A 130,918-nucleotide genomic window follows, 5' to 3' on the forward strand; every position below is an offset into this window, starting at 1 on the left:
TTTCAGATTTCCTAGGGGAACTTCTAATCCTGCACTGCGAAGGGAACTTTCTTAGTTTAACAACGGGAACTCCACGATATTTGTCCTTTTTATTGAAAACAACCGTATCTCAATCCTTTGCATACCGCGATGAATCCTTATAAGGGCTTTTTAATCTGAAGGTCAGTTAGTAAGTGTCATGAAGATGAGAAGTGCTTCTGAAGTGGCAAAAAGTGATTGGATACAATGTTGTGATGCAAATTTCAGAAGCTGTTCGGAATAATTGAAGGTTTTCATCATTGTCCGACATAGCGATAGGGGGCTATATTTAGAAAGAACAGATATTTCAACGGCACAGTTACTTTATCCAAAGTTACAGTTATTCTCATCTGCGTAATACTGAATAGTGTGGTACACCACACTAGATAGTGACTTAATACATTGCTGCAGGAGAAAATGGTCGTCGTCGTTCACGTATGTGATAATAGATGGCAGCAGTAGTAGCACATCCATCCTTCGAACTGTTAACTCACTATTCCAGTAGAAATAATTTTGAAACACACATGAATCCAAGCTACGAGTTTACAATTATAAATACATTTTTTAATTGAGGGGTTCCAAAATTTTTTCACTGTCAGGATGCGCCCTACGGACTTCTAGTTTGTCGTTTTTTTCTCAAGACGTAATTTCTAATTGCAGTCTGTAATTGAACGCTATTCAGGTAAAAAGATTAGATATACAGTGCCATCTAGTAGCAAGAATATTAATCAACAAGTTCTAAATACTTCTGAAGAAACACTGAAAAAAGTTGGACTCTGTTTCTTGTGGGGGGGGGCAAAATAAAGAGAAATGAAAATAAATCCAATTTCGATGCATAGTTCATAATATATAATATTTTTAAAATAAATATAATTCAAACAAAAATAATAATACACAAATAATTGACAACCTGATTGTCTGAGTTTATAGCATTACTGTTAACTTATCAGCAGGCTGCCATTTTGAATTCCTAATAATTGACAATAATTGACAATAATAAAAGCAATAATTGACAACCTGATTGTCTGAGTTTATAGCATTACTGTTAACTTATCAGCAGGCTGCCATTTTGAATTCCTCTCGTGGCCGTGGATGTTTGTTTAATGAATTTCATTACCGGTGTGAGTTCACCATCGCCCTGCTTGTTGCAAGTTTGAAATGGCTTGAAAAGTATCTAGAGTCGTATTTTTTGATTAATTTTCCCTTACCCTACTGTTGATCATAAATGTACTCTAGATTTACAGCGTTTTATCAGTGAAATTCACGTAAAAAAGAAACGCATCATTCACATGAACGGACATTGAAAATAAAACATATAAACACCAACCTGCTGCATTTACATAAACCATAACATCATTCTGAGCAAAGATAATTAATAAATTATATCGATTTGTCATACTAAGCATCTAATAAAAGATATGACTCGCACATGTAGATTATACACAATATGCAGAAAAGCTGGCTGCAAATGGATTTCATCACCTCACTGAAAAAAAATGTGGAACTGCCGTCATTCCTTTGTATAAATCAGACCACACTTGGACTATTGTTCTCATTGGGCCCCAAGATTTGAAGGGGATAAATTAACTGTGGAAAGAGATTCGCGATAAAAGTAATAAAACACATTTTATCTTAACTGACCATATACGAAATTTAAAACACTTGTACGAGAATAGTAGTTATGTGTGCGGAAATACTGACGTCAAATGTACCTGCGATATAAGGTCATAACCGAGTCAGAGGATATGGATGTCCAACTACTGTAGGAGATATTTCCTCGTCTCCTAGCGGAGTTGCTGAGAGATTATGCCAAAACACCAGCAAATGAGGATTTTATGGCTTTGCACTTGTTTATCAGTAAACTTTTACTGAAACTCTTACACTGTTATACATATAAAATAGACTCAATTGATCTGACTTTGAACAAAGATGACCTTAATGCATGCCGCGGACATCTCTTGTAAACGGGCAGAAAAAGGGAGACCCCTTTTCATCTGAACGTAGACAAACCTAAAGCGGCAGAATATGAGAGAGCCTCATTAGCTCAGTCGTTAATGACAATGCTCTTTAGTTGGACCTATTGGATATATTCTGGTCCGAATTCCGTCTAGTATGTGAAGGACCTTCATAAGAGATTAAGCCGAAGGCGAATTAGCCAGTTTCATTAGAGGTGAGAGAGATGAGAAAGTTTTTGCTTTTGTTAATCTAAAGTTATCCTGCAAGCTGGCCTTGAGAACACACATAGAAACAGACGAATATAATACAAGTTGCTTTGTGTCTAATTTTAAGCAAACAACTCATCGGAAACTAAACTCCCTTTAGAAACAAGAAGTGATCATGAATTGGTAATATCAAATGACGTAATGGCGATTTAAAAAAAGGCAGGTAAGCCATGTACCACACAAACCATCTCCACTGTGGTGCTTAGAAACCGCTACAAAACACGATATTCTGTTCTATGCTATAAATGAGCTTTTGTTTTCAGTTGCATCAAACTACGTAATTATTTTCATTTCATTCTATTTTTTATTATTTTAAAAATATATTCATTTGTATTATTTTATTACTTTTACAGAAACAGTATTCATATTCATCGATGCTAATTATAATATACTGTAGTTAATCCCTTGACTATTATGATATTAAATGGTAGTGATCAACAACATAAGGAAATAATGATACATTATTTCCTTATGTTGGCATAAGTGGCCATGAAGTTAACTGAGGCACGGCTGTTGCCGTTACCCCTTAGATAACATATGAGCAAATGAGTGGCTCTGCTCGGTGATGGGGTGAGCCTGGTGGTGGTGTCATCTCAAAATGAAATTATGGTAAGCTAAGTGAATTTATTAGGTTACCAGAATTTCATTTCGCTAAAAACACGCTCAACAAACAATGACTGATACTCCACGCTCCATGCGTATGACGTTACGCGCCAGTTTTAATTTTACTTGCTTTGACTGTGCTACTCCATTCTTCTTTTTGACTGGTAAACGGTATTCTACCGACTTTTTTTGTCCTGAAGAAGCTAGACAGAACAGCTGGTGAAACTTGTTGACAATTTTTTAGATCTTCTAATATTTATGGTCGACTAACAAACCAAAAGAATTTAACTCCATTTTAATGTTAAGTGACCAAATTAACAGTAATATTGAACTTTATTAGAAGTTATAAATATTCAACTCGGATCTTTAACAAACAATTTTTATTGTAACAAAAAATGGTGATGAAATCTGTTCCTATGCAGTCAATAGTTTAGAAACACTTCTCTCTCTCTCTCTCTCTCTCTCTCTCTCTCTCTCTCTCTCTCTCTCTTTCTCAATGCATTTAAATGGATTTCTATGTTCCGTACATTAACGAAAAAAATCTGAAAATATTTCGGATAAGTGAAAGGTTATTTTTCTGACGAAAACTTGGCTATCAATAAATGAAAGTTTACAAAAAAATTCTGTCATCGATTGGATGACGAGATCTTTCATGCAATATTGCTTTATATGCATGGAAACTAAAATTTATTTATCTCATGACAGGACTACAATACATCGGACTGAAGTTCCAGTCCGATGATTCACGAGGTCTTATAGTTCTTTGTTTGTTCATGGAAACAATAAACCCTTTCTCATATTTTTAAATTCCCCACGGTATTCACATACCAGAGTAATAGTGAGTTTATAGCTGATGTCAGCGAACATTCCTTCCTGCGCCAAATATGTCGACTTTGGTTACATTATCAATATTAAATTGAGTTGCAAATTGAGGATAGATTGATAGAAAAACACGGTCTTTGCTTCAGTCCTGGGTAGGAATCAATTTTCATAGTAAGTAATATATTATTTTATTATTTTATTATATAGTAGTAAATATATGAAACAAGTTAATATAATAAAAATAAATCATAAACATCCATGCCGCTGCAGGCAGGAATGTTTGTGATTATCTTTAAGTGAGAGATGAATTTTACTGCGCGGTGTGAGACAATCGCTCTACGTAATGGAAGCCTGAAGTGGCCTGCAAAATTTCATTTTTCAGGCCACTTCAGGCCTGAAACTCATTTGCTTCCCTGTTAAATCACCAACGCATGTATGAGTGTCATATATCCGTTAAGAATACAAGACATAAACGCAATCGCGAATTGTGTTGTTCACTTGTTCTATGGAGTGACTGAGATTATCTTATCCTGTTCTTAGGAAGAAAACTTATGTAGTTTGTTTTTTAGTTTGTAGAATAACATATGTTTATCTAAGGACTTCGTCTATTTTTACATAAGCTCCGTTCAACTAAATTATCCCGTTAAAAGACAGCCTGGGAAAATGCAGTTTAGCTGCAAGGTGAAACATGAGGGGTCAGTTAGAGGACAGCGCTAAGACAACAAAAATACTGTTTGAGGAAAAAAAGCAGTGTTGAGTTAGTAGGTGTGGATGATGGTGGTGATACATATAGATTCTCGCGTGCTGCTGGTCTCAAGTCGTTTTATATGCAAATAGAGGTTTCTTTAAAGAAAAAATCAAAAAAATATCTTTTTCTCGAAAATCCATAAGTATTAGCCAACTAAGAACAAAGTTTCGTCTACACTGATGCTCGTCAGTAGTTTTTTGTGGATGTTTTTCCGATTATAACGAAGAATGATGCCAATACACGTGAATGGTATCTGTTAATTGCATGTGTTGTGTATCCTGCTTTTATGTGGCGAAAAAATCGGTTTATTAGCAGAAAAACCCTGCTACCTTCATAGGAGATTTATAAACTGACCTTCAGCTACAAAGCTCCAAATTCTTTACAAACGTTTCTCTCATACAAAAGTGATTCAAGTCTATTTCGCTCAAAATTAAAGACAAAAATGTTTCAGTCGTGGATTGTTTGCGTCAGCAGAGTGTCACTTGAGAGGAACCACTCTAGTGCAGACTGTATTTCTTCTTAATGAGAATTGAAACACGTACATAGTGATCTTCAAATACACTATAAGATTAGAAAGCAAATGCACGATTAAAGGCTAACGGAGTACACGTAATGTATACTTAAAGGCTGAGCACTTCCAGAAAAATAATTCATATGCAAAATTCACTTCGATTTTAAAAAGAGAAAAAAAAATAGGGCAAGATTCGATGATGTGCATTGAATCTACTAATTCCGTGGAGATTCGCACCTAATAACATGTTGGCTCATCGCGAACCTTCAGCTTGGAACAGTCGATGTCTATCCCACGATTAACATTGTGAATTTAAGCAGTTCTCCTCATCCCAAAGGTGTTTGATCACTGCGCACGAGATCTAATGACTAAGGAGGGGGGAAAAATTCATTAAGGTGAAGTCGTCACTTTGTTATGTAATGTAACTGGTCGATGCGTACAATGTGACACCCTGTTGGACTGTCTACATGAAAGGTTAGTTGTCAACACAAATGCATGAAACATTTGATGGATAATTATGTCCTAATAAGGAACACTGTTCGGCTTTTGGTTTACTAGAATCAACGGATATATGTTAGCCTTTACAATCCTTTTGATTCTCCATCGGCCTCCAATTATTCTCAACAGATTTACTGTTTTAGTGAAAGGAATCTACGTGCGTGAGATCATTGTTTGCATTTATAACTATACCAAGTCAGATAAGACCTCCCATCCATTGAAATATGCAGTAGCTATCGACTGTGCATGTTTTTCAAACGATTTGTTGACAGGGAAAACCTCCTAAAATTCCATGAGATGCTGACTCACCTTCTGATGTAACTTTCATTTATTTCTTCACATCCTAGTCACAGTTCGAAGCAAACTATTGTTCATTTGACACCAGGAAATGAAATTTCAACTGCGAAAAATTGTGAGAACATAATCGTCTGTTTGTAGACAGATAAAAGAAAGCTTTGAAGCAGAACTGGTGAAAGTGAACTGTTATAGGCTAAAATATAATTTAAAACATTCAAGAAAGTACGCGATTTTAAGAAAGAAATCTAACTTGCGCGGATTGCTCAAACCATTAAATAAATTATTAAATTTCTTACTGTATATTAACGCGTAACTTCCCCCTAACGACAATAATTGGACTTATTATTATTTGTAGTAGTAGTATAAATACCAACATCAGAAGAACTGAAGATAGAAACCATCGATATAAGGAGTATTAATGAAAGGAAATCGAACTCGCAGAAGAAATGGAAAAATACGACGTGGACATAGTTGGCATTACTGAGACAAGGAAGACAAAATCAGGTGATATCTTGTTAAATAATAAGGACGTTGTATGCAGGCAATAATGATCAAGAATAGGAAGGAGAAGCAATAGCATTTAACACGAAACATGAAGTTGAATTTCTTGATTGGAAGGCGGATTCAAGTAGAGTGTTGTGAGCATACTTCAAAATGGGGAAGAAGACAATGAAACTTAAAGATGTGCCCCTGTGATGACATCGAAGGATTTTCTAAGGAAGAAATGGAAGAATTTTGGAGTCATTAGAACAGGCAGCTGACAAGGAAATTGAAGAAAGTGGTCCGTCCTTTTTTGGGGATCTGAACAGCAGAGTAAGAAATGAATCCCACCAGGATATAGGAACATTTTGGGAAAATTTGGAGAAATGGGCAAAGCAGAAGCCCAGGACACTAGTCCATGTCCTTGGCGTCTTCTCAGGACATGGACTAGTGACCACTAACACCATTTTTCAACATGTTTCAACATAAAGTTGTGCACAAGTTTACATAGAAAGAAAACAAGAAATAAGAAAAGTCTCATTGACTACGTAATTGCTGATAGTGATATCATCATACTCTTTCAGGATATACGGGGGATTTGAAATTGGAAGTGATCATTACTTAGTACTAAGCAGGATAAACAAATGAATATTACTTTAAAAAGAACAGCATGTAAGAAAGTTTAGAAAGAATTAAAGTGGAGCAGCTTTTGTAGATAAACTGTAGTCATGGTCACATAAAATTGTCGAAAAACATTTTGATGTAGTTTGAAAGCAAGAACGGAACCTTGGAGTCTCAGTGAAAAACTATAAGGAAGACATTGATTGATTCAACTAGCGAGGTATGTAGTGAAGTTGTCTGTAAGAATAATAAGAACCCCAAGGTAGACACAAGAAGTTAAAGAAGCAGTCTTAAAAAATAAGAAAGCATACCAAAAGTTCCTAGCAAATAAGTCGATAGATGTCTTTCAATTATAAACAGACAAAGGTAAGAGAGCTAAGCTATGTGTAAAATTGCTAAACAAGAGACAAACACATAGAGGCAATTTAAAAATCTTAGAAATATAGGAAAGAGTAGAGCAAAAGGAATCGAAAATGAAGAAGATTACATGAAGACTAAAGATAAGGATATCCCAGATGTCTGAAGCAATCACTATGAAAGATGTTAAATGAAAGAAGTAGAGACAGAATAGAAGTAGAAAATGGTTCAAGAGGAATGCAAAGAGGGAGTACATATCAGTACTTGAGGTAGTAAAAGCCATCACAAACTTGAAATACGGAAAGGCAGCTGGAGTAGATGATATTTGACTAGAAATGCTTTCGTATGGAGTTTTTGGAGTGGCTGCACGGCATAATTCAGGGGCGGGGGCTGTTAAGAATGTCGAATTTCAGATGATTGTAGTTGAATCCTAATAGTTTTCATTTAGGAAAAAAAGGAAATAAAACTTAATGCACGAATTACAGAAGAATTTTTCTACTAAGTATTCCAAGTAAGATTTATGCAAGCATAATTGAAAAGAGATTGAAAAAGATTGTGAAAGAGAAACTTGGAAAAGAGCAAGCTGGATTCAGCCCAAATAAAGATTGCCAAGATCATGTTTTCACTATAAGACAAATAGTTGAGAAATCGTGGGAATATGAGAAGAATCTGTAATTGAGTTTTGTAGATCTGGAAGAGGCATACGACAAAGTGCCAAGAGAAGAGCTTTTCAAAGCTACAATTATAAGGGGTGAATGGAACATTACACAGGAAAAGACTGTTTTTAAGTTGTAAGTCAGCAGTTAGAACTGAAGGAAATACAGAAAGATCGTTTAATGTAAAATCATGAGTAAGACAAGGATGTACATTATCTCCACTTTTTTTCATCATCTATATGGATCACATTATGAAAGAAAGTGGCATCTAGCCTGATATTAGAATCGAAGATCTTTGTTTTTTGCAGATGATTTTGTACTCCTAAACACATCTAGTGCAAGTCTCCAGGATTCACTAACTAAATTGAATAATAGCCGCAACAAATTTGGCATGAAAAGCGGCAATAAAAAGACCAAATTTATGAACATAGGTTCATAAATTTGGTCTTTTCCTAACCAAGAGCAGGATAATCCCATTACGGTCATAAATTCAAAGTGTTTATCAATTAAATTGATAAAATGTGTCGTCAGCCAAACTAATGTAAGCAATATAAATAGAGTAATTACTTGTATAAGAAGATAAAATAGTTTAAATTAGAAATAAAAATGTAATATTCCTCGTGTATAATTTCATATACATTTTAGTGTAGAACCTTTCCCTAACTCTTTCATGAATTATGGATTAGGATTATAAAATTAAGAATAAATATTTTTATAAGCTGCGTGTTTCTTCACTCGAAATAGAAAAATTCATTCTCAAGGAACTGAAAACTTTCAAGGAAATGTCAGTGTAGATATTAATATTCGGTGTTCGAGTGAAGATGCCGAGGAGACTACCAGAGACATGAGAGATGCTTCTATGAAATCAATACGCAAACGACCTGCTTCAAAAATAGGTCAGAGCAAAATATTTCGTGTGGAAGGTCCAACTCTTCTTGTACCTGTCTCATGTGAGGTAACGCAACTGTCAAGATAAAACTCGGTCAGTATTATCATCCATTCAACTCCCCAAAACACTAAAATAATCGCAGAAATTGTGAATCAAAAATAACACGTCAACGAATTTGGTTAGCGGCCATGCATATTCTTGTGTACTGTGGAGAATAACAAACAGTTCGACACTCATAACAAACGAAGTGCTCTTTAAAAATTAACAGTTTTCCAATAATACTTATTCATGTAGGCTATAGTCACTACTACAGACTTCTCTATCCATACATGAGTATATGGATAGAGAAATATCACAAATTTGTGATATTTTAAATTCGTTGGTTGATTCTTGGGAATTTTCTGACATTAAACTATTTGAAAGACTAAATTTTGTATAATAACGCGTATGTAATTTGATTATTATTTCTAAGATAAATAAAGTAATTGTAATTGGGAACTGTCTACTAATACTGTTACTATTTTCACACTAAATACACGCATAACATGGAATATGATTTAATAGAAATATTTTACAGTACATTTATAGTAAATCAGCCCAATATAATTTAGTTATTTATTGACGGCTGTAATTATTAAGATTATTTATCACGCAGAACTCGAGGAGTAAGAAATTTGAATAAAAACGTAAACATATGGAACAGCAATTTATTTTTTGCTTAACTAAATACAGCAATGAAAATTGAAATTAAATTCTTTATATTCTGTAACATTTTATCTTTGTGATACACAGGATGGCTCGTTTCGAAAAATGTTATTTTCTTTGGATAGGATAACACGTCTACATATTACTTTATGATTTAACATGGATATTCCATAAGGACAATACTTCGTTAGCGTGCGGACTGACCATCAGTGATTCGTCGAGTCTTTTCACTTGTTCCTCACTCATGTAATTTTTCCAGTCCCCAACCTCCCCTTTTCTAAAAAAATTAAATTTTTTTCTAGCGACATTGTTTTCTTTTTCACGTTGGCTAACTGGACACTTTGTATCCAAATCATCTTCAGTGGAAGCAGGTGTGTATATATAGAAATCGATGCCTTTCATATTTCGAAAAGATGTTACTTCCAGCACCTTCTTAAGACGATGAGGATCTTTATCGAGTGCTGATCTGTATTCTTCCCCAAGAAAATCGGCAATCTTCAGTACGGCTTGCTTCGGATCCGCTTTCATCTCCTCATAAACAAGAAACAACACATTGGCGTCATTTCTACGATCCAACCACGAATGCACGTGATCATACCAATGTCCCCAAGGAACTTCGCCGGAGAGAAAACATTCGAAAAAGTCTTCAAAACTGCCATCGCCGAAATCAAAAGACGTCGCTTGTTTGGCGTGATTGTAATAAGAAACGCAAACATCTCTAGGATTGCGAGCAACGTAGATGTACTGAGCTGAGGGATGGTAGGGTTGTAGATTGAAGGGCATGTGAGTCTTAATGAATCTTGGTGGTGGCATATTATTTAGTGCGTCAGGACCTCGAAGTTCTAGAAAAGGAACGAAATTCTCCTCAATTTCGTTCATGTTGGGAAGAGGAACATCTGGATTCACAAGAGCCCAAAAGATGTAGGAAACCCAGGTGGTTCCGCTTTTGGGATACGTTACAATGAACACATCGTCCGGTGTTGGCTTGTACTGGAGACCTCGCAAACACTTCTCAGTGCTAAACACGTATCCAGGAATGAGTAATCCACCAGCATCTTTATATGATGGTTTCTTCGAGCCTGGCATTTCTTCAATTGGATCGTCGTTCCACTTTTGGAAAAAATATGTGGTACAATCTAAGAAAGAAAACAAGGAAGAATCATTTTGTGGAATTAATGTTGTAAATAGAAATCAATGGTTGGTAATGATAATATTCATTGGACAACAAAATAATACTGGTCTTTTCGGGGGTGTTTTTTGCACATTATTAGGGTTCTATGCTTCACGTTTCAAAGAAACTCTCTTGTCTCAATTGAGTTGAGTCCGTGTTTAACTCAATAATACTTCTATTTCAAAAACTTATTAAGCACTTTCTTCAATTAGAAACTGCTCACATTGAAATATTTATTTTTATATATAAAGGGAAACAATAAAACACAGTTCACTTCAATTTTTAATATTATTCTTATTCATTGACACACTGGAAATCTCCTAGAAGAATAACTGGGATTGATGTCCTGAGTAATGCAGTTTTATTTTTAATTCAAATCCTATTTTCCCAATCTACCCGTTACTGTAACAACACCTTTGTTGCTTTGTTATAATAAGCAGGAGCCTTGAATGGAATTCATCTGCATTCGCATGAACGTCAAAAACATTTGCATTTCAATTAAAAATATGTTGATGTTAATCTACTCCAACATAAGAACCTTTCATACCGTCTTTTTATCTGAAGATAAGTAAGCCAGTCTCATATTGAGGTGAAGGCGTTTATTAGCATTGCAGTGATGTGTGATGTGGAAGCAATGCTACTAAACAAATTGCATTAGATTCTCCTTTAGTTGTATCTTCGGATAGAACTCTTCATTTGGAATTTTCTGGACCCATCCTATTCTTAGAATCTTCCAGTAACAACTTCTTTCAAATACCAAAATTCTTAGTTTTGTTAGCCGGCTGATCACTTTACTTTTCCAGATGTTATCCATGGCCTTCAGATATGTTCTTCCCTTTGCAAGCCTGATCTTTATTTCTTTTTTGCAGTCCAAATCATACGTCATTTTATTTCCTAAATATGTGAATTGTTCTACATTTTCTATATGAATTCCATCCACTTGTATCTCTTGTTTCATGTTCTTCTCACCAAATACCATTGTCTTTGTCTTTTCCAAGTTCATAACAAGAGACCAAATCTCTTCCCTTCCTCATTTAACAGATTCGTTGTATTTTGTTGTTCTCTTTCGCCTTCTTCATTAATAACAAATTACATAAATAAGTTACAACCTCCGTTACTCAGTCGGAATAAATGAAACCCTTTGGTCGGAAAGACCTGTGTTCGGTTCCCGTCCTTGTGAGGAACCTTTATTTGGTGTCTTTCGAAGAAAGGTGAATTAGCTGGTTTCATACAGGGGTAGGGGGGGGGGGGTTTCGTCCCTCAGAATAGGCAGCCGACATCGTGAAGACACACGGATTACAGTCAGGCATACTTAAGACCCAGCCGTAAGCCTGATTCCAGCTATGCCGGTCCCGAGACGATTAAAATTAGGGGGGGGGGATTGAGATGGTGCCGTGCTTCCCCGTAAAAGGGCCTCCCGACCGTTATATCATCAAACGAGATAATAAACATAAATGTATTAAAAATGTTGGAAGGGTCATGCATGCAATTTAGACCAAAGGAAGATGTCTAGGAAGGTCATATTACCAATCTCTAAATTGAGAAAAAATATATATTGCATGAGGTCATACGCACGACGTATATGTATGACCTTTTTTAGCATTGTACAAAAAATATATATATATTTTTTTTTCAAATATCTATCATTTGTGACTAGAAAATACTTGAAAAATTAAAAATATCAAATTAAAAATCAAAATGAATAAAGAAAGAAAGAGGAAAAGTCATATCTTTTCAAATTATTCTCTTGACTAGAACAAAACGACGTAAAATGTCAATATTTTGTAATGGAGTTGACTTAGGTAAACAGAGACTCAGATTCTCTATGCTTAATGCAAAAATTGGTTCCAGTCAAAGTCTGCTTGGGCAAATTTATATACCTGGAAAAGAAGATAATGAATATAAATTCTACAGTATGAATATAAATTAAGATTAAGCCTCATTGCAGCTCACTCTTTCTCACACACACACACACACACACACACACACATAAAATCTCACGTAAAGAACACCAAATTCTATGAGATCACAAAATTCATGGTATACAATTCATCTAAAAATCTTCTTGGAATACAATTCATCTAAATAAAGCAAGTCTTGAATTTTAGACTAATACTTCCAAACCATAAAATGCCACAAACCTGGATCAGCGTTAACGAGCCTTACCTGGTGTAAATCCGATGTCCTCCGAGCAAGGAATATGTTGAAATGTTTTATCGAAGAGGGAAAACAGATTCTCGCACGAAATATTTATACCATTACTCCGTGCTGCTTTATTCGCCACACGTGTAGCAGGACATCCTTGGGGTATGTTGCTTTTAATTATCGGCAGTGATATTGCATATTTATATGAACCGATATTCCAACAGTAATCGCTTGTTGTGCGACTGTCCTCCCCCTTCCATCCATCTCGGAAAGGATGAAGCTCTGTGACATGAAAATATTTTATCATCCTTGTAGTGCATTGTTGCGAAATTGAACAAACAGAAAAATCCGAAAACAGAATTCGAAGAAATGTTAATCTCTTTCAGCATTTATTTCATTCGACATTTAACTCAGTTCCATAGATGTTGAAATATTTTCTAATATTACGTCTTGCACAAATGAGCCCGGATCAATGAAAGAAAAAGATTAGAATTACTCCAAGAAAGTATCACATACACGCACAAAGAATAAAAAAAAAAAACTATTGAACTATCTTAAGTATAATTTTAAACTAAATATGAGCGATATCGCTAAATTATAATAAAGTGTTCAAATGCAAACTTTCAACAAAATAATTCTGTTGTTACGGTTGTCATTTCTGACAGACAAGTAAGTCTGCCTACGGGACATAGCGGATAAAAGTCACTGTTTAGTTACTGCAAAGTCCGCATAAGAAATGGATATTTCTTAAAGTGCATTCTTCACAAACATACACTTGTTTTAGTTGGAAACAAAAAAACGTTTTAATTAAAGACTCTTTTAGTTGGAAAGATCCGGGTTCAAATCCCTTCTAGGACAAAGAGTCTTAAGAACTTTTCGACAAAAGTTTAAATAACCAACCTCATAATGGAGGGATGGATTTTCTCCTGGAAACTCGATTTTTAATCCCCGCAAACTGAAAGAATTAACGCTCCATACAGACACAATACACTAGGCTCATAATTCACCCAATAACCCAATCCGACGTCTTTGCAACAATAAATAAACACATGAATAGGACTACACATGTTAATAAGCACTCGGGTATTTGGCGCAACTTACCTAAATACAACTCGGATGGATTTGTTTGCTGAAATGAGTAGGAATAGCACATTATTCTAATTCAGGCAGCTACAGTAGTTGTTCTGTTGTTAACGGACCAGTTCAAACATTTCGATTAAGATAATTTAATAGTTGATTGAGTTTCAGTTAATATTAACTGGATCATTTATATATCAAATACAAAACTACACGAGTACTGACTTTATATTTCTACTGATACATCATGGAAAAACAGAGAAATATTTAATTTTTGAAACCCAAATTTTTGAACGTGGTTTCATATTACACTATAGTAGAAAGAAATATTAAAGTTTCGCTTGGAATTTAGTGTTTTAAGGCACTACGCCAACGTCGTAGATGTTTCGAGTGTGTTACTGGATTCACATCAGAATCCAGTAGATATTCGAAATAGAAAGTTAGGAAAGTTTAAAAAATGGTACAATTCTTATGAATTTAAAGTGACGACAAAAGAGCAGTAGATCCTCCGTAGTTCAGTCGGTATTGACGATGACCTTTGGTTGCGAAGACCTGGTTCGAATCTCTAGAAGGTAAATAAATGAATGAATCCAATGATTGGAACTTAAGTGAGCTGGTCTCATTTACAGGTGGCAGAGATGAACCTCCTGGAATCTCGGGTTTTTCATCCCGCAAGACAGGCAAATCGACGAGAAGAACAAGTGTAATTGACAGCCCTATCAGAACATTAATATTGGTTTAAAATAAGCCCAGTTACTTGGCGGTGATAGGCCATTGTACTTAAGATGGGATGGGATGGAAACAAATGAGTAATGAATATTAATTCTTTAATATTCAAAGTGACTTATTGGAGGCCACTTTAGCCCTCCAATAAGTGAGAAGGTGAGGGGATCTCACACCGGACGATGAGTTTATAAGTGGCTTATGAACTCATTCTCCCATCTAAAGACAATCACAAACATCCCTGCCCGCAGATGGAATAAAATCCGCAGCCTGTTGGTTAGAGAGCGGATATGCTAATCACTCGGCCAGCAAGTTTTAAAAAGAATTTATATGATGTGAGAAGGAGTGAAACCTGACGATGAATCCGGAAGGGATGGTGTGCTATATTAAAGAAGCGATATAGGATGGTCGATTGGTAGAGCCTCTGCTACTAATGGCTCAGTTAAGTAAGTTTGAGCGCGGTTAGTAGTTGGAAGGGGGCCAATCGTTCGATGCTGTCGGCACACTCTCCCTCGATGAGTCTTTGGACTCCCTGGAGGTGTCAAAATAATAATAATAATAATAATAATCAAAGTGTTTGCTTATCTGTAAACTCTTCTGATTGACTCTCTTCAACACAGTAATCAATGGCGTTTGTTTTTGATTAAGAATGGTGCTATTTCCATGCAGCTTCTCAAGTCTATTATAGTTTTGTCATCTCAGATACAGAGTATGTATTGGAAGTGGTCATTTGGCTGCTTTTAACCTTTCTATCAAATTACTACCCATAATTGATTCCTTACAGTAGTTTTCGTAGTATTTACGAACACGTGCAGCCTGTGTTAGAAAGGAGAGTGCACTCAAAAGTGAAAGAGGTGTCCATTGGATATCTGCCTTTTTCTCTATTGACTTTTGTGTTAAACGTGGTAAAAGAAACGCGTCAAATACGGGACAAAGCATACGGTGATGAATGCTCATCCCGTACTCAAGTTTACGGGTGGTTTAAGCGATTTCAAAGTGGTCATGAGACGCTTGAGGACGACGAAAAGCCGGGCCGTCCAAAAACTGGACTGAGCGAAGTTAACATCCAAAAAGTGCGTGATTTTCTCAAAGAAAATCCGAACATGTCTGTGAGATTGATTGAAGATGAATTGTGGATTCCGAAATCAACTGTGCACAACATTTTGACCAGGAGTTTGGGCCTTCGTAAAGTGAATTCGCGATTTGTTCCTCACAAGTTGATCGACGACCAAAACATGTATCGAATTGAACACTGCAAGGACCTCGTTAAAACCTCTCGTAAGGCCTCAAACTTCCTTGAAACGATCGTTACTGGTGACGAAACGTAGTGTTTTGAGTACGAGCCCGAAACAAAGCGCCAGGATGTCGAGTGGAGACCACCAGGAGGGGCATCGGAGAAGTCGCTTGGAGAAGTCAAAAGTAAAGACAATGCTGATTTGTTTCCACGATTCCAAGGGCATTATCCACAAAGAATTAGTTCCGTCTGGCCAAACGTCAATGGTGAGTTTTATCTCGAAGATTTGAAGCGACTGATAGCGAGAATTCGTCGCGTACGGCATGAATATCGTGACGACCGACCGACCGTTCGTTAAAACACACTGTCACTCACTCTTCGCACTATAACTCGGCTTCTAATGAAACAAATGTCATAAACAGTTTGATAGAACATTAATGAAGGGTGCCGCTTTCGACAACCAAAAGATACAACAGGTGCCGCCAATAGTTTCTTATATTTCCGTAAAGTTCGGTTTCTTTTTGAACAGAGGGTGTAGGTTCGAATTCTGTTTACGCCGTGAAAAACCTTTTCATCAGGCTTTCAACTGAAGGTGAGTACGGGTCTCCTACAGGCAATATTTTCCTCCCGACAACTGGAATTTTTCATCCCACAAAACACGCCAACTGTCCAGAAGAACAACGCAATTGACAGCCATAATACATTATGTAGAGAGGATTAATAACTTTATTTGAGTATTAATTATGTATCAAAGAAGCCAAGTTACTTGGTTTCGACAGGCCAGAGCCTAACACGCAAGGAAAGATGAAATGGGAGATGATTTTGTGATTTGATTTTACTTTCTGCAATTGTCTACGAAATATCATATATCAGATATTTGTATACGAAATGTCATCATATATTTGAAGTATTATTGCTTCCTTGAAAATGGCCAGACAAATGTTTATATCTTATATTCAAAGAAAAACATTTTAAGAAGCCTCGATACTGAGGAGAGAGAGAGAGAGAGAGAGAGAGAGAGAATATACGGAATTCAATAACACAAAATAAGACCTTGACTATAATTCCAACAGCTACTTTCCCCACCCAATGATGCAACTAGAGCAGTGTAATATTATATTAAGCAATAGCAAAGCATTCGTTTTAATTATATACTGGTGTGCGTGTTTGTAACATACATGCCCTTCTCATCCATGAATCTGTATGACTCTGCAAGACTAACAGCACTGTCGTAACTAAACCAACTTTATTACACAATGAAAAAGAACGTTTTCCCCAAAGAATGACTTCAATTTTTGATGTAGAAACAATCCATTACATTCGAACACACGAAACCGTTTATTATGACGTAATGTTTTATGCACAAATTCTGTACTTTATAATGATCCTCTGAGTTATTACGAAGTATTTTAACATTCTCATACGCATTTGGTATGTATACTGCACAGTCTTAGAAATTATGAGATCATTAGACTTTATTGAATTGTTAATTCATCATTAAGTACTAAATTTTGATTTATTCAGGTAACTAAAATAAGTAAAATAAAGATTTAACTTCAGAAAAATTTGATGAAAATATAAAATGAGCAAGTGAAACGTGGATTAACTTACAGATTAGAATTTCTTCATTTTCAGTTGATTATTGGATCTCATCTGATCCGAAACTAATCGACCACCGGTAAATGTTTAGCTACAGGAGTTAATAATCGAAATAATTGTCAATTACTTTTAATCAACATGTGTTTGTGTGTTTTTGAAGTAACTGTTTCCATAGAAACCGAAATTGTTGCTCATTAGTTGATGGATTTTTGACCTTCGAACCAATCACTTAATTATAAAATAAATACGGTGATTTAAAACGAGTTGCAAACTCCAGTAACTGATTGCTGAAGTCAAGGTTTCCATGACAACTACAATAAGATATCACAGAGCGATTATTTAACATCCATCGAAAAGAAGTACGATAGACCGATGTCATTCCAAATATTACCTGTCAACAAGATGGAGTCATTTCCAACTTCAGAAGATAATGTTAATTTACTGCTTGACCTTCCGGAACAAATTTGTAATGAACAGTCCCTCCGTAATCATCTCTTGCGTAAAATTGTTTTCTCCAAGCTTGATGACGCCTCCAAATTCTTCTTAGTCATTCTTGAAATAACCAGGAAGAAGAAAGAGAAGGGCAATGTTTACAAGACGTTCAAAACACTGTTGCATTATCCTAACTGTGATAAATCTCGATAATTGTGTTTTAATTCCCTTCATTCATTCAGAGGGAATGCAAAATGTTAAATTTAATGAGTTATTTAAATTTATTTAACTCGTTTTATATATTAATTAATATTTAATTTATTTCTAAATTAGTTATAATTTTTAAAAAAAAATATTTAAACCTGTTAGCTCAGTAGAAGTGGCGTTTGCACTCCACGGCGCTTGACCGCCCGATGATAAACTTAAAAAGTTCGAGTCTAGTCGCCGACTGGAAGAACTTCATTTTCTAAGCCTTTTTTTCGACCGGTTCACGAATTAGTCGATTTCTGGCACGGACAAGTGGTTTTTTCTCTCGAAAACTCGGGTTTTTCGTCCCGTAAACTCCAGAAAATCAGCCGTCGAACCCACACTATTTTCAGACATTAAAAATATTGTGTTAGGGTTATGGACCACGAGATTGCGGCACTTGTTAGCCGCTCTCTTCCACTGCGTACCTATCAATTAGTGGCAGCTTTCGGCCAGCTACCTCTGATTGGGTACCAGTGGAGATTGAACCGCCCACTCAGTCTCCAAAAGTTAGATAGGGCTAAAACGGCCTCGCCTACTCCTTATACGGGAATAAACTGGCGTTAGCCGATTATTATTATTATTTCTTTAATATTTAAACGTAGCTAAGATTATGTGGGAGAAGAATGTTCCACCTAACAAAAAGGGATAGAATATGAAATACTAGAATTAGAGAGATGACTGGAGAAGAAGAAGGTATTGTAAAGTTCAGGGTGATCAAACTTAAAGTATCAAACCAGTCAGGCCTTGTTGAGCGCCATCTAATGATTCAAATGCTGCTAAACTTTGCAGGAATGCATTTTGAGTTATGCAGAACCGATATCTCAGAGAAAAAAGAAAAAAGATAGTTCCAGAATCCATTATGGACTGTTGTAAACATCAAATGCATGGAATTTGCATATCACGCAACTCGGCAGGAGGATTTAAAAAGATGGAATTTTTGGTTCATTCTGGTTGTTAATACCAGCCACGGTGATAGCACTCACCTTTCCTCAACATCCTTTGCTGGTGAAGCTGTGTCGCCTGATAAATGTTGACGAGATCCGCTATCTCTACATGCTCTGTGACGAATAATTAGTCATTTTGAAGAAAGGGGGTTCGTCGGGAGTTAGACCTGGCAGAGGTCGCAAACCAGTCAGTTCAACAACATGGATGAGGTTGCGACTACCATTGTGGAACAGGCCGTGAATAACAGCGTTGATTCTTGCAGTGCACATGCTGTATCAAGACACATGGATGTGCCTTAAACAATTGTCTGGAAAATCCTTAATTCGCAGAAGTCAGAGTAATCAGCCGTGGGTTTCCCACTGCTTGGCCGTTTCGAGCATTTGATTTGACCCCTTGTTACTTCTGACTCTGGGAATTTCTCAAAGGCAGGGTTTACATAACGAGTACACAGAAATGGGATGGCCGTATCCGTATTAGAAGACTGACAGATGAAATATGTACAACAAGGGTAAGATCACTAAACAAAGAGCTAATAAGATGTTCTACAAAGATTTGACATCAGATGAGAGGCATTGGTTAAACACAGACAGAACTGGAAGTTAAGGGAGAGGCCAGTATCAAGCAGAGGATGGAAAGCTGCTGAATAATAATAATACGAAGGTTATGTGGATCTTGTGTCTATTAATTGGTATCACGTGTTCATCCATTGCCTTGTTCTTACGGCAGATAAACCCCTATTCCACAGTATGCGTCATCCGATAAACTGTCTTTCAGAAATCCCCACAGTCACTAGCAACTAGAGGTCAGATCAGGTGCACGAGGCGGGAATACAGTGGGAAACGAACGGCTCATCACTCTGGTTTCGGTGAAATGTTCTTGGAGAACTTTCTCAACAGATCGATCGATGTGTGGAGTGGCTCTATCCTGCATTAAAATGACTGAATCCATGCACAGGTGCTGCTGTAGCTGTGGAACAACAGAAAATGTTTATCATATCGCGATACTCACCTTTATCTGAAACCGACTAAATATTTTCTTCTCTCTCTCTCTCTCTCTGTGTGTGTGTGTGTGTGTGTGTGTGTGTGTGTGTGTGTGTGTGTGTGTGTGTGTGTGTGTGTGTGTGTGTGTGTGTGTGTGTGTGTGTGTGTGTGTGTGTGTGTGTGTGTGTGTGGATTAAAACCAAGTATAAAAGAAATTTTATACTTGGTTTTAATCCTTTTCCCAAGTAAGCAAAAGAAAGTTTTGCGCGTGAAATATTTTGACGTCTGAGCTACTTGTATATAGAGGCTAATGACCTCATATCACTTGTCTTAGTATGTATCCCATAATGTAAAGCACACCCCTTTCAGGAGTGTATAATGCAATGAATAATGGAAAGGACCACCACCCAGACAGGTTTCGACCTTTATTGAGGTCTCATCAGTGAGAGCTAGACCCTGGAGAGATACCAAGGTTGAAGTAATGCCGAAGTCATATATTATCATATATATACAAGTAGACAAAAGTATATGAGATACATATGGCTTCTGCATTACTTCAACCTTGTTATCTCTCAAGGGTCTGGCTCCCACTGAAGAGACCTGAGTAAAGGTCGAAACCGGTCTGGGAAGTGACCGTTCCCATAATGCATTATACATATCCGCAAGGTGATGTGCTTGGCATTATGGGATACTAAGGCATGTGATCTGGAGTCATGTCACCTTTGCCACGAGTTGTCCCGGTCCAGAAAGTACTTCAGGCGCAAACTTAGCGTTTGCTTACACTTGACTAAAGGATTAAACCAAGTATATAATTTCTTGGTGTCTTTAATTTATCTATATATTGGTTTCTAAAAAATATATAAATATTTCAAATTATATGAAGTGTCATTACACATTCTTCGTAAACTCTGTTGGAACCATGCCAACTTAGCACTACTTTAAAAATATAATCTTAAGGATCCGGTGAAGACATCTGGCACTTTTTCACAGTGCTGAAGATTGTAACAGATTGTTCCTTTTTTCATGATTCGCTGTAATACTTCTAAATTCATCTACGCCAGTGTTGAAAAGATTGATGACACTGTTCACTCTTTTAGTCATGCGTTTTAATGGAATATTAACATCTCTTACAAGCTTCAACTAACCGTAACGAAATATGAGCTACAATTCTGCTCTGAAGGCAATGTGGTCCAGGCTTTTGTCCCTTTGTGAAGTGCTTCAACTTCTTTAATCCATATTTCTGTCGTCTTAAAAAATCTTAATAAATCACGTATATGATGTCGATTTATATCCTGCATCCACTTTCATTATAACGAGTATGTCGCTATATTTATCCTTTAGTTCAAAAGATGGGTTTGAATCCGGTCCAGACGGATTCAAATCAATTATTTTCAACAGAAAGCGACTCAACTGTGGGTTTTGTAGTACAGAAAAGCCTAGATTTTCTCAAGAAAACTAATGTTTTTTTATTTCCGTTAGAAAAACAGGCGATGTGATCAGAAGAACATTCACCTGGAATGATTTTTTGAGAACTAAACAGAACTTGCATTAATAAAGCCAATGCTATTATTCGGATATAAATGAATTAATATCTAAATTCCTCTGTATATATCCGTTGACAATAGACTATTTCCCCCTCCTGCACCGATGCTACAAATTTCAAGGCTTCGGGAGCAGAACTGATGTCTCCTTTTGCACTTGCACTTCAACCAATCAGCAATGATTCGACCAATCAAACCAATGATATTCACATTCAGAACATTATTTTTTTATTTAAATATACACATATTTGTAAATCGTCGTATTATAGTATATATTATACGTTCACAAAGTGTATTTCACAATTATATCTTTACAAATTATATTTTTCTGATTTACAAAATATAGGCGGTAGGCAAATGAACCAACCCTCCGACCTCAAGCTTTTGGCCTGCACATCCCTATTCATAAACAAGAAACCGAACCCAGTGGAAAAAGCAGGTTGTAAACTTGCTTCTTGCATTAGTAATGATTAAGTAATTTCAGTCCATTGTAATATCCAGTTATTATTCCTTCTGTACGTAAATGTGTTATTAGAGCTACCTACGAATATCATCAACCTTGAAAAATATATTGACTTTGATAACTCTGAAAAAATAGAAAAGAAACAGCAATGCAAAATTTAATTATAAACTTAACAATATAAGAAAATATTGGTGGATGAGCAACGCACACCAAGCACAACTGAAACTTCTAAATCTGCTGCTTCTAATCCAGAATTCAATTCTTTCCGCTAGATTTTCATAGTTTTATTCAATGGGTATTCTTACCAACTTACAGTCATTTTCTTAGTCAGTTAGAATCGCGATCCACAGCAATATCCCCACTCGCATAATTCATCCCTGGACAATGAATGCCACCGAAAGATCAAGAGAAACACATTCAACATTTCTCGGCATTTCTAGTTCATTTGCCTAGATGTATCATAGAGGCGCTCTTAGTAAAACTCCTACTCTGCGTGTTTCTTTTGCTCTTTGTACTTGGGCATTAAGTGTCCTGTCTAGTAGCAGCCATCAGCAAGATGGCTTTTCTACGGCTTCCTTCTTGTGTTTCCAGTGAGCAGGGTTCTTCTTCTTCTTCCCTCTCTCTGATTTCAGATTTATTCTGCTTTAGTTTTTTGACTATTTCAGATTTCCTAGGGGAACTTCTAACCCTTAGTTTAACAGCGGCAACTCCACGATATTTCCCTTTTTATTGAAAAGATCCCTATCTCACAGGACGCGATTGATCCTAAGGGCTTTTTGTCTGAAGGCCAGTTAGTGAGTATCATGAAGATGAGGAGTTCATCCCAGAAAATTTGACTTTCTTTCTGTGAAAAATATGAACTGGCCTCGAGCATACACGAGTTAACAGACATGTTAATAATACACTACTTGTATACTTAGTACCTTTGGCCGTAAATCAAACCAACACAATCATGTGGCATGAAGAAGTCAGCTTAGTGAATTCGTGCAACAAAACAGTCTTCTCTTGTTTATTGAAAGGAAGATTCGCCTTCTTCTTAAAATAAACATATTCGCAGTTAAGATAAAATTTCTTCCAATAATTATTTTAAATTCCTTCTGCACGAGTATCAAACATCTCACATCTAAAGTATTTTTTTTTCGCATATGATTCGCAATAACAGCTGTTCATATCCCCTATCGGGATGGAGCACCAGAAAACTGCCTAACATCTATCAAGAATAGAATTCAAGGTTATGCATGCTTATCGTTAAGAACACCACCCTTTTCATCATCGAAGATATGAAGTGGCAAGAAGAAACATCACACCAAAAGAAGGAAGAGCAGAATTGTAAGGCCGTTGAGCACCCACAGTATAAATGAGTTACAAGTTTCCTAACTCTTGATGGGTATAATTATCATAATTCAAAGGGACCTTCACATTTTTTTATCTTGCTCCCACCCACTAAAAGGTTGTATTCAAACTTACAGTATACATCCTCTGTCAAAAAAGAAACCGAACTTTTCGAAATTAGAAGAAACTAGTGGCACCACCTATTGTATCTTTTTGCCGTCGAAAGCGGCAACCTTTTTTTTTTAGTGTTGTGTCAACTGTTTATGACATTTGTTTCATTGGAAGCCGAGTTATAGTGTCAAGAGTGACAGTGTGTTTTGATGAACGGTCGGAACATGAGTTTCAAACAGAGAGTTGCGATTGACTTTTGCGTTAAACTTAGTAAAGGTTTTTCCGAAACGCATCAAATGCTTCAAAAAGCATACGGTGATGAATGCTTATCCCGTACTCAAGTTTACGAGTGGTTTAAGCGATTTCAAAGTGGTCGTGAGACGCTTGAGGACGAGGAAAAGCTCGGTCATCCAAAAACTGGACTGAGCGAAGTTAACATCTAAACAGTGCGTGATTTCTTCAAAGAAAACCCGAAATCGTCCGAAGTCGGATTGATTGAAGACGAATTGGGGATTCCAAAATCAACTGTGCACACATTTTGACCGAGAGTTTGGGCCTTCGTAAATTGAATTCGCAATTTGTTCCCCACAAGTTGACCGACGACCAAAAAATGTATCGAATTGAACACTGCAAGGACCTCATTAAAACCTCGTAAGGACTGAAACTTCCTTGAAACGATCGTTACTGGTGACGAAACGTGGTGTTTTGAGTATGAGCCCGAAACAAAGCTCCAGAGTGTCGAGTGGAGACCACCAGAAGAGGGGCATCCCAAAAAAAGTCGCTTGAAGTCAAAAGTAAAGAAAATGCTTTGTTTCTACGATTCCAAGAGCATTATCCCCAATGAATTCGTTCCGCCTGGCCAAAGGGTCCATGGTGAGTTTTATCTCGAAATTTTGAAATGATTGGTAGCGAGAATTCGTCGCGTACGGCATGAATATCGTGACGACCGGCCGTTCTTCAAAACACACTGTCACTCTTGACACTATAACTCGGCTTCTAATGAAACAAATGTCATAAACAGTTGACACAACACTAATGATGGTTGCCGCTTTCGACAACAAAAAGATACAACAGATGGCGCCACTAGTTTCTTCTATTTTTGAAAAGTTCGGTTTCTTTTTGTAAAGAGGGTGTACAGTGTAAGATAGGTCATGTGATTCTTTCGATTTTTAGCAATCATGCATGTTAAATATACCAGCAGGTCAAAGATTCCTTGCCGTCAGTTACTATTATGTAGAGCATTATAAAAACCAGCAGTATATTCCGTAATTATACATTTTAATACTATATTAATGTTCTCGATTTAGTTGTACCATGATGCCATACAAATTTTAAAAGCTGTTCGGAATAATTCAAATTTTTTTTATTAATTGTTGTAATAAAGAAAAGCAGTTGGTAGGTATTGGATACGTCGAAGCCTTCGTCCAACTCATCAGAAAAATAAGAGCAGCTTTAGATTTTGGTTAGTAATTTGTAACGCTTTTAGTTGACATTTTTCAATTGTCTTTGCTGTTTATTTTTTACCAAAAGTTCGAGTCATTTCAGTGGCAACCATCAAAGGAAGAAGCTGTGTTTATTTGGCTATGTCTCTAGAGACAGCACACGAAATGAGACTAAAATAAAAAAGTAGTTTGCTAAGCTGATTTTTTACCTTCTTAAACAAGGGCATCATGGCTTCTCCTGAATACAAAGAACAGGTTTTTATTAAAGCCAGACAGTATATTATTATTAAATCAACTTGGCATTAATCGTGCTGATTGATATTACACCAGACAACAAACTAGGCATAAAAATAGTCAATGATTTTGGCAATAACGTGGCTACTGCTTAGAAAGAATGCCACCTTCAACGAGAAAATTACTCAAACTGAAGGGCACAGTTATTCTCGTCTGGGTAGCACTGAATCTCATTAGTACCACACGCGTGATGGAGACCGCAAGCATTATAAATAAAGCTAAACTGATGGTGCGTATACAATAGATGGCAATAGTATTAAGTTCTTTCGAAAGGGTAATACTATTCCAGTTTGAAATAATTTGCAAACGCGTGAATCCAAGTGATGAGTTTATAGTTATAAATACGTTTTTTCTCATTGCTGGCAGACAAAAATATTTCACTATTAAGATGCGACCCGCAGCGATCTACTTAGACTAGACTGTTCTAACTGATCTGTAACTAAACGCTATTTCGGCTAAAGAGATTAGATATATGCTGCCATCTAGTAGCAAGAATAGACATCGCCAATATCATGGACAATTTTGTTAACAGAAAAGCAAGAAAAATACATTTTAGAATATTGAAATTGCAGTTTTACTTCAAAAATAAACGTATTGTTTTAATTTATTTCCCTATACGTTGTTTTGACTTTTTGTAGTATTTTTGGTGTGTATTGAGAGGGGCGGCAAGCTCAGAGATCGCCCCCGGCGCCAAAAGCTTACCTACACCGCTGGTTCAACATGCAGACTGATTTCTTGGCTGAAGTAAAAACTAAGATAATGAGGCCGAAAGAACCTATAATGACCATTAACTGTGGATGTTCTATTAGTTGCTTTATCGCTTACTTCAGAATGAACCAACTGCAGAAACCGACACTCTGTGGTCTTCTATAAAAGTCCTAAAGAAAGAGCTTAGTAAAGTTAGAAATAAACCATATTAAGTACACGTTATAAGTGAAGGCAGTAACGGAATGGAAACGGGGACATGAATTAGAACCTGAATGGAAGGTAGGGTCAAATGTCGTTCACAGCCCAGCCTAAAATTCATTGAGAAAAAGAAATGATTAATAAATGATGATGATGATCATGAACATCATCATCATCATCATTATCATGCATATCAAGGATTTAGGCTTAGCGTGGCCTGTTCCGGCCTTAGAAGTCATCGTTGAATCTTTTAAGAAGACGTCCTGGTTTTCTTTTTCCTAATGGCTTGAAATGATAACATTAAAAATAAAAGAATAAAAGTGTGAAAATAAAGAAAATGAACATCAACTGGGATCTCAAGAAACCACAGATAAATGATGTAGAATGAAGAGGTTACAGGAAAATTACAAAATGAAAATGGAATTAAAAATTATTTGGTTAAGCGATTTATGAGAAAAATGGTAAATTTGATTGGCGTACTTGAAGATATGCGGATGATGTAGTGGTGATAGCAGAAAGTGAAAATGGATTACAATAAATTGTTCAAAGAATTGAAAATTCTGGTAAAGAGTACGGACTAAGGATTAACACAAAGAAGACCAAGATAATGATAACGGGCAGAAAAATAGGAGATAATTTAAAGATAAGATGTGGAGGACAGATTTTAGAAGAAGTGGAAAGATTTCAATATTTATATAGTTGGATCTCAGAGAAAGGAACGTCAGAGTTGAAAATAAAAAAAGAATAAGCAAAGCTAAATCGGCATTTATGCCTATTTAGATTTGCTTAGAATTGGAATAATTAAAGCAACCGTTTCGAGTATTGCAAGTTATGAAAGTGAGTCATGGACACTAAAAAAGAGAGATATGGAAAGAATTAATGCATTGGAAATGTGGTGTTGTAGAACGATGTAAAAGATTAGCCATACAGAGAGAATATCACATCAAGAAGTTTTAAGAAGAGTTGGGATGGAAAGAACACTGCTCAAGAATATTATGCAAAGAAAGAACAGATTTTCAGGATCTTCTGAGAGGTTCTTCGGGATACCTGACCAGAACTATATTACAAGGGAAAGTTGAAGGAAAGAGAAGACGTGGAAGACCAACTATAGATTGGTTCAATGACATCGTGGAATGGACAGGTTTAAGAATGACGGAGGCGACAGACAGAGAAAAATGGAGAAGAACTGCTTATCTACTGCAACCCTCTTACTAGAGGACGCTACCGGACGACCTAAAGCGAAGAACATCCAACGAAATAATAAAATTATTATAGAAAGAAAGAGAAACAGAATAGTAAATAAGAGATGAGTAAAACTTTATTGCTTATTGAAATTAGTAATAAAATATTTCTGTTGCATAATGAACCGAGTAATTTTAGGAAATATTTTATGTTGCTAAATTGATTAAATGAGAGAAAAAGTAGTGTTGAGTTATTACAGTTTTCCAATCCACTTCAGTCCTCCCGTGAGGTGGGTAGTGGCCTCCCCACACAGTACAATGAAATTCTTGTCCCACTTACAGACAATGAATCCAGTCTCCAGTCATGGATTCATGGCTGGAGACTCATCATCATCAATAGAGACGCAATCATGAATATTCATGACTGGATTCGAACCAGCAGCTTGTTGTGTGAAGAGTGAGTACTTTCACAATCGGCCCATCAGAAGGGCATCAGTAATAGATTCAAAATACCACTCAATAATTTTTTTTTTTACATGCAGGCGTAATATTTCTACTTCCAAAGAAACTGTGAAAAAAAAACTCATAAGGTTGATTGGCTTATCATTAAGAAATAAGTTATTTAGCCAATTTATTCTGCATTTAGATATAGTGAAAAGATATTCTCCCGTTCCAAGAAAACATTTAGGGGACATGCTAACAAGAAACTTGAAAATTAATGAGAGATGAATGAAGAAAACATCTTATCGAAATAAAAGGAAGCAGTCTGTCTGCTCCTTAGGATACAGAAGCTTGTAAATCTGCGATATTTGAAAAAAAAAATGTTAATATAAGTCTTATATAATGAGTAAATACTAAAAAAAAATCCTTTGGATATAAGATTTGTTTTAAAAATTATAATTATTGTAGAGCTTACCTGTAGGGATTTCGCCTTCATCAGCCTGACTGAAATCCGTATTTTGAATGCTCTTTATTTGCCTCGTTATGAAAAGGGCCCTTCGTTCTTCTACCGGAAATGTTTCCGATTCGATTATGTGGATGGTTTTATCAGTAACTTGTTAATCGACTTCCGTCTAAAAGCGGAAATTAGTCAACGATATTATCGATAGCCCGTGTTTAGTCATTTACTGGAATACACACACACACACACACACACACACACACACACACACACACACACACACACACACATATATATAGGCATAAAATACTTACCTTTAGAGGGATGCAAGGATGCTTTAGACGGACTAAAATTGCCTAAAACTCCTGATTAGGGACTCACCATCTAAGGATAGAGGAGAATTGTATAGAATTGGATGGAATAAATAAATTAAATAAATAAAAGCAGAAAATTCAGATAAAACTTTCAAGAGACACCTGTTCGACTATTGTGTCTTCTTAAGGAAAATATATTTTATACATGCAGTAATAAATGAACAATAATGGTTCTGAGCAATCGTGACGGTTGCATTCATGAGTTGGCACTATCGACATGTACGATGGAGCATTGAACTAGAAAACACTCTGTATGGTGAAATTCTATTGTGCAAGGCAGCCTTTCCTAATAATCTACATCAGGTGCAAGAGCCTCCGTAGATCAGTCAGTATAGACGAAGGCCTTTGGTCGAAAAGACCTGGGTTCGCTTCCCGTCATTGAGGTGAGGAATCTTTATCTGGTCTCTTTCGACAAAAAGTAAGTTAGCCGCTCTCGTACGGAGGTCGAGGGTTTTTTTTCACCAGGAAACTCGGGTTTTCCCCCCAGAATACTTTTAAGACCTAGGCCTGATTCGCCAGCTATATGCCGGTCCCTAGCCTGGATAAAATGGTGGGACTCAGATAGTACCGTACTTCTCCGCACAAGGGAGCTCACGGCCTTTGGATCATCATACGCTAAATAAATAAACCCGTCATGTGCAATACATTAAATATTTACAATTGTACCAAGTCATGTGATATCTGCAGATGTAAACAAAACGTGTTTAATAAAGAAATAACTTGCAGCCTTTCGCAGTAATAACTATTTCGGAGTAGTTAATATAGCAAACACTTTTATTTCTGACTAAACTGCATGTCTGTGTGAGGACCGAGGACCATCTTTTTCCTTGCTAAGGGAAGGTTTGACTCATCAGTTATTACAGCTCAGTAAAGACGATAATATGGTTGTAGTTATTACGTATAACATTTAAATAAATGAGTAAACAGCATAAGTTACATTTCCTTCTATAACAAAGGCTTTTTTTATTAAGATTTTTTTATGTAATTCACCATTCCGATAAGTTTTTATGAAAATTTTAATAGCGGTGCCGTAAAAATTAATAATTTTTGTAGGGTTCCACAGTCTCAAAAAGATTAAGAAACATTGTTCTAGTTCATCTCACAGATGTCTATTCCAATTTTATCTTAATCCGGACGACCAAGTCAGTATTCCGATGTTATTCGCTTTAAACCACCTCTTTGCAAGCATCGCTTTGTGACTAGCGTTGCCTTCTAGCATACCACATTAAAATGTCACATTGTATGACTTGCACGATTATGTAGAACATAAATGTCCGAAAAGTTTCATGTTTAATCCTCTAAAGTAGAATTACATAACCTTTGTCCAACACAAGATATACGTGCTAAGGGTTAACCATGTTTTACAGATGATGTCATGCTGCCAATGTTTCTATTTGCATTTTAGGCCTACCTAGTAGTATACTGGGAAGTAGAATATAATATATATCATAAAGTTTCATGATATATAATTCCCAAAGTGCCAATACATAAATAAAAGCTGGAAATTCAAATAACGCAGCAAATTGAACATTCGACATTAAGGTAATGTCGAGTGTGTGTGTGTGTGTGTGTGTGTGTGTGTGTGTGTGTGTGTGTGTGTGTGTGTGTGTGTGTGTGTGTGTGTGTGTGTGTGTGTGTGTGTGTGTGTGTGTGTGTGTGTGTGTGTGTGTGTGTGTGTGCACGCACGCACACAAATTCTCTTAGATAAATCACCTTTGAGTGTGTGAGCACTGACTGATTGTGGTTTAAGTTGAACTTGATAGTTTGCATTTCACACGTCTAAATTACTGCAAGCGGGCCTATGGTTGCCAAGGAAACATAGTTTGCTTCAGACGAAGTCACTAGAATAAAATTGGTAAGATCTCTTGATTCGAGTACACATAAGTATAACTGATGGTGTTTTTTTTTTGTTTTGTTTTGTTTGTTAACTAAGGACACAGTTCTTTATATTCCCAATTACAAACGATACACAAATCTACTATAAAACAACTTCACGTGCTTTGACATTTTATAAGAAGAAACAATCAATGGCACTTTGGATTCGTTCTGCACAAAACAAGTTTCACAGATAAATGTTTCTTTTTAATGTGAATTTAAATAAATATGAGAGAGGAATTATGGAAAAAATGTCAAAGTTGGTAATGAAAATCGCAATGACCGTAAATAGAACAAAAAAAAATCATTTAAGAACTGTAAAGATCTTGATATTGATAAAATATTCATGCTCTGTTCCTTTGAGGATCATCAAACATAAAACATAGCATAAAACAAAAGTATTAAATTCTATCACATAAATATTTAAATATAGTTGCTTACCTGAGTAACAACAGCCGCACTTTGTTCAATGTGCAACGAAGGAACTGTTGGCAAAAAAAAAAAAAAACATGAAATCATGTGATGATGATGATGGGAAAAAATAATGATAATCAAGCACTGATGCAAGTGGAAATGCGGTTGAGTTGATTTCGGGATACTTCGGTGAAGCCACCTTGAAGGATGAGAGTGTCCTTGGCATAGTTGGCTATATTTAGATTGGGGTCTGGTACGCTAGTGTTCTGAATTTGGGGCACTTTCAATAGAAATGCTAAGGGCAAACGCTGCCTTTTTTGTTCAACAACAAAATTGTTGTTCAAAATTTTCCTTTCTGGAACTATTGAAATATAGACCCTCGAATTATGTGGCAACTTTGTTACCCTTACATTTCAGTCTAATTACTGATCGTTGTTATATGCCCAAGATTTCCCAACTATTTGTCTTAAGGTAAAAATCTGATCTTGAAACCAATATTTAACCTAAACTGAGCTTGTTATTTCTGTCTTCAATAGAAGAAAATTGCTGGTCTCATGAATGGGGTGCAGAATTTCTTCTTCCTTAACTTAGCGTTCTTCGCTTTGGTTGTTCTTGAAACAAAACAGCGTTGAATTTGCTTAAAACCCATTTTCTATTTTAAAAATATATTACTTCAAAAAAAAATATAAAGCTTGCTGCGAATTTCATTACTCTGGCTGAGGACATTTGCTTTCACTACCATCACCAGTGGCTTAATTCCTCGGCCACTTCACGAATTGTGAATTTCAATTTTTCATCATTCACGGGTAAAGATCAGGATAGAAAAAGAAAAGTATCCATATTGAAACTTCACGAACAAATCTGAAAGATAACACTAAAGACATCACTAGTAGTTTTCGTCTTTAAAATAAAAAATCAACTTTTAAAAAAGAAATTAAAATTTAACAGTTATACCAACACCAAATTTCTCTTCAAGTACAATAATGAACACTTAATTCAAAGAAAACCTCCAATGTACTACTTATTTCTACAGAGATAAAATCTCTTCTCCTCTAGACTGCCTCTTTATATACTCTTCGAGTCTTCTCTCCTGATCACTTGTCAAATAATTTTTCCAACCGCCCAATTGACCTTTCCGAAAAAATTTTATTTCGACAATTTTTGGATGACCCTCGATATTCTCCCCGTGTGAAATTTATTTGTTCTTAGAAAATGACTTGAGGTAGACGGTGGTCAATATTTTTCATTGCATCAAATAGTCATAGCAACAATTTTTTCAACAGTTCTGTATCCTTTTCTAATACTTCTTTATGCTGATCCCCAAGAAAAGAAGCGATCTTCATAACAGATCCGCTATGGTCGGCTTTCATCCCTTCATAAGTTAAGAACAAAACATTCGGGTCATTTCTATGATCCAACCAAGACAACACATGATCGTACCAATGGCCATAAGGAACTTTCCCATTAATGTAGTGCTCCAAGAAATCATTTAGTTCCATCTTCATAATGATAACGAAAAGGCATTTGCTTAATATGATGATAATAAGAATGCACGCATCCTTGGTATTACGTGCTACGTAGATGTATTTTGCTTCGGGATGATAAGGTTGAAGATGAAAGGGTAAATGTGTCTTCATGCACCTTGGAGGAGAAAGTGATTGAGCAGCTTCTGGAGCTGTCATTTTCAGATATGGAATATATTTGGTTAGCATATCTGCAAGGCTTACGGAAGATGGTGCTGCTTTAGTTAGAATGCCCCATACTATAAACTGGGTCCATGTAGTCCTACTCTTGGTATACGTGACGATGAAGGAATCACAGGGATCAGGTTCGAAGGTTAACATCCCTTCCCATTTCTCTTTAGCGAAACCTGGAGGCATATAAAAGCCATCAATAACGTCCCCTAGTTTATGTTTTCTCCGTTGTCTTTCCATCCTTTTCAGCAGATTCGTAGAGCAACCTAACAAGAAATAAAACGAATATTTAAACTTTGTATTCTTGAATGTTTCTAAATTTATTTTTAAACGATTTCCGTTCATTAAATAAAACGCAAATTAAGTCCACATGGTGATAATTTTCAGATTGTTTTCTTACTATTTATTGAATTAATTTCTATTGTGTTGTAATAACTGACAATTCAGAAGCACGTGTAATAATACACCGGAAGATAGATTAAAATCATCTAGACTTTGCTGTTGGAACTGATACTTTCCCATTTTTGGTATGTCAGAAAAACACCTCTGAAGACTTTTTTCTTACCTACACTTCTTATTCTGAACTTCGGAGCGACAGGTTTTTTAGAAATTTAGTTATTTTTTAATTCTAATAAAAGTCTGTATAGCCGTTAAAATATTTATGTCAATCATATAATTGAAAAAACACAAAATACACCTTCTGTCCAAAAAGAAACCGAACTTTTCGAAAAAAGAAAAAACTAGTGGCGCCACCTGTTGTATCTTTGTGTTTTCGAAAGCGGCAACCTTCATTAGTGTTGTGTCAACTGTTTATGACATTTGTTTCATTAGAAGCCGAGTTATAGTGCCAAGAGTGACAGTGGGTTTTGACGAACGGTGGGAAAATGAGTTTCAAACAGAGCTGCGATTGACCTTTGTGTTAAACTTGGTAAAAGTTTTACCGAAACGCATCAAATGCTTCAAAAAGTATAAGGTCAGGGCCGACGGAAGCGGGCATTCAGAGCCGCATGCTCTGAATGCGGCGCACGCGGGCGTCGCTACGAAGGGGGGCACCGCCGCCTGGGCACGGTTCATAAGTTCATTTTTAAGAAACAAAATTTTTATCCTAAAAACTAAAAATTCTTAGAATGATCAATATTAAAATAAATAAGGCCGGATACACCGAATAAAAATTTTTAAAAAAATTGTACATAAATTGTATAAAAATTGTATATTTACAGTTTACATCAGAAATCAGAGTTGATGAACCGTACACATCATCCAGTTTGCGTGAAAGTACTATTACAACTATTGAACAAGATAACAAGACGCATGATTTAAGTGAAAAACAGTTAGGAGAAGATTTAGTTGTAGTTGACCACGAAACTAACACATTGTTAGTCTCTGTAAATTTAGAAGATTCAGGTGAATGGGGAAATATTGATGAAAAATTACGAGTTGTTTTAATTGAAATGGGGCCTGCTCAAAAGAAAAAAATAATATATCCCAGAGATACATATGGTCGAAAATTTGGCAACACGTATTACAATAGAAAAATGGAAAACGGGGAGCTCGTGCCAAGAATATGGCTCATTTATTCAGAATTAAATACTGTTTTTTGCTTTTGTTGCAAACTTTTCGCACCTACCGAAGCAGGTTTAACTCACATGAAAAATTTCTTAAAATGGAAAGAACTTGATAAAAATTTAAAAAACAAAACTACTATTGATTGCCAGACTCAAAGCATGTATGAAATGGAAAAGAAACATTGGACGAGTGTTTTAGAACGCTTGATTGAAATTATAAAATTCCTTGGTAGCCAAAATTTAGCTTTTCGCGGATCATCTGATAAATTATATGAAAGGAATAACGGCAATTTTTTAAAATTAGTCGAACTGTTTGCGAAGTTTGATCCTGTTATGGAAAATCATGTTGAAAGGGCCCTACAACGAAACAATAGAGAACACTATTTGAGTAAAGACAGTCAAAATGAAATATTGGAAATTTTAATTAAGGCAATCGGGAATACAATTTTATTATGAATTCGAAAATCTAAATATTATTCCATAATTTTTGGCTTCACATCTGATGCAAGTAAAACAGAACAAATGACCATTATTGTTCGCTTTGTTTCCTGTGAATTATCAAGATGAGGGAAAACGTTTTAGGTTTTGCAGATATATCAGATTCCACAGGACGTTGTTTATGTGCAACAATAATGGAACAACTGGAAAAATGGAACATTCCCATTGAAGACATGCGAGGTCAAGGGTATGACAATTGGGCAAATATGAAAGGGAAAAAATATGGGCTCCAAAATTTGCTTTTGAACAAAAATCCTCGAGCATTTTACGTGGATGTGCTGCTCATACTCTAAATGTAATCATTAACGATGCAGCCGAAGTGAATGCAGATTCAATTAGTTTCTTTGCAATTATTCAAGAAATATACAATTTTTTTTCATTCTCTTACAAACGTTGGGCAATCCTTTTAGAGTTCGTAAAAAAATTAACATTGAAACAGCCATCAGAAACGCGATGGGAAAGTAAAATTAACGCAATCCGCCCTCTACGATATCAGTTACGAGAAATGTACGATGCACTTTTTGAAATTTTAAATAATGAAAATTTTAATAAAGAAACTCAGCATGAAGCACAAACTTTATGTGCTAAAATAAAGGACTACACATTTATTTGCTCTCTTATAACTGGACATGATTTACTTAACAGAATAAACCCTGTGAGTAAAATGCTTCAAGACAAAAATATGAACATTACATTTGCTTTAGAATCTATCGAAAACTTAAAAATATTCTTACAAGAGTATCGATGAGATACAAATTTTAAACAAGTTCTAAAACAGCAAAAGAACTGAGTGAAGAGGTGGACGGAGAACAAGAATTTAAAACTGGTAGGGAAGTTCGACGGCGAAAGGAGACACGACAATTTGACTACGAGCGTCATGACGAAACGCCACAATCGCCAGAAGATAAATTTAGAGTGAATGTGTTTTATACACTTCTAGACGTTGCAATGTGTCAACTAAAAACATATTATGATATTTTATTTTATGATATTATGATAATTATTGGACATAATTTTATTGTGTCCAATAATTTAACTTTTCCTAACTTTTTCAATTGCTTTAAGAATACTATTAATTTTGCCTGTTAGTGTAGCGAGCGGTGAACGTTCCTTTTCCAAGTTGAAATTGATTAAAACCTACTTAAGAACAAGTATGTCACACAAAATAGGTTGTTAGTTTGGCGTTAATAGCTATTGAAAATGATGTATGCGCGGAATTAGACGTTAAGACCATTATTTCTAATTTTGTGAATATGAAATCAAAAACCATAAAATTTTAATTTAAAAAATTTCAAGTATATTTGTGTAATTTAATTTATTTTCTATTATTCTGTAAAGAAGTTATTTTTTGAATACTTATATTAAATGTTCTAATTATTTCTGAATTATTTTCTTATTTTCTCATCTATCTTGAGTTTCTTTTATTTTCCTAAAAGATAGTTCCACTTATAAAAATTATTAAAATATTTTTACAAGTTACTAAGAATTTAGTAACTTGTAAAATGCAAGAAGTTTTTAAACTTTAGTTCAAATAAATTTTAACTTTAATTAAAATTCATTTTAATTTTGTTAGCGATTTAACGATTATCCTGCCTTCTCAACACCCCCGGTTCGTCACATTTAGCGAACCAACGTGTGTCCGTTCTCTCAAAATTTATTTAAGAAATTTCAAATCATTTAAATTTTTATTATCGTAAAAGAACCACACACGCCCGGATCGTTACAGGGGCGCTTAGATAGAAATTGCATGCGGGCGACAGAGACCCTAGCGCCGGCACTGCATACGGTGATGAATGCTTATCCCGTACTGAAGTTTACGAGTGGTTTAAGCGATTTCAAAGTGGTCATGAGACGCTTGAGGACGACGAAAAGCCGGGCAGTCCATAAACTGGACTGAGCGAAGTTAACATCCAAACAGTGCGTGATTTCATCAAAGAAAACCCGAAATCGTCCATGAGATTGATTGAAGATGAATTGGGGATTCCAAAATCAACTGTGCATAACATTATGATTGAGAGTTTGGGCCTTCGTAAATTGAATTCGCGATTTGTTCCCCACAAATTGACTGACGACCAAAAAATGTATCGAATTGAACACTGCAAGGACCTCATTAAAACTGCTCGCAAGGACTCAGACTTCCTTGAAACGATCGTTACTGGTGACGAAACGTTGTTTTGTGTATGAGTAAGAAAGAAAGCGCCAGAGTGCTGAGTGGAGACCACCAGAAGAGGGGCATCCGAAAAAAAGTCGCTTGGAGAAGTCAAAAGTAAAGACAATGCTGATTTGTTTCTACGATTCAAGGAAATTATCCACAAAGAATTCGTTCCGCCTGGCCAGACGGTGAACGGTGAGTTTTTTCTCGAAGTTATGAAGCGATTGATAGCGAGAATTCGTCGCGTACGGCATGAATATCGTGACGACCGACCGTTCGTCAAAACATGCTGTCACTCTTGGCACTATAACTCGGCATCTAATGAAACAAATGTCATAAACAGTTGACACAACACTAATGAAGGTTGCCGCTTTCGACATCAAAAAGATACAACAGGTGGCGCCACTAGTTTGTTCTATTTTCGAAAAGTTCGGTTTCTTTTTGGACAGAGGGGTGTAGAATGAAAAGGTGGTTTCAGAACTATGCACTATAATAACTCCACTCTGTCTGAATAGAATTTAGCTAAATTTGGGTCTTCCTATGCACATAAGATGTCCATTTTCTTTTAAGTCTGTATCGTTTAGTGTTTTGGCGAATTCTGACAAAACAATTCGAAATGTACTTCCGCACTGATTACGGCATTTACAATTAGTATTGAGGATCAGTGTATAAGAATTATTATATCACAATTCGTTACAAAACTCACATTTTTATGATTGTCTATTTCCACATTTCATTATGCCCTGCAGATTAACGTTTTTTTTTTTTTTTTTTTTTTTATTTTTATTTTAAGGTTGCAGTTTTCGGAATGCAGTTCGTGTTTTAAAGGCAATGCTATGTTTATAGATCAGATTTATAATTGGTTTTATAAAATATATTTTGAAAAGGTTCCTGTTTATAAAATTTTCTGAAAAGTCCAAGTGAATCACTTGTAAATGAACTTGTTAATAACAATCAATAATTTCAAACACTTCAAAACAAGGATAAATATTAATTGAAAGCCAAACGGCTATTTTTCTGGCATCCTTAATAATAATTAAGAGGATACAAATCCCTTGTTGTTCAACTGCCAGTAAGCAAAACTCTAAGATCGAGAACTACGAATCTATGAGTTTCATATATATACCGAAAAACTATCGGCAAATCCACGTATAAGTAACCACTTGGTAGTATAACACCAAGGCAACTCGAAGCGAAGGTGGAGCAAGCTCCCTCACTAGCCTTGCTATTTTCTCATAATGTAATTACAGTATTACATCCCCTAGGGGCTGTGTTTTTACATTATGAGAAAATATCAAGGATAGTGAGGGATCTTGCTCCACCTTTGCTTTGAGTTGCCTTCGTGTTGTACTACCAAGTGGTACACTTGGATTCGCCGATAGTTTTTCGGTATATATGAAACTCATAGATTCGTGGTTCTCGATCTTAGAGTTTTGCTTACTGGCAGTTGACCAACAAGGGATTTGTATCCTCTTAATTATTATTAAGGATAAATATTGTTCAGTTGATTGTCACAGAAGAGATGGGCCATTATGATGTGAATGGAGTCTCCATGTCCAACAGAAAGAATTTTAAGGTATTATAAAACTACATGCTTCGGATTTATTAATGTTATGGAATAATATCTGCCATGAAACTCTAAAAGAGCAGCCTATATGTTAAGGTGAACAATATTTACATGTTCGCTTCCTCCCAGAGAGGGGTTCCAAAATGGAAAATTTTAACGAAGTGATTTTCTCTTTAGACAATAAATGGAAGCATTTGTTTGTGTCTTAATTACGAAAGATATTTCTATTATAAGAAAACTCCTTACATGTCATTTTATAGAAGAAACCATTGTCCTATGAATCCATGTTTCATAAAACTGCAACGTTTACAGTTAAATGTTTCTTATTTTATCTGATGTGGAAATAATACAGAGGTTTAAATAGAAATCACAATGACCCTCAATAGAACAAGAAAATCATTATAGGAAGCGAAAAGCTTCCTCAAAGAAACGGAGTATCAATTTTGGTCTTCTGAACACTGAATAGCTAATAATTTTCGCTGTTACAATTCATTTCTAATATAATGGTTATCACGCGAATTAATAATAATTTAATTGAGAAAGGGTGTATTTATTTATTATTGTAATTAATAGCATTAAACAAAATAATTAACTTATATGGCATAAATACATAAATATAGTTACTATAGTTGTTTACCTGGATGAAAAGTGCTTTGATAAGAGTCAGACCATGATGAGTGTACAATGAAAGAGTGTTATCATGATGATGGAAAAAACAATCATAATCAAGTAGTGATGCAAGAGGAAATGCAGATGAGTTAAGTTCGCGACACCGTGATGAAGTTACGTTGGAAGGGATGAGTGTCCTTGGCCTACATTTGCATTGGTGCCTAATACACTAGAACAATTCTTATATTTGTATGTACACCCTCGGTCCAAAAAGAAACCGAACTTTTCTAAAATAGAAGAAACTAGTGGCGCCACCTTGTATCGTTTTGTTGTTGAAAGCGGCAACCTTCATTAGTGTTGTGTCAACTGTTTATGACATTTGTTTCAGTAGAAGCAGAGTTAGTCCAAGAGTGACAGTGTGTTTTGACGAACGGTCGGAAAATGAGTTTCAAGCAGAGCCGATTGACTTTTGTGTTAAACTTGGTAAACGAAACGCATCAAATGCTTCAAAAAGCATACGGTGATCAATGCTTATCCAGTACTCAAGTTTACGAGTGGTTTAAGCGATTTCAAAGTGGTCGTAAGACGCTTGAGGACGACGAAAAGCCGGGCCGTCCATGAACTGGACTGAGAGAAGTTAACAAACATGCGTGATTTCTTCAAAGAAAACCCGAAATCGTCTGTGATGTGAGATTGATTGAAGATGAATTGGGGATTCCAAAATCAACTGTGCACAACATTTTGACCGAGAGTTTGGACCTTCGTAAATTGAATTCGCGATTTCTTCCCCACAAGGGCATTATCCACAAAGAATTCGTTCCGCCTGGACAAACGGTCCATGGTGAGTTTTATCTCGAAATTTTGAAGCGATTGATAGCGAAAATTCGTCGCGTACGGCATGAATATCGTGACGACCGACCTTTCGTCAAGACACACTGTCACTCTTGGCACTATAAGTCGGCTTCTAATGAAACAAATGTCATGTACAGTTGATACAACAGTAAGGAAGGTTGTCGCTTTCGATAACAAAAAGATACAATAGGTGGCGCCATTAGTTTCTTCTATTTTCGAAAAGATCGATTTCTTTTTGGACAGAGGGTGTATTGCGACTGAAATGTTGAGGAGAAGCACTGTTTTTTTTCTTTGTTTGTTGTTGTTCTTGTTATTTTGCTATTGTTGTTCAAAATTTGCAATTCTTCTTCAACATGACAGTCATTGACAATGATACCAAACGACCACTAGTCATCTTTATCAATACTTAGAAGCCTTGGTCTATGCAAAGTTTGAACTCACTATCAGTGAAGACTGAAAACTGCCCCGCCTGTCTTCAAAAAGTTAGTTTGGGCTAGAGGAGTTGAATTTAAAGATTGCCTAATCTTTAAATATCAGTGGATTTACTCAGTTTATTTATTTTACTTTTACTAGGACAGAGCAAAGCCATGTGGTAAACAGAAAGGAAATTAGGAGGTCGCAGAACTTGAGAATTCTAAGACCTAATGCTTATTACCAAGGTAACTAAAGTGACTGGTGTTCCTCTTTATGCTGCATCCGGCTTTGGCATTTCGACTATTCAAATATAGACTTTCTTCTGCTGCCCACCAGGAGAGGCATTCTTGAACTGCCCTCAGGCTAAAATCTTCTTCTTTGACCTTGTGACCTAGGATTATCCGACTAGGGAATAAAACCCAACAGAACTCTTAGGAAGATAAAACTATCCAAGCCTCTACGCGATAAGGAAATAATCCATAAGCGCAATTCCGGATTATCTAAATCCTTAGTCACCCTAAGATAATAGAGCACAATAGATATACAAACTTATTAGGTAGAATTCACATAAAAACGTCTCCTGGTGTGATTTGTACTTTTGTTCCTCTTAATTTCAAAATAGAAACAAAAAACATCAACATAAATATACATTTCATTTTTATTTTTTTAAATATAATCAGGAAGGAATACTATAAGCTACAAACTATTCTCGATTTATCAAAATAAAATGTCTACGTATATGCTACAAAGGATGCTAAGAATCTACTGCGATTTTTGTTCGAATGTTCAACCTTTGTCTTGTCGCATTTCATTAGTAGATATCTTGTTAGTGAACTAGAACCATAATGAGTTGGCTTTCGATTTCAGGCGAATCGAACATTACAGTTGGCTTAGCCTCAAACCGAAAAAAAAAGCAGCAAGAAGGAATGTGCATAAATTCTGAAGCCTGTTGTAGAGCTCTTATTCGAGAAAAAGAAAGAAAAAGGAAACTTACATTCTGTCAATCCGACGATGAATGGTTACGGAAAGATAATTGTTTGATGCATTAAAAAATTCGAGGTAAAAAGGTTATATGAGTATATACGCCTCCTGGTCATTGTTTATCTATCCTTTTAAAATTCACTTTGTAGACTTGAAATTTGAAAGGATGAATTTTTATTCATCTGTTGTAAATAGATACCTTACAGTCTACAATAGATTAGCAACGTGTTCTCTGCTAGGTTGGCAGGGAAAAGACCCAGAGGAAGACCAAGATATAGGTGGATTGATACTATTATAATATCCTATACATCACTTGAGGGTATATGTCATGAATTTGGTGATGATGATGATGATAGATTACCTTCCCTTATAATTGCACCCTCAAGTACATCCGCAGATCTTACGGGTAGTTCTTGACCTTTACTTAATGTCTGTAACAAAATAATGCAGTGTGCTGTGTAAACTGAATTTCAATGTTGTTTTCTAAGTGAAATTGCTGTGATCATTACAATGTTGCATTTATTTCTGAAGCTCATCATATACGGATCATTTCTACAATTTCTGGAAGATTAAGATTATTTTCCAACTAAGAAGAGGATTAGATCTCGACTTACATACCGCATGAGCTACCGGATAGTCCTAAAGAAGTAACACAAGCTGATTCTGCGCCTTGCATTTTTAATACAGTGACCACACCTGAAAGGTTGTTTACCATCAAAATTAAAGGATAGAATCAACTCTGCTGTTCAGACCAAACATGAAACTTTCTTTTTCAACATGATTCATAACTCCAATAAACCGGATTGCTGGCTCACATTGGACGATGAATTCGTCTACCACCTAAAGACATTTACAATCTTCCATGCCCGTAGCGGAAAACTCACTGCCTGATAGTTAGAGAGTGAAGTCACTATTCCACTCAATCCACTATGTCTGCTTCAAACACATGGACCAACTGCATTGAGTGTTGAAGCAGAATGAGGTGGGAGCTTCCGATTTTAAGAATCTGGCGTAAAGATCAATTGTATATTCCCGAATGAACATGTCCAGATCCGTGTTTCTGTATTCCTGCATTTCCTCATTGAAAAACCCATAACCATTTTGTTTAGTTCATAGGGTAATAGATCGATATTTGTATTTACGAAGTATTTACTCAAACTGTGTATGGTGGTATTTAAGTCTTCGGTTATTCAAGTGTACAAATTTGTTTCAATGTACAGTACAAACATCTCACTGAGATGTATATTTTTTGTTATGCAATTAGGTTGGTTATTATAAATTATAGCCCAATCAAGTAAGAGGCTAGTTTATTGTCTTTTAATATAATATGTTTTTTAACCCGCAGGTTTCCTGTTTTGTAGGATAAAAAAATAACAATATTTCATAAGAAAAACTCTACTTTCGTATGAAACATGTGATAATAAATACACCGGTGTCTTCGGTTCATTGCAATTAACCACTAATAGATGATATAAGACTGTGGTGTGATTAATTCATCCCCATTACTTCCAGAAATCTCCTTTAAGACTGATGATAAATGCTTTAAATATTCATCACTCCTTTAAGTAAATATGATATTTCTAGCACCATCTATTTGCTGGGCGTTCTCCAGTCACAAACATCTCCATGCAGTGCATCACGAAGATGTTCACAGGAATTCAGATTCAGTGAATAGGGTGAATCATCCATTTTAGTAATATCTCTGTGATGCTTCTGGATCTAATCCTCGAAGATATGTATCAAGGATGCATTAACCTGTTGGTATTGTCATCACGTTGAAACTAACGGTTAACATGACTGGATGTGCTTAGTTGGTAAGGATATTCAGGTAGGAGTTCTGCTCACTACCTTCACTACTATCAAGGAGTACTGTGTGTCCCTTTCAAGATACCTACCTCATCTGATCACTTCACTGCTCTTGCTTGCTGTGACCAAGCACGATGTTCACTCTTCTTCTTATTATTCTTCTTCTGCAGCTTTTCCCGTTTAAGTAGGGTCGCTGTTTGTGGTGAGTCTCCTCCACAACCTCCTGTCTTGGTCTGAAGCTACATCCAAGTTCTTCATCCTCAAGTCCTCCTCCACCATCTTTTCTTTGGTCATCCGCGCTTCCTCCTCTCCTGCACATCCATCTGCATGACCTTTCTTCCCACATATTCGTCCTCCCTCCTCATCACATCATCAAACCATCTCAACCTTGCCTCCTGTATCTTTGTTCCTAAGTTCGTAACTTTCCCCATTTCCCTTACATAGTAATTTCTCAGACGATCCTTTCTGGTCACACCGCACATCCACCTAAGCATTTTCATATCAAATATCCAGTTCCCAAGACCTTGCCAAATACACTCTTACGTAATTTAGATGGATAAATTCTGAAGAATCTAAAGGACAGAAGATCTTCTATTTTTACTTTTTCTTCCATTCCGACACATTCTGTACAGCATTTTTTTTACTCTGGAAGATGATGACAAGGGTCCTGAAAATCATACTTTTTTCAAATATTCCGTTTATGCAAGTGAATACTCGTCGTGTTGTTCTTGGTGAAATGGAGGCTTTGGGATTCTGTTGCTTTTAGGTCATCAGCAGCCGTATTTCACATATGTACAGAAGCAAATCCTATTCCTATTATTCAACTTATTATTTCTTAATTATTCTTGTTGTACAATTTTCTCTACCATTTCCATAGAAGGATCATCTTACATAATATTTTTACACATACGGGAGCTTAAAAACCACAATTGCTTAAAGAGATTTCCCAGAAGTGTGATCTTTGTCAATGAGTTCCCTATGGAATGCAAACGGATGTAACAGACAGAACACGATAGAGATGAAGTCCGTTCCGCCCCAGATATCTCAGCAAATCATGGTATAAATTACGCCAATAATTAATGGACTGTCTTTATTCGCTATAACCAGAAGTAGTTATAGCATTTTGTTCATAATCTTGTAAAATCTTGTTCGGTTATCTTTTACTGTATTTGAAATGACATTGTTAGGTGTTCAATCTAGAAAATTCACATTAATTAAAACTTAAATACTTAAATACTTAAAAACTCTACGAAATAGGCAAATAAATTGGAAAACGTCAACTGCATTTTCAATGGCAAGCCAATTGAACAAGTAAAACATTTCAGATAAATTAATAAATTTAGTTTAATCCTTTATCCAAGTGTAAGCAAACAAAGTTTGAGCCGAAGTATCTTCAGGACTGAGGCAACTCGTGGCAAAGGTGGAATAAGTTCTGATCACTTTCCTTGGTATCCCATAATGCAAAGCACATATCCTTGCAGACGTATAATGCTATGCATTATGAGAAGGGTCACTACCCAGATCTCTATCGATCTTTATTGAGATCTCTTCAGTGGGAGCCAGACCCAGTGATGGTGATACTAAGGTTGACGCAATGCAGAAGTCATATTTTGTTTGTTTGCTTACACTTGAATAAAGGATTAAACTAACTATATAATTTATAGTCTAACCAAGTGGGAAAAAACTTCTAACATTTCAGATAGTTAGGTACAGTTCTAATGAAACTGTTATATAAATAGCGCAAGTAAAGCTCGCATCGATTGGAACTGGTTGAATATATTTATATATTATAATACGGAGAAGTTGACCAAAACTCAAATCTAGCTGTATTATATGTGAAAGTTCTGAGTAAAATTATGTGTGTAAACATATGGATTTAATATCAGGAAGTAACCTAGAGTTTAACTTTCAAAAACGTGTGCATACAGTTAATTTCAGGTAGTTTGGATATAAACAGAATGGAGAAAGAAGCTAGGTTATGGAATGTTAGCCAGGATGTCAGGGAAAAAAAAAAGATCAGAATTGATGCGTTTGAAAGTACCTAAGACAACCTAAGTATAAGATCTGACTATTGGAATAATGATACATATAAGAGGGTAATATTGAGAAAATTGTTCACAGAAAGCTAATTACAACGTAAGCTTGTCGGTATATGACTATCATGGTATCTTATACAATTTCAAGGTACGTCATCAGAAATTTGAACATCCTCGTTTCATTATGTTAGAAATGCAAACGTTATTTTGCTTTATAGGCATGTTAGTTAAAAAAAATCTGTTTACAAATTAGGCATTAAGGTAATCAATACACAATCAATTTTGTATTTAATATTGGTGAATGTTTATTAAACCAATCCAGCGGAAAATGATTACGCTATCCCCAGTAGATTTTCCATAATGAAAGAACTTTGTCTGAATGAGGTTTGTTCATAAAGGATTCATCCAATCGTTTCACCTGGTCTTCAGTCAAATGATTTTGCCAATCTCCAACTTCACCCTTTCTGAAGAAATTTATCTTTCTGTAATTTTGTTTATCTTGCGATACTGTTAGATCCACGTCGGAGTTTTTATCTTTTTCACCAAATAAAGGACGAAAAAATGGAATGGTCTTCATATTTTGAAAGGAAGTTGCCTCTACTATTTTCCCTAAGAGATCGGGCTGCTTTTCCAAACTTTTCACATACTTGCCTCCAAGAAAAGATGCAATTCTCAAAATTCCTGCTCCTGGATCGGACTTCATTTCCTCATATAAGAGAAATAACACATTTGGATCATTTCTGTGGTCCAACCATGATAGAACGTGTTGGTGCCAATCACCAAATGCTATTTCTCCTGACAAAAAGCACTGGAAGTAATCCTCAAAGCGACCATCTCTAAAATTAAAAGAATCCAACATTTTCACGTGATAGAAATAGGAAATGCAAACATCTCTAGGATTGCGTGCGATATAGATGTATTTTGCTGAAGGATGGTAAGGTTGATGATTAAAAGGCATATGGGTCTTGATAAACCTTGGTGATGATTTGTCATTTAATGTTTCTGGTCCTGCGAGTTCTAAAAACGGGATGTAGGCTTCCATTTCATTCACATTTGGTAAAGGAGCGCCAGGGTTTTCAAGAGCCCACAAAATGTACGACAACCAAGTAGATCCACTTTTAGGATAACCGACTACGAAAATATCATCTGCTGTCGACTTGTATTCAAGTGCTTTTAAACACTTTTCACTACTGAAGATATATTTAGGTATTAGCAGTCCTCCCACATTTTTAAAGGCCGGCTTGAGGTTTGCCATATCTGCCAATAGATCTACAAAAACAGAAAAATCACATTAATGTAACACAAAATTTTAAGGAGGACGAGTAAAAAAAGAAAACTGATTTTTTAAAAAAAATTCTCATGTAATTCACTGTTTACTATGCATGTATATCATCTCTGGAATCCAAGGTTTAAAAAATTATCGTAAACGAGCAAAACATCACAATGAAATATATACTTTTATAATATAATTAGCAGTAAGTATAGTGGGTGCGTAGTTTATTATAGATACCTGTTTAATTGCGGATTGAGCCCACTGCGATAGCCTCAAATACACCAAGTCAGCCACATCGTGTTTTCAACCACTTCACTAGTATCCTGCTTACAGGTGAATGTGATGAATTCCTCCTGGTGACCATCAGTTCCCAGTGATGAGCACCTCGTTTCGCCACATACTGCTTTAAATGGATTAAGATTCCACGACTAACCAGAACGTGCAAATCGTTATGGTAAAACCACGAATCTACAAAATGGACATTATCAGAGCATATAAGCTCTGCTAATATGCAATTAAAGACACAATCAAAGAAGGCTGACGTGGGATTGTTAGAATGCTATTATGTAATCAAAATAATCTGAACTTTGAAGTTAGGAAGTGGTTTTGGAAAAGCTAAAGATACGGATAATTATCTTTAAGAACACGAACAAACATGTCTAATAGATATCGTGGATAGACATGCTTAATACATATCCTGAATTATTTATGATCTCCGTTATAAATACGCATGCGTAAGAAGTATCACGGATAAGGATGTTTAACCATCTCGAACAAGTAATAATTGTGTCATCCATGAGATCGAGTGTTTAAAGGTTGCTTTGTAAATATCTGGTAAAGTTGTAAAGGTATAGTGATGGAAGAATGATATTAACATGCATTTGATATGTATGCACTCATGATTACCAGAAAATAAGTTATCCCTTGTTTCTTCCAGTAGAGATAAAGGGTTAATGACATGAGCTCATGACTTTTTGAATTTATAAGGGGTGATTTTTGTGTAAAATTTTAAAACAAGGTGACAGCAGAATTGAATAAAGGAAATGGCTACCATGATTCTGCTGGACGTTGCAAAGGTATTTCACAGAATTGAAAAAGTATTAGATAAGTTGGAGCAAATTAGAATGGATATGAGGGAGGTAGCATGGATAGAGGGGGGGGGTGACTGATATACAATCATCAGAAGGTGGTGTATGGTGGAGTGGAATCAAGGCGAATGATGGTGACCACTGGAGTGCCCCAGACTCTCTACCAGGACCACTACTCCCTAATGATATAGCGGATGATTCGAAGGGGGATATTCATTTGTTTCCTGATGACGTTAGACGGTAAAGGAGGACAATATTTGATAATGGTGATGCAGATATCTTACAGGATGATTTAAATAAACTGGCAGTGTAGGAAAAAGGCAATGGTTATCAATTCAATGTTGTAAAATGTAAGGTAATGTACTTCGGGATGAAAATAATACACACTTCATATTGATGGCATTAGTTTACAGGAAATGGATGAGGCTAGCGATCTGAGGGTGATAGTGGATAGAGATCTGAATCAGAGAATTCAGGGGACGCATTGCAAGAGTTGGCAAAATAGTTCACTTGGATGCTGAAGAACACATTGACATGTAAAGTTAGGGAGGTTATTATCCCTCATTATAATTCTATGATTTCGCCACGTGTTGACTGCTGTGCACAGATTTGGTCATCTACGTAAGGATAGGGAGATGGTGAAATGAAAAGTATTCAGAGACAAGTAACCAAGCTGATGACAGGTCCGTGAAATGTTCCCTATCGGGATAGATTGACAGTGTGTGGGTTGTAGAGTTTCACTAACAGGCGGAGAAGAGAAGACAAGATAAAAACTTATAAGTTACTGAAGGGATTCTATAAGACTGACACAAAAGGAATTTTTCAATGCATGAGGAGTAGGAGAAAAACAAGGGGTCACACTTGGAAGTTGCCTAAGCGTTCAGCTAGTAAAGGTGTGCAGACTAGGTTCTGTATTTGGAGAGTGGTAAATGAATGGAATGGATTGCCAGTGATGGTTGTGAAGCGCCCCAACAGCGAATAGGTTTAAGGAGGTGTAGGATTGTGTTAATGGATAGAGTGGGTCTCCCACGATGAGTCTTTTGTCTGCATGGAGTACTCATAATAATAATAATAATAATAATACTTTTTTTGATTGTACCGAATTATTTTTTCAAATTCACATGAATATATTTTTCAAAAATTTCAATTTTATTTTACTATTAATTCTTTTATTAAACTGGAATTAATAATTAAAATTTAGCAAATTAAATAAACATTGCGTTACGGTTAGCGACCACGAGATGGCGACAGTTGTTTGCTGTACCTTCACTGGATGGCGTTTAAAATCATTGATAGTTTGGCCAGCCATATCTTACTGGCTCCTGATACAGACGGATCGCACGTCAGTCTACTTAAAAAAAAAAAAAAGCACATAGGGCTAAAATTGTCTCGCCTACTCCGAAGAACAAAAGTCATCCGAAGATACTATCGGATAAGCGAAGAAAGTGGTTAAAATGCTGACTGAAAAAGCACAAAAGCGTGCATGCGTGCCTGTGGGCGTGAACGGAGTTGTAGATATAAAACTATTCCGATTTTTTAGTGTGTATTGAGCAAGTAATTTATGAATATCGTAATATGAATATTCGTGATTGAAAAGACACTTTCCGATAGGTGCTAAAGTCTTTTGTACGAGAAACCAAATATATACTCTGCGTGTGAAGGCCAAAATCCATTTGTTCTTGATAAAAGTGCAGATGTTAAGCGCTGAGTATAAGGAAGTCAAAATGCTGTAATTTACCTTATAGAATATGCAAGATATCAGTTTCAACAGTCCTCAAAACTGTCGGTATATTCAAAAATCAGCCTGGAGGGCGGAATGCAAAGTGATGAGTCAGCCCGATATGTTCAGAATCCAACAATACAGAAATAAATCAACAGAATGACTACAGGGTTAATCCAAGATAAAGATAGTCTATTTTAGAAAATAAGGAAGGATACAAATCCTATATTTGTCGATAGTCATCGTTGTAAATATAACATATACCATATTATACTTCTGAAGAAATAATTGAACTAACAGAATGAGTTGTGTTGCGTAACAAACCCAGTCTGTTAATAAAATGTAATGTGAATTCTACTTTATTGCTGTTTCATTGACTAATTTCTTCATTTTATTATTTTATTAATGTTTATTTATTTTTTAAATTAAACTGTTAGATTATCTAGATTTAAAAGTTCTCATCAGTGTCTGCAAAGAATTCCCAATATGCTGAAAGCAAATGAATACACAAGTGTACGCATGCGCACTTCCAGGTACACTATTAAATGATCTAAGTGGTGTCAGACTTATCAATGTAAGAAATTTACTATTAAATAATATGGAAAATCCTGCAGAATAAACATACTCGTCATCACGTTAATCACCGATTTCGAAAATAGCTATTTTTTCATATAATAACTTTAGTAAGAGGCATGGGCGGTGCTATCACACAAATATTTCTTCCCTGTGTTTGCCTTCTCTGAAAAATAATAAAGCAATCAGTAGTAAGGTTGCGAGGAAGATAATATATTTTATTTTCGTTAAACTGAGTTCGAAGCATGCAAAGAAACTTGATCCATGGAGATTTCGCATCATCGTGACCCGTCTTCAAATTCCTGATATGTATCCTCAAAGATTGTCAAGATAATCTGTTGGTGTTAAATGTTTATTTTTAAATTACTGCTTCCTAACTTCTTGTCATTGAGTGTCCTGGTTTCCCTACAAATTAGTCTCTTACTTGTCGAGATGACTGCAGTATAGTTAGCTGATAGATTTCGCATTTTTAGGGCATTTAACTGCATCAATCTATACAGATCTTCATCTTTCTATGGATCTTTTGCCTGAAAAACCTGGCAAAAGATTATCTTTCCTCACATATTCATGAAGGCCAACAATGAAATTTATATGATTCTGCAACTAGCGCCATCTAGTTGCTCTCCCAGTTCTCAAGAACAGTAGGCTAAACAGAGTGAATACTGTCCTTCATACTGATCTAGTTTAATGTTTTGGATAACGTTTCTGTTATTCTGCATGAATTTATTCAACTGGCTCCCAACTGTGCAAGTTGGGCTTATTCTGTTGTCTGTTTGCGCATTTCCTTTGTTATCTTCCCTAAACCTTGTGTCTAAATAGCTGAAATGTTTTACTTCTGCTATAGATTAAAGATGCCAAGAAATTATATTCTTGGTTTCATTTATCCTTTATCCAAGCGTAAGCAAACAAAGTCTGCGCATGAAGTAACATCACGACTGAGTTACTTGTGTATGTGAAGTCATTAGCCTCTATATACAAGAAGCACAATCGTGAAGTTAGTTCACGCGCAAACTTTGTTTGCTTTCACTTGGATAAAGGATGAAACACGAGAATATAACTGCTTGGCATCTGTAATTTATAATATAACCAAGAAAAAACTTGAAACTTCTTAGGTTCTCTATTCGGAATGTAGTTGATGTCGTCAATTAGGAACATTACAATTATGTTGCACTTTTGTGCTTTGTCGTATGCCTTTTTGAGTCTAGAATTTTCTCAAGATTTCTCATCTATTTGTTTATGGTGAAAATCTGATCCCCACAACCTCTATTTATTCATTTATTCTCCCCTATATTCATCCAAATACAATTCCAAGTCTCATGTGAGGTTCACAGGTTTCTTCTTCCGTACCTTCGAGCTTTTTCCTCTTACAAATAACGCAGACAAGTTGGACAACACAAACACAATAATTAGCAAGATGAATAAATTGTAGGAGACAGAATTCAGTGGCATAACGGGGAAAAAAAATCAGAGTTCCCCCACTCCCTGCTGTCACTATAGATAAGAATTAAGGATTAATAATACTGGAAATAATAATATAAAAATAACACTGCAAATTATATATTTCCTGGAAATTACAAATAAAAAATGTTTTCATTTATATTTTATAAGCCTGTGGAGCTCAGTGGATGTGGCGTTTGCACACCACGGCGCTTGACCGCACGAAAGAAGATTTGGTTTCGAGTCTAGTCGGCGACTAGAGGAAATTTTTCTAAGCTTTTTTCGACCGGTTCCCGAGTTAGTCGATCTCTGGCACGGGCAAGCGGGTTTTTCGTCCCGTAAACTCAAGAAAATCGACCGTAGAATCCACATTATTTCAGACATTAAATATATTGTGTTAGGAACCACGAGATGGCGGCACTTGTTGAGCTATCTTTCTTCACTGCGTGTCGCTTAATTAGTGATAGCCTTGGGCCATCTATCTCTGATTGGGTACCAGTGGAGATTGAGCCGCCAACTCAGTCTCCAAGAGTTAGATAGGGCTAAACGCCTCGTCTACTCCCTCTACGGGAATAAAAAGGCGTTAGCTGTTTTTTTTTTTTTTATATTTATATTTGGAAAGTGCCAACACTTCACTCTTATAGTCGCATTTCCACATTATGAATTAAGAATATTGTGCAATAATGTATACCAAGTGATTAAACTTGAAATGCATTTAATGAAAAATCGTTTAATCCTATTTCAATCTTAATTCAGAACTCATTTATTGACAGGGTAAAATTTTAAACTTAAGTACGAGTCTCTTTGTCTATACAATACTCATTGGGAGTCGGTATAGACGAACCTCTTTGGTCGGAAAGACCTGGGTTCGATTCTCGTCGGTGATGCGAGGAACCTTTATCGGGTCTCTTTTGACGAAAGGTGAGTTCGCCGGTCTCATATGGAGGTGGAGGGTCTTTTCACTCGAAAATGTTGTCCCTCGGAATAGCAAACCGGCACCGTGAACTCCCACGGATCTACAGTCCTAAAATATTTAATCCCTCAGCGGGTTTTTTTAAGGATTTTTTGCCCAAGAATTTTTTCCCTTCGTGGAAGACACTATTTTAGTGCAAATTTGTTTTTCTTTTCGAAATAAAAAAAAATGTTTTAATAATAACGCATTTTCAAACATCATTCAACATTCAACGGCATTATTATTTTCTCGTTTATTATATATTTAAAACATTTTGAAATAACTGAAGATATAAAACTATTGTGTTTAACGCAAAACATTATACTAAACATTTTATTTATTTACTTTTATTTTTCTCACATTTAAATAATTCATCTTAGACACCCTTGACACGCTCTTTTGTACATCTGGCAACTCGATGAAGTCCGATTGAATGTCCAGGTACTTACGAAGATTCGCGGAAAGTGGAAGTCTCCGAATTCCATGGGGAAGCTGCCAGTTGTCATAGAGACACTCTCTGATTCGACAACGACAGAGGTGGACGAGCTCGGATGGGTTGAAATAGCGTTGTTTCAGCACGGGAAGCCAAACGCTTACAGCATCAAGAAATTGCCTTGCAGTAAAATGCCATGCGTACGTTTCCATAGTTTGATGATTATGATAATTGATCACGTGTTGCAGATATCCAAGGACGGGCTGGGGAACTACTCGAAGCATGCATTGAATGCATGGCAATTTTTCAGCTAATAACTCGGTAACCCTTTCAGTAATCCAATGCCTCCCACTGAAGATCATATCAAAACAATGAAAAATATAATGGGAGATGTCGTTTTTTGAACTGTCCGACCACAAAAAATCCTCTTTGTAGTAAAGTGCGTTATCTAATTGGACTCCATATCTTAGCACGGCTAACATTACTTCTGAAGGAAATCTGTGTAATGCATGGAAAACGTTATTCCTTTCACATATAACATCAACAAACCGCTTCTTCTTGTCGATCTTCAATTTAGCGTCGTTAGCCATTCGAAGAAAGTAGGAAAGAGGAGACTCCTGCACTGACATGTTATCAATGACGTCATGTCCGGGCCACTCCCATACCTCTTTGATCTGAGCAGGAAAGAAAGTGTGTAGAAACAGGAGTCGATAACAGTGATCGATTTCGTTCATGCATTTCACCACCTCGACCACCAGGTTTAGGTTGCCAATGTTCTTCCAAAAGCACACTTTGGCTACAGAATAAACAGCACCTCTCCTCACTACAACAGAGTTTTTATATTCTTGAGCATTTTCGTTTTTCCACTGGTGATAGAAATTCAACACTGTTCGGATGTGTTCTTCATATTGGTGTTCTGATCGTTCCTTGATTTGTGGGGAATTTAGAAGAGTATCGACAGCTAAGCTCATATTTTTTGATAATTTCCCTAAACTTGTTGATGGCCGAGCCATCTCTAGATTGTGAAGTTTCAAATTCACCTTATTTGTTGGGAGTTCACTGTTGCAGCCATTCTATTGTTGATAAATTTTAATTTGTTTCACAACAGTATCCAGTTTTCTGCATTGTTGAAATAATGCAGATAATATATATTATTTTTTATATATTCTTTTTTTTCGAAACAATGAAAATGTAATACAACAGTGATCCAACAAATATTTAGAACAATATAACTGATAATAGCAGACAGTAAAAGTAATATTGCATATATTATAAAGAAATATGCAACGATTGTTCAAGTGGCAATGTACAGATTGACAAGATAAAGGAAATACGTTGGAATAAAGAACAGAAAATGGAAACAGACAAGAAGGAGCTGTACAATAAGTGTAACTAAGGGTTGTGGCAATACTAGTTATAAAAATACAAATGTATGCGATATAATCACTACAAAATTAAACGAATGTACCCATGAGTGTAGATGCAACATACAGAACATAACTGAGATATGATATATTACATTTAGAGTAAATACTTCAAAATAGTTATAAGCTCTGTATTACTTAAATCTTAGTATTTCTAAGCGTGGCTCCCACTGATGAGACCTCAATAAAGATCGAAACCGGTCTGGGTAGTGGTCCCTTGCCTTCAATACATAGCATGATACATCTCCTCCAGGAGATGTGCTTTTTGCATTAAGGGTAAATATTAAGACTAGTGATCAGAGCTTATTCAACTTTTACCACGAGTTGTCTAGACTTGCACTACGTGCGGGGTTACTCAGACTTGCACTACTTACAGGCGCAAACTTGACTTGTTTGTCTGTTAACAGAAGAACTGAAGCAACCTTTAAGTATTCCATAAATGAGTTAAATTCCCCGTGTGGAAAAGATTTATTTATAAAATGTGTAAAAATCAGTTAAATTATAATATGTAGTTTTCGGACCTTTATATTATCATATCCCATTTATTCCTTTTTTTTATAATCCGATTATTACATTCTTTACTTCATCCTCATTTGCTGTATGTGACATCATTGCCCTCGAGGAATTCATGTTTTCTGTTTTGTATTGCCAATTATTGTGTTCACCACCTTCCATTTTTTACTTTTATCGTTCATATAATAAAACATTTTTCCTTAGGAGATAGTTTTCTTTGGCACTTTATTATTTTTTTTTCTTTAAGCGCTTAGCGAATTTCTTCATGCGAGTATTTTGTACTTTTACACTTTGGCACTACAAGGTAGGTAGCTGATTACAAAGCACTGCCCATTGTTACGATTGCTGGCGATGTGATAATGCCTACGCTAAATAATCATTGCTGAAAAATAAAAAAATAAAAAACTAGTGTACAGGAGTTTCATGGGGAAGATAAATACTTTTTATTAAAAAAAAGGCATCAATGAATGCTACTTAAACTATGTCCTGTTTTGAAAATACATCAACTTTAAAATAAAATAAATAAAAAAAAACATTCCAGCGAATTTCTTTACTCAATGTGTTAACATAAGCTTTCACCAACTCGGATATTTATTTGAGTCCTCAACTAAAATTAAACTATAATTGGTTCCAGACATTTTTCCTTGGCCACACTACCCGCTGAGAAATGGGATGAACCGATAACATATATATTATCAGCTATGAATCATTACATTTCAGAAATAAAACGCAAAATCAGTTGATATTACAATTTTCTAAATTTCTTAATTCAAAATCCAACAAAAAAATGAAAAAAATAACAATAAAAAGTGGGTTTCACAACTGCCACAACTTTAAGACACTTTTCTTCACTGCAATTGGAATGATGACTTCTTAATTGAAAGATAATCTTCAAAGTGTATTTCTTATTTCCACAGCGATAAAATCTCTTCTCCTCTAGGCTGCCTCTTTATATACTCATCGAGTCTTCTCTCCTGATCACTTGTCAAATAATTTTTCCAATCACCTACTTGTCCCTTTCGAAAGAAATTTATTTCAATCGTTTTCGAGTCCTCCATTTTCTCTTCCTGTCGAATTTCTTTGTTATTAGAAAATAGCTGAGGATTAGGAACACGCTGATCTATGTGTTTCATTGCATCAAACGTAGTCATAGCAACAATTTTTTTCAACAGTTCTGGGTCCTTTTCTAATGCTTCTTTATGCTGATCCCCAAGAAAAGAAGCGATCTTCATAACAGATCCATTATGGTCGGCTTTCATCCCTTCGTACGTTAAGAACAAAACATTTCGGTCATTTCTATGATCGAACCAAGACAACACGTGATCGTACCAATGGCCATAAGGAACCTCCCCATTAATGTAGAGTTCAAAGAAATCATTCAGTGTTCCGTCTTCATAATGAAAAATAAAAGGCATTTCTTTAATATGATGATAATAAGAAATGCAGATGTCTTTGATGTTGCGAGCTACGTAAATGTATTTTGCTTCGGGATGGTAGGGTTGAAGATGAAAAGGTAAATGTGTCTTCATGCACCTTGGAGGAGAAAGTGATTGAGCAGCTTCTGGACCTGCCAATTCTAGAAATGGGATACATCCGTGAAGCATCTCCGTAAAGCTTACAAAAGGTGCTGCCTTGGTTAGAATGCCCCACACGATGAACTGAGTCCAAGTAGTCCCACTCTTTGGATACGTGACGATGAAGGAATCCGTGGGATCAGGTTTTAAGGCTAACACCCCTCGCCATTTCTCTTTAGTAAAAGGCTCATCTGGAGGAATATAAAAGCCATCAATAACTTCCACTAATTTATGTTTTCGGCACTGATTTTCCATTCTTTCCAGTTGATGAGAAGTAAAACCTATCAAAATATAAAACGCAGTTTTTAATGTGTTTTGTAAAATGCTATTTTATAAACCATTTTTCTTGTACTAAATTAAACGAAGATTTACTAAATATATTTCATCATTTTCATACATGAATGGGTTTCGTTCCAAGACTATTTCTGCACTCATCATTGAAAACAGTAGTAGCATGTTTTAATAACTGAGAATGATTGAGACGTATCTATAGAATCCATCAAGATACATTCGGATCAATTATACCTGGCAGCTGGACGAAATTATATTAATTTAGGTATGTTTCGCGAAATGCATTGACACTGGTACGATTTCTTCTTCGTCATTATGAGTTACTCTAGAATCTGAGGAGGAGAGATATTTTCTCAAAATGTAGTTATTTTGTCTCCTTTTAAAAATTTGTCAATCCGTTCCGATTTTTGTTTCCTTTCCATTGTGCCAGTTCCAAGTACACAAAAAAAGGGACACCTGGTGACAGAATCTTTCTTTGGCATACATCCATCCTCTTGGAGTTTAATAAAATGTGTGCGCACCTCGGATGCATAAAAAAAATTCGATAGACGATTTTGGTCAAATTTCATATGTCTCAGCTCAATTGTAAGAAATGCGCATTGTGCCCATTGAATGGAAATGATTAGCGTTCGATTTTTGTCGTTACAAGAAGAAATTTTATACGCCTTCAACTGAAGGTGAATTACCTGATCTCACACTGAGATAGCAAGGTTTTTTTCTTCTGGAAACTCGGGTTTTTGATCCCATATACAAAACCAAATCTGCCATGATACATGCAGTTCACAGACAATAAATAGTATTGGTGTTGGGAAGATGATGGCTCTATGTTAAATCTTGTCAAGTTGCGTTTTATTTAGTATGGATTAAATAGAGGAAATGTAATGATTCCACGATGAGCCTTGTAGGTGTCACGTAATAATAATAATAATCAGTTAAATTTCATATTTAGAATTGATATTTCGGAAAGATAATTAATTTTTAAGTCATTTCAATTGAACGAATTAAGCATACAAAATACACAAAATACACAAAAAACCAAACCAAAAAAAGTATCGAATTGAACACTGCAACGACCTCATTAAAACCACTCGTAAGGACTCAAACTTCCTTGAAACGATCGCAACTCAAAACGTGGTGTTTTGAGTACGAGCCCGAAACAAAGCGCCAGTGCTGAGTGGAGACCACAGGAAGAGGGGCATCCGAAAAAAAGTCGCTTGGAGAAATCAAAAGTAAAGACAATGCTGATTTGTTTCTACGACTCCAAGGGCATTATCCACAAAGAATTCGTTCCGCATGGCCAAACGGTCAATGGTGAGTTTTATCTCGAAGTTTTGAAGCGATTGATAGCGAGAATTCGTGGCGTACGGCATGAATATCGTGACGACCGACCGTTCGTCAAAACACGCTGTCACTCTTGGCACTATAACTCGGCTTCTAATAAAACAAATGTCATACACAGTTGACACAACACTAATGAAGTTGCCGCTTTCAATTACAAAAAGATAGAACAGGTGGCGCTACTCGCTTCTTCTATTTTCGAAAAGTTCAGTTTCTTTTTGCACAAAGGATGTACACACAATACCGAAAATTGCTTTCATTTCAACTGTAATAACAAATGGATCACTAGAAAAAATGTGTTACAAAAATCACCTGTTTATAATTGTCTTTGATCGTTCCCTTATTTCGCTAATGTACTCTAGGCTAGAATATAATTTTTTTTTGTTATTTAGGTTTTGTTTTTCAGATCACAATTTGTTTTAAAGACGAAGATATGTTTCTATATAAGAATTATAATCGATAGTTTACAATATTGATCACCAAAACGTTTGGAGCCATTCAGATCATAATTAATATTAAAAAATCCTTCAGTTGATTGCTATAAATAAAATGAGATGTATCGAGTACATTATTATTATTACTATTATTATTATTACTCCAAGGAGTTCTTAGACTCATCGAGGGACGCCCTACGCATCATGTCAAGGACTGCCCAACATTTACAGAGCAATCATACTTTCCTTTGAACTCGTTCACACTCATGGCATCCACAACAGACTCCAGCAACCTATTCCACTCATACACCACTCTCCAAGTAAAAAACCTAGTGCTAACAGCTTTGCTAATTATTCTTACTCAGTATCCAAGGATGTCTCTTGTTCTCCCATCATCAGGCCTGTTCTGAAAAATTTCCTCTGAATTAATCTTGTAAACAACCTTCAGTGATTTGTGTCTCAATTATATTCCCCCCTCCTTTTCCGGTTATCAACTAGTTTCTGTAATCCACAAATCTCAGACCTTTTCTAGTATGGCTAATTCCATAGACCTGCTATCATCTTGGTAACTCGCCTCTGGATCGTTTCCACCTCCTCTTCATCAACAAGAATCCCAGACGCTCAGACTAGCGCACTAGTCAAGATGGGATCTTACAAGTAATTTGATGAGCTGTTTTACCCACTTTTGCTATGTGTCCCCTAAATTTTAACTCCCTATCCACTAACACTTCCAAATCTCTGGCTTCGTCAATTTCCTGGAGCATAGTCCCACCAATGTGGTATACAGCTGGTAATCTCATCATCATCATCATCAAATTCCTGCCATGTACCCTCAAGGAATGTACAGGATATGACAGTACTACATAAAAAATTACATCATTACTAACTTCCTATCTATAATTTTCCTCCAAATCAGTCTGTTACTTGTCAAGACTCCAACATTATCAGATCTTATATTTCTATCGTCTAAAGTACTTTGTACTGTATCAATCCACCTATATCTTGGTCTTCCTCTGGGTCGTTTTTCTGCCAACCTGGCAGAGAACACTTGTTTTGCTAATGTTTCCTCTTCCATTCTATTTAATTGACCATATCACCTGAGATTAGCTCTGCTAACACATTCCTGGATGCCGACAATGTCAAGTTCTTTCCTAATATCCTCGTTATTAATATGATATTGCCATTGATGCCATCTGTTCACGTCTATAATCTTTTCCAGGACTCTCATATCTGCGGTCTCTAGTCTTTAGTCAAGTGTTTTACTTCTGACCCAGCTCTCAGATCCATAAGTTAAAACTGGTTTCAACACTGTCTTGTCTACAGCTAATTTAGTGTTCTGACAAATTTCTCTCTTATTCCATATGAATTTATTCAATTGACTGCCTACCAGACCAGCTTTGTTGATTCTATTGTCTATTTCCATATTTAATTTACCATCTTCACTAAAAATCGTGCCTAAGTAGCTGAAATGTTTTACTTGTTCCACAGGTTCTCCATTCACAGCACAGTTGACATTTTCAATGATTCTACCTATTTTCATTGCCTTTGTCTTTTTATTGCTGACCTTCATACCATATCTATTACAACAGTTATTCAATTTAGTCAGAGAATCTTGCAGACTTGTAGCAGATTTATTTAGAAGTATAACATCATCCGCATAAAGAAAAGAGCTGACATTAACATCTCCAATTTTGATATCATGATTAATACCACTTTCCTTCATAATGTGATCATCCATATAGATAATGAATAACAGAGGGGATAATGTACATCCTTGTCTCACACCAGATTTAACATTAAACCGTCTTCCTGTACTTCCTTCAATTCTAACTGCTGACTTACAACTCAAATAAAGACTAAGAATTGCTTGATATAATGTCCCATTGACACCATATAACTGTAGCGTATTGAATAGCTTCCTTCTTGGCACCTTGTCATATGCCTTTTCCAAATCGACAAAACTTAAATACAGATCTTTGTTGTATTCCCATGCTTTCTCGACTGTTTGTCGTAAAGTGAAGATATGATCCTGACAGCCTTTATTTGGCCAGAATCCAACTTGTTCTTCACCAAGCTTTTCTTCCACCATTCTTCTCAGGTATACTTGCATAGATCTTCCCAGGAACACTGAGTAGGGAAATACCTCTGTAATTCTCACATTCAGTTGTATTTCCCTTTTTATATATGGGTACTATGAGAGCTTTACTCCAATCATCGGGAATTCGTCCCTCTGTCCAGGCTTTCTGAACTATGCAGTGCAGCCACTGTAAGACTCTTATACCACCATACTTCAGCATTTCTGGTCGAATATCATCTACTCCTGCTGCCTTTCCACATTTCAAGCCTTTGATGGCTTTTTCTACTTCAAGTATGGATATGTATTCCTGACTGCATGCCTGGTCAGTGTTTTTTATCACTGTGATGTCATCACTGCTTGTTTCATTTAGCAGTTTTTCAAAGTAATTACTCCATACTTCAAGGATATCTTTTTCTCCCGTTTTCATGTCACCTTTATCATCTCTAACTCCTTTTACACCACTCTTTCATCCATTCCTAAGCTTCTTCAGCAACCTCCAGAATATTTTGCCACCTTCTTGATATTTATTTTCTATATTCTTGCCAAACTCCTCCCATGACTTTTGTTTAGGTAGTTTTACACAGTGTTTAGCATTCTTGCATTTGTCTCTGTATTTTCTAAGAGCACAAGCTGACTTATTTGACAGGAACTTTTGATATGCTTTCTTCTTTTCCTTCACTGCCTGTTTAACTTCCTGTGTCCACCATGGAGTTCTAATTTTTCTATCCTTGCACACAACTTCACCAAATGCCTCTCTAGCTGAATCAATAAGGGCTTTCTTCAAGGCTTGCCACTGAATCTCCAAGGTTTGATTCCTGTTCTCAAACTCTTTCATTTTCTTTTCAATAATCTTTGTGTATTTTAGTCTACAGTTCACATTTGAGAGCTGCTCAACTTTTATTCGCATTAAAACTTTCTTACATGTGATTATTTTCAATACGAAATTCAATTTTATCCTGCTCACGACTAAATAGTGATCACTTCCAATTTCAAATCCTCTGTACACTCTGGTGTCCTGCACCAGGGAGAAAACATCACTATCAACAATAACATAGTCAATGAGACTTTTCTTATTCCTAGCCTCTTCTCTCCATGTGAATTTGTGCACATTTTTATGTTGGAACATGGTGTTAGTAATAACCAGTCCATGTCCTGAGCAGAAATTCAACAGGTATTTGCCATTATTATTAGCTTTGCTCTTTTCTCCAAATTTTCCCAAAATATTTTTGTATGTCTCACAATCATTTCCTACTCTGCTATTTAGATCCTCAACAAGGACCAACTTTTCCTTTTTCATTGTGTCAGTTGCTTTTTCTAAAGCCTCAAAAAATTCCTCCACTTCTACCTTAGTAGAACCTTCTGTGGGACCATAGGCACAAATAAGTCTCATTGTCCAGTTCCCCATTCTCATATTTGCCCACATTACTCTACTTGAGACTGACTGCCATTCAAGAAGATTAGCCTCGTATTTTGTGTTGAATACTATGGCTACTCCTTTTCCTTGAATGTCATTGCCTGAATATAACATTTTGTATTTATTGCTCAGAAAGATCTCACCAGTTTTTGTCTTTTTTGTTTCAGTCACCCCTATTATGTCGCTCTGGTACTTTTCTAATTCCTCAGCTAGCTCAATTTCTTTGCCATTCAGGCTTCTTACGTTGATAGTACCGATATTTAACTCTGGTGATGTTGAGTTGGGGTTTGTTTTCAGATTTGTTCCAGTAGCTGACTTTTCGCTTTTCGCCCTAGTTCCCTGGAGAAAACAAGGGGCCTTGTTTAACCGGGCGACTCCCCAGCCGGCATGAAATTTTGTCATGTTGTACCATCATTTTTTATTTTGGTTTAACCAATAAGAATACAATTTGGTCGGCTAAATCCCAAATTGCCAGCCTATCCTCCTTCGTTCAGTATCCAAATAGATACCCAACAGGGTGCACCGCGAGAAGGTGAGGATTGGACATTAGGTCAGAAGCCCTAGTCGGTTCTCCGCATTCCTTTAAAGGGTATGTGGAGGTCTCCTCTCAGTTATACAGCTTTGACCCTTAAGCACCCCGCTGGTAATCTCTTCACCACAAAATGCATAAGTTTACACTTTGTCACACTATACTAACATCCATTGTCCTTTGCCCAGACAACCAGTTTATCCAAATCATCTTGCAAAATTTGACATCATCTGTATTAACTATTGCCCTTTCCAACTTTGCATAATCGGCAAACAACTGATCAGTTACTCTCAGATCCATTCCCATATCATTAATGAACAAATTAAATAGCAGTGGTCCAAGAACCGAACCCCTGCGGCATACCACTAATAACAGGCCTTCTTTTAAACCCTGCTTCTGAATAAACTTTCTCTCTGATATTTCTCCATCAACTGCCTTCTTACCCGCCTAACCAACCATATAGCCATCCCCCATGTGCTGCAGTTTATTGCTTAGAATTCCATGTGATATTCCTGTCAAAGGCCTTTGCAAAGTCCAGCAGTATCACTGTAAACCCATTACCTATATCCAACTTAGCTGTCACTGTATTATAAAACTTGTGCCACCTACTGAGACATGACCTACCCTTCACAACCCATATTGTCCCCCATACAGTATCCCATTTCCATGTATCCATTTCTGTATTTTGCTCTGGACCAACTTCTCCAACACTTTGACTCTTGATATGCTGATCGGTCGGAAATTTACATCAGTCTTAGAACCTTCTTTATTCAATGGAACTATTTCCCCTCTTTCTACCCCCTCTTAGTATTCCAACCGGGACTAACTTATGATCGATTTTTCGATAGCCAACAGAATCCATTTTACGAGTATAAAAGAACATACTTCACTTTCTTGTAATAGTTATATTACTCAACACATAAAGTTCTGTGTTGAGTAATACACTTGTTAGCATCCTTCCATATGACGTTAAAATGGCAAAACTTGAAAAACAACTTTTTTCTTCAGCCAGTTGTAATGTATTTGAAAAACGTTTTCTTTTTTTTTTAATTCTTTTTATGTATGTATGTCAACGGCTATCAAGTTTGGAATGTGCAGTTGGCGTGAATGGCTCGCTGTGAATTAACAATTCACGTGTTTTCACAATGCCATGTTTTCACAATGTGAGCCTCGTGACATGCTAGAAGAGTTCAGAACCATCAAGCCATTTTTACATGCGGAGAATTCCCGATCCGATTCCTAACAACCATCAGATAAGAATTGGCCGCCAAGGTATTCAATAGGGATGAGAGAACTACTTAATGTCCACGAGAACAATCCTCATACCAGGATTTCACCTTAAGAGTTTTTATTACAAGTCTATTTAATAATCTTCGTGAATCTATCTGTATTCAATCGGAAACAAACCAACAGGAGACGGTTTACATGCCTAATTACAAAGGATACACGAACAACTGCGGGAAAGCTAAATACGTCACATTTCATGGCAGTCAATAATTGTCTTATGAATCCAAGCTTCATAAAACGACACTTTTAGAGTTAAATATTTGTTATTAAGCTGATGTTATATGAAATATGATTGAGGAGTTATTGGGAGGGGGGGGTCAAAGTTTATCGGAGAAACCCTGAAGAGAACTCGAAGGTCATTCTCGTAAGTGAAAAGACCACTTCTTAGAAACAGAGCATCAATATATTCGTGTATATACTGAACAGCTTCTAATGTTTAATACTTAAGGCCCACAGTTACAAGAACTTTATCATTGCTAAGAACTTCAACATGGGGCGTAATTATTTATTGTACATAATAAAATATCACAAAAAGTATTAAATTCTATGGCAGAACTATTTAAATATAAATACTTCAGTAGTTTACCTGAATGAATGATTGATAACAGCCAGAATTCGTTCAGTGTACGACAAAGCCGTTGTTAGTAATAATCAGCGCTAACACCAATCACGTGGCGGAAGTCAAATGATAGACAAGCACTGACGCAACAGGAAATACAGCCGAATTTACTTCTTAAAACGTAGGTAAAAACTACGTTGAACGGTGCCTGTAACCTTGGCCGAGTTGAAATGAATTGTACTGGAATTTAGAAGGCCAGTGGCTCGGGGTTGGTGAAGGACGATGGAAAAGTTCACAAATAGCTAAACAGTAGAACAGCTGTGTTTAGCAGCAATGTTTTGATTTGTGAAAGAGGATAATGTTTCCTAAACGTTCGTGAAGTGGATTACAAACATGGGATATTTTATTATTCGTTATAAGACCATGAATAAATTCAGCAATTTGGTATTAATTTACTTTACTTATTTTAGTAGCATAATTTGATTTTCTCGTAATCAGCTTTCAGACTTTTCTTAATAATCTAGATAAAGATATGCTCTGGTTATTTTGTTTAAAATTTTCATGTCTTGAATGCGGCAGTCGTAACATTTACACCAATCACCAACAGTCGCCATCTTGATTACTACCTACATAACGGCAATAGTTATCTATCATAGTGCTTATCCCGAAAGGCTTGGTTCATTGATACTTGGACGCACTCTCAGTGAAGGTTACAGAATGGAGACTGGATGTGAACCGGTTCTCAAAAAGTGAGGTAGTTCGTCCTACTCCCTATAAAAAATACAAGGAGTTATAGGATTTATACGAAGAATCTAATGATTTCATTTTTCAATTAATTCCGGAAGCTCATCTTGAGATGGCATTTATCTATAATATATGCAATGGTAGAGCATCGTATAAAGAGGGCACCTTTAATTAAACAAGCACGGTATGATCTTATACGAGTTGCTGGACTGGCCTAGAGAAGTGCTCAGATGGTTAACCAGTCTCACATCAGTACCACGTGCAGATTAAAAGTTACATATCCCAAAAACTCTACTCTATGGTCTAAACATGGAACTTTCTTTTCCAAACCCTCTCAGACCCGGAATAAACCGACCGGTTTTCTGAGAAAGCATAATTAAATTCATTTACTCCATAAAGATTTTTACAAATATCCTTGCCTATAGTGGAAAATGCGCTACTTATGAGGTTGTTATAGGTTTATAGAAAAACTAGAAACTTATTGGTTATCACTTTGATAGAATAGTACTAAATACAGCATCCAAAAACAATGGAAAGTGTACGGTAGAGATAAGAGAAAGCCATTGAGAGAGAATAATCAACTATGTAAACTCTTTACTGCATCCATCATTGTGAGAGGAGGATTTTCGTGCATCATCGCAAACATGAAAACAGCATTCCGAGGTGTATCACATTTGGGATTTTCTATAAAATTAACAACTAAATAGGAAAGAAGTGTTGCATTCAGAATGTTTGAACGTTTATTAGCCATTCCCCTTCCATTTGGTTTAAGTGACAATGCCACCTTAGACTAACTTTACGTACACATATTCCTTAATGCTAGTAATGTCAAGTTCATTCATAATATCTTCATTTTTAATATTATTATGCCATTGACCATGTGTTCACCCCCCCCTGATTTTTCCCAAAGCACTCTCATATCTGTGTCGTTTCTAGTCTTTGATCAACTGCTCTTGTTTAATGTTTTTGATGACTGATAATTGTTTGCTATTCCATATGAATTTATTCAGCTGGCTCACCGCTATACATCTACAATATGTTCATCTACACAGTTATTAACATCAACTCATAATGCGATTATTATTAATCAGTAAGTAATTCACGTTTCCCACTTCGTTTTGTGAGTGACATTTACAAAGTTTAGATTTTGGTTTAGGTATTTGTCCTAGGTATTAAGTTATTAAACTAATATTCAAATCCTGCAATTAAATAACTGGCGGCTAAAATACAGTATAAAATTCCTTGGAAAATCATACGAGGAAATCGAGATATCTGAGAGAAAAAAAGTAATTCCAAAATTCACCACAGGGGGTTTAAACAACAAATGCGTGGAATTTGCATACACACAAACTCGGCAGGTGCCAGCAGAGTTTAAACAGATTGACAAGGAAAAGTCCCTTCATCACGTTGTTAATACCATCCACAGTGGTGGCATTAACCTTGCTCCAATGTGCTTTACTCGTGAAGCTGAACTACCTAAACAATTGTAATGCTCCTGGTGCACTCCGCGAATTTCGTCGTCTTTGCAAATATAGACGAGATTCACTATGTCCATCTAGTCTGCGACGAATGGTTAGTCGTTTTGAAGAAAGAATATCGTTCGAAGTTAGACCAGGCAGGATTCAAACCAATCAGCTCACAACAAGTAAATGAAGTTGCTACTGCCGTTATTATTATTATTTCGGGTGACTCCAGGGAGTCCTTAGACTCATTGAGGGAGGCCCTAAACATCATGTCCACACAACTATATGACATTCTCACAGTATCTATCATACCTTGCCTTGAACTCGCTCACCGTCATAGCACCCACAACAGACTCTGGCAGCTTATTCCACTCATTTACCACTCTAAAAGTAAAGAACCCAGCTCTAACACCCCTGCTAACCACACTCTTGCCCAGCTTCCATAGGTGTCCCCTAGTTCTCCCACCACCAGTCCTGATCTCAAAAATATCCTCTGAATTAATCCTATAGAATCCCTTTACCAATTTGAATGTCTCAATCATATCTCCCCTTTTCCGCCTATCAACTAGTTTCTGCAACCCACAAACCTTCAACCTGTTCTCATATGGTTCATTCCATAGACCTGCTATCATCTTAGTCACTCGCCTCTGGATCCTCTCCACCTCCTCCCCATCAAGAAGGAACCGAGGTGACCAAATCTGGGCACAGTAGTCGAGATGAGATCTTATCAAGGCTCGGTACAGAGGTACAATAACTTGCTTGTCTCTGCTCGTCAAGGTATTTTTCAACAACCAAGTGAGTTGATGAGTTGATTTAGCTACTTTCGCAATGTGCCCCCTAAACGTCATCTCCCTATCCACCAACACTCCCAAGTCCCTGGCCTCATCAATCTCCTGGAGTACAGTTCCACCAATGTGGTATACTGCTGCTAATCTTTTCATCCCAAAATGCATAACCTTACATTTTGTCACATTAAATTGACATCCATTCTCCTTAGCCCAGAACCCCAATCTATCCAAGTCATCCTGCAAGATTTTGACATCTTCTGCATTCACTATCGCCCTACCCAACTTTGCATCATCAGCGAACAAATGAACTGTTCCATTTAGATCCTTCCCTATATCGATAATAAACACCCTATATCGTTAATGAAAGTTATGGCGCAGGTCACGAATAACAGTTGCTTCCTGCAGTGCAGATGCTGTACAACTGTCTAGAAAATTCTACGAAAGATTCTTCTTTCTAACCGTTCAAGATAATTCTGTCACACTCTACGTCGATACTGTCTACTCTACAAACGCTTGCTTTGCTTTCGCATTCCAACTGACACCCACTCACTCTCGAAACACTTAATACACACTACAAGTCGCTCTTCTTACATAAATCCTTTAACTTTCGCAACGAATGCATCTCGTACACATTAGCACTGCATAAAATCAAGTAAATTCAATTCGCACAAGAATGACGTTCTTGCCGCCATTGCTCTATCTCGCATTGGTGCCACACGACAATATCGTACTTTTTGTTTAAATAAACAAAAAAATACAAGGTTTGTTTACAAAACTAAATTACGTAGTCAATCACACACTGGTATGAAACAAAAATAACAATGATTAACCTAATATTATTAACTAAAATTTGAAAAATGACTTAACTTTCAGCAATGCCAACAACTACACAATCCATATATTACGCCACCTGGTGGCCGTCAAACTCTTAAACATCGAAATCTTAAAAACAATACTGACTTTTCACAAGTGTTTATACTCGCATAGATGTCAAGTGGAAAAAAAATTATATTTGTGCCAACTTAAGTCCAAGTTCGTGTAATACTTTTTATTAAAAAATTCATCAATGAATGCTACTGAACAAACTATTTTCTGTTTTGAAAATGCATCAATTTTAAAATTAAAAAAAATTTTTTTAAAATTCCAGCGAATTTCGTTACTCCACGTTATAACGTAAGCTTTGACCAACTCGTGTATTTGAGTCCTCAACTGAAATTAACCAAGAAATGGTTTCAGACTTCTTTATTTGGCCACACTATGCCTAGTGAACTCCAAATTTTCATCCTATGATGGGATGAAGTGATAATATATATATATATATATATATTATCAGCCATGATCAGATTACATTTCAGAAATAAATCGCAATACAAATTGAAATGATAATTTTCTGAATTTATTAATTCAAAATCCAAATATATATATATATATATATAAAAATAAAAAGTGGTCAATTTCCACAACTTCAAAATATTTTTCTTTCCCTGCAATTGGAATGATGACTTCTTAATTTGAAGAAGCTCCAATGTGTAATTTTTATTTCCACAGCGATAAAATCTCTTCTCCTCTAGGTTGGTTCTTTATATACTCATCGAGTCTTCTCTCCTGATCACTTGTCAAATAATTTTTCCAATCACCTACTTGTCCCTTTCGAAAGAAATTTACTTTAATCGTTTTCGAGTCCTCCATTTTCTCTCCCTGTCGAATTTCTTTGTTATTAGCAAATAACTGAGGATTAGAAACACGTTGATCTATATTTTTCATTGCATCAAACGTAGTCATAGCAACAATTTTTTTCAACAGTTCTGGGTCCAATTCCAATGCATCTTTATGCTGATCACCAAGAAACGAAGCGATCTTCATAACAGATCCGCTATGGTCGGCTTTCATCCCTAAGTACGTTAAGAACAAAACGTTTTGGTCATTTCTATGATCGAACCAAGACAACACGTGATCGTACCAATGACCGTATGGAAACTCCCCGTTGATGTACAGCTCGAAGAAATCATTCAGGGTTTCATCTTCAAAATGAAAAATAAAAGGTCTTTCCTTAATATGATGATAAGCAGAAATGCAGACATCTTTGATGTTACGAGCTACGTAAATATATTTTGCTTCGGGATGGTAGGGTTGAAGATGAAAAGGTAAATGTGTCTTCATGCATCTTGGAGGAGAAAGTGATTGAGCAGCTTCTGCACCTGTGAATTCTAGAAATGGAATACATTTTTGAAGCATATCCGTAAAGCTAACAAAAGGTGCTGCCTTGGTTAGAATGCCCCACACGATGAACTGAGTCCAAGTAGACCCACTCTTCGGATACGTGACTATGAAGGAATCAACGGGATCAGGTTTGAAGGCGAACACCCCTTGCCATTTCTCTTTAGTGAACGATTCATTTCTAGGAACATATAAGCCATCAATAACTTTGAGTAATTTATATTTTCTGCACTGTTGTTCCATTCTTTCTAGTTGTTCACAAGGGAAATCTATTAAAATATAAAACGCATTTTTAACTTTGTATTTTTATTCAAATATGCTTTGTAATTTGCAATTTTATAAAAAAAGATGCACCAAATAATACACAGATTTAGTAAATATATTTCTTTATTTTCGTACACAGATGTGTTTCGTTCCAAGACTATTTTTCCACTAATTATTGAAAATAGTAGTAGCATATTTTAATTGCTGAGAATCTTTGAAAAGCATCTACAGCATCTGTGAAGGTACATTCGGATCATTAACACCTGGCAACTAAACAAAATTATATTTTCATCCCATATACACACAAATCTGCCAGGAAAATATATGCAGTTTACAGGAAAACAATTTTATTGGTATTAGGCAGTAGATGTCGCTTCTTGTAGATCTTGAGAACTTTCGTATATATACTGTGAATTAAATGGCAGATACCGTGAGGTTTGTATAGTAGAGCGGAATGCCTTCCACGATGTTTCTTGGAGGTGTCAAGAAAAAAAACACGTTTAATAATATTAGTAATAATATTATTAAACGTGTAGTAATAATAGTAGTAATATAAAAATAGTAATAATATTTTTTAATAATAATTTTTTATTGATTTCTAAAATACACATATACACTTACAATAATTATTATTATTATTATTATTCCTGATACCTCCAAGGAGTCCGACGACTCATCGCGGGAGGATACCTACAACTGTCTCAACCACTACACCGAACCTCTACTACGAATCATCTCCATCAACGCCATCTACCGCCCACCACAACTAGTATTTTTTGTCTGTAAATTGCGTGTGTTCTGAAGGGCCGATTTGTCTGTATGCGGGATGAAAAACCCGAGTTTCCGGGAGAAAAAACCCTGCTACCTCCGTATGAGATCGGCTAACTCACCTTCGATTGAAATCGTCCAGATAAAGATTCCTCCCGTCGCGACGAGAATCGAACTTAGGCCTATTCCAATCGAAGGGCGCAATGTACCGTCGTTCTTCCAATTGCGCTACGGAGGCGCTAATAATCATCATCTTCAATGACATTCCAACTTATAATGTTTCAAAATTAAGCACTAAATGCTTCAAATGGTACGTTTTCTACACTGAAATTCAATTAAAAATTTTAATAATACTTTTTGCCTCTATATTATGATTTATAATTATTATTTACAACACATGTTCTTCTAATATTAATAGTGAAGATTATACAGAATTTTTTGTACAATAAATATCTAACGATAGCAACAACAACGATAATAATAATAATAATAATAATAATAATAATAATAATAATAATAATAATAATAATAATAATAATAATAATAATATATTTAAATTCAATGATTTTTAATTATTAAAATTATAATTATATATTATATATATAATATATATATTATACATTTACAAAACGTGTTTTTTTAATAATGAATTTCATACAAAATTTCCTTTTTTTTTGTATAATATAATAATTATAGTTACTGCAGATGGTAATTTACAGTTTCAGTTGAATAAGATTACATTTTTTAAAACAATATTTATAGTATAAATAAGTTCTATATATTTTACAATTTTTAATTTTAATGCATTTAAACGCTGTAACAACAGCACTTCAATGTAATAAATGAATTTTTTTTCTCTCTGTTGATCTGGTTGAGATGTAATGTCTCAGCTTCCATCCTCAAAGCTTTTAATAAGCTTATCTGTGGATGACACTGGATAGTTATTTATTTTTATTTGATTGCCATGTTGGCAGTAGACTGATGTTTGAGAGGTCACATGAATGGTCTGAAAGGTCTAATCAAAGTGAAATTGCCGATATATTTTGGTGTTATTGCATCTGTCTTGATGGTTCACATCCATGTTTATTGTGGTCTTCTTTTTGAACTAATTAGGAGACTTTTTTTTTCATTGTGGCATCCTTTCTTTGTCTTCTAAGCTTCTCATTTGTATCGGTTTTGAAGTTTATGACTTCCTCAAGAATATCTTGGCATCTCTGATCCACAAAAATTGTTATTTTTTTTCCAGTGTTTGCTTTTCTTGCTTGGTACAGCAGATTCTGGTTGAATGGTGTTAAATATTCCAATAGGAAGATTGGTATATTGTCTTGAGATGCATTCAATCCCTTGGAAACAATTTTTTGTCTGCCTGCTGGCTTTCACGAGATTGTCTCTTGTGGACTTGCTTGTAATACGAACTATGACTGGTGCAGGTTGTGGTAAACCTTGTTTTTTGCTCTTCCTGGGAATCTGATTTATAGTCTGAATGGCTCATTTTAGAACTACGTCTCTGAGGTTTTTTGTAGGTGCAATTTCAGCAAGACCATTTCTGACAAGATCTTTATATTGCTGCTGATTTAAATGTTCGTATTGTACTATTAGGGAATTGAGTTCTTGATGCAGTTCAGATGTTTCTTTCATCAAATTATGTTGCCTCAGTTAGTACGTTAACACTAATGTTGATCTATTTAACTGTTTGTAAGACTTCTTCCACTGCTAAATTATTATGTTTGACCAAATCCTCATATTCGCTAGATTTTTTTGTTCTTTGTTCATTCTGTTTATCAGAGAGTTCTTGAACAAGATCTACTAAGCTGGCTTTTGTAGTCTCTAGACCGTTTTCTATTAGTATATTTAAGGAGTTCATATTATAGAACTCACCTGTATTTTTCTGTCTGTTCAGTTCATCCTCTGATTTTGCTTCCGGTATAATCGGCTGCACCATTAATGGCTGCATTCCTTTGTTCTCCCTGCAGAGTAGGTACTTCCATTCCTCGTGTGTTGTATTGGGTTTACATTGCCAGGTTATTTCTGAAAGGCCAGAAATGTAGATACCTATGGCATTTCCTACAGGTTATATGATTTTCGTCGGATAAATCCTTCAGTCATTTGATGCATTTCATGACTCACCTTTCTTACCTTGAGCAACTGTAGTGTGATTGAAAAGATGGCGACGTCCTTCATTCTTCGCTCGTTGGTGACCACGGTCCTCCCTGTTCAATTTTCATTACTCAAAATTTGGTTTCTTCTTAGCCGATTTTGGTGAATTTTATATCAGTGTCTTCGGTGTGACAAGTAGAGTTACATGGGAACACTTTCAAATTAAAAAGAGGAGTTAGAACCACTTTAAAACTATAAAAACTGGAGCATCGATATCACCTTGTGCCCCCTTGTATGTTTTGCACAGCGCCCTCTTGTAATGATAATATTTCATTCAATTTGGTATTTAGAATTGGTGTTGCTGAAAGGTATTTAATTTTTAAATAATTTCAGCTGAACCCTTTTAAAAGGAAAATTAAACAAACCAAATATTCACAATACCGAAAATTACTCTCATTTCAACTGTAATAGCAGGTGGCATCACTGGCAAAAATGTGGAAAAAATATTTTATAACTGGGAAAAAATGTTTTATAATTGTCTCTGAATAATAATAATAACAAAAAGAAAACGAAATAACAAAACTAACTAAATAACAAAACCAATATAATCTGTTTTGTTATTTAGGTTTTTTTTTTCTAATCACAATTTGTGTTTTGGTGCCGATGATATGTTTATAGATCAGTTATAATTGTCAATTTACAATATTGATCACCAAAACATTTTGAGCATTCAGACCATAATTAATATTAAAAAAATTTGATGGTTATAGATAAGATGGGGTGTATGAAATGCATCCTCTTGTGATCAATTTTTCGATTTCCAACAGAAAGCAATTTACCATTACAAAATAACTTACTTTAGTTTCTTCAAATAGTGCAATCTTGCTCCTGAAACCATGAAAGAGTTTTATCTGTTGATTAATACATCCGTTAGCATCCCAAACTGACATTAAATGATTTCACAGAACATCAGTTTAGGACTTAGAAATGACGACTGCACATTGAACCTTTGATCTAACTCGTAACACAAGAATCCAGAGATTATTACAATGCAACCAGAATTCATCATTGGGACACAAGCAAAAAAATACTTTTTTCTCATTAATTCATCCTTCAGACTTTAAAACCGTACTATGTTACATATCGCAAACAAACAAAAGTAATTATCGTTAGATAAGACTAATTTCTAGTGGTACACAGACGACCTTTTGCTCACCTTGACTCATTCTAAATTCCTTTTTGTTAAAAAAGCTTGCGGGTTTCAGTTCTTCTTTAAAACTATTTATGCCATACAGCTTTCTGTATGTTGGGGAAATAGTTAGCCGTATGTACGCTAATTTTGTCCTGTAGATTTTCATTTGTACTATGTTATAAACTTGGACATTCATAATTGCCTCAAAGCAGTTTTTAGAAACATTTTTCTCAAATTATAATTAATTTTGTTTCCCTATGAATCTGAGGAATTCGTTCCAAGCACACACTGGTTGCTATACAAGACTGAAATCACTTCTTCGCAACTGATGATTTATTTTGTCGTTAGCAAGACTCATGTAATACATAATCGCAACTTCCTGCAACTCGGGGATTTCCATATATGTCTCAGTAAGACAGTCTGTCATCAGTTTATTTTCAATAGTGATGGTTAACATTGCAATATCAATGTAGTTTGAGATGTTTGATATGTTATTGTAAAGGTGATATCTTCAAATACTATTTTATGTGGTTCCAATAAAGGAAAGCTATTGGTAAACTAATAGTACATTTGTACTGGAGGGTGGGTTAAAGATTGTTTCCCAATTTTTATGTACGTGGGCTGTTCAATAAGTAATAAGACTAATTTTACTGTGGCGAAACCACTCATCACAATATTAATTTCTGTGGAATAAAGAAATATTGCTGTATGTATTAACAAAAGAGGTTGATAGATGGCGTATACGGGCTGATGTGCCAGAGTGTCACGTGACTAAACGCAACTGCTCATCGGCGCGCCTACGAGGTGCGACCAGTCTTCGAAATGGAAGCGTCCTTGGAACAGCGTTATGCGATTAAATTTTGTGTGCGTTTGCAAAAATACGCATCGGACACTTTTAACGTGATACGCGAAGCTTTTCACGATGAAGCAATGTCGAGGGCAAGTGTTTTTCGTTGGCATAAAACTTTTAAGGAAGGAAGGCAAAATGTGGAAGATCTTGAACGTGAGGGAAGACCTTCAACGTCCATCACAGAGACAATGATCAACACAGCAGCGATTATCATCAAGCACGTCAAAAGGAAGCGTCCATTGGTGAAGAATGACTTCTTATTGCACCACGATAATGCAAGGCCACCTATTGCTGGTTGTGTAGTGGACGTTTTGCAGAAGAACAACACAGATATCCTGACACACCCTCCATACAGTCCTGATCTCGCACCGTGCGATTTCTGGCTATTTCCTCAGCTCAAGAAACCACTAAGAGGCCGCCATTTCGAAAGCAACAAAGCATGTGTAAAAGCTGCGGAGGCAGTTTTGAAAGAACTCTCAAAAAACGGACTCTCACATATGTTTAAGAAGTGGACGCAACGTTGGGACAAATGCATCGCGTCTCACAGTAGTTACTTCGAAAAAGACCATGTAAATGATGACGATTAAAGGTAATCTGTTTTCTGCGTAAATATAGTCTTATTACTTATTGAACAGCCTACGTATTTATATTTATCAGTAAATTTTTATATATTTTTACCTAGTCCAGAGTCCACTCTAGAAACCAAACATGAACTTTTTAAGCCACTTCAAGCCTCCAATAAGCTGGATGGTGATGGCACACTGAGCGATCAAATTCATCTCCCACCATAAGATAATCACAAACAACAATGCTCGCAGCAGGATTCGAACTGGCAACCTGTTAGTTGGAATGGAGGTACGCTAACCACTCGGCCAATCATGCGGGAAAGTTCTCGGTTAGTCAAGAAATGCGGGGTAATAAAGTAGAAAGCCTTTGGCTTGAATTAATGGCACATCACTGCAATGTCCTCTTGCACTATTTTTGGAGCGCACCAATTGCGAAAAATTATCATATTCACCTTCCATTAGCGAAGTAGGCTAAAATTCCCTTTAATAGCCAAAATAACTTGATTTCGTATAAACCAAATTAAGGTTACGATAAGGCGATGAATTCTTTCATAATAATTTGATAGTTCCGATATCTGTTAATTTCGTACGCTCTCTTTTCGTTTGCTGTCCGCGGAGGTAAAAAATTGCTTTGAAGGGAAGAATATTGCTCTCTTCTAAGAATTTCCCCATGCCTTAGACCACATTTTTCAGTTTTCCAGAAAAAGACCAGACTATATAAGAAGTATCAAATCGCTTCTATTTCATCTGCGTACAAAATATTGCTATTAATCAAAGGCTCCCGTTTAGTTACTTAAACGTTCATCATCAAATTACATATCGTTTCTTCAATCACACCTTCATCCACTATTTTACACATCAAAAAGACGTCAAAATAATTTCTACAAATGTAGAACTCATTTCCGGGACTTATTTTGGAACATGGCTAATGGAAGAAATCGTCACAGCAATTGAATACCACTATCTTTCGTATACCACTATCATTTTGAATACCACTATCATTCAACAAGATATAAAATAAAAGCTTTAATTGGAAATATAAATTTAATTTAACTCTCGAGTCTTACCTACTTATCTCTAAGTTTTGTACTCGCGAAATTGAAGTCCTGCGTCTAGAATGAGCGCCTGTCTACGATACTCCTAACAATAGCTAAGGTGAAATGCAAGAATTCAAACTCGTAGGTTTTTTATAGAGTTGGGTCTCTTCAGCAGACATAGCATTTCCTCTAGTCTTGGCATTAATTCCACTAGATCATGGACGGGGGGGGGGGCATGGGGTATTGTGGACCACCTAGAGAGAGCAGCAGAACAAACGTCACTGAGTGAGCGAGACACTGGGGTCGACCATCATAAACTTCGTGCCACATTCGAAGAGCATATTAAAGTATACTGTGTGTACTATTGGCTAATTTGTGGTACTAAAAATCAGGGCCGTAAGCAGGCATGCAGAGCATGCGGGCGCCGCTACGAAGGGGGTACCGCCACTGGGGCACCGTTTAAGTTCATTTTTTAGAAACAAAATTTTTATCATAAAAACAAAAAATTCTTAGAATGATCAATATTAAAATAAATAAGGCCGGATACACCGAATAAAAATTTAAAAATTGTATATTGCCGCCTATTTGATCAGCCGGCTGTTTACAATTTTGCAGCGAGAGCAGGCTAAATGCTTGCCTGTAGAATGTTGTGTCTACTGAAGTCTATCTAAAGTGAAATGGTGAACGTTTTTTATGTTATGAAACGAATTTTCATACAAAATATTTGTTGCTAGTTAACCAATCACATGGTACGCATCTCGGTAGGCTACTGACAGTAGCGCAGTGTGAACTATTATTTCGTCTCTGTGTCGTGTTGTGTAATAATTTCTTGTGGGTATAAAATAGAAATGGAATCAATAATTAAAAAAAAGTTATCCGGTGCACAAAATCGTAAGCGTCATGCTGCGAAAGAAGCAGATGTTAAGAAACAAACTGGGGCTCTTAATAAATTTGTTAAAATATTCTGATGCAGATTGTAACCAACTCGATACATCAGAAATCAGAGTTGAAGAACCGTGCACATCATCCAGTTTGCATGAAAGTACTATTTCAAATATTGAACAAGATAACAAGACGCATGATTTAAGTGAAAAACAGTTAGGAGAAGATTTAGTTGTAGTTGACCAAGAAACTACCACATTGTTAGTCTCTGTAAATTGAGAGGATCCAGGTGAATGGGGAAATACTGGTGAAAAATTACAAGTTGTTTTAATTGAGATGGGGCCTGTTCAAAAGAAAAATATAATATATCCCAGAGATACATATGGTCATAAATTTGGCGACACGTATTATAATAGAAAAATGAAAAACGGTGAGCTCATGCAAGAACATGGCTCATTTATTCCGAAACTTTTTGAAATTTTAAATAATGAAAATTTTAAGAAAGAAACTCAGCATGATTTTATTATCAATTCCAATTTTATTATCAATTCCAAAATCTAAATATTATTCCATAATTTTAGACTGCACACCTGATGCAAGTAAAACATAATAAATGACCATTATTATTTGCTTTGTTTCCTGTGACAATGGAATTGTCAAGATCAGGGAAAACGTTTTACGTTTTGCAGATATATCAGATTCCACAGGACCAGGTTTATGTGCAACAATAATGGAACAACTGGAAAAATGGAACATTCCCATTGAAGACATGCGAGGTCAAGGATATGAAAATGGGGCAAATACGAAAGGGAAAACATATGGGCTCCAAAATATGCTTTTAAACAAAAATCCTCGAGCATTTTACGTGGATGTGCTGCTCATACTCTACATTTCATCATTAAGGATGTAGCCAAAGTGAATGCAGATACAATTAGTTTCTTTGCAATTATTCAAGAAATATACAATTTCTTTTCATTCTCTTACAAACGTTGGGCAATCCTTTTAAAGTTCGTAAAAAATTAACATTGAAACAGCCATCAGAAACGCGATGGGAAAGTAAAATTAATGCAATCCGCCCTCTACGATATCAGTTACGAGAAATTTACGGTGCACTTTTTGAAATTTAAATAATGAAAATTTTAATAAAGAAACTCAGGATGAAGCACAAACATTATGTGCTAAAATAAAGGACTGCAAATTTATTTGCTCTCTTATAACCGGGATGATTTACTTAACAGAATAAACCCTGTGAGTAAAATGCTTCAAGACAAAAATATGAACATTACACTTGCTTTAGAATCTATCGAAAACTTAAAAATATTCTTACAAGAGTATCGATGAGATACAAATTTTAAAGAAGTTCTAAAACGGTAAAAGAACTGAGTGAAGAGGTAGACGGAGAACAAGAATTTAAAACTGGTAGGGAAGTTCGACGGCGAAAGAAGACACGACAATTTGACTACGAGCTTCATGACGAAACGCCACAATCGCCAGAAGATAAATTTAGAGTGAATGTGTTTTATACACTTCTAGACGTTGCAATGTGTTCGTTAATAGGTTGTTCGATTTGAACAGCCTATTCAATAGGTTCGTTAATAGGTTGTTCGGTTTTTAGTTGTTCGATTTGAACAACTAAAAACATATTATGATAATTTCAATTTCTTGTATAGATTACTACAAATTAATAACGAAGATTTACGAAAAAATTGTGATGATTTAGAGATTCCCTTGAAGGACGGCGACAATAAAGACGTAAATGCAATAGAACTATATGACGAGTTATGTGCTTTCCGGGATATTTTTCAGAAGGATAATTTAAATATTCAAAACCCTTTCTATATTCTTAATTTTATTGTTTCCAATAATTTATCTTTCCCTAACATTTCAATTTCTTTAAGAATACTATTAACCTTACCTGTTAGTGTAGCTAGTAGTGAACGTTCCTTTTCCAAGTTGAAATTGATTAAAACCTACTTAAGATCAAGTATGTCACAAAAAATCAAGTATGTCACAAAAAAGGCTTGCTAGTTTGGCGTTAATAGCTATTGAAAATGATGTATGTGCGGAATTAGACGTTAAGACCATTATTTCTGATTTTGTGAATGTGAAATCAAAAACCCTTAAATTTTATTTTAAAAATTTCAAGCATATTTATGTAATTTAATTTATTTTCTGTTATTCTGTAAAGATGTTATTTTTTGAATACTTATATTAAATGTTCTAATTATTTCTGAATTCATTTCTTATTTTTTCATCTATCTGGAATTTCTTTTATTTTCCTAAAAGATAGTTCCACTTATAAAAATTATTAAAATATTTTTACAAGTTACTAAGAATTTAGTAACTTGTAAAATGCAAGAATTTTTTAAACTTTAGTTCAAATAAATTTTAACTTAAATTAAAATTCATTTTAATTTTGTTAGCGATTCGGGTTGGTGAAAAGGCTATAATCCCTGTATCATTATATTCAACGATTAAAATGAAGTGACTTTATCAAAATTTGGTTTAACTTTTGAGATTTTTTTGAGTATTCGGGTTTTTATCGATTATCCTGCCTAGTCAACACCCCAGGTTCGTTACATTTAGCGAACCCACGTGTGGCGGTTCTGTCAAAATTTATTTAAGAAATTTCAAATAATTTAAATTTTTATTATCGTAAAAGAACCACACATGCCCGGATCGTTACAGGGGCGCTTAGATAGACATTGCATGCTGGCGACAAAGACCCTGGCGCCGGCTCCGCTAAAAATGTTTCATGAGATTCATATTAGAAGAATCAGTCAGCGAAACACACGGAATTCTTAGATATAGTCTTCGAACCATACTTGATCTAACTATGAAATTAGTGTCTTCGATTTAAATGCTTCCAGTTTCATGTAGACAGAATATGCAAACTAAATGCCGTATTCACCTATTTTATGTAATTTTAGTTAAAATATGATGAAAGATTTTACGAATATGATTTCAGAGAAACTGCTAATTCCCTTTGTTAAAATATGTCCTCTACCAATGAAGTTCCTCCATCTTCTTGTTACAGTTAAGGAATTCTAACGCGAAGTTTTTCTATCGACATCCGGTTAATATACGCTTCATTACCTTTTTCTGTGACTCCGATAGTGATTTTTTTCTTGTCAATTTTTAGTAATTATTAATTCAGCTTTCATTCTTGCTATATTTTTATTCTGATAATACATAATACATTCTTATTAAAGCCGGTCTGGTTGGTCGAGTGGATAGCGTATCCGCTCTCCACCCAAAGGGCTGCGGGTTCGAATCCCGCCGTGGGCATGGATGTTCGTGATTGCCTGTGGAAATACCAGTGGTGGTAGGCGGTAGATGGCGTTGGTGTAGTTGTGGTCAGTTGTGATTGAATGGTGGAGACGGAGTTGTAGAGCAGGTGCCCTCCCTCGATGAGTCCTTGGACTCCCTGGAGGTGTCAAATAATAATAATAATAATAATAATAATAAAATAATTATGTATTTCAGATAGCAGAGAAGTATATATACACACACACACGTCTTTTATATAATAACCAGGATTTGTTTATTACCAAACTTATCAGAAACTATGCCCTTAGCCTCTGACACTAGATTACACTTATATAAACAGATAAGATCTGCATTAAGTGTGTCCTTTTGTGCACTGTGCTATGTAATATTCAGTAATATACAGCTAATGAAGGATTGAATTCCTAATTACAAAAGATACACGAACAACTACAAGAAAGCTACATAAGTCACATTTCATAGTAGTCAATAATTATCCTATGAATTAAGGTTCATCGAACTACACTTTTAGAGTTAAATATTTATTATTAAGCTGATGTTATGTGAAATATGATAGAGGAGTTATGGGGAAGGGGGAAGTCAAAGTTTATCGGAGAAATCCTGAAGAGAACTCAAAGGTCATTCGCGTAAGTGAAAAGACCTCTTCATAGAAACAGAGCATCAATATATTCGTGTAAATACTGAACAGCTTATAATGTTTGCGATTACTTAAGGCCCATAGAATCAAAGATTTATTTACAAGAACTTTATCATTGCAAAGAACTTCAACCTCGGGCGTAATTGTTTATTATTGTACTTAATAAAATATCATAAAAAGTATTAAATTCTATGGCATAACTATTTAAATATAAATACTTCAGTTGTTTACCTGAATGAATGATTGATAACCACCAGAATTTGTTCAGTGTACGACAAAGTCGTTGTTAGTAATAATCAGCGCTAACACCGTACAATTATGTGGCGATCATCGGAAGTCAAATGATAGTCAAGCACTGATTCCTGTCGCGTCAGTACAGCCGAGTTTACTTCTTGAAACGTAGGTAAAAACTACACTAAACGGTGCCTGTAACCTTGGCCGAGTTGAAATGAATTGTACTGGAGTTTAGAAGGCCAGTGGCTCGGGGTTGGTGAACCCCTCACGTTTTCGTAAAGTGGATCACAAGATTACAAGCATGGGATATTTTATTATTTGTTATAAGATCATGAATAAATTCAGCAATTTAGTATTAATTTACTTTATCTTAGTAGCGTAATGTCATTTTTCTCATAATTAGCTTTCTGATCTTTGAAATATTTCTTAATAATCTGGATAATAATAAACTATGGTTATTTTGTTTAAAATTTTCATGTCTTGAATGCGATAGTCGTAACATTTACACCAATCATCAACAGTCGCCATTTTTATTACTACATACATGACGGCAGTAGTAGTCTATCACGCTGCTTATCTCGAAAGGCTTAGTTCATTGATACTTGGACGCACTCTCAGTGAAGGCTAGAAGATGGAGATTGCTGTTAACTTGTCTTCAAAAAGTTATGGATTAAGAGATCCTTTGGAAAATACAAGGAGTTATAAGATGTACTAACTTAATGAAAAAATGTTGGCTCTATATTTTTATTAATTCGCTTACTATTTTTGTTTAACTGAGACGAAACAAAACTGGTAAATAGAAAGAATCTAATGATTTTATTCTTCATTTATTCCGGAAGCTCATCTTATGATGGCATTTATCTATAATTTCTGCAATGTATAAAATGTTCGTATAAGTATTTCGTAGTATTCCGATCACTGGATGGCGCTCCACAAGGACTTAACAAGGTTACTTTAATTTCGATCGCCCATGTGTGTGTGTGTGTGTGTGTGTGTGTGTGCGCGCGCGCGCGCACAAACTGACATCTCAGACGTCAGTTTGTGTGTGCACAAACTGACGTCTGAGATGTTTGAGTTCATTGAAGAAAACAGTATTAATACCCATGTATTCACTTTATTGCTAGCAAGATCTTAAGTTAATCAGTCCATTTGCTCGGTTGAATTTCTTCGTTGACGTCTAGGAGCATTAGTTTTTAGTACTGCTTTTTCTAACTCATAAATAATAATAAAAATGAAACAAATTACATAAATAATAAGAATAAGAATAATATAAAAGCAATTTCAGCTTACAAGCACGATATTAGAAGCCAGTGACATTCTCCACTCGAAAGTTAAACAACAGGCAGCAACAGAATACACCAAGAGAGTTAGAAATATTCTGAAAACAAAACTAAATGGAGTAAACAAAATTAGAGCAATGAATTCTTGGGCTATACCGGTGATCCGATACACAACTGTCATAATAGATTGGACAAAAGAAGACCTGGACAAACTAGACCGCAAAACTCAATAATAACTTCAATAATAACAACAAGAACATCAATAATAACAGCAAATGCAGATTATGCGTCAGAAAGATGAGACTGTAGAACAGCTAATAAGTGCCTGCAGCAAGACAGCTCAAACTGACTATAAATACCGCCATGATCAAGTGGCCAAAATAGTTCATTGGCATGTATGCAAAAAATATGGCTTTCCTACTTCTGATAACTGGTGGCAGCATAAAATAGAGACTGCATTGGAAAACGAAACAGCAAAAATTCTCTGGGACTTTAGAATACAAGCTGATCGGCATTTGGAACACAATAGACTTGACATCACAATTATTGAACATCGACAGGTTTGGATTATCGATATCGCAGTACCCAGCGATAACAACATCAACAACAAAGAACTGGAAAAAATTACTAAATATCGAGATCTGGCAATCGAAGTTGGCCGACTGTGGCTTAAACACACCAAAGTCATCCCAATGGTTATCGGTGCACTTGGCGCAAATTCAAAGAAGCTATTTAAATATTTACAGCAATTAAACATCAACGAAGTGACCCCATATGACCTACAAAAAAACAGCATTATTGGGAACAGTCCATATTTTACGTCGCTACCTAACGGACTATTCTTAGATTCTTGGGTAGAATCTGAATTGTTCTGAATCACCAGTCAAATTGTTGTTTATATCTTGTTTTGACTGTGTATCAATTATGCGAATAAATAATAATAATAATAATAATAATAATAATAATAATAATAATAATAATAATAATAATAATGCTGAAAGTTTATTGTTCACTTGGTTAGAGTATAATAAATTTAGTTTAATCCTTTATCTAAGTGTGGGCAAACAACGTTTGCGCCTGAAAGTATCTTCAGGACTGGGGTAAGGTGGTGCAACACTAGGAAAACTCCTTGCAAAGGTGGAGCAAGCTACCAACATTCCTATCTCAGTATCTCCCATAATGCAAAACACATCTCCTTGCGGATATGTCTAATGTTATGCATTAAGGGAAGGGCCACTACCCAGACTAGTTTCGACCTTTATTGAGGTCTCTTCAGTGGGAGCCAGGCCCAAGTGGAGATACCAGGCAGAAGCATTAGCAGGTCATCTCTACCTATAGGAGTTGCCAAATGGTGTGCCACCCTTTTTTAATAAATTACTCTGGATTTAGAGAAAGATGTTGAAAGTTTATTTTTCACTTGGTTAGAATATAATAAAATTAGTTTAATCCTTTATCCAAGTGTGAGCAAAACAAAGTTTGCGCCTGAAAGTATCTTCAGGACTGGGGATAAAGGATTAAACTAAATTTATTATAATAATAATGCGTTTTATATATTCAAGGCATTATAAATTTTTGTTTACCATTTATTTAATACTTTAAAATCATTAAATGTTTTAAAGTTTTTCAGCTAATATTTGATAACACTTAATCTAAATGATCTCTCTATAAACGAAACGAATGTGTGTGTGTGTGTGTGTGTGTGTGTGTGTGTGTGTGTGTGTGTGTGTGTGTGTGTGTGTGTGTGTGTGTGTGTGTGTGTGTGTGTGTGTGTGTGTGTGTGTGTGTGTGTGTTCTCACATGCTGCATTTGTGTGCAAAGGCGTACTGTTATAAAATTATTTTAATGTGGGAAAACGCACTCAATTTACAAAACTGGAAATGTAGTATTAATCCGCATTATTCTTCTGATAATCCCAAAAATGCCAAAATATGCAAATTAAAATATGAAAAATGGCGAAAAATTGTTCTACTTAAATTTTACATATAAATCTGAAAACGAAGTTTAAACAAATACACAAAAAAAGACATGGGATAATAGTTTTCGCTTTATTTTTTTTCCCATTTGTCCCACTTTTTTCAATTCAGAAAGATAATTATCATTCTGAATGAAAAAGGAAGATTATAATCTTCCTGTTGAAAGATAACCTCAACAATATTTCTTATTTCCATAGCGATAAAATCTCTTCTCCTCTAGGCTGACTCTTTATATACTCATCGAGTCTTCTTTCTTGATCACTTGTCAAATAATTTTTCCAATCGCCTACTTGACCTTTCCGAAAAAAATTTATTTCCACCAATTTCGGCTGATCCTCGATATTTCCTTCACATGGAATTTCTTTGTCACTTGGAGGTGAATGAGGATCAGGAAAACGCTGGTCAATATTTTTCATTGCATCAAACGTAGTCATAGCAACAATTTTTTTCAACATTTCTGGGTCCTTTGATAATGCTTCTTTATGCTGATCCCCAAGAAAAGAAGCGATCTTCATAACAGATCCGCTATGGTCGGCTTTCATCCCTTCGTAAGTTAAGAACAAAACATTCGGGTCATTTCTATGATCCAACCAAGACAACACGTGATCGTACCAATGGCCATAAGGAATCTCCCCATTAATGTAGAGTTCAAAGAAATCATTCAGTGTTCCGTCTTCATAATGAAAAATAAAAGGCATTTCTTTAATATGATGATAATAAGAAATGCAGGTGTCTTTGATGTTGCGAGCTACGTAAATGTATTTTGCTTCGGGATGATAAGGTTGAAGATGAAAGGGTAAATGTGTCTTCATGCACCTTGGAGGAGAAAGTGATTGAGCAGCTTCTGGACCTGTCATTTCCAGATATGGAATACATCCGTGAAGCATCTGCGTAAAGCTTACAAAAGGTGCTGCCCTGGTTAGAATGCCCCACACCATAAACTGGGTCCAGGTAGTCCCGCTCTTGGGATACGTGACGATGAAGGAATCCGTGGGATCAGGTTTTAAGGCTAACACCCCTCGCCATTTCTCTTTAGTAAAAGGTTCATCAGCAGGAATATAAAACCCATCAATATCTACCACTAATCTATGCTTTCTGCACTGTTTTTCCATCCTTTTCAGTAGATCAGAAATGCAACCTACCTGCCAATAAATAAAACAAATATTTAATCTTTGCATTTTAAATTGTTTTCGTAATTGCTATTTTATAAAAAAATATTCTCTTTGGATAAGAAAAGAAATGTACACATGTTACATAATTTTCCAAAATAAAAGCGTTAAGGGTTTTAGCACTGAAATCAGTTATACAATTACTGACATTTTTGAAGCATCTGTCGCTTCGTGAAGATGCTAACCTTGTTAAAAGGTCAGGTAATCTTCCCCCAATTTTAGGGAAATTTTTTAAGATGCATAATTTGATTTTTCATCTTCAGATTTCCACAGATGTTGCTATGATAACTGTCAATATTTCTTAACGAAGAAATGCTTGAAACTACAAATAATAATAATAATAATAATAATAATAATAATAATAACTTACTGACTGAAATTAAGTACTGACAAACGGAAATTTCTCCATTTCAAGCTAGTGTTGTCAGAGTCGCTATGATAATACCCAACGAGGACAGGAAATAACTTCTATAACAAACACAGTCTGCATGGAGAACGACTGTGAAGCTCTTCCTGGTAATTTCTGTTATTAATGCTAATAGGGAGGAGGGGCGGTGAGCCAAAATCTATTCAAGATCATACCATCAGTTCTGTTACAGTTAACAAGACTTGGAGAACTTTTAGCTTGATGACATCTGACAATAAAATCAAAATTGCAAGTCCTTTAATTTTGCGTTTGTTCCAGAAAACAAAATCCTGTGTGCACACTCAGATAACAAACATAACAGTTTTAATCAACCAGTGTCTAAACCTCTTAAAGATATTACTCGGATTCCACTCCCTTATATTAAAGGCAGGGGTGGCTCATGAATAGGCACTGCGGAACTGCAGCGTCCCCAATTTTTCTCGATATATAAACATATTTATTAATTTATTTATATTTGCTTGTAATATTTAATTTTATCATCAACAATCCTACACAATTCTCTTATTTTGTATAAAAAATAATAAAAATCCATCTTGTAGCACTTAGGAGGGCACTTAGGAGGGCGCGACGGACAGTGCCGCATTACGTCATAGTGAGAGGCGAGCTATTAGCGTAATGCGGCACTGTCCGTCGCGCAGTTCCACTGTTATTTATATGCAGTTTGCGCCAGTAGTAGAGTGTTCGTAGTGATTATCGTGTTTTCTCCGTTTCTTTAAATATTTGGACATTACAATTAAAGACATAACATTTGTTATACTTTTTATTTTAGAACATTATCGGGGTTATGATATTGATTTTTTAATTGTTAAGTAATTTTGAATTATACCAAACTGTATAATTTTATCGATAATAAACAATATTTGTTCACGTTTATTTTTTTTTAAAATTTCTACCATAATTTGATATTTTATCCAAACACGTATTCACTGTACTTACAGTGTGTATGTATATTTCGAAAGTTGCAGCACCCCCCACGATTTCAAGCCACGAGCCGTCACTGATTAAAGGGATTTTTTTTATTGTTTTACTAAAGTTCTAAAACCTCATATATTGTAGTATCTATCCTATCGACCTGTTCAGGAAGATTTTTACCATCCTTTCTTCACCTGTCTCCATTCAACTTTCCGGGTGTCTACCATATCCCATACCCCTTTAAAGTTTGTCTTACTTTAAACAGTTTGGCAGATCTGCAGCCATCCGTCGTGAAGAACATCAATCTTCCATCCATTACCATGAACCGGAACATTCTGGCCGTGCAAAACATGTTATCTCAACTAAACAGAGTTTTTGAAAGAAAACTAAGGTTATACATAGAAGTAGATTCCTTATAGATGGTCATATAAAGAGAGTTGTGAGACCTTTTTAAATCGACCGAACTTAAACACGTCTAATGGCCTTCGGTTATATTTTTTATGGTAAATTTTATTACATTATTATTAGTAGTAGTAGTAGTAGTAGTAGTAAATAATTGGGAATTTTACTGACTTGTCTAATAAATTTATTTCGCATAAGTTTAAGTTTCTCTCCTTGATTTCCATAAGTGATATTTCTAAAGGAGAAATCATTAAGAATTTAAAATCAAATTAAAACATCGTAACAGTTAGAAGGCGAAAGAAATGCAATGGTGATTCTGCCTTAAAGTTTTATTTTTGTTATTACTGTAGAGTTCTTTACTATATGCCCATATTAAATCATATACTATATTATATGCCCTAAGTATAGTATAACAATAAAAATAAAGTTTTAAGCCTTCTAGATAACATTACGATTTGGCTATCTGAAATCTTAAAGAGTTCTTATCCGCATACAATAAGACTCTACGGGCTACCTAAGGTCATAACTAGGGGTACCTTTCACCCCCATCGTGCTATAAATTATATCACGTATACGCTAGCTAAACATTTGGCATCCGAACTCAAACACATCGACTAGATGCTGTCTCACAAAACAAAATTCGCCCACTTTTGTGTGCTTAGTGAGCTTCCACGTTTTGTCCCCTTTTACAGATGCTCCATTAGATGATACATTAGTTCTCGTTTACTAAAATGTATCTCCAGGGCATTTGCAAACTCATTAAACACTCTCTTAAAACGGAGTATTTTAGAAAAACCAGCTCTTTATATAAATTGATGGAGTAGTAATGGGCTCCCCACTTTCATTCTATAGCTATCTTATGCATGGAATCGTTTAAATCTTTAGCATTGAATTCGACTTCCCCCCCCAAGCCATTCGAACTCTCTTAAGTGATACTACTTATGCATCTACCGCCTACCTGATTTATCCTCCTCACCTTGGGTACACAGTCTGATATTGCTCCCTTCGTGTAACCTTTGACTATCTCCATTCACTCACTACTAACGTCTTTACTTTGCAAATTTCTACCCCGTGGCATACTGATTCAAATTTCCGCCTAAGCTGGTCATATGCTATGTAGTTCCACATAATAGTCCCGAATATGCCACATGGTGTGCAACCTCCAGAGTTCCAGGACTGCACAATCAATCTTCCTAATAAGAGTAAATGTGGCTAGTCGCTTTTTTATGGAGAGATCTGAACCTACTACCAATTCCATCACATACTGCTTCAAGTAATTATCTGCTATTAGGTGAATAAATTCATTTTCCTTCCTCCCATATGATCTTGACTCTTTCCTCATCATTCCTGGCACCCTGTGGATTATAACAGCAACCATCTGTGTTTGTCCTATTTGCTTCTACCTTATACAAAATTTAGAGCCTCCGTAGCTCAGTCGGTATTGACAAAGTCCTTTGGTGGGAAAAACCAGGGTTCGATTCCCGTCTAAAATGCGAGGAACTCGCATCATCGACTAGAATCGTTTCGTTCTTTTTCATTCCCCCAGAACAGGCAAACCGGCCCGTGAGGTCGGTTTTGTCTGTTCATTAATATTGCCATGAATATTGCCCTGGTAGGATGCAGCAGAGGAGTAGTGAACCAGCTGCATTTAATTCGACATGAACCCCTCATTAGGGAACTCTACCACTTCTAACGCTATGAATGAGATGAATGATTCAGTCAATCATACAAGATTACCTCAAATGAATTGCTTTCCACTCTCTGTCTCCTACCTTTTGGGAAGCAATTCATCTGCTATCATCAGCAGATGCTTTTGTGATTCCACACTCTCAATGAACAAACTGTCTAGACACTTAACTCCAAATCCATTTAAGCGCAACCTATCAGTCCATAGGTCCATCAGTCTAGTCCATTCAGTCCGCTGATCTGCATCCCGTTGTTTCTGCACACCTATGCATCAAAAAAAAAGAAAACCAAGAATTGAAAGATTCTTATTCTTCTTTCAATCTCAATTGTAACTTTTTGAGGATATCTAAACTTGCTTCCTTTCTCAATTTAGCTTCAACCCAATTCTGAAATATGTTTGTTGATTTTCAATGTCCAACAGATAGCATATGGAGGCATCATGAAATTTAACTTAACACGCAACTTGTCAGCATTCTTCTAGATGGCGGATCATGGACAAATACCCTTTCTTTTCAGCCAATAGTACTGTATCTGATTGATGTCTTTCTTGTAGGTACGTCATCTAACCAGCTCAACAAACACAGGCCGTGCGGATGGTCGGATGTGCCCGAACGGCCTCAGTGTGTATGACAATTAACCAGCTGAGCAACCGGTATTAGTTGCAGAACTTACGTGGATCGTGGACTGAAAAAAAAAAAAAAATGAACGACAGGAGTGAAGGTTTCTCGGATGTTCATCCAGATCATTAAGTAAACGTTTCGCTATTAACAACTAGAAATATACAATTTATTCCTTCGAATATTTTGAATGCATTGCCATTATAATTCTACCTCAATAACACACGATTTTGTAATGTAACTTCGGTATTTGTATTAGACACTACACATGATAAAATGCCAGCAAAAAAATGTGGTCAACGCTTCTGTAAAACATTAATAAGTCCCATTGAAGAAGAGGCTGTCTCAGCCAGAATCTTATCCAACATTCTAGTTGATCTCAAAGAAGTCACCGTCGCACTTACAGTCACTGTCATGTGGCATGCAGTACTATCGTGAGTATCTCAATATTTGGCTAATAATGACTAGCTTATAATATTCATTGTTACATAAGGTCTGTATTATCAACGGTTTATTTCTATAATCCTTGGTTATCATTGCTAAGAACAACAACTTCAACAGGAGTATTTATTACATTTATTTATTATTGTACTTAATAAAATGCCACAAGATTATTAAATTCTAAGGCGTAAACTTTTAAATATAGTTACTATCGTTGTTTACCTGAATGAGAACGATTGATAACAGCCAGACTTTGTTCGCTGTGCAACGAAGGGCCTCTTAGCACTAACGAGCACGAAGTGCTTGCAATCATGTGATGAACATGATGGGAAGGTTTGTGATAGTCTGACGCAATAGGAACAGGAAATACAATCACATTTACTTCTTGAAAGTTGGGTAATGTTACGTTAAAGCGCACGAGTGTCCTTGGCATTGTAGTGCATTGGAGTCTAATACGTTAGTGGCATTGTTCTTTTTGTTCATATATTCGACAGTCCTTCCTTAGAACAAGATCGAAAAGTTTCAGGAAATATAACATAATAGCAATTTAACCAGAATAATGTATGGTCACTTAAACAGAAGTGAGAGAAGAGATTAGCAAAACAAGTGCTCTCTGCCAGGTTGGCATGAAAAAAGACTACGAACAAGACCAAGATTGATATGGCAAAAAGTGCCTTAGAAGATAGAAATAAGATCTGATAATTTTCGAGTCTTAACAGGTTGATTTGGAGGAAAATTGTAGATAGGAAGATAGTAATGGTATACGTTTCATGTAGTACTATCATATCCTGTATATCTCTTGAGGGTACATGTCAGGAATTTGATGATGATTATGATACAATGTTTTATTTTGAAATTTGTAAAGAACTTGTAATTAGCATATCCTGATATATTAATAAAAAATATCCTGAAAATATAACCTGAACAAAAAAATATATTTTTAATATATTACTTTTTTTATTTATTTATTAGTTATATATTTAATATATAATTGACAATTGATTGACATTTATGTCTTTAGGGGTGAAGCAAGATGCTTTTCATATTCCCCGCTATTTGTTGTGGTTACAGTGAGGGTAAAATTTATGAGTTTGCTCGCCCTGAATGGGCATGGAGATTATGCATCGCTATGGGATGCTAATATAGCTTTTGGTCTTCTATATTTGAATATGTCCGTTGCCTCGTATACTGCAGCGTGCTGAACCAAATCGTTGGGATGTGTGGACGTCTTTAGGAAAAACTTGAATGCTAAGGATTGTTAAGGATTAAGAAAAGAGAAAATATAGGGAATATTTGCATCTCTATGAAGTAGATTGTTTCTAACATACCACAGGGCGTTCAGAATCATTCTCAAGCACTTGTTCTGCACACTCGTTGCATCTTGGTGATGTTAGCATTAGAGGTGTGGCTCCAGGCCGGAGAGGCATAGGTGATTATAGGACGAATCGTCATCTGGTATAGCTGCAATTTGATTCTGTTGCTGAGCTTGCTATTTCTATTAATTAGCGGATAGATCTGAGCTATGGCTTTAGATGCCTTTGTGCACGCAGACTTGGTGTGCTGATTGAAAGATAGCTTTTTGTCTAGAATTACACCCAGGTAATTTGTTTCTGTCTGCCAGGGAATTTTAGTATTGAATAGTAACACATCTCCTGCAGGAGACATTGGCCTTTTTTGAGAAAAGAACGTTTTCTGGGGGTAGTTAATATTTAATATAATATTTAATATATAATATTTAATATAATATATAAATCCAAGCGTCGTAGAGGTGTATATTCCATAAGTGAACTCTCGGTCGTTGCGTAAAGTATTTACTAAAATAAAGAATCAAAAGACTTCAATTCGACGATGCAAAATTATATAAATTAAGTGGATATTAAATCCAACGTAATTTCAGAGCCGAATACGGAAACTATAAAAGATTCAATAGTAGGCGAAAATACGGGCGCTTCGGCGTGCATGCTTGCTATTAGATTTGGCTAGGGCAACTCGTAGTATGGCGCGAGTGTATTCCCGCAAACTCTCTGGTCAACTTTCAAATTCGAAACTTTTATAGTTTCTCTATTCGACTCTGAAATTATGTTGGATTTAATATCCGCTTAATTTATATAATTTTGCATCGCCGAATTGAAGTCTTTTGACTGTTTATTTTAGTCTTAAGAGAGAAAAGGGTATTCGAGATTTTTTTTTTTTTTTTTTTAAATAAAGACGATTTTTGAACTCCATTCCTCTGCCATCTGCTTTCGGCATTCCAACTCCAACGATTAAAATATAGACTTTCTTTTGCTTGTCGTCTGTGCGTACCTTGGAATGCCTCATTTAGGAACACCCTACCTCAACATTGCTATCCTGGTGATCTGTCCAAGGAACAACACCCAACAGAGTCACTAATAGGACGATAGCAACACAACAAAGGGGTACTCTATAGACACAAACCCTGATTATTTAATTCGAAGTACTAATGCTCAAACAGGTTTGCTACCATTCGGAGGCATGATTCACATTAAAATAAATGCATGAAGTGATTTATCTTTTTATTAATATAAATAGAAATGAAAAAGAAAAAAGATCGATCTAAATGTAAAATAATAATAATAATGATTGTAACTTGTTTTTGTTTTGTTTTTTTCAAATATAAGCAGGAAGGAGTACGAAACAGCTAAAACTATACAAGAATAAGAAAATCACTGCTTAGACACAGAGGCGTAGCTAGGGGGGGAGGATTTCCCCGGGGGATACTTTTGAACCATTTTGAACTTTTGCAGTTGATTCTAAAATACAGTCTCGAGAACTCACTTCCGAATATTGTAATACTACTGCGAATTTTCCTCACAATTGCTGTAAGCCAACATTTGCCGATATTGCGGTCTCAAATCAAGGCCGTAGTAAAAAAGAATGGATAATGAAGAATTTGCATAAATTTGGAAGCTTATGATAGAGATCTATCTTTCGGATAAAAAGAAAGAAAATCCACTACCTGTGCTTATCAGTCCGGTGCCGAATTAAAGCTATCTGTTACAGAACGATGGGTGTTTAAAGCATAAAAACTAACCCTATGGAATTTCCATGGTCAAAAGATAATAAGGAGTAATTACGTCCTTGGAAAAGTGTTCAATCATCATATTAAAATTCATGCTTACTATATAAGTAACCTCCCTCGTCAATGCAAACTGAAGCGCATCCACGTGTAACGCGACTTGCTCCAACCTTGAAAAAGAGAAAATGTTACTTAATGACTGTAACCAACCATTACAGTCCATGTTTCCTATGCTGAATTTTAATGTTGTTTCTAGTGTCGAATATCTTTTTATGATTTCATTGTTCCACCTGGAGTTTATCTTGAAGGACTCATTTAGGTATACTTTCTGAAACACGAGGAGCCAACACCGTTGTTGATAAAACCCTTAATTAAATGCAAAGCCTGTGTAGCTCCATTTATGTTGGTTTGTTATTTTTATTTTTACCTCTTTAACACTTTCATTGCCAAGCTGAAAATTGGAATTTCGTGTGGTGGCCAATTTTTTTTATTTAGTTAGCGACGTCCACGCGATAACGCGTGATCGGCCGTTTGGTGAGGGCTCGCATCGCGCGATATCGCGTGGTTGGCAATGCACGTGTTAATTTCTGTTATACTCGGTTAGTTGTTGATTGATGCTCATCTGAATATAAATAAATTTCTATTATACTGCGCCACCCTATATTCAGATTAGTCTAAATAATATAGAGGAATCAATCATCGACTAAACTCATATTATCACTTTATCTTCGGGCCGAGGTTATTACTAGTATTTAAGGCTTCCGCAAAGGTCCGATTTTTTTTATGTGCGGTGCAATGAAAGAAAATCAGACAAACACCGAGTTTAACTCAACAAAAGAAAACATTTAATGTGGAAAAGCACGATATATACATATAACTATCTGCAAAAGGTTATCCAATTAAAATATTATAAGAATTCACATTCGGACATTAATAGCTTCTCAATTAGGTTTAAGGATTATGACTAATGTTAGCAACTGTTAATTCATAAAGCATTAGTCGTCGTCGTCCGATAGCATCCTGTAGCAAGAGGGTTGCAGCAGATCAGCAGCTCTTCTCCATTTTTCTCTGTCTGTCGCTTCCATCATTCTTAAACCAGTCCATTCCACGATGTCATTAAACCACTCTGTAGTTAGTCTTCCATGTCTTCTCTTCCCCTCAACTTTCCCTTGTAATATAGTTTTTGTCAGGTGTCCCGAAGAACCTCTCAGAAGATGTCCTGCAAATCTAGTCTTTCTTTGCGTAATATTCTTTAACAGTGTTCTTTCCATCCCAACTCGTCTTAAAACTTCTTGATTTGATATTCTTTCTGTATAGCTAATCTTTTCCATCTTTCTATAACACCACATTTCCAATGCATTAATTCTTTCCCTATCTCTCTTTCTTAGTGTCCATGACTCACTTCCATAACTTGCAATACTCCAAACTGTTGCTTTAACTATTCCAATTCTAACACCTATTTTAGTGTTCTTGTTTATTAAAATTCTCTTCATTTCCATAAATGCCAATTTAGCTTTGCCTATTCTATTTCTAATGTCCAACTCTGAAGTTCCTTTCTCTGAGATCCAGCTACCTAAATATTGAAATCTTTCCACTTCTTCTAAAATCTTTCCTCCACATCTTATCTTTACATTATCTCCTATTTTTCTACCCATTATCATTATCTTGGTCTTTTGTGTGTTAATTCTTAGTCCATACTCTTTACAAGAGTTTTCAATTCTTTGAACAATTTGTTGTAATCCATTTTCACTTTCTGCCATCACTACCACATCATCCGCATATCTTAAGTTATTAATGATTCTTCCGTTTATTTTTATTTCTTCTTCTACATCCTCAAGTGCCTCTCTAAACATTTGTTCACTATAAAAGTTAAACCATAATGGTGATAACTTGCATCCTTGCCTGACTCCTCTCTCCACCGGGAATTCTCCTGTTTCCTTTCCATTTACACACACTGATGCTATTTGTGATCAATATAATCTCTTTAAAATTTCCAAATCTAAATAAGAGTCAATATCAGTATTTTCTAGAATGTCAAAAAGCCTTTCATGTTTCACTGTCTTAAATGCCTTTTCAAAATCTAGAAATCCCAAAAACAACTTTCCACCATGGTTTAATGTTTTCTCCTCAATAATTCTTAGACAAGTTATAGCCTCTCTAGTTCCTCTGTATTAGTACTTTGACATATTTCTCTCTATCCAATTGGATGAATCATATCATAAATGTATTAGCTCAGTACAAAGTATTCAGAATAATTACAATCCATAAATTATCAAACATTCATTTTTCAGTTCTTTATGTTCCTTCCAAATGTTACTATAATTAAACTTATGACAGGCTACACTAAATTCCTTCTCAGTCAGTTAACACTCATGAGACTTATTATTTCGAGGGGAAAGTACTTGAGTACATCTAACATCTGACGATTAATTGACATAACACCACAGCTAGAGTCATAATGTATCCAACGGAGTTAAATGTTTTAACTTCTCAGGTTAGAGAAAAGACAACTCTTATCGGGTTACGGCTTCTACACATCGAATTCGCAAAGGCACATTTGAAATTCTTGTTGACTTTTACTTTATGGCAACACAATTCTAAAGAAATCTTCCACTATAATAACTGAATTATAGACACAGAAATACACAAATCTTGATGCACTTGGTTTTAGTATTCTACATTCCTTATTTTCTTCCATGTATTAACTTCGGTTCTGTACTATTCTTCCACTAACCATTTGGAATTTATCGTAGTATCAGAACTCCATATAAGTAATTCGAAATGCCCATTAAATGCCTGTCCTTTCCTAGTCAATTTATGGCATATATCTACTCTCCCTTCTGTCACACGCTACCGCTCTCTATGCTGTCTCCAAGGCTTCTCCTTACTTTTTACTTTTGTTTTCAAATCAACTACGTTCCTTCTTCCCGCCAAAATCCGGTTTTAACCAGTTCAGCTTATTAACAATTGACAATTGACATTTATGTCTTTAGGCGTGAAGCAAGATGCTTTTCGTATTCCTTGCTATCTGTTGTGGTTACAGTGATGGTAAAATTTATGAGTTTGCTCACCCTAAATGGGCATGGAGATTATGCATGGCGATAGGAGGCTAATATAGCTTTTGGTCTTCTATATTTGAATATGTCCGTTGCCTCGTATGCTACAGCTTGCTGAACCAAATCGTTGGGATGTGTGGACGTCTTTAGGAAAAACTTGGATGCTAAGGATTGTAGAAAAGAGAAAATATAGGGAATATTTGTGTCTCTGTGGAGTTGATTGTTTCTAACATACCACGGGGTGTTCAGAATCATTCTCAAACACTTGTTCTGCACTCGTTGTATCTTGATAATGTTAGCATTAGAGGTGTGGCTCCAGGCCGGAGAGGCATAGGTGATTATAGAACGAATCGTCATCTGGTATAGTTGCAATTTGATTCTGTTGCTGAGCTTGCTATTTCTATTAATTAGCGGACAGATCTGAGCGATGGCTTTAGATGCCCTCGCGCACGTAGACTTGATGTGTTGGTTGAAAGATAGCTTTTAGTCGAGAATTTCACCCAGGTAATTTGTTTCTGTCTGCCAGGGAATTTTAGTATTGAATAGTAACACCTCTCCTACAGGAGACATTGGCCTTTTTGAGAAAAGAATGGCTGAGCTTTTCTGGGGGTTGACTTCCAATCTCCACTTGGAGAACCAACCCTCCAGCTTTAGAAGGTTTTCTTGAAGCTTTCTGGTAATGAAATTGGGTCTGCCAGATCTGGTTAGTATTGCCGTATCGTCCGCATACAGGACCAAAATGGAAGTCATCGGATTGTGCGGGATATCTGACGTGTATACAGAAAACGGCAATGAAGCAGTAGAGATTCCTGCGGCACTACAGCAAAGATATGGCGCCTGGGACGATGTAGAACCGTTGATTTTAACTTGCATTGATCTATTCTGAAGATATGAATGGATTAGATGAACCATTTTTAGTGAGGTACCGGCTGAGATAAGTTTGTGCAGGAGTCAAAAATGCCAGATTTTGTCAAATGCTTTGGATAGGTCTAGGAAAACAGCTTCTGTGCACTGGCGCCAGTTGTAACTGGTGGTGATGTATTCGACAATTCTGTGGATTTTCTGGGTAGTACTATGGTGTTGCAGAAAACCAAACTGTTCTTTAGGGAGGATGTTTAGGTCATTTACTGAGGTTTGGTGTCGTAAGCGGATGACCTTCTCCGCAACCTTACCCAGATTTGAGATGAGACTGATTGGACGATAATTTTACGGTAGGTGTGGGTCCTTGCCAGGCTTATGTATGGGGATTACATCAGCCAGTTTCCAGGTGGAAGGAAATAGTAAAATCTTAAGATTGCATTTATTATACTGCTCAGGCGCACTACAGCTTTTCGAGGCGGCAGCTTAATCACCCTGTTTGAGATACCGTCTGGTCCAGGAGCTTTATCGTTCTTAAGTTTTTTAATAATATCATATAATTCAACAGGTGATGCGGGTACAACATGGTCAGCACTGGTATCTGGGAGATTTAATGCATGCCTGACCTGTCTGTGGATTTTGTACAAGTGATTGAAATCTAAGTTGTTATAAGAAGGTTTGCACTGCTCCTCAAGATTCTTTAGTATGGCCAGGATGTCAGCAGTGCCAGACCTACTGAGATGAGTTGGTTCGGTAGGTCCAGCCACAACAGCATAGTTTGATCCTGTGTAGCTGGAAAGGATGCGACCATTTTTATTGGTAGATTTACTGTTCCAAGCAGGATGTTTTGCATTGAAGTCTCCAGCGATGACGACCGGTCCTTTTACTCCAAGGATGGCATCCAGATCTGAGGTCAATAATGTCTTTAATGGAGGGTTGTACGCAAAAAACATTTTAAGTTTTCCAATTGAGTTTGTGAGAACATTAATTCCTGTAATTTCAAGGTTGGTGGTTGTAGGGTTGATTATTGAATGATGGTTGATATAGTTATTGATAACGGTGGCTGTACCTCCACCTCTATACCCAAGACTGTCGTTTCTGTAAATCTGATACCCTCTGATTTTTAGGGTGTCAGCAGGCCTCAGGTGAGTTTCATTGATTAGAAATATATCTGATTTGAGTTGCTGAAATCCTGCAGCATGTTTGCAAGAGAAGAGGTGATAATAGCTGATAGATTTGAATGTAGGTTAGTCAGGTTCTGAGTTTGTACTATCTGTTTAGAGCAGGCCACATCAGCATATGTTCTCGCTTGATGTTCAGGATTCATTTTCTTAAGGGGCTCAGTTAATGATGGGAGAGTATCTCTTGTCATGCTCTCACTCTTGGAGGACTGAGGAGCCTGAGCTTCAGGAACTCTCGCACTAGATGACGAGGTAGATTGAATATTTGGATCGTTCCATCTGTTTTTGGGGTGATGTATACACCGTCTATAATTAGCAGAGTGAGGATCCCCACAATTAGCGCACTTTGCCGGGATGGATTTTGGCTTGGCGCAGGTGTTTGTGGGGGATGATTCTCGCCACATTTTAGGCATCTGAACTGAGCTTTGCATAGCTTCTGGGCATGGCCAAATTTTTGGCATCTGTGGCACTGCCCAGAAGATGCTTTCTTTCTCAATGGTTCAGGGATGATTTTGAGTCCACAGATTTATTTTAGATTATATATGTCTTTGTAAATATTATGAATTTCTACTGACTAAAGGCATAGGTGTCTTATTTGATCTAAACATTCTAGTGACTTTTATGGGAGGTAGATCCTATAAGTTAAGGTCAGTAACTATTTCATCCTCGGAGACTCTTTGTAGGACCACTTTCAGATTTTTTTCGTAGGCAAGTGAGAATGTGTGATATTGTGTTCCTCTTGCGTCCAGCTCCTTTGTAAGATTTCTATAATCAGCCACTGTAGCGGGTTGAATTTTTATGCCCTCGTCTACATTTTTAGCAGATCTATAACTTATTTGTAAATTAGCCATGATGGTTCTTAGTGTTGTCCATCTCTGCTTTTCTCTTAGGATAATCGGTGGCACCTTTTCATTGGTGGAGATAGAGGGATCTTAAATGGGAACATCCTTTCATCCAACATCATGTGTTGGCTCAGCAGCGAGAGTTTTTCTCTTCTTACGAGCGTGGATTTCTCCTTGATAAGAAGGATTAGAGGTAGAGACAACTAGATTGAGTTCTTCTTCCATTTGAGGAGAGTCTTCATTTTCCTCAATGTCGACTTCGGGTGAAGAATATAGGTTTAAGTAGCCGGGTCAATCCCATTCAAACGTTTTGAGAAGCTTTTTAATAAAAGTGAGTGCTAGCCTTTTATCGAGTGACTCGATAATGATGACGGGATCGACCATGCTAGTAGGCCATGTCAGCTTGAACTTCTTTTGGAGTTTATCAATAAGTACAAGAGCCGGCTCTTTATCGAGAAAATCGGTGAATACGTCTAGGTCAGGTACGCGCATATCGTTTTAACTGCGTATGAGCGCTAATAAAGAAATCCCGCAGGTCTAAAGACCTGCCAGCAGAAATTTTGTAAAATATCCCGCAGCCGCAAAGGACTGCCAGCAATACCAAGCGTAGGCTAAATGAAGCAATAGCAATTAAATTGCATCTAATCAATGTCTTACCTTGATATTTCACAAAATGAAGAACGCTTCCAATCGGCAAAATCAGGCTGTATCCATTTCTTTTTTTGGTGCACTCCTCATTCAACTTGATACTGGCCGCCTCCATAAGGGATCACTTAGCTTCCCAGTTCAGCTTATATCAACTGGCTTCTCTCTTTATACCAGTAGCTCACGTTTTCAGCACGAGCTAACTAAAATAAACACCGTTTCTCCGTCAGCAGCCAATCAAATCCAGTCAGTAGAATTACATAAAATAACTCTTATTTACAGAAATAAAAAAGATATATCACAATTTATGTAATAATTTTTACAGAACAAACTAAATATAATGAATGACATTTTTATATAGTCTTTTTATTGCTATTACATATTCTAAGATTAAATAATTAATTAATAACAAACAAAATTCAAAGCATTTATATGAATAATATATTACAAGCAAGAGATTAACAAGAAATAATATTTACAAGTCTTGCTTATAACATGGTAGATTATGTTAAATATGAATGAAGTATTATAATACATAAAATATCTTCATTCACAATTTAACGAAACCTTGGGGTACTAAGGCAAATGATGTGAAATCATACCTCCTTTACCACGAGTTTCGCAGTCCCGAAAGATAGTTCAGGCCAAACTTTGTTTTCTTACATTTGGATAATGGATCAAACCAAGTATATAATTTCTTGGTATCTTTAATTTATAATATAACCAACTGAAAAACTTTCAACAACTATCTTTCTCTAATCCAGAGTATTTTAATAATAAGATGTGACACCTTTTGGCAACTCATATAGGAAGATATGACTTCTGCATTATTTCAACCTTGGTATATCACTTCTAGGTCTGGCTCCCATTGATGAGACCTCAATAAGGGTCGAAACTGGTTGGAAGCTTGAGTGATGAATGGCAATGCTGTAGCCCATGAAGTTTTAACGGAGGCTCGGCTGTTGCTGTTACCCCTCAAGATATGAGCAAATGAGCGGCTCTGATCGGTGGTGGGGTGAGCCTGCCACGGTGTAGAGCCAACCGGTCCTGAGAGTTCTTCTCAGTGGCAGGGTGAGCCTGTTACTGAGGGGAACAACGCTGGGTTTGACCTCTACTTGAACATTCAATAAAGGTCAAAACTGGTCTGAGTAGTGACCCCTTCCCATAATGCATAGCATTATACATGTCCGCAAGGAGTGTTTGCATTATTCCATACTAAGGCAAGTGATAAGTCATAACACCTTTTTCGCGAATTGCCCCAGTCCTGAAAGATACTTCAGGCGCACAACAAGAATGTGTTTCAGTTGTACATAAGGTGATATTGTCCTCGTCATACTGAAAAATAATATGGAGATTCAAGTTTAAGATATTCAAGTTGTGGATAAGCTGATGGCTTGGAGCATTTGTACACAGCAAGTTTGTCTAATGAAAACGAGTAATGGAATATAAAGAGAAAAGAATACCAAGACAAGCAAAACTACATAGGTAAGAGATCTATGAAAGGAAGACGTTGACAAGTAGCAGGAAGATAATACACGAATCGATGCTCCTGAATCCATGCATAGTCTGAAGGCAAAAAGTCGTCCATCATGATATCCATTGTAGAAACTGACTACCCAATTGTTAACGGTGGACAAAAACATAGGATGGTAGGTTGTCGAAAGAAGCCTCATAGACCAGAATGAATGTTTCAAAATATCAAGGGTTACTGTTCAAGGTTTGTAAACACTGTCATAACGGATAAGCAGAGGTGGATTGATAACAATGACTGATATACGCAAAGAGACCTCTTGTGGATCAAGTGTGGAATTGTTGGATTTGAATTGAACGGATTTCAAATCCAGGATGGACATGAAGATATAGAGTCAATAGTTTGATGGCAGACTTCGTTTAGGGATGGAGTGAATATAAAGAAACTTTTGATTGCAATAGCAGAATAGATTCTATAAGAAGCAAAAAACGTTAAATATCTTAATAATTATAATAATACGGGTACTTAGAGACCTCCAAAGCCCACAACATTCCCATGTTGATTTAGTAACTGCACTTTTAAGATAAGGTGGTTATATTAGTAAATACATATTGTATGAATTGCCTGTGTTCTCCTGGTCGGTTTGACAGGAGAAAATTGGCAGAAGTATCACACATCTTTTCCAATTTATGTTACCTTACACATAATGGATGAGTCTGACCCGACCTCGTAAAATGTACCAATCAAGCCAACACATTCTTCTTTGGCATTTTTTTGACTTTCAAAAAAAAATTTTTTTTTTCATTTCTGTTTCTTTAACGGTATGCCATTCATCCCATTTATTTAATACTATTTTATATTTGATAAAATAGTTTTTATCAAATACGTGCTGCTGTCGTTCCTGACATTATTATCTCAAATCATATCCCACCAGTCTTCAGTAATTATACAGTAGAGTTGCATGCCATTCAGCTTGCACTTATGCATAGAGCTCTTTACAGGCTATCTCCTCACCTATGTATAATCCACATCCAGTACTTTATGAGGTGCTACACCAAAATTAAAATTCTTAATTTCGATGTTCAGTTCTGCTGAATTCCCAGCCACATCGGAATTAAGGGAAATAAGGCTGCAGCTGCTAAATCAGCTCATAGCTTTTACACATACTGTTTGACAGTTCCATATACAGACTACAAACAGCTTATAAGATCAAAGGTAATTGCTCAGTAGGAGTCAACATGGCAGGAAGCATTAACAAACAAATTATATGACATTAAACCTGAAATTAAACACTTGGCATTCTAGTCAACGTACAAAGAGAAGGGAGGAGGTTGTTCTTGCTAGGCTCCGCATAGGTCACAGCCACCTTACGCATTCTTATTTACTGAGAGCTGATGACCCTCCCATATGTGAAAAATGCAACACACATCTCACTATTCATCATATTCTGGTAGATTGTCAAAAATTTACACGAGAGAGGAATGAAATTTTCACCTATCTAACCAAGCCATACACTCAGGGAAATGCTAGCAGACTCAGGCAAATTGCATGATTTTTTTAAATTTTTAGAAAGAATTAATTTGTATAAACACATTTGACTGTAAAATTTGTTTATATGTAAATACTGTTTTGCTTAACTTAACTTTTATACATACATATTATTCTTAGGTCAAATTTGACCAATTGTATATTATCCTAGGCCTTGATCTTGTATAGTTGTGTCACCCTGTTATAATTTTGTTAATGTGTAAATATCATAATGCTAAACTTAAATTCTATGCATACATGCTGTATAATAATTCCTTTCTGACTCTTTCAGTATTAGTATAATAATGTTTGTTGTAGTCATACTATATTTAGATACTGCTTTCCTTGACTTGTTTTGTATCTACATATGTTAACCTGTACTGTTATCTATTTATGTACTGCTGAAACCTCAGCAGTAATTTTGTCTATATGTAGATACTGCATTGCTTAACATAAGCTTTGTGTATGCACTTTATTTTTCGACTAATCATGTAATGCTGTAGAACACCTTGTCCATTTGTGTACCTTCTAGTAATCCTGTTTATATGTATTCCTGATTTAATTTTCATCCATACATACTGTATAATAATCCCTTTTTGCCTATTTTTGCACTACTGTAATATCCTCTGACCTTGTGTGTTGCTGTGCCCTCTGCAGCATTTCTGTTTATCTGTAGATGCTGCTTTGTGGAACTAGATTCTTTTACAGACATATTGTTTACAATTTTCTGAAACTGCTTATGTATAGATGTAACCTTTGGTATGGCACAGTATGACCTGTGTTGTCTTTGTGCCAAGTAAACTATAAACCAACCAAATCATCTGCGAAAACCAAAAGCTGTAGACTTCTATTCAAAATAGTTCCACCTCGGTTTATAATTACATTTCGTATTACCCTTTCAAGGCATAGGGTGAAAATCATTGTTGATAGTTGATCTCTTTGTCGTAATCCTTTAGTAATCCTGAACTCTGGTGTGAGTTCGCCCTGTATTTCTACTCTACACATGGTATTTCTGAGTGTAATTTTAACTAATCTTATCCATTTGGGTGGAATTTGGAACTCCTTCATGAGTTTGAATAGCTTATCTCTATTAATGTTATCATAGGCTTGTTTAAAGTCCATTACGGTGCAGGTCAATATTAAACTCGTAGCATTTCTCCATTTTGGTTCATACTGTAAAAATCTGGTCTATTGTCGATCTACAATATCTAATACCACATTGATATTCATCAAGCTTTTTTTCTATGAGAGGCTGTAATCTAGCTGCTAGCTTGTAAATCAGGCTGTAATCTAGCTTGTAAATCACTGCTGACAGTGATATTCCTCTATAATTTTGCCACAGAGACTTGTCATTTTCTTATGGATAAGGAAGATAAGAGCAATATTCCATTCAGCAGGCGTAGACTCAGTTTCCCATACCTCTGACAAGAACTCATGGATTTTGATTAATAGTGATTGCCCAATATTTTATTAGTTTGACTGGTATTTCATGTTTACCAGGTTCTTTATTATTTTTCATTCTCTTCGGAGCTAATTCCACCTCGTACTGTAGAAGAAGAAGAAGCTCTAGGGCTTCTTCTGTCTCAGCTTTTCTTATACTTGCCAAGGGCTCGTTAAGCTCATCTTCTTGTGGAACGTTAGTTTCCAAGCTTGTTTTATCATGAAGGAGATCTTTAAAATATTCTGTCCTCTTCGAAATGTTCTCTTTTCCACCAGGCAAGTTGCCCTCACGGCCTCTTCAGAAAGTTGTTCTGTGTTGAAATTCGCCTTTAATTTATTATGCATTTCTTATTTTTCCCATTATTCTTCATCTTTGTCTTTTCCCATTCACATTTCTTTCTTCTGCGCATATTTTTAGTTTCGTTTCGTTTTTCTCTATATTCATTCTCATTTGCCCGAGTTTTCGCTTCAAGCATCTTTAGATGAGCTGTGTTTCTCTCGTAACACATTTTCTACATTCCAAATTTCTACCATTCATTTTGTTTTTCATTGTTTCAGAATCCCAGAACTTCTTCAGCCATTTTGGTGATTTTATTCTTGATCCTTTCCCATTTTTTATAAATAGTCATATCATTGGCATATTTGTCCTGGTTCTCTTCATTTATTTATTCTGTCAATCTTTCAACATATTTGTATCTGATTTTTCCCATCTTTTAATTTTTGGACGTCATATCTTGGTGTTCTCCTTCCTCTACTCACCTTATTAATTTTTATTCTTTGTTTATATTTAATTCTTAGCAAAACTAATGATCCGTATCACAATCCGCTCTTCTAAAGCTTCTTACCTCAACGATATCTGTCGCATGACATGATTGTTGTCTATCAATCATCACGTGATCTATCTGATTTTCTCTTATTCCATCTGCCGATCTCCAGTTAACTTTATGCACTTTTTATGTGGAAGCAAGTTGTACATATGGTATTTATTTTTTCCACTTGCAAAATCAATTAATTTCGTGCCATTTTCATTACTTTCTTTATGTGCATTATCTCTTCCAGTTGTTGGTCGGAAGGTCTCTTCGTTTCTTATTTTGGCATTCATGTGTCTGCGAGAACCATTTTAACGTCATGTTTTGGTGACTGATTATATATCCTCGCCAGTGATTCATAGACGTTCACATTGTCTTCTTTACATGAGTCCTTGGTTGATGCGTTTGCATATATAAGCAGGGTCGAGAATAGGCACTGCGGAACTGCAGCACCCCCAATTTTTCTCGATATATAAATATATTTATTAATTAATTTATATTTGCTTGTAATATTTAATTTTATCATTAACAATCCTATACAATTCTCTTATTTAGCATAAAAAATAATAAAAATCCATCTTGTAGCACTTAGGAGGGCAAAGGACGCTAGCAGCATTGTGTTTACCACAGTGTCATATTGCTATGCGCGCAAGCATATGCACGTCATAGTGAGATTGGAGCTATTAGCGTAATGCCGCACTGTCCGTCGCGCAGTTCCACTGTTGTTTATATGCAGTTTGCGCCAGTAGTAGAGTGACTCCGTCTCTTTAACTATTTGGACATTACAATTAAAGACATAACATTTGTTATAGTTTTTATTTTAGAACATTATTGGGGTTATGATAATGGATTTTATTTTTAAGTAATTTTGAATTATACCAAACTGTATAATTTTATCGATAATAAACGATATTTTTTCACGTTTAATTTTTTTTTTTAATTTTACCATAATTTTGATATTTTATCCAAACACGTATACACTGTATTTACAGCGTGTATGTATATTTCGAAAGTTGCAGCACCCCCACGATTTCAAGCCCCGAGCCGCCACTGCATATAAGTGAATATTGAACATCTTAAACTTTATTCTCAGTATACAATCTCGTTCATTAATTGGTCTTAAATCAAACACCAAGTGTTTCCATTTTTCATTCATCAAGAATGCAGTATCAAAGGTGTTTTGATTTTCTTCACCGTATAAAATGTATGTGTTCTGGTAACAAATATAGTGTGAGGATTGTCATCCTCACACTATATCCCAGTAATTCCTCACACGCTCTCCCCACTACTCATGGTTTGTTCAGGCTCAACACATTCCAGCTTCCAAACCAATATTCATAATCCTTTTTCTGTGGTCCAGGTCGGCCGGTGAAGTCCGTCCGGTTAATTTTCCTTTTGACGTTCTTAACAAGTTGAGTTTTTACAGGGCAGGTTAACCTTGCGCCCAATCTTCTGAGAAGGAATCCGACTGGGGAATACCCCTGGGGACTGGGTCCCATTTTAGTCGCCTTTTACGACATGCATGGACTACATTGGGATTATTCTTTAACCCCAGTCACCACACGGGGTGTATGCAACACCGCATCAGCAAAACTGTAGAATAGATTATTGGTCGGTCAGGTCAACTGAACATACAGATTAGGGATGAATTTGAAAAGGTAGGGTTGAAAAGGTTTGAAAACGTTTCGTTGTTCAGCATTAGTTGCGAAGTGTGAGGTATCCAAAATAAAGATCTATTTACTATAAAGCGTAATAAAATATCAGAGGGAGATAACTGGCAATAATATCACAGAAGACAAAATATGAATTGGAACAAGTTATGCGAGCAATAGGCCTTTATTCCAAATGTAATTAAAGAAACTGATTTACTTCAAACTTTTCCGCAGGAGTTGTTTAATCGTGGGCCATGAGAAAGATCTTCTATGGTCAACAATGGTGTGATCAAAACTGGTAATCGTTTCGTAATAGAGAAGTTTTCGTGTAGCACAGACTAATGGATTTCTCCATTTACTTAAAAAGAAATACTGCGATTTTCATTGGTTAATTTTTTAGTATTAATTTGTCTGCCTATTCATGTGTAGATTAGAAATGGTATAGTTTTAATGCTATACCTAAATACCTGTGTAATTAGAGATAATCAAAAACTGAAATAAAAAAGAATCACCTCTGGAGACAGATTCTCTGGGCAATAAGCAAAATATTATGAGGACCACGAAGAGACAAGCTTCTTATCTTGGACAATATTCTTCTGTATTTCTGGTGAAAAATAAAAGTGCCATTGAATGCTTCAAATTTAAAATACTAGAAGAATATTCGGAAGATCATCCTTGCAAGAACTTCGGTTCTTGCATGGATGATCTTATTAAAAAAAATAAGAACCCAGGTGATTTCTTTTTTGAACAGTAATGATGCAATGGACCATAAAACATCATTACCATTTAAACATGGTGTATGTGTCCTGCTTTTGACGTAGATCGTATAGTATCATCTATACTGATTCGTTTTAAAGAATCAGCATGGATCATACAATCATTTGTAGAAACTATTTGGTGATTTGATATAAGCAGGAAAGATGGTAACAATTTTGATGACAACCCGTTTAGACTTTGTTTTCTTGGATACTTCTTGGAGGAATTGAGCCTAGATACGTAAATTGTCAAAAGAATACAAAATGTCAAAAGGGAGTGACGTTTCTGTATCTACGAGAATCATGTCAATGAAGCAATTAGTGCAATCTTTACATCAAAACACTGGCAAATAAATTTCTCCACTACCTTAGAAAGAAATACTGTGATTTTATGCCTTGAAACAATAATCCATTTAAAGTAATAAAGGACAGAAATCGTGTGAATCATGTTGCTGAAGATTCTCATAATGCTAGAAAAATAGAAAGAGTGTTTCTGGGAGTCTTATTCTATTTGGAAGAAAAACAAATCAACATCAATTGTGAGATAAATTTCTTAAGTCATAAACAATGGCAGTATATTTAGAAGGATAGTTGATTAGGAAGAAAGCAAAAATATATGATTAGCTATCGCTTGAATTTCTCTTGAGATCATAATTGGCTGTTGCTAATGAATGGCAACCCAGATTTGATTTCATTTTAATATGTTGCCTCCCCATCTTCAAAAAGCATTAACATAAATCCTTTTGAATTTATTTCTAAATTTGCACGTTTCAGTGATGCTATGGGAGAAATGAGATAAGAGAATTTAATGCCTTAAGGTTAAAATGTTATATAACTGTGCTGATTTTGTTCCGAATCCATCCTTTGTTATGATAAAATAGAAAGAAAAACGTAACATTTTAAATAATAAATCACACGTGAATGAGCCTCAGTAGCTCAGTCGGTATGGATAAATGCCTTTTGGTTGGAAAGACCTTGGTCCAAATGCCGTTCAGGAGTCGAAGAACTTTATCAGAGATTTTCAAGTGAAGGTGAATTAGCTAGACTCATCCGGATGAGTAGCAAGGCTTCCGCCTCAAAATTGATTTTTCATTCCTCAAAACATGCAACCGGCCCGAACAGAAGAACAAATAAGAATTATAACCATAACCGACATTGCAAATATTATTAATGGCACTACCAGTAATCAGGTTTCTAAAAGATTCAAAATCACTTGGATGTGACAGATTATTGAGTCTAACACAAAAAAGGAAGATGGCATGGGATCTCACGTGATCATTTACTTATAATACACAGTATCTATCCTGGTCTTTTCCATTACATGTTAAGCTCACTGTCCCGTCATGAACAAGTTACTTGGCTTCTTTGAAAACCTGCTTAATGTTCTAATAGGCCGGTTAATGTTATTGCATAGTATCCAGGTGTTCTGACTAGTTTGATATTTTCCGGAGAACAAAAATCCCAGTGCAAAATCTCTTCTACCGTCTTAAGAGACGGACTAACTCACCTTCAAATGAAAAACCATGGGTGCATTATCTGTGTGCGTGCGTGTGGAGGGGAGTGAGAGAGAGAGAGAGAGATTTCATAAATGCTATGGTATGTAAATGAAATCAAAGAAAATGTCTGATTATTTTTGAAAAAAATAAAATAAGAAAACCCAGCGAAGATTTCTATTTCTTTCTTTATTGATGGTTTACAGTGAATAGAGATAAACACTAGCAAAACCTATTCTGCAACTTCCATGCATTCTGTGACTTATAAAGTGGGTCATGGAAGGATGAAATTAAGGGACGAAAGTGGTAGAATGGTAACTGCTGCGGAAGACATTGTTGAGGTATTCAGTGATCAAATTATAAGGGTGTTTCATCCTGATCAGAGTGGAATCATGAGGAACTTAAGTGTAGAGGACATAGGAGAGGATGGCTTGATTGTGAGTGAGCAGGAGGTATTTCAGGAAATAAATAATCCTGATGTTAATAAGGCGATAGGTTTGATGATATATCACCACGCGTCTTAAGGGAATGTTCCAGGGAACTGGCAGTAGCACTGGCATGCCTGTTTAACCTGAGTTTTGCAACAATACAGGTTGCAAGGGAGTGGAAGGAGGGTAAAATTGCTCCACAGCATAAGGCGGTGATAAGGTTGTAGCTTCAAATTATAGGCCGGTCTGTATATCTGGAGTTGTGGTGAAGATCCTGGTGAGATTGGTGAGAAGTAGGATACAGAAATGGTATGACAATAGCAGTATTCTCTGTGGTTATCAGCATGGGTTTGTTAAGGGGAGATCATGTTTCACTAACTTACTTATATACTATAACAAGGTCACAAATACCTTGGACAAGGGAGATGCATATACAGTGGTGTATACTTGTATTTTGCAAAGGCTTTTGATAGACTGCCACATGACAAGCTCTTAAATAAATTGAAACAGATGGGATTGGATAACAGACTTCTGTGTTGGGAGAGTGACTTGCTGCCAGATAAGTATTAGAAAGTTGTATATGGGGGTGCAGTATCTCGAAAGAGGAAGGTCATCAGTGGTGTGCCGCAGGGGTCAGTTTAGGGGAGATTGTTGTTCAATTTGTACGTTAATGATATTGAGTAGGATCAACTAGTGATATTTAGCTGTTTGAGAATGATGCAAAACTTTGGAGAGAAATGTACAGTCCAGCTGATGTTAATGCCTTACAAGAGGACTTGAATAGATTGCATGAATGGAAAGGTAAGTGGAACTGTCAGTTCAATGTTGCCAAGTGTACGGTTTTGAGATTTGGTAAGCAACGATGGGATGCAAAGTATACACTTGGTGAGGAAACTGAACAGAAGTACAGGAGATAAGGGATCTAGGAGTGATGGTGGACAAGAACCTGAAATTCATGGGCCACATTGCACAAGTTGTGAAGACATCACATCGAATAATGGCAATAAAGTAGAGAACCCTGACATGCAGAAATAGAGAGGTTAGGATTCCATGGTATAAGGCCTTGATCAGGCCTCATATGGATTATTATGCACAGATTTGGTCGCTGGTTTTTCATGGTGACGAGGAAATGTTGGAAAGGGTGCAGAGAAGATTCACAAAGGTAGTTCAGTGGTCTTTGGAATGTGGAATACGAGGATTGAGAGAATGTAAGTTGCAGAGCCTCGTGAATAGAAGGAAGGGGGGGATATGATTGAGACAGAAGCTGGTCAGGGGTTGTTATCAGGTAGACATGTAAGAGATTTTTCATAGAATGGGAGGGGGAGTAGAACAAGAGGCCATTGCTGGAAACTGTATAAGGAGGGTGTGAGCAAAGGAGTGAGAAGCAGGTTCTTTGCATGGAGTGGGTGGTGAGTGGAATGCATTGCCTCAGTGTGTTGTGGATGTGGACACATTGAATCAGTTTAAGACGCGGTTGGATGAGCATTGTATGCAATAGTGAGTACCTCCCACGATAAATCTCTTACTCCATGAAGGAGTAAGAGATAATTTATATAATTAATAATTTATTGATTGCTAAAATATTTACATATACAATAAGCATCTTGAGTGACATTGCAACTAATAATTTTATAGAATTCAGCACTAAGTGCTGCATTTTCTACATTGGATTTCAATTAAAGTTTTTGATAATACTTTTTTTGCCTCTATATTATGTATTTACAACACGTTCTTCTAATATTAACAATAAAGATTAAACAGAATTTTTTGTATAATAATAATAATAATAGTAATATTTTTTTTTTTTTTTTTTTTTTTACAATAGCAAAGATTATTATTCTCATCACAAATTATTTGCAAATATATAACTCAAGTATTACTATCACATTTTGTTTACAACAAGTATTCATTACAGAATGTTAAGTAAATAATGTTAGATAAATACTATTACTGGGATGTAAGGTCTCAACTGCATCCTCGAAGCTTTGTAATTAGCTTATCTAAGGATGACACTGGTTATATATATAATTGATTTCGTTGCTGTGTTGGAAGTAGGCAGATCTTTGGGAGGTCAAATGAATGATCTGAAAGGTCGGATCAAAGTGAAATTGCCGATATATATCCTGTGTTATTGCACCTGACTTGGTGGTTCACATTCTTTTTTATTGTGGGCTTCTTTTTGAGCTAATTAGGAGGCTTCTTTTTTTTTTTCACTGTGGCAGCCTTTTTATGTCTTCTGTGCTTTTAATTTGTATCGGCTTTGAAGTTTGTGACTTCCTCAAGAATGTCTTCGCATCTCTGATCCACATAAAAATTTTTTTTTCTATTTTTGCTTTCCTTGCTTGGTAAAACAGATTCTGGTTGAATGGTGTTAAATATTCGGATAGGAAGATTGGTGTCTTGTCTTGCTGTGCGTTCAAATCCTTGGCAACTGGTTTTTTCTGCCTGCTGGCTTTTATGAGATTGTCTCTTATGGAATTGCTCGTAAGACGAATTATGACTGATGCAGGTCGTGGCAAGCCTTGGTTTTTGCTCTTCCTAGGAATCCGATTTACGGTCTGAATGTCGTTAAGCTGTAGGGGGGATGTCAATTGCATGGCCTAATTTTAAAACCACGTCTCTGAGGTTTTCTGTAGGTGCAGTTTCAGGAAGACCGTTTATGACAAGATCTCCTTTATGTTGTTGCTGATTTAAACGTTCGTATTGTAGTTTTAGGGAATCGAGTTCTTGACAGAGTTGGGATGTCTCTTTCATCAAATTGTGTTGCCTGTCATTTAGTGCGTTAATGCTCAATCCAATGTCTTTTATTATTTGCAACACTTGTATAACTGCTAAATTATTATGTTTGACCAAATCTTCATATTCGTTAGATGTTTTTGTTATTTGTTCGTTCTGTTTATTAAAGAGTTCTTGCACTAGGTCTACTAAGCTGGCTTTTATGGTCCATAGACCGTTTTCTATTAGTATATTTAAAGAGTTGGAATTATAGGACTCACCTGCATTTTTTTGTCTGTTCGTCTGATTTTGTCTCCTGTATAATCGGTCGTAGGTGGCTGCTTTAGGTGCGTTTCTTTGTTCTTCCTACAGAGTACGCACTTCCATATCTCGCGTGTTACATTGGATTTATATTTATGTTGTCCCGTTGTTTCTGAAAAGCCGGCACATTTTAAGTGTGGAATCCTACTGCATTTCGCACAAGTTATATTATTTCCTGCGGACGATAAATCCTCCAGACATTTCATACACTTCATGACTCAGCTTCTTCCCTCGGGCAGATATGGCGTGATTGTAAAGATGGCGACGTCCTTTGTTCTTCGCTCATTGTTGACCACAGTCGTCTCTGTTCCCTAGTTGGTTATTATGAATTGTTTTTTTTTTTTTTGCTGTGTTGGGAAGCTGCGAAATCTGTGATTGAGAAATTCGCGCGCGCGCATTCACACATACACACACGCACGCACGTACAATAACTTGGAATGTATGGATGCATCGATGAACTGGAAGCCTGAACGAATATATTGTGTTTCATTAAATTTGTATTGTATTTTGGGTGCGTGTTTCTTGTTCATAGTATGTCCTTAGAGCTCTTTTCAGACTATTGTAATTTGTAATGTTTCTGTATTCAAAAGGTAATTGGTTTATCATGTCTGGGATGTAAAAGTTTCGCGTGGCCTTTTCGTAGTAATTATTGTATTTATATGTGATATAATTAGTAGTCTGAGGTCTTGTTATACGGTAAGTATTTCTGACTGTCCTGTAGTTGGCATCGAAATAATGTTTTAGCAAAGCTGCATAGTGACATAAATGTTTTGCTGTCAGTATTTTTTGTTCTGACATTGCAATGTTTATAAGGCCGTGATTTTCTCTTTGTTCCCAAAAGATCAGTTTTATCATTTTGTACTGTAGCGACATTAATCTATTTAGTTTGTAGGGTGCACAGAAAGCATACGTTGTTATAGCGTATATTAGTATATTTTGGCATAGTGCTTTGTATATTAGTGTTTTTAGGCGTATGGGAACTATGTCTTTTAACCTGTAGAGTTTGCCACTTATTGTTCGGAGTTTGTTGTGTAGATGGTTTATGTGGCTATTCCAGTTCATATCTGCATCGAAGTAAACTCCGAGGTATCGTATTGTTTCAACCTGAGTGATTGTAGTGGTTTTGCTGTTCTGTGTGTGTTTTGTATGTTGGAAAGTGGATGTTGGATGGATATATATTTGTTATCAACTGGTCGAGTCAGTGGATTTCTGAATATCATTAATTTTGTCTTTTCTGAGTTTAGGTGTATGGAGTTTTTGGTGAGCCAGTCTATGATCAGATTTATGTCATGTTACATATTTGTTTGGGCTATGCTTGCGTTATGATGGATGGATATTATTGCTGTATCGTCTGCGTATTGGAATATCTTACCTTTGAGTGGTAGCTGATTAATATCGTGCATGTAAATGTTGAATAGAGTTGGGGAGAGTACAGCTCCCTGTGGTACTCCACAGGTTACTGGTAGCTCTCTGCTTCGGTTTGACCCGATACGTGTGATATGCTTTCTGTTTTGAAGGTAGTTTGTAAACCACCTGTGAAGAGGCCCGTCTATTCCAACATGCCTCAGCTTTTCTATCAAGGTTTGATGTATGAGTGTATCGAATGCTTTAGTTAGATCAATAAAGACTGCCATGGCAATTTTGTTTTTGTCTAAGGCGGTATTAATTACTTCTGTAAAGTCTTCCAAGAGAGATGTTGTTCCCTTATTTTTCTGAAAACCATACTGTGTTCTGGGGATAATATGAAAGATCTCAGTGTATGCTGTGGGTTTCTTCAGTATGATCCGCTCCATAATTTGATTGATAATTGGTAATGTTGCTATGTGTCTGTAATTGCTGATTAAATTTTTTTTTCCATGTTTGTATATGGGTGTGATTATGGCTGTCTTTAGCATACTTGGTATCTGTCCTGTTTTAAATATTTTATTTATTAGTTTTAGTAGGATAGGACTTAAACGAGTTGCATGTTGCTTTATATCTTTAGGTTTGGTGCCATCTATTCCTGGGCCTTTGTTTGGTTAGATTTGATTTATTGCAGAGAGAAGTTCTGCTTCTTTTATGGTTGGGAACCATAATGCCTGTTTTGATTGTGGTCCAAGTGGAGGGTCTCGTTTTGTGATTGGGGGAATATTTCTGTGTAGTTCTTGGATGGAGTCTGTAAAGTATTGGTTAAAGTCATTTGCTAGTTGTTGGATAGGTTTTGTGTCTTTCATGAAGCTGTGTTTTATGATTTCGGAGGCGGTGGTGTTGGGAACGAAATCTAGCATCTCATTGATCAGATGTTGTTTTGTGCAGAGGTTAGTTAGTCTCTGTAGTAGCTTCTTTTTGCATTTCTGATTTGTGTTGTAAGGCGATTCCTTGTTATCTTATATTCAGTTTTTAAAGCTGTGTTATTTGGATACCGCTTTAATTCTTTCCATAAAGCGTCCTTTCTGTGTATTTCTAGGATGAAGTTTTGTGTTATCCAAGGATTTTGTGTTGTTTTTGAACGAAATCTGATTTTCTTTGTAGCTTTCTTATATATTTCCTCCAGTGTGAGTTTAATGTTGTTGTATAAGATATCTGCTGAATCTGATGTCAGGTGTTTCCAGTTTGTTTTTCTTATTTTGTGGTTGACTATTTCTTCGTCTATTATTGTTTTCTGTCGCTTTTCTTCTGTGGGATATTGCAGGGATATTGTCTTGGTGTGCAGGTTTAGAGCGGTGAAGTAATGGTCTGCTACTTTTCACTTTATGACGGATGCAGTGTAACTGTTTGGTGGTGCTCGGACGTTTATATGATCTAGACAGGAGGCAGTTATAGTATTTCTGAATATTTCTTCTCTAGTACATGATGTTATTGTTGGTATTAGATTATACATTGATAGTGTGTCTAGGTATTGTACAGTGTTGTTCTGGTTTTCGTTTGCAATATTTATGTTTATGTCGCCAATTATCATTAGGTGTTCGGTTGAGCATATTTCTTGGCTTGAAAGCCAGCAATTGAGTTCGTTCAAGAATTTTATCATGTTTTGGTTTGGTGGCCTGTAAATAGCATTTAGTATTATGGGATGCTGTGTGTTAGTGGTATTAGTAATTTCGAGGCAAAGGGTTTCAGCATGCTCAAACTGATTGGCCGTTTCTTTTGCTATTAACTTTTGTTTGATAAATATTAATATTCCACCCCTCTTTTTGTTTAATATAATATTAATATAATAATAATAATAATAATAATAATAATAATAATAATAATAATAATAATAATAATAATAATAATAATAATAATAATAATGATCATCGTATATTTGTCTGATTATTAGAAAAGACAGGATAAGGTTCATTTATAGGAATATATTGTTTTCCTCACTGAGATCAACTACCTATTGATCTTAGAGGGGTGAGCAGAAAAATAATACTTGAAGACTATTGATTATCATTGGAGTGCTACTTTTGAAACTAATTGTTCCCCAATTTATTTCATAGGATTTATTTTATTTTTACTGCCACGAGGCAACGATTAAAAACAAATCCCCATAAAAGTCGGATGGATTAGTTGCAAGTTTTGTCATTAGAATTTTTGTTACATATAACTTATCATATTATTTAATATTTTTGATAAATATGATAAATAAAATATATTGTGGAAAATACGAGGGTGGTCTGAAAGGTTCTCGACCTCGATCATAGACGGCAGCACTATTCGCAAAATTTATTCTTTTTCTAAGTTGATACATCTGTCATAAGTATCCATGTGAAATTGGAAGTCATTCTATCAAGTAGTTTGTTTTATACAGCTGTCTGAAAAAGTGTTGTCTGTATTCCTTGAAATTTATCGTCCGGTTACAAAACTCTTTGTAAAAGAAGTTTTTACGCCAAAAGAAATTCATTCGAAATTCATAAACGTTTATGAGGCACTCTTCTCCTTCGTTTTCCACAATTAAGAAATGGGCTTAATTGTGGAAAAAAGTTTAAGTGTGGCCATACCAGCCTTGAAGATGATCCACGTGAAGGACGTCCAAAAAAGAGGAACAACACAAGGAATTATCATCAAGTACATGACATAGTATTGAATGACTGGCACGTCACAGTGCGGGAAATTGCTGCACTATAGGCATTTCAAAAGAACGTGTAGAACTTTTCAGCGCAAAAGAAGACAAAGTCGTTCCATCAGCAGGAAATGTCATAATATCGGTGTTTTGGGATGCTAAAGGCATTTTGTTTATTAATCTTGAAAAGGATAGAACAATAATCGGGAAATATTATTCCGATCTTTTAACTAGACTAGACGAAAATATTCGTGAGAAAAGACCCGGTTTGCAGAAGAAAAAAATCATCCTTCATCGGTGTTTTGACAATGGGAAGATTAAGGGATGTGCACTACAAATTGTTGGAATATTCACCCTATTTCGCAGATTTTGGTCCCTCTGACTTCTATCTCTTCCCAAAACTATGACTCTTCCTCGCTGGTCAGCGTTTTTCTTCGAATCAACAGGTGATTGCAGCTGTAGAGGGGTATTTTGCAGATCTCACTGAGAACCACTACAGGGACGGGATATTTGTGCTGGAGCATCGCTGAAATAAATGTATTAGTTTTAAGGCAGGTTAGGTTGAAAAATAAGAATAATTTTGAAATTATAAATTCGTTTTTTTTTCATTGTTAGGCTAAAAACTTTTCAGACCACCCTCGTATTGTAAAAAATAAATTCTAATGCCTTTCATTTCTCAAGTAGACACTACAAATTTACCCCTAACTTTTTCTCAATGCAGCCAGCCCTCCATTTTAACTGCATCTCTGCAGTTCAGACCACTTCTGTTGCTTACATGACAAAATTAATGATCTTAACCTTTGACTTTGTGTAAATAATTTAAGTTTGTTTCTCGATATCTCTAGTGTACGCAAGTAGAACGTTTTATTATTATTATTCCGGCAAACTCTGTTTTTAACTCTGAATATCAAAAAAAAAAAAAAAAAAAAGATAAAAGATTGACTAACACTATATTTGGTAACAGTACGAGTATTTGTGTTGAGCATCACGAGTTGGCGACAATTGCCTATGATAATCTTTCCCCAGTGCTTTTAAAATCATTCAAAGATATGAGATTTCAGTGGTGTGTAAGGGAGAATTACCTCCCCCATAATTTCCAAAGTGATAAACATTTCCAAGGAGTCCTTAGACCGATTGTGGGAGTGTACACTACTCCAGTACACAATACGCCGTTTACTCAAATTAATCCTCCTACTCCTGTCATAGTGTGCCACACTATGACACTACTAGGATCAACAGACACAGACACCGCCATCTACCGTCCATCACATCACCAATAGTACTTTGTGTGTAAATTGAGTGTGTTCTGCTGGCTGATTTGCCTATATGTGGGGTAAAAAAAAACAAGTTTCTAGGAGAAAAAGAAATCCTGTTTCCTCCATATGAGATTGGCATATTAGGGTGCGGTTTGCACGAAAGTGAATGGCGAGGAGGGGGATTTTTTTGGCGGGGAGAAAACATTTACTTCAAATTTTTACCGATAGATGGCGCTGTACCACATCCATTATTTGTGAATATGTGCAAGTGAGAGTTCTATAAAACGCAGGGTGTAATGCTGACAGCTCGTAATGAATGCGTGCAAATTCCCAGTCATTGGGGTGAACAGAATTGTTTTTGTGAAAAGAAAAATTTGTTGGTGCGATGATTATTTTGATTGATTGATCTCATCTATCTCTTTAGACGGGTAGAGTCCCCTAATGAGGCGTTCACGACGAAATTAATGCTGCTGGTTCGTCACTCTTGCTGCGTCCCCTAAGGGTAGCGTTCATGACTGTAATCAACGTGTTTCCACGGGGCTGGTTTGCCTGCTTCCGGAATGTAAAACTTCAGATAAACTGGTGGAAAAACCCTGCTGGTCACGTCCAAGACTAACTTGGCTATGGCTGAGGAATATCCTTAAGCTCCCCACATCGTCGACGGGAATCGAAACTAGGATACTCCTTCTCCACGCATATGGTTGCGAAGTGCAAAACCACTAGGCTAACTGTGTAGACGATGCTTACTTTGGTGGATAAGATATTGTTAGTCAAGGTGCCTTACGTAAGTAAGGAATCGGTAGCGGAAGTTTTACGGAAATTTCCAACTCAGAAAAGAATGTAGAAAGGTCGAGGTCCCATTAGTCCTGCCAGACTACAGTCCCTAATACAACGTTTCGACAAAACTGGAAATTTGTCAGATCGCCCTCGAACATGTAGACCAATGTTATCCATAGCCTGTACTAGCGTTGTGGTATCAGAAATGAGTGCAGTGGTGTTCAACCTTTTTTTTACTACGCGAGCTACTTTTCTATATAAAGTTATTCGGCGATCTACTCTCTTCTTATATAGATCACGTTCCCCCAACCTAATATCTGATTACGCACAAATAAACAACTAAAAAAAAAAAAAAATACACAACTAAAAACTTGGTGTATTTAAAAATTTATTTATCACTTTTAATTATTTTAATACAACAAATATTTAAATAGAACAAAAAAAATATATTTTTTATTCCAATATATATATATATATATATATATATATATATATATATATTGGAATAAAATATTTATTTCTCTATTTTGGAAAACCAAAGTTAGAAAAAACAACAGATTGATTACAACCTCATTGCTTAGACCTCGCAAGATTTTCATAGTCAAGTTGATATGAAGAAGTGGCCAATCGCAGAAAATCATCCAAATGATCATTTGCAATTTGGTCTCTTAATTGATTTTTTATGACGGTCATATTTTAATAAACGGATTCTGACGAGTATGTCGATCCGAAACACGACAGAATTTTTCGCTCAATATCAGTTAATATCGGAAATATTTCATGTGTATACTTCCAAACGACTTCATTGTTTACTGATTTTAAATGTAAACTATTCTGATTGTTTATTATCCCAAGTTCTACTTCAGCTTGGTTTATATCAAACAGCCCACTAATTTTATTTGAAATTTCTGTGATGTTCAAGTTTTCTTGAAATGGATTATTGATAAAAGATACAATCATTTCAGTTTTATTAAAATCTTTAAACCTTGAATTTATTTCTTCCTCAACTAATTCTATTTCACGAATAAATTATTTTAAATCATAGCGAAGCATTTTTTTTTTTGTTCAAAAAATTTTAATAAATGTGGGAGATGTTTAAATTCGCGGTCATTTATATTTTTCTTTAATAAAAGTAAGTATTGTTGGAAAGTTTTTATTGAACTTAACATGCCAATTAAATTTTTATCTCTACCTTGTAACTCTAAATTTAAATTGCTTAATTTCGTACAGAAATCTACTAAAAATGATAAGTGTAACAACTATCTTTTATCACTCAATTGTGAATAAATATCTCCTTTTTCATCAACAAAAAATTTTATATCATTAATTAATGCAAGAAATCTTTCTAAAAATTGACTTCTGCTGAGCCAACGGACATTATTGTACAACAGAAGTTCCCTATCATCATTTGCCTATAATTTAAATAATCGCCGTTGCAGGGCTTTTCCTCGAACAGAATTTAGAATTTTAAATGTAATATCCAAAACATCTTTTTGTGTTTAATCTTTTACTAGGCAGTACTTGTTGGTGAATAATACAGTGGTACGTTAAAAAATCTGGATGTTTGTCATCGTTTTTACATAATGAAATGAAGCCTGATTTATTATCTATCATTGCAGGAGCACCATCAGTAGTAATAGACACAAGTTTAAAAAGTGTAAGTTTGTGTTGTTTCACAAATTCATGAAATCCCGAAAAAATGTCTTCCTCCCTAGTCCTTCCCAATAATAGTATAATTTTCAAAAGTTCTTCTTTACTTGAATAATCTTGAAATACCATGCGAATAAATACCATTAACTGAGCAATATCAGTGAAGTCGTTTGATTCATCAAATTGTAATGAAAACGTAACACATTGGTGAATGTCTGACATTAACCTGGCCTGGAAATTTTTCTCCAGCAATTGGAACTCTTCCTTTTAGCAATTTGAAACCTTGTCTACGGCCTAGAAGTAGTGTCTCTCCAGCGACGTCTCGAACCGAGAAACTCCTTTCTGGAAGCGGGAAACTCCTCTCTCAAGCAACGTGGATCCGGGCAGTCTCTCTGACGGTGACTCTGGACCGGGTGTCCTCCTCTCTGACAGCAATTCTGGAACCAGGACCCCTTCTGCTTGCTTCAGACCCTTTTCATTAGGCCTCCTCTGAGACCTCGCATGAAGTTTGGCAACCCCCAAAGAATTAGTATGAGACTTTCATCTTAAGTGTCAAGTTCGGCACGCCTTTTGTTCTCCTCAACTTTCTTTTGATTGTAAGTTTCAAGCCATCGGAAAGTTATTTGAACTCTTTCTGACTGGCTTCGGAAATATTTACACTTTGAGCCTGCAAGCCTTTCTCATACAAGTTTCAATAACAATCTTTCTAATGCCGCCATGTACAGCTTTGGCGACAAACACATTGCCTTTGTTTTTAACACTCTAACATATTCTTATTAAAGCAGTATATACACTTAGCTTAAAAAGAGTTATTTACAAAAACATCTAATACAAACTATACCGAGACAAACAAAGTTTATTTTTTTTTTACAATATTCACATGGGACTTAACCTAAGTAAAAAATCGATGTAAATGCTTTGGAACATTTAATATTTAAGCTACAATCGAGTTTTTACACTTTGCTTATAATCGTATTCACTCTGCTTGCTGTTTGACTTCCACTGATCCAAATTAATTCATTTACCCGGACTTATAGGAAAATTACTGATTTGACAATTTTAACGAAAAATAAATAAACAATAGCAATACACTTAAAGCGAATTAAAGATAACGCAAAATAATGATAAATAAAATATTATGTTTTCAGTTTTAATTAAATTTGTAAGTAAGGAGATCGACCAAAAATCGCTCCGCGATCGACGGGTTGAACACCCTGTCCTAGTGGCACAATCAACAAGCAATGTACACAGTACACGGGAAGCTGCAAGAATCAAAGATTGGTCGATTGGTAGAACCTCTGCTACTAATGGCTCACGCAAAAAAGTTAAGCAAGTTTCAGCGCGCTTACCAGATGGAAGGGGTTCAATCGTTCAATGCTGTTGGCACACTCTCCATCGATGAGTCTTTGGATTCCCTTGAGGTGTCACATAATAATAATAATAATAATAATAATAATAATAATAATAATAATAATAATAATAATAATAATAATCACAGGCATAGTGAAAATGTCACTATTCTCCATCCTTCATGGTGCATAATCATCACACCACCAAAGTAAGCATCGCAGAAACAAATTTTTCTTTTCACAACAACAATTCTGTTCACCCCCCATGATTAGGAATTTGTACGCATTCATTACGTGTCAGCAATATACCCTGCATTTTATAAAACTCTCATTTGCACGTATTCGCAAATGATGCATATAGTATAGCGCCCTCAGCGGTGAAAATTTTAATTTTTTTTTCTTCCTGCCAAAAACAAAAATAAAATCGCTCCTTTCGATTCACTTTCGTGCAAACGCACTCTACTATACCAATTTTTCTGATTTTTATGAATTATTGAAATATCTATAATATTAAAATATGATATTGGACCAGAAATGCCAAATATGGAGGTATAAAACTTTATAGTCACTGTACTGAATAATTCAGAGGACATGGACAGAAGGTGAAGTTCTGAATGATTGCAGTAGAGTTCTTATAATACCCATCTATAAAATGGGATATAAAACTGTGAGACTTGCAATGGTATTTAAAAAGGAATCACTTGAAATTGAGAGTTCCAAGTAAGGATTGTGAAAGGATACTTAAGAAGAGACTAAGAAAACTTACGAAAGAGAAATTCACAGAAGAAAGAGTAAACTTCAGGCTACGTAGGGGTGATTAGGATCAGATTTTCACTTTAATGACAAAAAAAGTTGAAAAATCATGGGAATCTGACAAGGATCTGTATTTAAGTTTTATAGAGCTCGTAAAAAGCATATGACAAGGTGTTGCCAAGAGAAAAGGTGTTCAAAACACTTCAGTTATTCAGTGTCGACAAAACTACATTCGGGCAATAAGTAATCTATTTTTAAGTTGAATGTCAAGTTACAATGAAAGGAGATACGAAAGGTTTTTTTGATGTGAAATCACACACTGTTTCTGCTGTTAATCATAATCTATATGGATCACATTATGAAAGAAGATGGCGCGGAAATCATACCTTGGTTCTTTGTTTTATGCAGATGTTTTCATACTCCAATAAATCCAGTACAGGACTACAGATTTTTTAACTAAACCGAATACTGTTATAGTAAATTTGGTATGAAAATCGCTAATTAAAAGACAAAAATTGAAAATAGGCATGAACACTGAACATCAGCTGCATGCTGAATGGCAAAATCTCTAGAAGATGAAAAGCATTTCTGCTATTTAGTCAATTTTTTAACGATGAAATAATAAATATGGAAATAGACAAGAGAATGAGCAAAGCTAGCATGACAGGAACTCAAAAGAATACATTCATATGGAATATTATAAGAATTTGTCAAAACAATAAAGTAACTGCATACAAGACAAGTGTTTCAACATATTTTAACTTACAGATCTGGGAACTGTGTTAGGAGAACAGTTGATGAAAGATCAGAGCCTACCGATATAAGAATTCTGATAAAAATTATAGGAGTGAATAGTCTGTACCAGAATCATATTAAAAAAGAAGATATTAAAAAAAGAACTTGATATGTTTAGCCTTCTTGAATGAGTGCGCAAAACTAATCTCAGGCAATATGGTCACTTAAACAGAAAGGTAAAGAAAAGATTAAAAAAGCAGGTGTTGATTACCAGAATGACGGGGGAAAGACTCAAACGAAAACCAAGATATAGGTACAGTTAGAAGTGTTTCAAGATCTTTGATATAGTTAGAAGTGTTCCAGAAGATGGATTAGTTGGTTGTTTTCGATTTAGGTCAGAAGTAACTCAGGTTATGCAGCCAGTATATCGTGTCTGTAAATCAGAGGGTGCCAATATTAGATCGGAGGGATATTTTCAATGTGAAATTCACAATAATGTATTATTGCGAATTTCGTATTGAAAATGTAATACAAATATGATACCCTGCACACTTCTTTAAAGGTGCATATCAAGAATTATTATTATCATCATTATTATTACCTGTGTTCGACAAACTGCAAAACCCTACTAGCCACGTATTTCTGGTGAGTTGGAAGTGCATCATCAGTGAATGAGTTTAAATGGAGGTATGTGAATAATGGCCATTGCATGAGTATTTGATCTCCTGCAATGAGTCTTGTGACTCCATGATGAAGATACCTGCATCAAAATCAAAATAAGCTATATTTGCTTCTTGGAAGTGGGTGCGACCATTTTATCCCTACATAACTTTCGGTGATTGAGTGGAAAGTTCAGTCTCCACTAGTAGCCAATCAGAAACAGTTTGCGCAAGACTACCATTAATTATATTCGGCATCCCATGAAGAGATGACTGAGATGTATCGTCATCTAGTTGTCTTAATCCTAACAGATGTTATTGTCTGTAATAGTGTGGGTTCGACAGTTGATTTTCTTTAGTTTATGGGATAATAAACCTGAGTTTCCTAGAGAAAAAAAAACCCTAAACCCTTTCCCATGCCAGACATCGAATAACTCAGGAACGCGTCAAAGGAAGGCTTAGAAACGTTCTCCTATTCAGTAATCAGGACGGAACATAGGCCTTTCTTCAGTCGACTTAGCGCCGAGCAAACAAACCCCACTTCCACAGCAATATTTTTTTTATTATAAAACACTTTATTATGTCTTCTATACATATAATAATTATATTATAATATTAGAGAAATTACAAAATTTAAAATTATAAAAAGTACATACATTTAATAATAATAATAATAATAATAATAATAATAATAATAATTTTTTTTTTTTTATTATGTCTCAGTATAAATTACATTCAATAATAATATTTACAATATTTACAATAAGGTTTATTTTATATAAACGACTTATTTATTTTTACAATGAAAATGATAAGGCTTACTGTCACACAGTGTATCTGCACACACACAATGAAAAACATATTCTCTTTTCTGTACAGTTGAGTGTTTCTTGATGTCGTTTGGTCTGATTCCGTCTATCCCCGGTCCTTTGTTAGGATTAATTTGTTGAATTGCCAGTGATAGTTCTTCTTTTGTTACTGTGGGGAACCACATCGACTGGGTTGCTCTTGGACCTAGTGGAGAATGTTCGTATGTGTGAGGAAAGGTTGTTTCTTGTAGCTTTTGGACAGAGTTCACGAAGTGCTGATTAAAGTTGTTTGCCAACTGTTTGAGGGATTTGGGGTCGCAGGCAAAGCTGTGTTTTATTGTTTCTGTGGCAGTGGTTCTGTGTATATTGTCCAGCATTTCATTAATCAGGTGCCAGGTTTCCTTTATGTCATTCTGTGCTGTTGTTAATTTGTTGCTGTAATAGTTTGCCGTTCGAATCTGGGTTGTTAGGAGATTCCGTTTTCTTTTGTATTCAGCTTTTAAAGCGATATTGTTCGGTGACTTCTTAAGTTGTTTCCATAGGGCATCTTTTCTTTGTATGTCTGTTAGTATGTTTTCTGTTATCCATGGATTTTGTTTCGTTTGGGGGCGTATTTTTATTTTTGTTAATGCTTTGTTGTATATTTTGTTAATGCTTTGTTGTATATTTTGTTAAATGCAAGTTTAAGATTATTATATACAGCTTCAGCAGAGTCTAAAGATGCTATCTGCATCCAGTCTGTTTTTCTGATTTAATCGTTCACTATTGCTTCGTTTACAATGCTATGATACTGTTTTGTAGTCTCAGTGATTTTTATGGGTTCTGGTTCAGTGTGTAACAGCAATGCTGTGAAATAATGGTCTGCTAGTTTGCATGTTATGATGGCTGCTGTGTGGCTGTTTGGAGGGGCCTTTATATTTATATGATCAATGCAGGTTGAGGTTGTTGTGTTTCCGACTATCTCTTCTCGTGTATACGACTGTATGGATGTGGTTATGTTATATGCCGATAATAGGTCTAGGTATTGTTCTGTGTTGTTATTTATGTTCCTAATGTTTATATTAATGTCTCCTATTATTATCAAGTATTTTGAGGTGCCTACTATCGTGGCTGAAAGCCATCTGTTTAGTTCTTCTAGGAATTTTGTGGTGCTTAAGTTGGGTGGTCTGTATATTGCGTTTAATATCAGGGAGTTTTCTTGTTTGATGTTTTTAATTTCGATGCATATGTTTTCTGCGTGTTCTAATTTATAGATTATTTCTGTTACTTCTAGTTTATGTTTGGTAAATATTATTATACCACCGCCTCGTTTTGTTTGTCTGCAGTGTTTGTGTTGTTGGAAGTGTGGCATTTGGTAGGAGGATGCCTCTTCGTTAGTCGTAGATACTTCAGTCAGTATTAAAATGTCTATTTCGTCTATATCTTCCTTCAGATAAGCTTGCAGGGTCAGCCAGTATTTTTGAATGCTTCTGATGTTGATGTGGAGAATAGATAGTCCTTTTTTGGGGATTGTCAGTTGTTTCCATTCTGATATTGATTTCAGAATGTGGCAATTATCATGTTCCGGGGTGATTACGTCTGCTTGATGGTGTGCATTCATGTTGGTTGGTGTGCTGGTCCTTCTTTACGAGTTGTCAATGTTCCTTTCAATGTGACAGCCTGTTGAGGTCATCTACGGATTTTATTTCGATTGGTTTTGAGTCTTGTGTCTTTCTAAGGAATATTTTGCTGTCTCTTATCCATATAAACTGGTAATTGTTTTCTGTTTTTACTTTCCTTGCTTGGTAGAATATTTTCTGATAGTGTGGAGTAAGGTATTCAGACAAGTATATTGGGGTGCTGTCGTGGTCTCCTTTCAGATCCTTTACTACTGGATTTTTAATCCTGCTAGCTTTTATAAGTGTAGTTTTTGTTAGGCTGTTGGTGAGTCGCACTACGACGGGAGAAGGACGGGTATTATTTTCTATTTTCCTTTTTTGTGGTAACCGATGCACTGACTGGATGTCTCTTGGTTCAATGGGGGAGCGGATTTTTGGCTTAGTTGTATTACAGTGTCTCTTAGAGGTTCCGTAGCTATTTCTGGGAGACCATTTATGAGGAGGTCATTTTTGTGCTGCTGTTGGTTTGAGAGCTCGTACTGTTGCTTTAGAGAGTTTAGTTCTTGCCGTAGGTCCGTAGTCTCTTTAATTAAATTATGCTGTCTTTCAGTTAGCTCTTTGACGCAGTTTTTAATTTCTCTAACGGTCTGTAACATATCTTCTATCGAGTTATTATTAAATTTAATAAATGCCTCGTATTGGTTAAATTTTTCTGTAATTTGTGCGGTATGTTTTTTAAATAGTTCTCCAACAAAATCGATTAAACAGTCTTTTAGGTTTTGTAATCTATTATCAAGTAATGCATTTAAAGATGGCTCACCTGGGTTTCCGTTGTTGTTTTCTTTGTTTTTAATTCCCTCTGTTGTTGATAGCTGTTTACTGCCTGCGGTTATAATAATAATAATAATAATAATAATAATAATAATAATAATAATAATAATAATAATAATAATAATAATAGTATTTAAAAAATGAATTTTTATCATTAAAATTATGATTACATATTATGCATTTACAAAACATGTTGTTCTAGTTCTTTTTTAACGATAAATTTCATATAAATTTTCCCTTTTTTGTATAATGTATTAATAATATTTACTGAGTTACTGTGGATGGTAATTTATAGTTACAGCTGAATAGGATTACATTTTTTAACAGTGTTTATAGTATAACAATAAGTTATATATATTTTACAATTTTTGCTTTTAATCAATTTAAGGCACTGTAACTACAGCACTTCAATGTAATAAATGGATTTTTTCTTTCTTTCTGTTGATCTCAGTTGAGATGCAATGTCTCAGCTTGAATCCTCGAAGCTTTTGAGTAAGCTTATCTGAGGATAATACCGGTTAGATATCTTTTATTAATTTGATTGCTGTGCTGGAAGTAGGCTGATGTTTGAGAATTCAGATGAATCATCTGAAAGGTGTGATTAAAGTGAAATTGCCGATATATTTTGGTGTTATTGCATCTGTCTTGATGATTCACATACATTATTATCATGATCTTCTTTCTGAAGTAATTAGGAGACTTTTTTTTTCACTGTGGCGGCTTTTCTATTTCTTCTGAGCTTTTGATTTGTATTGGCTTTGAAGTTTGTGACTTCCTCAAGAATATCTTCGCATCTCTGATCCACATAAAAAAATTTTTTTTTCTGTTTTTGCTTTTCTTGCTTGGTACAACAGATTCTAGTTGAATGTTGTTAAATATTCTGATATGAAGATTGGTATATTGTCTTGCAATGCGTTCAAGTCCTTGGCAACTGTTTTTTTCTGTCTGCTGACTTTTATGAGATTGTCTCTTGTGGAGTTACTTGTAAGACGAACTATGACTGGTGTCCTGCAAGCCTTCTTTATTGCCCTGCCTGGGAATCAGATTTACGATCTGATTGTCGTTATGCTGTAGAGCAATGTCGATTGCATAGCCTAATTTCAAAACTACGTCTCTGAGGTTTTCTATAGGTGCAGTTTGAGGAAGACTGTTTATAACAAGATCTTCTTTATGTTGTTGCTGATTTAAACGTTCGTATTGTAGTTTTAGAGAATGAAGTTCTTGATGGAGTTTGGATGTCTCTTTTATCAAATTGTGTTGCCTGTCATTTAGTGCGTTAATGCTGATTTTAATGTCTTTTATCGTTTGCAAGACCTCTTTCACTGCTAAATTATTATGTTTGACCAACTCCTCATATTCGCTAAATTTTTTTGTTACTTGTTTGTTCTGTTTATCAAAGAGTACTTGCACGAGATCTACTAAGCTGGGTTTTATAGTCTCTAGACCGTTTTCTATCAGTATGTTTTAGGAGTTGAAATTAAAAGACTCACCTGCATCTTTTTGTGTGTTCAGTTCATCGTCTGATTTTGCCTCCGATATAATCGGCTGCACCATAGGTGGCTGCCTTATGTGCATTTCTTTGTTCTCCCTGCAGAGTAGGCACTTCCATTCCTAGTGTGTTGCATTGGATTTAAGTTGCCAGGTTGTTTCTGGAAGGCTGGCACACGTAAAGTGTAGATTCCTACGGCATTTCTTACAGGTTATATGATTTCCGTCTGATAATAAATCTTTCAGGCATTTGATGCACTTCATGACTCGCCTTTCTTCCCTTGAATAACTGTAGTGTAATTTAAAAGATGGCGACATCCTTTATTCTTCGCTCGTTGTTCACCTCAGTCCTCTCTGTTCACTTTTCAGCACTTCAAAATTTGGTTTCTTCTTAGCCGATTTCGGTGAATTTCATATCACTGTCTTTGGTATGACAAGTAGAGTTACTTGGGAATACTTTAAAATTAAACAGGAGTTAGAACGACTTTAAAACTATAAAAAACGGGAGCAGCGATATCACCGTGTGCCCGTTTGTATGCCTACAGAAAGGCTTTTGTTTTTCTTTTTTTTTATAATTTTATTGATTGCTAAAATATTTACATATACAATAAGCATCTTGAGTGACATTGCAACTTATAATTTTACAGAATTCAGCATTAAGCGTTGCATTTTCTACATTGATTTCAACTAAAATTTTTAACCCCTTAATGTACCAATTAAAAATCAGAAAGCGGTCGTTTTTCTGCCAAGTTTTTGGGCGAGATTTGGGCGAGGGTGATTTGCTGGATCAAATTCATCATTATTTTTCAAATAATGATGAATTTGTGCAAAGGCAAACGAAATAGCCGATACCCGTTGGCAACTTTTCTCGGCTGAAAGGAAATAGGCACAAGATTATCTAGCTTCTATATTCGGTTGTATTTATATGTGAAACCAAAATCAATTTTGGTGCAATAAACAAAAGACATGTCACAGACGTCTTTGTATATTGAGGGGGTTAATAATACTTTTTTGCCTCCGTGTTATGTATTTGCAACACATGTTCTTCTAATATTAACAATAAATATTATACAGAAAATGTTTGTATTTTTTTCATAACAATAATAATGATATTTTATTGACTGCTAAAATATTTATACATACAATAAACATCTTGTGTGACATTGCACCTTGTAATTTTACAGAGTTCAGCACTAAGTGCTCCATTTTCGACATTGGATTTCAATTTAAAATTTTAATAATTCTTTTTTGCCTCTGTATTATGTATTTACAACACATGTTCTCCTAATATTAACAATGAAGATTGTACGGAATTTTTTGTATAATTTTTTTTCAAAGTTTGAGAAAGAATGATTATACATACAAATTTCTGCATTTGTTTATAAGGATTACTTGTAGATGAGTGAGGCCAGTTAATTCCACCTACTTCGAAGCTTGGGTTAGATTTTATGAAGAGTGGGATTTTGCCTTCACTGTTTATGTTGTTGCTACTGTTTATGTATGGGATGTAGGCATTGGATGCTAGTGATTTGTGATGTGTATATTAGTGTTAAGGGTATCTTAACTTTGTTGGTATATTTTCCAGAGTTCGTTTTTTAATGTTCTGTAGTTATCTACGTGTTTTAAATTTCTTGGTAGGTTGTTGAGTTGTGTGGGTATCTGATATGATCTCACAAAGGAACCATATGAGTTGTTGAAGGGCGTGGGGATGTAGAGAGTTGTTGTAGGTTGTGTTATATGATATGTGTCTCTATTGTTTTGATAGGTGATGTTGAAGTAATTCCTTTAGCCCAGTAACTCCAAAGCCTCTCTATAATAATAAATAATAATAATAATAATAATAATAATAATAATAATAAAAATTCTTATAGGGAGTAGGCGAGGACGTATTAGCGCTATCTAATTGTTAAAGAATGAGGGAAAGTTAAGTCTACAGTGGTATCCAGTCAGAAATAGCTGTCCCAAGACTATTATTATTATTATTATTATTTTAACGGTATCTCCTTGGAGTCAAAGAACTCATCGCGGGAGACCCAACATTGACACACTAACCATTATTTACACAATACCTGTCATACCTCTCCTTAAATTCATTCACAGCTGAAGCATTCACAACCACCTCTGGCAAAGCATTTCACCCATTCACAACCCTCCAAGTAAAAAATCTGGTCCTAACACCCTTGTTAACTACACTCTTACACAATCTCCAGGGATGGCCCCTCGTGCTCTCACTTCCTGCACTGGTCTTAAAAATATCATCAGTATTATTCCTGTAAAATCACTTTAACAATTTAAAACCTTCTATCATATCTACTCTCCTACGTCTACCAGCTAGTTTTTGGAACCCACAGATCATCAATCTATCCTCATAGAGAACATCCCACAGACCTGCAACAATCTTTGTAACCCACCTCTGAATTCTCTCCACCACTTCGACATAACCAAGAAATCCTGGCGACCAGATCTGTGCATAATAGTCCAAATGCGGCCTTATTAATGCCTTATAGAGAGGAATAATAACCTCCCTATCCTTGCTTGTTAGTGTGTTCCTTAACAACATCTAATTTCATGTTTTGGCAATCTTTGCAATATGCCCTTTAAACTTAAGTTCTCTGTCCACAATAACTCCCAAGTCTCTTGTCTCATCAACTTCCTGCAGTTCAGTTCCGTTAATATAGTAAACAGCATGCGATATCATCCTCCCAAAGTGCATCACCTTACACTTAGCAACATTGAACTGACAGCCATTTACATTAGTCCATACCGTTAGCCTATTTAAGTCATCCTGTAAGATATTTACATCATTTGAATTGATTATCGCTCTTCCCAATTTTGCATCATCAGCAAACAAGTGGATATTTCCATTCAAGGTATTTCCAATATCATTGATGTACAAATTAAACAATAGAAAACCAAGCA

The 130,918-nt window shown here is 35.8% G+C and overlaps 5 protein-coding genes across 6 annotated transcripts; all 5 read right to left on the reverse strand.

The window, feature by feature from the left end:
• Positions 1–9,475: 9,475 nt before the first annotated feature.
• Positions 9,476–28,211, reverse strand: LOC150095234 (sulfotransferase 1E1-like). Its single transcript, XM_090410427.1, has 2 exons — positions 28,169–28,211; positions 9,476–10,563 (listed from the first exon to the last, which is right to left on the reverse strand). The coding sequence occupies exon 2, from the start codon at positions 10,511–10,513 to the stop codon at positions 9,575–9,577; it is 939 nt and encodes a 312-aa protein (XP_090266553.1). The 5' UTR covers positions 10,514–10,563; positions 28,169–28,211; the 3' UTR covers positions 9,476–9,574.
• A 3,864-nt stretch (positions 28,212–32,075) lies between these two features.
• On the reverse strand, positions 32,076–32,750 carry LOC150095235 (sulfotransferase 1C1-like). Its single transcript, XM_090410627.1, has one exon. The coding sequence runs from the start codon at positions 32,748–32,750 to the stop codon at positions 32,076–32,078; it is 675 nt and encodes a 224-aa protein (XP_090266753.1).
• A 12,301-nt stretch (positions 32,751–45,051) lies between these two features.
• On the reverse strand, positions 45,052–64,015 carry LOC150095236 (sulfotransferase 1E1-like). Of its 2 annotated transcripts, none has more exons than XM_090410177.1 (2): positions 63,934–64,009; positions 45,052–46,259 (listed from the first exon to the last, which is right to left on the reverse strand). In XM_090410177.1, the coding sequence occupies exon 2, from the start codon at positions 46,243–46,245 to the stop codon at positions 45,328–45,330; it is 918 nt and encodes a 305-aa protein (XP_090266303.1). In that variant the 5' UTR covers positions 46,246–46,259; positions 63,934–64,009; the 3' UTR covers positions 45,052–45,327. The 2 variants fall into 2 exon arrangements, with proteins under 2 accessions (XP_090266303.1, XP_090266302.1); XM_090410176.1 differs by lacking the exon at positions 45,052–46,259 and adding an exon at positions 54,900–56,258 and having other exon boundaries at positions 63,934–64,015.
• A 4,422-nt stretch (positions 64,016–68,437) lies between these two features.
• LOC150095237 (sulfotransferase 1C2-like) lies at positions 68,438–81,019 on the reverse strand. Its single transcript, XM_090410628.1, has 2 exons — positions 80,931–81,019; positions 68,438–69,387 (listed from the first exon to the last, which is right to left on the reverse strand). The coding sequence occupies exon 2, from the start codon at positions 69,359–69,361 to the stop codon at positions 68,438–68,440; it is 924 nt and encodes a 307-aa protein (XP_090266754.1). The 5' UTR covers positions 69,362–69,387; positions 80,931–81,019.
• A 3,225-nt stretch (positions 81,020–84,244) lies between these two features.
• Positions 84,245–90,092, reverse strand: LOC150095238 (sulfotransferase 1C2-like). The gene is made up of 2 exons (XM_090410426.1): positions 90,063–90,092; positions 84,245–85,324 (listed from the first exon to the last, which is right to left on the reverse strand). The coding sequence occupies exon 2, from the start codon at positions 85,296–85,298 to the stop codon at positions 84,372–84,374; it is 927 nt and encodes a 308-aa protein (XP_090266552.1). The 5' UTR covers positions 85,299–85,324; positions 90,063–90,092; the 3' UTR covers positions 84,245–84,371.
• Between the last annotated feature and the right edge of the window lie 40,826 nt (positions 90,093–130,918).

The sequence above is a fragment of the Typopeltis vanoorti genome, chromosome 20 (assembly GCF_054136105.1).
Source record: "Typopeltis vanoorti isolate ZY-2024b chromosome 20, IOZ_Tvanoo_1.0, whole genome shotgun sequence".
Classification (NCBI taxonomy): Eukaryota; Metazoa; Arthropoda; class Arachnida; order Uropygi; family Thelyphonidae; genus Typopeltis; species Typopeltis vanoorti.

Coding starts and splice junctions, on each gene's coding strand:
- LOC150095236 (XM_090410176.1), bottom strand. CDS start 56,232: ATGGAAAATCAGTGCCGAAAACATAAATTAGTGGAAGTTATTGATGGC.
- LOC150095235 (XM_090410627.1), bottom strand. CDS start 32,750: ATGGAAAGACAACGGAGAAAACATAAACTAGGGGACGTTATTGATGGC.
- LOC150095237 (XM_090410628.1), bottom strand. CDS start 69,361: ATGGAACAACAGTGCAGAAAATATAAATTACTCAAAGTTATTGATGGC.
- LOC150095234 (XM_090410427.1), bottom strand. CDS start 10,513: ATGCCAGGCTCGAAGAAACCATCATATAAAGATGCTGGTGGATTACTC.
- LOC150095238 (XM_090410426.1), bottom strand. CDS start 85,298: ATGGAAAAACAGTGCAGAAAGCATAGATTAGTGGTAGATATTGATGGG.